This window comes from Aedes aegypti, chromosome 2 (genome assembly GCF_002204515.2).
Source record: "Aedes aegypti strain LVP_AGWG chromosome 2, AaegL5.0 Primary Assembly, whole genome shotgun sequence".
Classification (NCBI taxonomy): Eukaryota; Metazoa; Arthropoda; class Insecta; order Diptera; family Culicidae; genus Aedes; species Aedes aegypti.
The window spans coordinates 45,586,674-45,714,055 of record NC_035108.1 but is presented as its reverse complement, the minus strand read 5'-3'; the positions used below and the strand labels follow the sequence as shown (position 1 = coordinate 45,714,055).

The 127,382-nt window shown below is 39.7% G+C and overlaps 7 protein-coding genes across 9 annotated transcripts; 3 read left to right on the top strand and 4 right to left on the bottom strand.

Moving 5' to 3' along the window:
* Window positions 1–14,603: 14,603 nt before the first annotated feature.
* On the bottom strand, window positions 14,604–27,933 carry LOC5570509 (protein disulfide-isomerase A3). Its single transcript, XM_001659146.2, has 3 exons — window positions 27,574–27,933; window positions 15,767–16,612; window positions 14,604–15,692 (listed from the first exon to the last, which is right to left on the bottom strand). Exons 1-3 carry the CDS (start codon window positions 27,735–27,737, stop codon window positions 15,221–15,223), a joined length of 1,482 nt encoding a protein of 493 aa, XP_001659196.2. The 5' UTR covers window positions 27,738–27,933; the 3' UTR covers window positions 14,604–15,220.
* An 8,390-nt stretch (window positions 27,934–36,323) lies between these two features.
* Window positions 36,324–39,808, top strand: LOC5570511 (yrdC domain-containing protein, mitochondrial). Its single transcript, XM_021840733.1, has 3 exons — window positions 36,324–36,433; window positions 36,581–36,675; window positions 38,479–39,808. The coding sequence occupies exon 3, from the start codon at window positions 38,690–38,692 to the stop codon at window positions 39,443–39,445; it is 756 nt and encodes a 251-aa protein (XP_021696425.1). The 5' UTR covers window positions 36,324–36,433; window positions 36,581–36,675; window positions 38,479–38,689; the 3' UTR covers window positions 39,446–39,808.
* On the top strand, window positions 36,440–38,961 carry LOC5570510 (DNA-directed RNA polymerase III subunit RPC10). The gene is made up of 2 exons (XM_001659147.2): window positions 36,440–36,675; window positions 38,479–38,961. Exons 1-2 carry the CDS (start codon window positions 36,535–36,537, stop codon window positions 38,662–38,664), a joined length of 327 nt encoding a protein of 108 aa, XP_001659197.1. The 5' UTR covers window positions 36,440–36,534; the 3' UTR covers window positions 38,665–38,961.
* A 1,920-nt stretch (window positions 39,809–41,728) lies between the features above and the next one.
* Window positions 41,729–42,878, bottom strand: LOC5570512 (mitochondrial inner membrane protease subunit 2). The gene is made up of 2 exons (XM_001659150.2): window positions 42,226–42,878; window positions 41,729–42,163 (listed from the first exon to the last, which is right to left on the bottom strand). The coding sequence occupies exons 1-2, from the start codon at window positions 42,572–42,574 to the stop codon at window positions 41,949–41,951; spliced, it is 564 nt and encodes a 187-aa protein (XP_001659200.1). The 5' UTR covers window positions 42,575–42,878; the 3' UTR covers window positions 41,729–41,948.
* A 7,868-nt stretch (window positions 42,879–50,746) lies between these two features.
* LOC5570514 (poly(A)-specific ribonuclease PARN) lies at window positions 50,747–74,106 on the top strand. Of its 2 annotated transcripts, none has more exons than XM_021840732.1 (6): window positions 50,747–50,898; window positions 50,956–51,877; window positions 72,745–73,029; window positions 73,087–73,142; window positions 73,467–73,692; window positions 73,767–74,106. In XM_021840732.1, exons 1-6 carry the CDS (start codon window positions 50,880–50,882, stop codon window positions 73,900–73,902), a joined length of 1,644 nt encoding a protein of 547 aa, XP_021696424.1. In that variant the 5' UTR covers window positions 50,747–50,879; the 3' UTR covers window positions 73,903–74,106. The 2 variants fall into 2 exon arrangements, with proteins under 2 accessions (XP_021696424.1, XP_001659202.1); XM_001659152.2 differs by having other exon boundaries at window positions 50,748–50,898; window positions 73,467–73,696.
* A 10,667-nt stretch (window positions 74,107–84,773) lies between these two features.
* On the bottom strand, window positions 84,774–112,781 carry LOC5570515 (venom acid phosphatase Acph-1). 2 transcript variants are annotated; one of them, XM_001659153.2, is made up of 5 exons: window positions 112,377–112,781; window positions 96,473–96,932; window positions 85,965–86,063; window positions 85,660–85,902; window positions 84,774–85,595 (listed from the first exon to the last, which is right to left on the bottom strand). In XM_001659153.2, exons 2-5 carry the CDS (start codon window positions 96,680–96,682, stop codon window positions 84,888–84,890), a joined length of 1,260 nt encoding a protein of 419 aa, XP_001659203.1. In that variant the 5' UTR covers window positions 96,683–96,932; window positions 112,377–112,781; the 3' UTR covers window positions 84,774–84,887. The 2 variants fall into 2 exon arrangements, with proteins under 2 accessions (XP_001659203.1, XP_021696423.1); XM_021840731.1 differs by lacking the exon at window positions 112,377–112,781 and adding an exon at window positions 111,868–112,348.
* A 10,628-nt stretch (window positions 112,782–123,409) lies between these two features.
* LOC5570516 (E3 SUMO-protein ligase NSE2) lies at window positions 123,410–124,416 on the bottom strand. Its single transcript, XM_001659154.2, has 3 exons — window positions 124,159–124,416; window positions 123,951–124,078; window positions 123,410–123,892 (listed from the first exon to the last, which is right to left on the bottom strand). The coding sequence occupies exons 1-3, from the start codon at window positions 124,244–124,246 to the stop codon at window positions 123,500–123,502; spliced, it is 609 nt and encodes a 202-aa protein (XP_001659204.1). The 5' UTR covers window positions 124,247–124,416; the 3' UTR covers window positions 123,410–123,499.
* Between the last annotated feature and the right edge of the window lie 2,966 nt (window positions 124,417–127,382).

The window sequence follows — 127,382 nt, the reverse complement described above, 5'->3', positions numbered from 1 at the left end:
AAAGTCCATGACACTGGATGTATAATATGCTTGCCCATAGTCTAATCAATCGAAAACCGAAGAAATTCTACGCTTTTTGTCTAGAAATTTGAAAAAAGTTTTTGTTTACATTTGAACAATTTCTGACGGCTCCAATTTCTGTGTGTAACGTGTTGTAACGGTTGCATGGATGCACCGATTAAATTTAATTAATTTCAGATAAAATAAACACATTTTCTTTATACAAGCGGTTGATGCAAGTGCGGAATAGTCCTATCTTTCCAAATGGCATGCAAATTGAGTTGGCCTTTCGATTTAAACTGGGAAATTTGCAGGAAAATGGCCAAGGGGGTCCAAAATATATAGGGGTCCAAAATATTTTGGTTACCCTACACGTATGAATGATGCAAGGTCAAAAGAACATGGAATCAGTCATACATATAGCAGTAGTGAAGTGTTTTGCCTAAGGATTTGGAAAAGCAGGGATTATGTGTGGTGTTTTGTAAATAGCTCTGTGGAACAAATGTGTTATTAGTTAAATAATTAGTTAATCTGATTTACCTTTCAATTCATAATAAGAAGGATTATAGAAACGTTATAGGGTAACCAATATATTTTGGACCCCTATATATTTTGGACCCCCTTGGCCATTTTCCTGCAAATTTCCTAGTTTAACCCTCTAATACCCAACCCCGCCTTTAGACGGGGTACACTTTGGAATTTTGTGTATTTTTTGGTAGCTCGGAAATCAAAATTATTTTATTTTTGGCTTAAACTTTGACTCATAACACGCATGTAAGAAAAGTTTTTTATGACTTTTGAAACTTTTTTGGATTTTTGAAAATTGTTTGAAAAATTGTATTCTTATATAACCTATAAGTTCCCGGGGTTAATTTTACGTGTAATATAAAAAATCATACCTTTTATATTTTTCTACGATCGACCTATCACAAAAGAAGAGCCTGGTGGTATCAAAATAATTTCAAACCTGTTTTTCCGTTAGTTACACGGAAAAAAAAATACGCTCCGAAAAAAAAATTTAATATTTTTGAAAGCACCGCAAAAATTTAAATTTTTATTATTGCCAAAAATCAACTACCAGAAAAGGCTTCAAGAAAAAATGAAAAAAGTTAGGGATGTTCAAAAATAAAAATTATAAAAATCAAAAACCAAAATTCAAAAATTCACGAATAAAAAAAAATAATTGCCCAGAACGTGTTTAGAACGATTTTAGATAACGAAAAATAATGTTTAAATCGAAAATAAAAATTTGGGTATTAGAGGGTTAAATCGAAAGGCCAACTCAATTTGCAAGCCATTTGGAAAGATAGGACTATTCCGCACTTGCATCAACCGTTTGTATAAAGAAAATGTGTTTATTTTATCTGAAATTAATTTAATTTAATCGGTGCATCTATGCAACCATTACAACACGTTACACACAGAAATTGGAGCCGTCATAAATTGTTCATATGTAAACAAAAACTTTTTTCAAATTTCTGGGCAAAAAGCGTAGAATTTCTTCGGTTTTCGATTGTCGATCGATTGATTAGACTATGGGCAAGCATATTATACATCCAGTGTCATGGACTTTGTCGCCAAACGATAAAAAAATGCCGGGGTCCAAAATATATACTTTGAGGGTCCAAAATGTATTGGTGTATCCAAAAATAATGAAAAACAGTGCTTCACAGTTCAATTATTTCGACGTTTTTTGGATCCTACATGACCGTTTGGGCATTTTTATCTCGTAGAAAAAGTTTTTCTCTACATTTTGACATGTTCTTTGACATTGTTACGCTGTGCAATTAATTAATTAGGACACAAAACTAAAATCACTTCCTTAGGGGGTCCAAAATACGACTGTTACCCTACTCATCGTTTTTTCGGCTATTACGCTGCCATGAAAACGATCTATCTATGTAGCTAAACGAGCAGTAAAGCAAGTAATCTGTTATTTCGTAACTATTCATCTGAACTGCGTGTATTAAAGTTTTGTTCAACGTCGTGGCTGTACCAAGATTTTGTTTTGTCTGTCAGATTAAATCTTCATTCTGATTTGTCGTTTCAGTAATTAGAATCCACCTTGTTATCTAAATTTCTACAAACAAAGTCAAGTAAACTACCTGTGTAACTAATTATTTAATCTGAAATGATTTGTTTTACGCTCGAAGTTTTTTTTACTCTACCCTTGCTTTTTTGAAAAGGAAACATTGTGAAAATAAACCATCCCGAATTTGAAAAAGTTGTGTCATTATTGTATTATTACTGTCTAGTCGACATAATTTAAAACAATTTGTCATTTAAGTGTACTTTTTAGTCATGCTACTGTGACTACCCTTGTCTTTTATGTGAGATTATGGTCTTAAATGTCAATGTTTAATTGTTATTTAAGTCTGAACCAAATTATACTGTTATATCGATACTTATCCTATTTAACTGGAAGTTGCTGCAATCCTTCGTTGATCCGTTGGTTTCGACGGTCGCTCCCATATCCGCGTTTCCTCGGCCCTTACGCCGCTAAGATAAGGGATGTTTTTCCTCTCCGATGAATTTTGCTCGTGGTAGTGGCGGATTGAGTATGAAAACAAGGATAGAGAGAGAAGAAATGATAGTGATTGTAACATGCTTTATGGCAGTATTGGCCTACACTGAAGTCATACAAAATTAGCTCTTTGGATTCCCACTATAACAATCCCTGAAACTGATTATGAATCACATAAAATTTATCCGAAAGAGCAAAAATCTCAATGTTTCAATGTAGAACAATCCAGCTTTATTGCATGTGAGAAGTTCTTGGTGATATTCTCACAACGGCCATTCAGAATGGTTCGACAGATGTAGATAAAAGATCATTATGATAAAAATAACGCGACGGCATGTTAGTGAGCTAAGAACGACTATTGTATTTGCAACTGTTAGGTAGTTAAGCTCAGGCTCGATTATTGTTTTGCATTTTCTACAGAAGTAAAAGTAAAGCGTGAACGTGAAGTAATGACCTTCCATCCCATCTTCAAGTGCTCACTACAAGCACAACACTTCTGCCTCGACCGAGTTGGCAGAACGCGCCCATACCCCTTTCTGAACCGAAGGACAGGGTATTTAGTGTTGTATAATGTTATTTTATCTAAAGGTTATATTTTCTGTGATTGATTAGCGTATTTCGTCCTCCCGTATTTAATTTCATACACGACATGAAAAAATAAGCTGTCATTCAGCTACCAAAGTTACCCGGACAATATATTAATATCTCCCTCGTAGTGATATGAGCCTTTGCAAAGATATGCTCTGCTACCTTAGTCGTTAGTCATCCCCTATTTTGTACAACACTGTAAGATACTCTTTGTATTTTGAACAACACTGTCAAAAAAAACTTCGCCAATCTTACACAGCTTCAGCTTGGTGGCTCTGGCGGTAAAAAATCACGCGACGCCTGGAAGTTTAAATCCAATACCACTCTGAGCAACGTAGACCTTTCTGCAGTGAAAAAAAAAAAACAGATTTACTGATCCCGCCTTATTCAGTGTGATAACCCGATCGTTTTTAGTAGATTACACAGCGTAACAAAAGGGACATTTTTGCATGTCTCATAGATCAAATTTGTCTCTAGTAGATTTTGGGTCACTGAATCTGATGCCGTTCTTAGAATTGTTCCAGCACGTCACAATTTTTAGCTACATGTCGCCGACGTTGTAGAAAACATGGTGTCATTGATGTTTATATGATATTTAAAGTATGACTTCTTCTTCTTCTTGGCATTAACGTCCTCACTGGGACAGAGCCTGCTTCTCAGCGTACTGTTCTTATGAGCTCTTCCACAGTTATTAACTGAGAGCTTTCTTTGCCAAAGTTGTCATTTTCGCATTCGTATATCGTGTGGCAGGTACGATTATACTCTATGCCCAGGGAAGTCAAGAAAATTTTCATTACGAAAAGATCTTGGATCGACCGGGAATCGAACCGAGAAACCTTCAGCATGGCTTTGCTTTGTAGCCGCGGACTCTAACCACTCGGCTAAGGAAGGCCCCTTAAAGTATGACTTATCAAACATTTTTGTGATCTAATGCACCAAGCATCCAACGTGCTTTCAGCCTCCATACAAAATGCTTCGTATCTCTTATATGGCAAAATAAAATACTTTCCAGAATCACAAAAAAATAACTTTTTACCATCTAAAGTATTACGAACTTTTTTGATAAATATTGTGTTACAAATAAAGTTTGAATTAAACAAATCAATTGCCATACAACCTGACAAACTTGCATGCAAGTTGGCTGAAATAGTCAAATTTTGTATTTTCGAAAGTCAATATCTCAAAAACTAAACGTGCTTTGACGATTTTGAAAACGGTAATGTATTCAGCAATTCTTAATTGGGTAAATAATGATATTTTGGTGCTTGAGACAAAAACGTGTTCCGCAGAGTTATCGCTGCTGAGAATATCAAACTATTCCATAATTCCATAGCATTGGAATTGGATGTAGCTGTTTAGTAAAGTATTTGTCGTAAAGGACGGAGACTCTATTCATATGTTTGACGATAGGTTTCAGCGTCGGTGGGCGCAGCAGGGATGAATGTCCAGGGGCTTGACGAACCCCTCAAAACCTGTGTGAGCTGGGGAGTTGCTCAAGATGTGGTGAGGATCGCGAAATCCCATAAAAATAATACAAATCGAAATTAAACACAGAAAGTGCTTGACGATGAGGTTGAAGTGAGATCTCTGACTGCAGAATCAATTCTCCAGTGTAAAAATCTGGAGCCCCAATGCAGCGAAAGTCTAGGCTGCCTTCAAAGAGCAGTGTGACATCTACACTCCGTACACCTTAGAAATAGCTAGCAGGGACTGCGAAGAACTTTGGAATTCTCAAGGTAGGCTGGTCGGAATGCCTACTGAGTATCCAATAACCTGCTAAAGATTGTTACAAGTGATTCGGGAAGAGTAATAAGTCGTGGAAATACAATGGTTTCGACAGAACACCATACATCTCACCCTAGTGGTCTGTGGCGAATCGATAGAGGAAGTAGAATTAACAGCAGCGCACTCTATCTCCATAGTTGAGGAATGGCTGATGTCTAGGAAACTAGGACTGGCCTATCTCACGACTGAGGTGGTAGTGATCAACAACCGCAAGTCCGAGCAAAGGTAGGTGATTGCACCATAGGGCCCAAGCGATCCCATAGCCACCATAGGGTTTTTTTTTTGTTTTTTACAAGGGAGAAATCTGCAAACAGATCCCCTGAGAAGGTAACTCAGGGAATGCGGGGATGACGCACCAACGACGACCCGCTAAAACCAGCCTATGCACTGTGCTTGAGCAATTCATTTAGAAAAAAAATTGTATGGCGCGTAAGAAATTCCAAACCTTTCTCCCCCCATATACTCTTACGTAATTAATGGATTATTATGTATTTAAATTAATTTCCAGACCATATTAACTGATTGTGATAACTAACGGATTGTATAATGAATGGTCGAGGACTGCAACTACATGTACCAATAGGTCATAAATACAATGCATTACCAGGGTACGTAGCTATTTACGACAGAGAAATATTGAATCTTTAGCACTAGGGTAACAGTCGTATTTTGGACCCCCTAAGGAAGTGATTTTAGTTTTGTGTCCTAATTAATTGATTGCACAGCGTAACAATGTCAAAGAACATGTCAAAATGTAGAGAAAAATTTCCTCTACGAGATAAAAATGCTCAAACGGTCATGTAGGATCCAAAAAACGTCGAAAATAATTGAACTGTGAAGCACTGTTTTTCATTATTTTGGACACACCAATACATTTTGGACCCTCAAAGTATATATTTTGGACCCCCGGCATTTTTTTATCGTTTGGCGACAAAGTCCATGACACTGGATGTATAATATGCTTGCCCATAGTCTAATCAATAGATCGACAATCGAAAACCGAAGAAATTCTACGCTTTTTGTCCAGAAATTTGAAAAAGTTTTTGTTTACATTTGAACAATTTCTGACGGCTCCAATTTCTGTGTGTAACGTGTTGTAACGGTTGCATGGATGCACCGATTAAATTAAATTTCCGTGTTCAGGACAGATCGCAGCGCTCTAAACAGCAATAAATCGAGAGGTGGCGGAGTCTTGATAGCTGTTTCTTCGCAATTCAATTGCTGTTCGGACCCTACACCTGTCAATGACCAGCTTGAACAACTTTGGGTTAGGATCCTGTTGCCTGACAGAAATGTGAGCATTGGGGTATTTTACCTACCACCTGACATGAAGAACGATGCGGATGTTATTCGTTGTCATATTGAGTCAATCGCAGCCGTTCACAACAACCTCTCAGAAAACGACTTAATTCTTCAGTTTGGTGATTATAATCAGTCAGACATCTACTGGGCTGCTGAAGCGGACAATCGTCTCTCTATCGATCTAGATCGCTTTCGTATGTGCCCAGCGAGTTCTGCACTTTTGGATGGGTTTTGCTTCCATGGACTCTCTCAGGTCAACACATTGACGAACACGACAAACCGTACCCTCGATCTCGTCCTCGTCTGTGATACTATGTTGCCTAATTTCACACTTCTTGCAGCGGCCGAAGCACTCACGACACTTGATGACCATCATCCTGCAATTGAGCTGATAGTCATGTGCCCGTTGCCAGTTACATACGAGATGTCACACGACTACACTGGATTTAACTTCCAAAAAGCTAATTTTGAGTCATTAAATGTCGCATTAATGTCTGTTGACTGGAACCATCTGGATTCGATCCCTGATATTAATGAAGCTGTCGATTTCTTCACGAATTCTGTGCTCCAAGCAGTCACGAATAATGTTCCACCGCGTCGCCCGCCCAGCAAGCCGCCTTGGTCTAACGGTCAATTACGTCTGCTTAGGCGCCGACGTTCTGCTGCCCTTCGGTGCTATTGCAATAATCGATCGCAACAGACAAAATTGGCATTCAATGAAGCAAGTCGTGATTACAGGAATTATAATGCTTTACTGTATGCTCGCTATAAACGAAGAACGGAACAGAACCTTCGTACGAACCCAAAACAATTTTGGTCGTTCATAAATTCGAAAAGGAAAGAAAACGGCCTACCGACATCGATGTACCTAGACGAGCAGTCAGCTGACTGCGCCAGCGACAAATGCGAACTCTTCGCGGCACAGTTCCAACGTGCTTTCAACAATTTCGTTGCTGCGCCATCGCAAGTTCATGTTGCATTGGATGATACTACTCGTGATGTCTTCAGCTATGAAATGTTTGAAATCTCTGAACGAGAAGTAGCAAGTGCGATAACCAAGCTGAAGCCCTCCTACACTCCTGGACCAGACGGGATTCCGCCAGCGCTACTAAAAAGATGCTCAGCGTTGCTTATACCTTTGGTGAAGCTGTTCAATCGTTCACTTGGATGCCGAGTATTCCCACGAAGTTGGAAAATGTCGTTCCTATTTCCAATTCATAAAAAAGGTGACAAACGTAGCGTGAGTAATTACCGTGGTATTACTTCACTATGTGTCTGCTCAAAGGTATTTGAAATTATCATCAACGACTCCTTATTCAATAGCTGCAAACAGTACATCTCCAGTGATCAGCATGGTTTCTTCCCGAAAAGGTCGGTCACTACTAACCTCGTTGAGTTTTCAACGCAATGCATACGAGCGATCGATGCTGGTAAACAGGTGGACGCAGTGTATCTGGACTTGAAAGCGGCGTTTGATCGTGTTGACCACGGAATCCTTCTACAAAAACTTCGCAAATGTGGCGTGTCCGATAGCTTCATCGATTGGTTTGAATCATATCTCACCAACCGATCGTTATGCGTAAAAATAGGCTCTAATGAATCGAGCTCATTCACGAATTTATCCGGAGTGCCACAAGGCAGCAATCTTGGGCCTTTGTTGTTCTCACTATTCATCAACGACGCATCTCTAGTCTTACCGCCCGGGACCAGGCTGTTCTACGCCGATGATACAAAAGTCTATATGATCGTCGACTCCTTGGATGACTGTCATCACCTTCAGAGATTGTTGAATGATTTCGAAGCGTGGTGCTCACGAAACTGCATGACGTTGAGCATTGAAAAATGCCAAGTTATATCGTTTAACCGAAAGCGGAACCCTATTCATTTCCAATACACGCTATCTGGTACAGCGATTGAACGAGTACAACGTGTCCGTGATTTGGGCGTTTGGTTGGACGAAGAATTCACGTTCAACTATCACTTTAATGACATCGTTTCGAGGGCAAACAAACAGCTTGGTTTTGTTCTGAAGGTAACAGAAGGTTTCAGCGACCCGCTGTGTCTGAGATCCCTTTACTGCGCTCTAGTTCGTTCTATTCTGGAATTTGCTGCGATAGTGTGGTGTCCGTTCCACGCCAGTTGGATTACCCGAATTGAATCTGTTCAGAGAAAATTCCTGCGCCACGCCCTTAGAAATCTTCCTTGGCGTGATCCCAGTAACCTGCCTCCTTACGAAGACCGCTGTCGTTTATTGGGGATTGATACTTTGGAGAACAGGCGTTGTGTATCGCAAGCCTCTTTTGTAGCCAAGTTACTTCAAGGGGACATCGATTCGCCATCCCTTCTGGCTGATGTTAGCATCTACGCTCCGGAGCGGAATCTGCGTAGACGGAATTTTGTCAGTCTCGGCAGTCGGAACACTCTATACGGACAGCATGACCCAACTAGATATATGGCAACGAAATTCAACGAAATTTATCATCTTTTCGATTTTAACATCACTATGACGACGCTTCGTAATCGATTTGCTGAATACTTTAGACATAGTTAAGTGTGCATTTCATGTAATGTTGATGTTTGTTGCTCGTTTTGTTTTTTAGTTTTACTTATATTCATTAAGACAAATTTTATGTCAGATGGATCAAATACAAATAAATAAATAAATAAATAAATAAATTAATTTCAGATAAAATAAACACATTTTCTTTATACAAACGGTTGATGCAAGTGCGGAATAGTCCTATCTTTCCAAATGGCATGCAAATTAAGTTGGCCTTTAGATTAAAACTGGGAAATTTGCAGGAAAATGGCCAAGGGGGTCCAAAATATATAGGGGTCCAAAATATATTGGTTACCCTATTTCCCTTTTTTGTATGCACATGGTACTAGTATTGGTTTGATGCGACGTTCTTATAACAAACCATCCCGTGGAAAACTGGACAAGTGCTGTGATTCTCATTATTCTACTTGTTGGAAGGAGATTCTCTTTTTCCCGCAGGTTTCGCGTAAGTGTCTCTGCCTACGGGTCCGCCACACCCCCTTTTGTCCCTTCATACAATGGTATAATGATTTCAAATTAATTATGAAAATTAATCTTGGTATCCAGTGGAACCGCATCCTTAAATAATATCCAGCAACATCCAGTGACCGAAAAATCGCCCATATTGTGCAAATGGATGTAACATGTGAAACCAAAAATAAAATAAACAAAACCGGGCTGTCAAAAGAGAGTTCGCACTTAACTAAATTTTATAGTTCGATTGCACATCATAATTATATGTGAGAATGACAGTTATTGGCTAAGTTGCTTATTATAACCATTAATTCATAAATTGATTACAGATTTTCTGCTCCAAATCATATGATCGTCGAAAAGGACGTGCAAACGATATTTTTAATTAATGCATTTTTTAGGATATATCAGCAATGTATAATTACAGGAATCCGTCGTAAACATTTAGTATAAACATTGTCATTGTATTTTTATTTTCAGGCTTGTTGGAATAATCTGTTTTTATGTAAGGTACCGTGGGGCAAGTGAGTAATGGAATTCGCATAGTTGAGATTCTTCAAATTCTAGAGACTTTAAATTGGAACAAATGAGGTCGTGTATATTTTTTAGCTTGACTCCCACCAAATATAAGCAGTATGCTAAAATTGATTATCATGAAAAATTGAAGAAAAAAATACAGAAAAAGTTTTTGAAAAATGCCTACTTACTTTTCACTTGCCCCAAAAGTGGGGCAAGTGAAAAGTCAATCGTTTTGGACAATAAATTTAAAAACAAACAGTTATATTCACGATTTATATTAGCTTTAACATTTGTTAAGGTGTCCCAATGAACAATAATATAAGTAACAGGTAAACAAAGAAAATTTTATTATTTTCACCTGATTTTTCTTCTGTTGAGTTATATTTGTCGAAATTATTTGACAACATTATAACTGCAACATTTACAATGTTAGTTCTTACATTAGGACAGCAATTAGGACAGCAGTAGAATTTCAACTGCTCGTTATTTGTTTTTAAGAAAGTCGGATATGACGTCGGATAACTCTTCGGGAGAAATCAAACGGAATCCTTCAATAACGTAATTAAAATCTTTTTTATGTGGATAGACCTATACCCACTTTTTATGTTTTGAACTAGCTTTACATAGACATTCCATGAGATTTCCGTGCGTTCTCTAATATTGCAACTTTTCAGTTAACGTCTTCCTTTCAATGGACTGCCTGAAGTAGACATATTAATATTGTAATGTTTGGCCACCTCTTTTAGAGGAAGTTCCATGATTTCTAATAGCTTTTAACGCTTTGAGTATAGTGTTTCTTGAATTATTAGCACATTATGTTTTTCTATGATAATTGCGAACCATGTTTACTTCTAGCTACTTAAAGAGAAAACACAAATTCAATCTCTACTGATAAACTTTTCACTTGCCCCACCAGATAAGAAAATTGACGGTGTTTCAATTTAGTTATATTTAGGTCTACGTTGAATTAATTCTAAAACTTTTTTTTATTGCAGTTTGAAACTGTCAGAGGGGACAACTAAGAAGTGGAACTTGCCCCGCGGTACCTTATTTAATATTAATCATCTTTCATTCAACGATTTAAGGTCAAATCATCGAGTTATTGCATGAGTTCTTATATATTTTTATATTTTTAATTCTTGTATTCAATTTTATTACATAATAATTATTTAATTGAATCATATAACATGGATGATATTGGGAGGGGCATCAGGGCATCATTGAAGTTACAGCTGGACAAGGGTTGAAGTAACCGTAACATCCTTGTAGATGGGTTCTTCTATCCCAACAGTTGTAATGGATTTAACGCGCCCTTCTTATAACAAACCATTCCGTGGATAACTTGACAGGTATTGCAAATTTCATTATACTTTCCGTTGGATCATATTATTGGAAGGAGATTTTCTATTTCCCGCGGGTTTCGCGTAAGGCGGCATCCATTTATTACGTAACGCTAAAATTGGAAATTTTCGACCACTTCCCCCCCCCCCCCCCGGAACGCTTTTTGTATGGAAATTTTTAAAATTTTGTATGAGTCGTAACGCTCGAGCTTACCCCCTCCTCCCCTTCGAGCGTTACGTAATTTGTGGATGCCGCCTAAGTGTCTCTGCTTTCGGATCCGCCACACCCCATGTTCAGACTCACATCGGCGTCATCGAAGCAGACAGCGCGCGCAGTTGACCATTCAACAAAGCCAGCCACGCTTCCCATTGTGAACGTTTCCCGCTCGACGATCGCATCACCACAACAGCCTACTGTGACGATGGAAGCGCGCCAAAGCGCAATGCTTTCAAATACCATTAATCTCCGTACTGCTTGCGCCTATAAAAAGCGATCTGCATCGCATGTATTTTTAGTGTATATTTCGTATCCCTCACCGAGCAGGAGCACTGCCTCTCGGTGGGGAGCAATAAATTAGTTAACAGTCGACCAGTTGTTCGTTTCCTTCTTGTCACCCTGATTCCCGTCGGTTTAAATATAAAAGTCACAACGTAGGGCCGTCGCATCCTGGCCAAAACATTGGTGCCGTGACCAGGATGGCACTTGGTGAGGACTTCAGGACGTCTTTTGGAGGAAAGCGCTGGTCAAATCGTCGTTGCCAGTACACCGGCAGCCAAGTTAGCACACCAGAATTGGATTGCCAACCGTCCCAGTCGAACCTGCGCTTCCCAGTCAGATCATCGAGCATCTCAGTCGGACAGCCTGCCGTTCCCATTGGATATTGCAATCATTTCGCCATTGCAAGCCACAGCGCTAATGATGGAGCTAAGCATCAACGTCGGACCCCTGCGTCCATCTGTTCGGATAGTAGCATCCATCCTGGACCATAGCGTCAAACCCACCGGGCCGTAGCGCCATTAATTTTGGACCGCCAGCGTCAAACCACCAGGCCGTAGCGTCATCATTTGGACCCATGCGTCATAGCTCAGCAACCGTCGGCATTGAGGAATTCTGACCAGCCACTCTGCGCAGTCAGGTCAAGCTACCACACAGCAAGAATCTCCCGTCAAACAGCCACGTTTCGTAAGTGCCTGCTAGTACCCCGGATTTCTGATCCAGCACTGGGCGTAGTCGGATCAAGTTGGACCACAACAAGAAACTCCTCGAGGCGTCACTAGAGCACACGAAAGAAGCCACATCGCAATTGAAAATTCATCATTCCATCGAACTGTAGCATCAAACCAACCATTCGCATTTGCATCGCATCGTTATCGCTCCCCCAGTATTGTACCAGCCTACCTACACTGAGCCGAACAGCAGCGCACCACAGCAGTCGGCAACACAGTAAAACAGAATTGAAAACTCGCGGAACATTACTAAAGGACCTATGTACAAATGAGAGATTCTCTCCTCTCTCGTTCTCTTTCGATTATAACAGTGGAATACTAAAGATTTTGGGAACTTTTTCACTATAGATCGAAAGTCAATTTCCTTGACTAGCGTTTCATACAAAAAACGCAACAGAAGAGGTTAATATGACTCAGTTATTAATGAAAGAGAAAGTAAACAAAGAGAGCCTCTCAATGTTAGATAGGTCCTTTAGTAATGTTCCGCGAGAAAACGTTCCGTTTTCGGGCGGGAGTATAAGCCATTTTACGAGACAGTTGGTTGACGTTTTCTGGCGGGCCGCTCATTATTATTGTTTTAAAAACTAGCATGATATGTGAATGGCGCTGGTAACGTTTCTGTTGGTGATGACATTTTCATCTCTTTCTGGCTGTTTTTCTACGCGGTTACATGTCTGATGTTACCAGTAAATAAAATAAATTCTTCCCTGCCAGCTGATTTTAATTTTACTGGGGAAGATTGAAAAGCTCGTTTCACGCCATTATTGAATGAGCTCCTTCCAAATGTGGCGCTAGAAGAAACGTAAATAAAAGGGCCCGCCAGTAAGTTTCAAAGCTGATAAACAAACAAAAAACATATGATTTGAAACGTCTCATAAAATGGCTTATGTTCAGACTCACATCGGCGTCATCGAAGCAGACAGCGCGCGCAGTTGACCATTCAACAAAGCCAGCCACGCTTCCCATTGTGAACGTTTCCCGCTCGACGATCGCATCACCACAACAGCCTACTGTGACGATGGAAGCGCGCCAAAGCGCAATGCTTTCAAATACCATTAATCTCCGTACTGCTTGCGCCTATAAAAAGCGATCTGCATCGCATGTATTTTTAGTGTATATTTCGTATCCCTCACCGAGCAGGAGCACTGCCTCTCGGTGGGGAGCAATAAATTAGTTAACAGTCGACCAGTTGTTCGTTTCCTTCTTGTCGCCCTGATTCCCGTCGGTTTAAATATAAAAGTCACAACGTAGGGCCGTCGCATCCTGGCCAAAACACCCCATTTTGGCCCTTCATACAATGGTATGTTGAATTCAGATTGATAATGAAATTTGACTGTACTGTTAGGTGGAACCGCATGCAGAGCAAGACCCAAGCTAGGATGGTGGCTACCTACATACAGTATTGGACAAAACATTTGCAACTTTTTCGATTTTCCATACAAAATGACCAACTTTGGTAAGCTATAGCTCAGTTATTTATGGACCGATTCGAATGAAATTTTGACTGAACTTCAGATATAACTTGAATTTTATCATATATTTTTGAATAATTTGTCCAATCACGAGTTTATGAGTAATAACGGTTTAACTAAAGTGTAATTTTTGACGAAAAATTCAAAACGATTTATCTCAATATCTGATAGCCTTACACAAAAACTGTCTTCAGCAAACTTGTTCATCTCGTTGAAATCTATAACTTTGCTGAAGATACCATGAAGCTATTCCTTCAATATGTTTAGTTATGTCATTTATAAAAAAATCGTCAAAAAATTCACTTTAGTTAAACCGTTACTGCTTTTAAACTTGTGATTGGAAAAATCATTCAAAAATATATGTTAAAATTCAAGTTATGTCTGATGTTTTGCCAAAATTTCATTCAAATCGGTCCATAAATAACTGAGATATAGCTTACCGAAGTTGGTCATTTTGTATGGAAAATCGAAAAAGTTGCAAATGTTTTGTCCAATACTGTACATACATGAGAAGGCGGACTCGCAAAGGATAGACGAATTTCACACGATGATTTTTTTCATTTAGTACGGCAAAGTTCTCTTCACGGATGGCAAAGCGATTGGCTAAATGGCCAACTGGGACGGTGGTTACATTCCATAATTCCTAGAGTTTCCTTGCGAGGAAAATATGTTGAACGATACAACAGCGGCAGCCGGTGGAAATAACACCTCTAACATTTGTTGAAAGGTGAAAGTTGGGAAACTGTAAGGCTCAACCCTCGTTGATCACACTTAGTAGCCAGGATATGTTATGGATTTTCTTTCATTTATTCCAATCTCAAAAGACCAATAAGTACGTTTGATTAATCTAAAAAAAAACTTAGAATCTTTATTCATCCTTTCATAAGATCTCGAAAAAAATTAATCCACATAAAGAATTAATCCCCACTTTTCTACTAACCTCAAACGCGCATACACAATCAGAAGGAAACATTGCGGGGTTGATTCGAAAAGCATTGCAACACTCTTCAATTCTTTTTTCGAACAATGTTTTGCTGACTCCATCTATTCCAAACTTCCGGAGCAGCTCGACTTTTTTATTCTCTCTAGTGTATAAACTTAAATGCACAATGAATGTTTGTTTGCTGACACGACGAATGTTCGTCATTGATGTCTGTTTGTTTCAGTTACCTATACAGGTTGTTGCCATAACACAGACGGTAGACCTTCTTCTTAAACCTAACGGGAGTTTTTTTGTTTCATAAATGGAAGTCGTGAACAGTATAGATCATTAAATTCGGGAGTGGGAAAACAATGCAACGTTTGTAACATAACAGCAAAATAATAGATGAGATGTTGACACGACAGGAATGGAAGTGTATACTTTTGCAGAAATAATTTCTTGTAGAATTTTATACACTTCTTCTAGAAAAGTAGTAGCTCCTGCAGCCCTCGATTAGCAGTCGTGAGATTACAGTTCGGTTTTCTTGGCTTTACCCTTGCGATCCCAGCCCTTCAACTCGCTGGTGGCATGCTTGGCGATGTACTGCAGGAAGTCGTCGGCTTCACGGCCACCTTCGTACCGCTGTGGGCTGGATTTGTCGTTCTTGGGCAGCCAGAACAGCGTTGGGAAACCGCGCACATCGAACGTCGGTGGGACGTCGTTGGCGGTGGCGTCCATCTTTACGATGGCAACCTCCTCATCCTTCAGTTTGGTGGCCAGCTCATCGTAGGCCGGAGCCAGCTTCTTGCAGTGGCCGCACCACGGAGCGTAGAACTCAATCAGCGTATCGACGCCATTGTCCATGACAACTTCTTGGAAGTTCTTGCCAACGGCAACCTTGACGGGGGCATCGTTGCTTTCGGGAATCGGTTCCGACTTGACGTAGGGCTCCAGGGATCCCTCTTCCAGATCAGTGGCGAAGGCCTGTAGGTTCTCAACGCTGTATGAAGTACAATAAAATATTCGATTAGTAATGCTTTTTTGCAGTTCCGGGGAAAATACAGCAATACTTACGAGAATTCTTCTTTCATGATGAACTTCTGGTTTTTGGCATCGCGGGCCAGGACAAGGGGTTTGTCACCGACGTAGTCATAGCCGTACTCGTTGAGTTCGTGCTGGAAGTCATCCTTGGCACTGATGGCAAAGTTGACACGTCCGACGAATTCCTTGGCAACCTTGAGGACACGATTGCGCCAGTAGTTGGTTCCCTTCGGGTTCTTGACGTAGTCGACGGCGTAGTAAACCACGACCAGCGGGTTCTTGAAATCGTTGATGCTATCGCGAGTGCGCACACCGGCCAGTCCATGGAAGTTCTCTTTGACGAAGGTGCTCAGTTCATCCTTGGTCTTGCCTTCGAACTTAACAAAGTCCGGTTCAAACTTGTTCGACAGTTGCTTGGCACGGAACAGATAAATGGCATCGGTTTCACCCTGCTTGTCCAGAACTTCCTGGGCGCTGCTGTGTCCGAAACGCAGACGTTCACGCTGGCTGCCGGCATACTTCAGGAAGACACCCTTCAGGTCCGATTCCTTCTGGAAGAAACCAACCACGCTGGTCTCCTGAACCTTCAGGAAAGCTTCGAAAGCCTCCAGTGTCAGCAGATCCTTGGAAGCCGGCCCAACGATGGACTTCATGTACTTGGCAATACCGCTAGCCTCCCGTGGTCCATTATATTCCTGAGAAACTTCTCCGTTCTTGAAGATCTTCAGTGTGGGGTAACCGGACACGGAGAACTTGCCGCAAGTATCCTTGCCACCTTCGGTACAATCGACCTTGGCGAGTGCGATTGGCGGATCTTCGCCACGCAACAGTTCGGCAGCCTTGGCGTATTCAGGCTTCAGCTTCTTGCAGTGGCCGCACCTGCGATAAAAAAAAGGAATCAACATAAAAAATGAGTCATCTTTTCCAACGGTTATCATTGATTATCAGTAAAATTATTTTACTAATTAATTATGCGAAGCTTGCAATGACTGGACTGTCTTGGAAATATGAGCTTAAGAGCCCTCTGACCTGAACAGAGAGAATAAACAGAAACCAAGAAAGTAAAAAGAAACCTATAGATAAAAGTTTGATTTCTCATAGAATATAGCCCGACATTTCTATAATATTTTATTTTTATTGATGATTCGTGAAATTACAAGCATTACTTCACAAAAAAATATAAAAAATTAGCAAATTGCCAAGAGTTCTCAAAATTTTCAAGTCGTAAGTCCTCTAGGAATCTATCCATTGATTCTACCATCGATTTCCCTAGAACTTCTTCCAATATTCCTGTTGAGAATAGCTTTAAGAATGCAACCAGTTATTTTTCCAGAGAGTTCCCGTAGAATTATCGTTCAGATTTCATCCAGGAATTACTTTTACAGGGTGTCTACTCATTTACAGAAATGAAATTCCCTGAGATTTCCAGGTTTTCCAGGTCAAAAAAATCATTTTTCATTTTAATAAACAAAATTTTTATTTTCGGTTTGTTCTAAACGTGTAAACAGCATCAGAAAAACAAAATTAAAATTCGGTGATATTTTTTTTTATTTCCACAAAAAACAATTATTTTTATCAAATGATCTAAAAATACCTTTTTGTAATTCCGTTGCAAATCAGCTTACTTTTTATCAAGAGAATGGACAACATAATGGCCTACTTTTCCTACCGAAAGAAACAGTGCTGAAAAGTGCTACTTTTCAGCACTAATATCAGTATCGAAAAGTAACACTTTTCAGTATTGTTTTGGGAGTTATTAAAATGATGTCTAATTACATCCATATGTGATTTATTCAATTGTTCTGAATTTCTCAATAACTTAGTCAACTAGGGTCTGATTTTACATCTGTATGATGAACCAAATTGAGTGGGGTTGGAATTGTAGGTTCGAATTCAGAATCAAAAGCTAGTTGACTGTGAGGGTTTCTGAGTTGAAATAGGATAAAATAGGAGGCAGTAGAACATGTAAGTTCGCTACAAAAAAGACGGGAGCTTCATCGGGCGATCCAGTTAACGTAGGGGCAGTAGTTGAATTGACCCCAAAATAATCGGGGCCTCATGTTTCTCGGTTAGTGTGTGAAATACTTAAGTGTGCAACACAGAACAATATTTCATGCGTCGTCTTACCTTGTCCGTTCACGAATTTATAAGTACCGTTTTGTCTCAAATTCCGAACAGACTCATATTCCGAACACTCGGTTTTGTATGGCGATTTTATTGAAATGTTTCGCTGAAATATGTCACCAAATAACAAGGAAATGGTAGTCAATTACAATTTAATTTAAACATCTCCGATATAATTTATCCCGCGGGAGTAGTGATGATTCTCTAGTTTGAGACCAGTAGAACAAGCTCAGATAAATTTATTTACGAAATTATTCATTTGAATACGAATTATTCGTGCTGTTCGGAATTTGAATCAAGGTGTTCGGAATATGAGACAGAATAAGCACAGTGTTCGGCATTTGAATCAAAATGTTGTTCCATACTTTTACGTAAAAATAATACTAAAACTAATTAAATCAACATTATTACCGGTACACCCAACAGCTAACAGTTAGACTTTGCGGAGAAATTAAAATTTACACAAATATCAGTCAATTTATGTCAATCAGATGCATTTGAAGTCACTGTTGGCCTTAAGTGTTCGGAATATGAGTCAACACGGTAGATCCGTTTGGTTTCGGGGATGCGTGAAAATTTATGACTGTCATGACTATGGTCAAACTACTGCATCACAGCCTACCTGATTGAAAAATATAGAGTCGCATGGATGCCATGTGGATACTTTTGAAATATGATTGTGTTCCTAAAAATGATGTAACTCAAACGGCATTTTCGTAATTGCAAAAAATGTTGTATGCAACGCGTTGCAAAACTCGATTTTTTTAGCACTCGTCGTATTTATCCAACTCGGCAAGCCTCGTCGGATAAATGTACGACTCGTGCTGAAAAAATCATCATTTTGCAACTTGTTGCATAAATAACTATTAATGATCAAAATCAGACTTGAAGAAAATAGTCTATCTGAACTTAAGGGAAAAACCTTTTCCTTGAAATGGGATTTTGAATTATGGACATCAGCGATACACCCACAAAATTTCTCTAGAGTGCGTTTTGTTTTTTTTTTAAGATTAGGTCTTGAACAATGCAGAACCGACATGAACTAAAAAGAATACAAAACAGACATGAATCATGAATATGAAAAGAAACCCAACATGAAACTACGTCATGAGATTTTGGTTCCTCATTTGAACGGACAGTCCTTTAAGAATGATTTTAGGACTTTTTGGAGTCCCTTGAGGTTACGACAAGTCATCCTGCTTGGTTTACTGTGGTTCACGATTTTTTTTTTGTGGTTCTTCAAGAATTTTCTAAGAAACTCTTCAAGAACTCAATCTGCAGCTTTTCCGGGGATAACCATAGAAACTACTTCGGAGATTCCATCAGGAATCCCTACAAAAACCGAGGAGAAATTTTCAAAGGAAGTCTCAGGTTCTCAAGAAGTATATCCATTGATTTCCCTAGAACTTTCTTTAACATTCCCGTTTAGAGCATCTTCAAAATTCCATACAAAATACAAAACAGACATGAATCATGAATATTTTCATTTTCATTTTCATTTTCATTTTGCAGCGTTTGGTGGGGCAATGAGAGCGCAAGTCAGTCCAAAGCCGGGGGAAGGGATAGGTAATGGCCGTAATAGTCTATGCGGACCACTTGAACACCATCGGAAAGGATAAGAAGGGTTGGGGTAGGGTATAGGGAATGGAGAAGACTTGACACAGTAATGCGATTAATGCTGCAAAATGTAAATGTGCTGAAAGCAATTAGATTTGAGTTTTGAAGTTAGATTTGACTTATTAAAATTCCAAATAGATCGGCCATTGTACAAGTAAGAAAGAATATGCTGATCGCTTTCTAGAAATTTTATAAACAAAAAAATAATAACAATATGAGGGCTGCTAATGGCACGATGCGACGCTTTAGGAGATTTTGATACTGATTGAACATTACTATACAGAGCGCAATTCAATCGATGGTGATAACTTTACAAACTTTATCTGTTTTTGCACTGATTGACGATGCTGATTCAAATAAAAATATTTTAAAAATATTTGATATTATTAGTTCATTTGTTTGTGTGATCTAAGTGTTAATAATGGAAAAATTTTACATACCCTTAATAATAATACTTCCCTGATCAGAAATATTATATTTTGAGCGCCCTTTTCGAAGCTATTCTATCCAGGTATCCATGTACTGCTTTCAATCCTGAAATTATTCTTATTGTGCATGCTCATGCGTTATATTAGTGATGCTCATAATCATGCAACAGATAAGAAGGAGAGAAAAAGAGAATATAGAAACAGTGATTAGTAATGAGTTAATTATGTAGTTTTGTTAGAGTTATAAACAATTAAACAGTAGTTATGAATAGCTTTTAAAATGACTTTGCAGCATAGCTGAGCCTTTCGGATCGTAAGACCGATGTATAAAAATAATTTGTTTCGAAATTGTCCGCGTGGTCTTCTAGTGCCCCTATTAGATAAGAATCAATCATAGACGTACATACCGAATGCTCGCCATGACCCTATGACCAACATTTGTATATGTATAGCCTTAGCTGATGTGGCTTTTCTAATAGGTAGTTCTTTCACTCATTGATTGTCTTCAAAACCTTGTCAAGTATAGAAAATTGATTTTATTTCATTTATTACTATATTGAAGCTACATTGTACTTATCAAGTATTAGGTATTATTTTATGTTTTTATCACTATTGTTATTATCAAGGCCAAAATTCCCAGTGAGTGAAGAATTTTATAGTACTAGAACACCATAGAAGATCGTTAAACATTACCTAATCATCGAACGGCTTTTTGTTCTATTATTTTAGGTAGATGCTATTGATCTCCCTTTGCTCCTATCCGCAACCCGGTGCACGCGCCCTGTTGGTTTTCGAAAACCTCGTAGAAGATTACAAACCGTCAATGGCATTCCCTATTACTACCCCACATTGCACATTCAAGGGTCTAATTGTGCTCCTAACCCACCCTCAGTTCGTAATCTTCTCGCCAGTTTGAAATTATATTTTCCCGAAGTGAAAGTAATTTTGATGAGTGATAGCCTAGTGCAGCCCAACTGCATAGTACAGTAGTTTAACCAGAATTTTTAGGTCAGAAGATAAAATCTAAATTTTGTAATAAAAAGGTTGCCATTGCTTTGAAATTCACCCAACATCTAATCAAAACTACTAACAACAGCGATCAATTATCAAAATTCATCGCTCCCTGGAAAATATAATCCCAAGCCCAGGGAAACAGACATGAATCATGAATATGAAAAGAAACCCAACATGAAACTACGTCATGAGATTTTGGTTCCTCATTTGAACGGACGTCCTTTAAGAATGATTTTAGGACTTTTTGGAGTCCCTTGAGGTTACGACAAGTCATCCTGCTTGGTTTACTGTGGATTTCTTTCACATCTCACTCCAACAATCTCACGATTTTTTTTTTTGTGGTTCTTCAAGAATTTTCTAAGAAACTCTCCAAGAACTCAATCTGCAGCTTTTCCGGGGATAACCATAGAAACTACTTCGGAGATTCCATCAGGAATCCCTACAAAAACCGAGGAGAAATTTTCAAAGGAAGTCTCAGGTTCTCAAGAAGTATATCCATTGATTTCCCTAGAACTTTCTTTAACATTCCCGTTTAGAGCATCTTCAAAATTCCATACAAAATACAAAACAGACATGAATCATGAATATGAAAAGAAACCCAACATGAAACTACGTCATGAGATTTTGGTTCCTCATTTGAACGGACAGTCCTTTAAGAATGATTTTAGGACTTTTTGGAGTCCCTTGAGGTTACGACAAGTCATCCTGCTTGGTTTACTGTGGATTTCTTTCACATCTCACTCCAACAATCTCACGATTTTTTTTTTTGTGGTTCTTCAAGAATTTTCTAAGATACTCTTCAAGAACTCAATCTGCAGCTTTTCCGGGGATAACCATAGAAACTACTTCGGAGATTCCATCAGGAATCCCTACAAAAACCGAGGAGAAATTTTCAAAGGAAGTCTCAGGTTCTCAAGAAATATATCCATTGATTTCCCTAGAACTTTCTTTAACATTCCCGTTTAGAGCATCTTCAAAATTCATTCAGTAATTCCTGTTATTTTTTTATTTCCCAAAGAAAAAAAATCTAGTCTGTCTTGCAGAAATTTCACTAGGGAAATGTCAAGGGTTTGATTCAGATTTGTTTGGCAGAAATTTTGAGCAAAACTCGCGTGGAATTTCTAAAGAAATTTTTTGTTTGTGTTCTAAGTATGCCTTGACGAATTCATACGAGGATCTCTGAAAATACTACTGTATTCTTAATAAAATTATTCTTAGGATTTTTTGATGCGAAACCTTGAATGAAGTTTTGAACAATCCGTGGAGATTAGAAATATTATTTGAAAAATTATTAGACAAATGTTTGAACCACAGCAATAATAGTTTGTTGAAATGCTGAGAGAAAGTTCTGGAGGAACTTAATGAGGAATTCCAGGTCAAATTTTTCAAGGGATTCTTGGAAAAATTCATAAAATATTTCATCGAATAATGTCTGAAAAAAGCAATTCTGTGCAATTTCTGAAAGTAATCGTGGCTGAATGTTTTATAGAATACATATGAAAAATGAAAAAATCGGCATTATCGAAACTATGGAAAAAACCTTTGTGGAAGAACTTCATTAGGATATGTGATAAATTTCATAGAAGTAACAACTGAAAAAACATTTAGAAGAAATCCTGGGATAATCACTGTAATTTGTTTTCAGAGTGATCTATGTGAAAATTACTGGAGGTAATAATGTTGCAAAGCTCTACGATTTTCTTGACAACATTTTTGAAGGAATTTATTTGAGCATCCCTTGAAAAATTGCTGATAGCATCCCTCGAGAAGTTTATAAAGATATTCCAGAAATAATCACTAGAATACCTGAAGCGTTTCTTTTTTTTTCAGAACTTGTGGAATGGCCGAAAAACATTTTTATGAACAAATTTTTGATTGTTTTCAAATAAGTTTCATATGCTCATGAACGACACCCAACTGTAAATGGGAACTGTACTTGCCTTTCCCAACTTTCTAATCTTAAGTTAGGATTAGAGTGAGGTAAGAAGTTAAGATAAGGACACTTAAAAAAAAATTGAGGACTGAACATATCCAGCAGCTTCTTGGCAGCGGCGCAGCCGAAAAATTTTATGATTGAAAAGATTTTCTGTCACAAAAAAGATATATTCTACCTTGTATCACTGATTCAAAAAAATTTCCCTGATTATGGCCGAAATTCCCTGAGAATTCCAGGTTTTTCCAGGTTGAAAAAAAATTCCCTGATAATTCCAGGTTTTCCAGGTTTTTCCAGGTAGTAGACACCCTGTTTTAAGATTCTTTCGACAATTCCTTCAGATTTTTTTTCAAGGCATTCCTCCAGACCATTTTTCAAGGCATTTTTTCTGATGTGTCTTCAGGGAAATGTGAAGATTTTTTTTTTCAAAAAATATTGAATAGATCCGAAAGGTAAGAAGTTGACAAAATTTGTTATTAACCTTCCAGTCGTTACGTGGTTTGCCACCGTCAGATCCACCGCGCTGCTGTTGTGAACGAATTGCGAGGTTTTTTTTAGCAGTGTTGTACAAAATATAACACCGCGACGACTGAAGTGTTAAGACTGGCGTTACGTCCTCACCGGGACAAAACCAGATCGGTGGAATTCGAACCCACGACCCTGAAACTTGTGTAAATTCTAAATTACCACTTGAAATCTCCTATAAAGATTTATGTAAGAACACCCGGACACTTGCGAAACTTGTACGTTCTAAATTGCTAAGCTAATTAAAAAAGTAATCAATCGAATCGCAAGATTCATAGAAGTTTCTGGAATAGTTACTGTAGTATTATTTGTTGTGAAACGTTTTCCAAAATTTTTGGAGAATTTTGGAGATTTTACTTGTGAACCTGGATGGAGTGCTAGAGAAGCTTATAGAAAAAATCTCGGAAGAACTTCAGGCGAAATCCCTGGTGGAATTTATTGCGATATTTTTGGAAAAGTTTCCTAGAATGAAAACTTCTCGATGACTTTTTCAATGAAATTCTTGGTTCGCTTGGTGAGACAAATCGATCAAATTTACTTGTTTTCCAAATTTTCGGAAGATCTCTCAGAACAATAACTGGATGAATCGTTGTAAGATTTTTTTTTAATTATTTGTTTGGTAGGCTCGAGGAACCATAACAGCATTACAGAGCCGAAATGTTAAAACTAAAACTAGTTAAAAATACATTATTTTGAACTTTTTCGAGCGGTCTTTTTTGGTCGTCTTTCAGTAGAGACTGATTTTGCAAACTGCCCCGTCTTTGAATCGCCTGTTCTTTATAAGGGAGCTCGTCAATCATTTGCGATAATTTGTCAACATTTTCCCGAAAGTTCTCCAAGCCAAGTTGCTCTGCTGCTTGATCGATTTGTCTCAAATGCTCCTCATCCACGCTTTCGGAAACTGGCTGAACACGACTCTTCCGTTGCATAAGCTTCCTGTGACGAATCCACTTGATCCACGTCCGAACTTACCAAAATTTCCTCCTCCGGGAAGAAAAAGTTGAAAACTAACTGGAGGAACTACAAAAATCAGAGTTAATCACTGTGGAAACTACTGGAGATAGTTGCGTTGGAGTGTTTAAGGATTTCCTGGAGCAAATTCTGGAGGAATTCCTCAAAGCATCTCTCTGGAACCGCTATAATATTGCACCATTTTGCCCTGCGTGGCTTTAGACGCCATTTTTGATTGAAATAGAGTCAATGGAATCGTCTCTTTATAGAGTCGTGATCACTATTCTAATGCAAGTCACTTTTTACCTCAATCTGCTTGCAATGAATTCTGATGAAAAATTCTATTTCGGGACTATTCCACAAGTAGGGAGCCGAATCCTATTCTTGGTAGTTTTGATTCACCCAAGTAACACACATGTTATATTTGAGTATTTTCGACTGATATATGACCAGATCTGGTCATATATGAGTTGATAATGCTCAATTAAAACATGCGTGTTGCTTGGGCACTTCGGCAGCGGGGTTTTTCGAAAGCTAATGAGCTCAGATTTGGTCATAATATGCGTCGTATTAAAGTGCTTCTTATTAAAAGTTTCAGACGATTCGGCCGAGAAAAAAACCCATGCCAAAGAGAATCATGGATGTGCCCAAGTAGCTCAACACCCTAATTAATGATATTTTTCTCAGATCCCGAGGAATGCTTCACGAGTTCTAGTGATTTCATCAGAGTTTCCTTCTCGAGTACTTTCAGGAACTTCTCTAGGAATGCTACTAGCGATCTATCAAGGGATGCTTAAGAGATTTTTTTCAGAAAATCCTTCCAACGTTACGACCTCCAGTAATTTTGACAGAGATTACTCTGAAAAAAGACCTAGCGATTATCCAAGAATTTCCTCCAGATGTTTTTTCACTGGTTCTTTCGCCAATTTCTCCAGTTGTAACTTCTAGGAGATTTCCCACAGATCCTGCAGGAGTTCTTCTACAATGATTAGTTCCCTTTCAAGTTTTGTAAATAAAAAAAACGGTCCGACGTTGTGTCAAGCAACCCTACAATAATTCTTACGTCAATTTTCTTCTTTTATGCCAGGCATTTTCTTGAGGATTATTTTTAAAATTCATCTACGATTACTCTCAGGAATTGTTCAAAAATCGGCATTTCTCCAGTAATTCAATAAAATATTATTGCTGCAGTTCAAACAGTTAACGCTCCGATCATCCATTATAGATTTCTTCAGAGATTTTGTCAGAATTTCTTCAAGGATTTACTTCAAAGAGTTTTGTAGGACATTTTTTATATATTTGAATGCTTTTTTAAGTCAGGAGTTGTTTAAGAAACACCTAGAAAGAATTTCATCAAGAATCTAGGAGTTCTTCCTGAGATCATCGCAGGATTTCATCAAGGCATACGTCAAAATTTTCTTACCATTTCCCCGGAGACGTTCCTTGATGAAGGACTAGAAAAATATAATTGAAGACTGCCTTGGGAAATTAAAAAAAATGGAGGAATTTCTGATGGATTTTTTAGTTCTTGAAGATAGAAGCTCTAAACCGGAGTGTTGGATAAAGTCCTAGGGGAAAAACGGATATATTCCTGAAGAATTTGAATTTTCTTGAAAAACTAAACGATCTTTGGAGGGATTCCAGATTCTTAGAAAAAAATCCAGATTGAATTCATGAAGGTAGGGTAAATTTACGGCTTCGGCACTGAGATTTCCGAGACTGAAAACACAATTTCGCCAAGATGTCATCAATTCAAATGAATACGCTTTAAAATGCGGCTGACTCGGAACTGCCGAAGAGATTCTACTGCAGTTCTTATGGAAAAGCTGCCGATAATAGTCACAGTGACGAAACCTGCTGGAAGCGTTGTAAAAACCTGGAAGCGTTGTGTTTCCGAAAAAGCTTTTAACAAATCTGTCTGTGTGAATCGATAAAGGATTGAGCAGAGCATAAATCAAGCGTGTGCTAGAATAAGGGCGTAAGTCGCATGATCGATTTCTCTTCATCGATCCTCTCTTCTGTAAATAACGGTGACAAGATGCAAGTTTGTTAGTATTTTTTCACTCGAGACCATTTGGCACAAACTGGTGACCACTGGTGACAAACTTGCATCTTGTCAGCTTTATTCACAGAAGAGAGGATCGATGAAGAGAAATCGATCATGCGACTCACGCCCTTATTCTAGCACACGATTGAAATGTAAACAGACAAACACGTAATTTGTCTGCTGATGTCCGATAAATTTGCAAAAAAGCGCGTCCGAGAATACGTATATTTCCCTATCTGAAAAGAAATTCATGGAAGAATTACTTAGAAAGTTCGTGAAAAATCACAAATCAAACTCCTGAAGAGATATTGGGAATAATATGTAAAAAAAATCTATGAACGGTCGCTTGATAGTCTCTGAGCGTTTAGAATTGTGCATCTGGATTCACTGTGTGTTGAATGAATAATAACTGAAATATAGAGACATTTTGGGTACAATATAGACTTTGGTGACCTTTTATCAAAACTAGACTTGCATAAAAACAGTGCTCCAGTCTTTAGGAGACCTGCTAATAGCTCTGTTCTAGAGTAACAACTAAATTAATTGGCGGAAGGAAAAATGAAAAAAAAAATGGTGAATATACAGGAACTATCCATTAGAAAATGTAGAAATTACTGGATATACTAACGATGAAGTGCTCATGGATCAAATTCTGAAGAAATTTCTCTAAACATCCCGTAAAAAGTGCTGGAGAAACTGAAGGGTTTTATGGAGAAGTCCTTCAAAGTATATTAGTATAAATCACTAGAATTCCTGAAGCTTTCTTTAAAGCATCTAGACTTTTACATTTCTGCAACTTTGACTGTGGAAAAAGCGACTCTAGAGACTATCCATAAAAATGGACTTGCATGGAAATAGTGACCAAGTCACTAAAAAGTGACTCGTTATCAACCTGGCATTTTGACCTGCTCATCAACGCTCAGCATTGATAAACGGTATCGATGATTTCGACCTTCCATTCAGAACGGTAAATTTAGGAAATGCAATCATGACGCAAGATTTAACGGTGAACAATTCCACACCTAATCGGCTAATGACATCCTCTATGCGGTAAACTACAAAGCTAGCAACAGCTACTAACTTTATTCACACGGCTCATCCCGGTATAAATTTGCTGATGTTTGACTAATCGATACCTTTCGTAAGACAAATAATCCGCCAAATGGGAACAGCCCCCCCATAATAAAAACCCGGTACTCACCATGGAGCGTAGAACATGACCAGTGTGGTTTCTGTTTCAGCGACCCGGGTCGAGAAGTCGCTATCGGTCAGATCCAGGACATCGGCTTCGCCGGCAAAGACCGACTGCAGGCCCAAAACGGCCACCAAAGTGACCGTGGTGGCGATCACTTTTGCGGAGAACATTGCTACTCACTTTTTTCCTAACCAAACCCGGCGAAAATGACTCGAGACACGGAGACACACCCGGCTCAACTTCCAGCTAATCCGAAGAAAATGTATTCCCCCCCGAACGATGGACAACTCGAGCAAAGCAGACGTGGCCAACAAGACACGAATGGGGACCGAAATGGTGGACGACGACGACGACAAGCACTTTTTGCCGGTGACAGGGTTGCCAGCCAGGCCAAGAACAGATTCGTTGGCGAACGCCGATTGGTCGGTTGTTCCGAATTATGGCTTGACAAGAAATCGGTGCGGGTAGTTTTCCGTTTGGTCGATCAAGTTTTTGAAACGACCGTTTCGTGCCGATCATGATCGAAATATAATCCGACACTGTTCCTTAATAAATTCATAACCAACATGATCGATTTATCTTCAACGACCATCTCTTTCGTTAAATTAAGAAATTCATACCTATTTTTTTCGTAAAGCAAGTAGTGATTCTTGATCTTATTATAAATTAAATTATGCATACACTCAAGAGGACAGCCTCCCTGGAATACAGGTGCAGTTGCACATACCTGGTTCGATTTAGATATTTCATTATTTCCATTTGTTTCATATAAGCAGTACATATATCATTAGCGAATAAATATCTTACATAGAGGTCCTCTAGCAAACTACCACGAACACCAACGCACAATCAATCTCACACAAGTCGATTTCCTCATAATGAAAACGTATCGATGTTATTGTTTGACGTCATTGAGCTTTCGGTCGGCAGGCCAACAAGGAAGTGGTTGTTTTGCTGCAATTCTGTTTATATTTGGATTCTCACAGCAAACAAAAGCAATGTTGTGACAGTTCTCACAGCAAACAAATAAAATTTTGTCAACATTGCACTACTACGCAGGCAACTGGATTGGTCTATTAAGCCCCAAACACAATGTGAACGGCAGCACGGTACAACGACAAAACGGCAAGCCTGATCTACATCATACTTGTCAAGTCTAGATTGAATCTGATTCAGTTGACATTGATCAAAACATTGACATGTCATTCAAATCGGTGTTGCCGTTTTGCCGTAATGCCATTGCATTGTGTTTGACCCTTTAGTGTGGCTCTTATATATCATTTGAGTCACATTTAACGTATGTGCAAGCTTTATACCACAGACAAACAGACGTAACACTCTAATTAACTCCATTGTACAGCAGAATAGCGCCCAATTCTAATAGTTGGTAGTTGGCCGACAAGCCACTTGTGGCGCTCGCCTCACTTTTGTTCGTGTTTGACGTTTGCTCACTACCGCCATCTAGCTCACGCTGACTATGTTTTGAATTGATAATTGTTCTAGCTGTTACGTCTGTTTGTCTGTGTTTATACCGTTCCAAAGCACATTGTGTAAACAAAAATGGCAGCTGAGGAAAGTTTTTTGCAGTTTAGCTGGAGTTGTGATTATCTGGAGGGTCCTTAGCTGCAATAGGCATTTCACAGCAAAATTATCTCTCTTTCGCTCTTCAACAAAACTTGAAAACAATGGTGCCAGTACCTGTCAACTTTGACAGGTACTGGCACCGTTGTTTTCAGATTTCCCGAAGGAGGGAAAGAGAGCGATTTTCTGATGACGTCACCGTGCAATGGGCAATAGAATGTACATGAGGTAAAAATGCAGAACTTACACTCAAGATAAAGTTCCCATTTGATTCATGTGCCAACCTACATGGATTTTTGCAAAGGGGGTTTGCACATGGAGAGTATGTGCGAAGTCAACAGTAAAAGTCCTGAGAACAAAAGAATTTATGGCACGTACAGACGCAATGTGCTCTAATAGAGGTGAGGAGATGTTTCTATATAATACACAACCGTTTACATGTGTTAGTGTACTGCTTTTTATTTCACACAGCAACCTTTGCAACGCGACTACGCGTGACGTCATACAGTTTGTTATTGCAAGTTTTGAGGTTTTCGTTGCTAGCAACCCTGCCGTTACCACGGTTGTCCTGTGTGCTGTTAGGGCCCATTCACAAATTTCATAACGCTAGAGGGGGTGGGTGGGTGTCTTAACGATGTTACGGTCCATCTTCTTCTCTTCTTTCTGGCGTTACGTCCCAACTGGGACAAAGCCTGCTTCTCAGATTAGTGTTCTTATGAGCACTTCCACAGTTATTAACTGAGAGCTTTCTTTGCCGATTGACCATTTTTGCATGTGTATATCGTGTGGCAGGTACGAAGATACTTTATGCCCTGGGAATCGAGAAAATTTCCTTTACGAAAAGATCCTCGACCAGCGGGATTCGAACCCACGACCCTCATGCTCATGCTGAATAGATGCGCGTTTACCGCTACGGCTTACGGTCCATACAAAAATTGAATAACATCCATACAAAAAGCGTTACAAGGGGGTGGGTGGGTGTCCAAAACGGTCAATTTCAGCGTTATGAAATAAATGAATGAGCCCTTATTCAAACAAAAACATGAAAAAATATGCAGCAGAGAAAGATGGCCTTCACGTCAATCTCTCAACAAATCAATTTCTCAACTTTCCCTTCAGTTTATGAAGTTACCATTAACGGAGGAACACGTGATGGATACTACGAACCGTTACAATAGCATGAATCGTTGTATGTGCTGGAATAACTACCCACATCACGAACATTTTGATTGAATAGTTCAAGATTCACATCACAGTGGTGAAATTAATTAAATTACTCATGATTGAAATAATTGTAAAAGCCTTAGAAGAATTTATGTACATATGAGAAAATGGCTCCGAATTTGTTATACATCTTTCATCACTAGATTGTTGCCGTAGATTTTTCCCGTATTGCTCTTATTTAGTTCTGCAATATGCCCGTAGGAAACATGAACCCGTATGACGTTACCCCATTCATTGCAATGTTTGATTTGATTTTGCACTACACTAACACAATGCGTCTGTTTTGTGCGCTCTGTTTTCAAGTTGCCAGTGAAAGAGAGCGAGACAGCTCCAACACACGGCGCACAGTAAAAGTCAAAAGAACAACGGAATTTATGGCACGTACAGTGCTGTTCTGAATAATAGCAGCGCATGTCGATTTTCATACAAAATGCTCAACTTTGACATGCTGTAGTTTTGTTCCCTTTCAAGCAATCGAGTTGAAATTTTCTCCACAGAACTACAAATATGCCCAATTTTGTAAACACAAAATTTCAAAATTTTCTAAGCCCCTGCCGGAAAGTGAGATACTAGGTGAAATTGTTCGAAAAAATAGCAGTTTAAAAATTTTGAATTTCGGCTTGACATTATAGTTTTAAATTGTATATCACTTACCATTGGAACAATCTCCTCCTACTTATCAAACCTACACCTAAACCGAAAATGTTTAAAATATTTGTAGAAAAAAAAAAATTAAAATGAAAAACTGCTATTTTTTCGAAAAATTTCACCTAGTGTCTCACTTTTCGGCAGGGACTCAGAAAAAACTGAAATTTTGTAGTTACAAAATTGATCATATGTGTAGTTCTGTGGAGAAAATTTCAACTCGATTGCTTGAAAGGGAACAAAACTACAGCATGTCAAAGTTGAGCATTTTGTATGAAAATTGACATGCGCTGCTATTATTCAGAACAGCACTGTACAAAGGCTCATAGTGGTTTCTGCGCTTGTGTACATACACGTTACATGCCACCAACACTACTTAAAGAGTGCTGGTGGAAAATATAAAGAAAGATCAGCTGTTCCCAGCAAAATCAAATGGCAGTATTTTCAACCAGCAAATTTGAGCACGTATTCGTAACACCGCTCGGCGAGAGCTTAATGAGCCTCTGTACGTTCCATAAATTCTTTCGTTCTCATGACTTTTACTGTGCGCCGTGTGTTGGAGCTGTCTTGCTCTCTCTCACGGGCAACTTGAAAACAGAGCGCACAGTAAGGGTTTATTCACAAATTTTATAACGCCAAAAACGACCATTTTAGACACCCACCCACCCCCTCGTAACGCTTTTTATACGAGTGTTTAACAAATTTTGTATGAGCTGTCACAAGTCAAGGACACCCACCCATCCCCTTCAGCGTTATGAAATTTGTGAATGGGCCCTAAAAGTCAAACGTTTTATAGCATGCATAGGCTCATGAACCTCTGTAATTGCCATAAATTATTTTGTTCTCATGCCTTTTACTGTGCGCCGTGTGTTGGTGCTGTCTCGCTCTCTCTCACGGGCAACTTGAAAACAGGGCGCACAGTAAAAGTCAAACGATTTATAGCATGCATAAGCTCATAGGCCTTTTCATGTGACAGGTCCGTCTATGCATTTATTTACATCGGTGGAGTACCGGCAGGTCCGTCCCACTCGGGCTCAGATTGGGTACCACTTCTAGTACTGCATTCGGTCCCTCGGTAAAACAAAAGGTACCCAAGCTTGACAGATCGCAGTACACTTTTCACGGCATTCTAGATTACCTTATGAGCCATAAAATTTTGGGCAACTGCAAGGGACACGGAGGTCTTTAATTTGTCTTTGGTACCGGTGCATACACGAGGCTGTCATTTTCATAGAAGAACTGTCAAAGAGCTTCCCGATCAGCTGTTTTGAAACGTCATGTGAATAGGCCTATGAGCCTCTGTACGTGCCATAAATTCTTTTGTTCTTTTGACTTTTACTGTGCGCCGTGTGTTGGTGTTGTCTCGTTCTCTCTTACGGGCAACCCGGTCAACCAGTCAGTGATTTTCGAAAGCGATCGATATAGATTCGTTTGAACCGTTAGCGATCGCCATCGTTGGTCAAAGATCTATAAAGAATTGGGTTGTTTAGTGATGAAAAATTCGCAGATTTTTGTAGCTTGATCGAAAGAGCACAGTTTTCTCAGTGTAACACGATTTTATTGCGCTTTATTATCTTAATTTTGATATAGTAAAGCTAAGTATGCTGTTCCGCTCAAGAAAAGTAAAAATTTCTGCGGAAGAAATGGTCAAGAAATTTTCTACAGGGAGCCCTATTTGAAATGATATTTCTTTTCAACTGCGTACTGCGATCAAAGAAAAATGCTTTTCTTGACCATTTCTTGCAAGAAATTTTCCACGCATCGAGATAGGCAATTACTTTTATGTTGAGGTGCATACTGTTGAAATAAAACGACTACAAAACACAAGGCTATTCCTCCATACCGCAGGCTACTGACTGATATTGCTACCACGTCAGCACCTCTCTTTTATTTCATGTCTGGGTAAAGATATCTACAATTAATTCACTTAAAGTACTACCTCTACAATAGGGTCCTAAAACCCTGTCCCAATTTTAGTGCCAAACGCTTAAGTTTAGGCTAAAAACACATGTTTACTCAATTTTCTAATGTTTTCCGTTGGTTTAAGCCCAAAAAAATATTTTTTTAGATTTTGCCGCATCCTTTGGCTTAAACTCAAATTTTGGATGTGTTTTGTTGTCCGTGTCCCTTACGAAATGTCAGATAGGAACAACCCCAGTGGTCGAACTAAAACCCCTGTGGTGTTTTTGTCGACTAAGTGAACGTCAAACATGATCAAAAGTGTCAAGGTTCATTTATGGACCAAATATTTAAATTATAGTTTAAACATGATATAGCCATTATTTTAGCGGGAAAAATTGCTAAAGTAGTTATAGTAACATGCTTTTTCGTGTTATAAAATAAAAACAAGATTTCATTAAAAATTTTAGGACCCAATTCTTACCCATCGACATCTCCACTACAGGGTGAGTGATGTACCTGCTCTCCAACACTCCTCCTCATCACACAACCTTCAAACCGCCATCTGCCACTGAGCTCTCTTGTCCACTAAGCTCCTCCTGGCACTGAGCTCCAGCTACCGAACTCCTCCTAGTCGAGCTTCTCCTGGCCAGCTGCACCATAGTCCGCTTGGTCAACTGCGCCATCCTACGAGCTCCTCCTGACTCTCGAGTTCCTCTAACTCTTCCAAGCTCGTCGTCCGATCAGCCAGCATCCGCACCTTCAGCCTCGTTCTCAGCATCTTGGCCTCCAACTCTTGGGCACCTCGTCCAAGCCACCTCCCGTCCAGACTCCACCTTCCGTCCAGGCTCTACCTCCTCACCGAGATTCTGCCTCCTCGTCTAGGCCATGTCTCCTCGTCCAGGTGCTTCCTCGTGGTCCCTCATTGAAGCCGCCTCAGCGTCCTCCAGGCGTTCCTGGGCCCATAACCTGTTGAAATAAAACGACTACAAAACACAAGGCTATTCCTCCATACCGCAGGCTACTGACTGATATTGCTACCACGTCAGCACCTCTCTTTTATTTCATGTCTGGGTAAAGATATCTACAATTAATTCACTTAAAGTACTACCTCTACAATTCTTACCCATCGACATCTCCACTACAGGGTGAGTGATGTACCTGCTCTCCAACATTGTCGGAGTAATAATAGTGTCACACCCCTTACATTGTAGTACACTGAAAAAGTATTGAGGTACCCCTTGAATCAGCTTGTTGGCGCGTTTTGTTTTTGGTTGTCATTGACTACTGTAGTTGGAAAGATCGCAGAATAAAGACGTTTTTTATGTTACACTTATCCGCAATACTAGTGTGTTTGATTGATCTTCTCAATACGCGAAATTCCCAATAGTAACCTGGTCGAGGTTCCAACAGGTTATGTGCCCAGTATAGAGAAGAGATAGTGTTGTTTTCAAATGGATTCAGCTGCATATTGATAGTGAGAACAGAACATTTTGTGCTGTCGAAAATGGCTGAGACAAAGGTAACCATGGAGCGATTGAATGATGTGAATTGGGCGAGTTGGAAATTCCGGATGGAGCTGCTGCTAGTTAAGGAAGGTTTGTGGACGGTAGTGAATGATCCGGAACCGGAAAATGTCACAGCATCTTGGACAACGAAAGATGCCTCTGCTCGTGCTACAATCGGATTAGCTCTGGATGACAGCCAACTATCGCACGTCATGGGTGCTTCATCAGCAAATGATATGTGGATGAAGTTGAAGGGTCATCATGAACGTGGATCTCTGACAAACAAGATCCATGTTTTGAGAAAATTGTGTTCTGTGCGTTTGTCTGAAGGTGGCAATATGTCCAACCATTTGGCGGAGATATCCGGTTTGGTGCATAGGCTTCATGGTATGGGAGAGAAGTTGGCAGAACATTGGATCGTTGCCATTCTGCTCTCGAGTTTGCCGACTTCATATAATCCGTTGATCACGGCTTTGGAAGGTCACCCGGAAGCGGATTTAAAGACGGAGTATGTAAAGGGGAAATTGCTGGATGAATGGCGCCGCAGATGTGAGAATGAAGAGGATAACGAGGAGAGAGCGCTTAAAACGGCTATGCGGCAGACGACGATTAGCAGCAACGATGGAAGGTATGCCAAATTTGAATGTTATTACTGTCACGAGGAAGGACACTTCCGTCGGGATTGTCCGCGATTAATCAAAGTCAGGGAGATCGAGGATGTCAAACGCAGGCAGAATTCCGAACGCTGGAGGGAGGATAACGGATCGTCGAGTGGTGGAAATGTGTGCTTCGTTACCGCTACAAGGAACAAATATGGTTCGGAAGGCTGGTTGATTGATAGCGGATGTACGAAACACATGACGAACGATATCGGAAACTTGAATAATGCAATGCGTCGTAGAGAGGATATCGGTTTGGCTGATGGCCGGAAAATACTCGTGAAAGCGTCGGGTACAGGAGAGCTTATCGGATGTGGAAGGAATGGTGAAAAGATTGGCGTCGAACTGAAAAATGTTTTGTATGTACCGGATTTGAAAGCGAACGTAATCTCTGTAAATCGTATGGTGGAAGAAGGATATAATGTTTGCTTTGGACCTGATGGTTGCCAAATTTCTAAAGATCGAAAGGTAGTACTGATTGGTGAAAAATGTGGTGATCTGTTCTATTTGAGTCAGCCAGGAAAGTGAATACAGAAAGAAGTTAGATGACAGGAGGAGTTTATAAGCGTTTCAATCCAGGAGGAGTGTGGGGGAGTGGTGTAGACACTAAGGAGGAGTGTCGGAGTAATAATAGTGTCACACCCCTTACATTGTAGTACACTGAAAAAGTATTGAGGTACCCCTTGAATCAGCTTGTTGGCGCGTTTTGTTTTTGGTTGTCATTGACTACTGTAGTTGGAAAGATCGCAGAATAAAGACGTTTTTTATGTTACACTTATCCGCAATACTAGTGTGTTTGATTGATCTTCTCAATACGCGAAATTCCCAATAGTAACCTGGTCGAGGTTCTAACACATACTTCGCTTAAATGATTAAAATAGATTTAATTCCGTCGACTCAATGACATTTCCATTTACATAATGACAGCTCGTCCCGGAGTAAAATTTGCCGAGGGGTGATTCAAACACGATTTCCATACGAAATTCAAACGTGTTTTAAAAATAGTTCCAGGGCACGGAAAATTATGAAACCTTGGATTATGGCTCAGTTTTTAACGTAGAATCAGAATATGTAAAAACAGGATACCCCTAAACAAGCCAATTATGAAGACTGGTTGGTCGGGAACTTGAAAACAGAGCGCACAGTAAAAGTCAAACGTTTTATAGCATGAATAGGCTCATTGTGTTTTTATAGTATCATCAGTAGAGCGTTACGTAATAGAAGGTTGCGCCCTTTGTGCTGTCAAACTTTTGCCCGCTACCGCGCGGGATCGACGACGTCGCTCGCAAAATGTGTCAGTGTGTGTAATTCCCACGTGCGTGACAGATCATCGCAAATCGTTCGCCAGAGGTAAATGCATCTTGAGTTTTGATTTCCTTTCTGGTTAAAATGTGCTAAAACAAATTGACTGAATTCACTCATTTCTTTGGTCGGAATCCGATTCTCGCACGATGTTGATGTTCTGCCCGACTTGCGGCAATCTGCTTCTGGTGGAAGAAGGCACCGATTCGCTGCGGTTCTCTTGCAACACCTGCCCGTACATTTGCAAGATAAAGCGCAAGATATCGACCCGAATCTATCCGAAGTTGAAGGTAAGTGCCGGTTTATCGAATTAACCCGTGTAGGTCTGAGTGAAAGCAAAACATAAAAAATAACTCAGCGAATACTTAACGGATTTTAATATTTTTTGTATACTCATACACATAGCTAGGTAGTTTCTAAAACTGGCTAGAAAAACTCGCGAATATTCCGGTGGGCCAGGTCGGGCATTGCTTGGGATACGCCAAGTTATCTATTTATTAGCAAAGAAAATCATTTGAATTTGCTTCAGATTTTAAGGTATTGAACATTATTAAGAAGAGTTTTGAATTATTTACAGGGCTGGTGGCAAGGTTTCTTTTGGAAGACTCTCTGAATGCGTCTCAATTTTTAATGGACGGTCTTCAAAATCACTTATTTTTCTTATTTTGTAAGCAAATCTGACACAAAATGTTACAGGGTTCAGAGAAGCCTTAAGAAACTATATAGCGACTTTCGTTCTTCTTAGAGTCCTGTAGGAAAAGCTTCAAGAGTTATCCTGGTGATTTCTTCAGAGTTTTTATCTAGAATACTTTCGGGGACTCCTATACAGAAATTCTTCTTTAAGATTCCTCTATTAATTATTCCAGAAATTCTTCCTAGATTCTTCAAGAGATACTTAGGGAAATTTTTATTTCCTTCAATTTCTCTAAGATAAAAGGCTTTCTTAACAATGTATTGAGATCAGTATAAAACAAAACTATTATGCAGTATATTTCATTCAACGTATACCTACCTTGTGTTCGCATTGAAATCTTTATTTTTCTTGATAACTCTAACATACTGTATCAACGAAACTACAAAAGATTTTGCTCTGATATTCCAGGAATATCTTAATTGAAGTGTTCACTATGGAATAGTGTACAAGAAAAACCTAAAAACCTATTATTGACGGTAGTGTCCATACAAAAATTAATATTAAAATTTGCATGGACCGTGCTTATTGACCAGAAACCCCCTCTTCCCATATTTGAACACGTAGTTTATGGACGGCCATAGTAATAAATAAGAGAGCCAAAGAACCCGAAAACGGCTATTTGTAGCATTCAATTTATTTGTTTCCAAAAAGTTCATTCATGTTGAAAAAAAAACTGGGTAATTATCCCTGGTGCTAAGCCACCATGCGAACTTTGAGTACCGTAATCCAGGGGCAATTTGATCACTGGGGTGCCAACCAACTTACATTTCCTTCCAAGGATGCTTAATGTGTCGATGACATCACATACATTCAATTTTTTTCAAATTAAAAGGTGTCTAATGATGATTTTGAACTATTTCATTTTTATCAAGGTCAGTTTTGCATATAAATATTCACACTTTTTGAAGGTGTAACCTCGTTTGTGATGAAAATTAAATCACTCGCTAGTGTTAACCAATCGATCAAACTTTCAACGCGAATGGTTGTCCGTCAGGTTCTTTAGATTTGTGCTCTTAAAATTTCGAGGTTTGGCCTCGATGCATCTTTACCATGATTTTTCAAAACAACATCACAAGTAATTGTAAAATACATAGTGTTTAATTTGCTTTCAGATTACGGTACGAGAATTATTATACTGACAAAAAATATTGAAATCCGTTAGGTAGGGTAAAGAACTGGGCTTGATTTTTCCATTATTCACGTTGGCATGGAATTATTTGATATTTTGCAATGAGAAGCATAAGAAGCACAAGGTATCCCTTCAAGGAATCTTGGAGAAGCATTTCAATACGACGTAATACTGATGCCAAATATGAGCTTAATAGCTTTAAAAAACCTGCCGAAATGAATCAAAAGTGCCAACATGAATGTACCTATATCACATTGATCATTGTTACAGGAAGTGGATCATGTTATGGGAGGTGCGGCTGCCTGGGAGAACGTAGATTCAACCGATGCTGATTGCCCTGCCTGTGCCCACAATCGAGCGTATTTTATGCAAATGCAAACTCGATCCGCCGATGAGCCTATGACAACGTTCTACAAGTGCTGCAATCCAACCTGTGGTCATAATTGGAGGGAATAAGACTATCCTCTTTGGCATAAAGATAATGAATTTGGCGCGTAATTTATCAACCGTAAAAAGCTTTGTTAGATTAAGTTCAAAGATTGAGGAGATGTCCCGGGAGATGAATGGGATAATGGCCCCAGACGCTGGTACCGTCATCAAATCCAGTGACAATAAAGCGATTCGCCAGGCTGCTAACCTGCTTGAATCGGGGAAAGTCATTGCGCTTCCGACCGATACCGTGTACGGGCTTGCATGTAGTGCCAACGATCCCAAAGCTATCCAGCGGCTGTACGCCATCAAGGGCCGCGAAGAGAAAAAGCCGGTAGCCATATGCGTGGCGGATTTCAACGACCTGCGCCATTGGGGCCAAGCGAATCACTTGCCGAACGAGCTGCTCGAACAGTTGCTTCCGGGTCCCGTTACAATCGTCGTTCGGAAATCTGTCCATTTGGATAACCCGTTCCTCAATCCGGGAGTGGAAAAGATAGGAATCAGAATTCCGGACTTTGATTTTATCAGGGACGTTTCGAGGGCATTCCGATTTCCGGTGGCGCTGACCAGTGCCAACAGGAGTTCCGAACAGAGCACACTGAATGTAGGGGAATTTGAAAAGCTGTGGCCAGCTTTGGGCGCCGTGTTTGACGGTGGTCAACTGGGGCTTCGAGAAGAGCAACGAGCAGCTTCAACGGTGATTGATCTGTCGCAGGTGGGACAGTATAAAATAATTCGCAAGGGGGTAGCCATTGAGCACACAGTTCACGTGGTTGAGCAGTTTGGCTTCAAGAATGTATTATAAAGTAGAGTTACTATATTGTTAATGGCATAAGTTTTTGAAAAAAATAAATAAAATTGAAATATGCAAAAAATATCATTCAATGGAGTGAGTTTAGGAAAAATCCGAGAAAAACCATTACATATTGTAACTAATAACGGATGCTTTTGAAGGTCTGTGAAATATCTGGTAGGGATTTTGGTAATTTTAGCTTAAAATAATTTATACATCGAAGACAGAAAAGGCATTGGTGGAGCATACACGTACATGGAAGACTTATGCCAGAAAACTTATATTAGAGCAGTGATTCCCATCCTTTTTGTAGTTGCGACCCTTTTTGTCCGAAGTTCTTCAAACATCCTACGGGCTTCTGAGAATCAAAGCTCTTGAAATAAGATAATATGGAAATGAACAATTTGTCAGAACTCAAGTGAATTGGTGAACTCAATACAGCTGACAATAATAATCTGATTGAATTGTATGAAACTACTACATTTTCGTAACCGATATCCTTCGAAGGTCTCTAGAAAAGTTCACAGATGCCTGTGTTGGTAGTAAAGCTCAAAGCTTTGAGCCAACCCTTCTCCAGTAGAGAAGCTAGGTAGAATACAGGACGCTTTGATGCTTACTGACTTCAAAAATGGCTAGCTCAATTTTCGCCACCTAATTAAATTTTAATCTAGTCGCTCTCTTGCGACGCCTATCCATCTATTCATTTCAATCATTTGTAAAAAAATCTTCTATAGACTCCCTTTACCTTTGAGTCGCATGACCGCTACAGCCATAAACAAGAATAGTAATGAAATTAAGACAATTGTATCCAGAATATTTGAAAATTCATCAAGCACAAGCACAAGAGAAAGATTTTGAAATAATTGAAAATTTGAAATGTAGGTGTTCAGATTGGCTTACGCACTCTAGAGTTATAAAAACGGCAAATTGAAAAAATCGCAATAAAAACCTTTTGAAATTAGAAAATAAAAATATGTTTCACATATATAATAATTTAGCCTTTTCATGAAATCAATTACCCTTCTGATAATCAATTACCCATTTATTCTCTTTCCATTAAAATGCTTTTTGTTTTTAGCGAGTAAAGTTTGAGTCTAAGAAAAACTGACATTAGGTAGAAGAATCATTCCTTGACCGTTTCTTGTCCTATCCTTTTGCACAGTACTTATGATCAGCGTACCGGCCATAAACAAAAACTCCGAGATGAGCCAGCCTCGGGCTGCAAATCTCGTTAATAAAGATAATAATAATAATAAACAAATACTTTTTTTCAAATTTCTGGACTAAAACCGTAGAATTTCTTCGCTTTTTCATTGTCAATCGATTGATTAGACTATGGGCAAGCATCTTACACAACCAATGTCATGGACTTTGTCGCCAAACGATGAAAAATGCCGGGGGTCCAAAATATATACTTTGAGGATCCAAAATGTATTGGTGTCCAAAATAATGAAAAACAGTGCTTCACAATTCAATTATTTTCGATGTTTTTGTAGAGGAGTTTTTCCCTACATTTTGACATGTTATTTGATTTGAAAACGTTGTGCAATTAATTAATTGGGACAAAACACTAAAATCACTTCTTTAGGGGGTCCAAAATACGACCGTTACCCTATATTCCGGGAAACAGAAAATCCCGAAATTTCTCAAATCCCGGGATGGACAATCTAACTCTGAAGAGAGAAATTTACTGTAATTCAGGAAGATTCGTTGGCATAAAAAAATGAAATTTCCCGTTGGGAAAATACTTGTTGAATTATTAACAAAATCTAATATTCAAAAATAAACATCCTAGTGAGAATTCATGTAAATGCTTCGTAGCATTATTTGTTTTCGACGAATCCGAAATAAATTGAATATTGGGCCATAGTAATTAGGAAATGCAAACTAGAATTAGTTTAATAATTTTTGTTGAGATCCCATGAAAAGGTAAGTAGAGATATCTTTTGCCTACTCACCGTTGATTACCAGGTCGAAAATAGTTACTAAATCACTAAAAAGTTACTAGCTACCAGCCCTGCTAAAGGCTAGGTGGCTGGCACATCCTAAAAGTTTGGAAATTTATGCTCTAGAGCAGGGCGAATCGTTGTGTCTTAGTTTTGTGTGAAAATTGATCCTTTGTTAGCGTATTTGCATCAAACACTTAATATGGGTTCGCCAAGTTACCCTAAACCAGACCCCAAGGTATTTTGAACTTAAAGACTGATCCATGTATGGGTCCAAAACCTTAAGCTTGAGTTTGACTGAATTTCGCTTCGTGACGACGAACACCTAGTAAATCAATACATTAGTTAATTGAAACAGCTCTCATACATCGCTTCCACTAAAAATATATTCAAAAGAAAGATAATATACGAAAATATTTGAAACAAGTCCTAGTTTAGTAGAGCTAAAACATTTCCGAAATAAAAACGGGATTTGGTTTGACTGGTTTTTAGCTCACTTTCTCTCGCACACACATCCAAAGTTATTTCGAACACTGTTCTTGATACCACAGCCCGAGAGGAATCGATGCCTACGACGCCTTTTCCTGGGCTTGCAAAGTCTGATGATTGGTGCCACCGCCGCCGTTACTGCTGGTCGATTTTCCGAGCGATATGGGATGTCGTGTTTTTGGAACCTGTGAGTGGAGTGTTTGCCAGCGTGACGGTGGCCAAACGATTTGTGTTGCCCTGGCGGTAATCAGCCCCAACGAAACGGGACCAAAAGAGTTGCTGTCTAAGGAATTTCCTGGAAAGTAGAATTCAGGAATTAGTTAAACTCCTACATCAAAATATCCATCCCCCACTAACCTGTGTGGTCTCCCTCGATCCAACAGTGTCCTTCCGGTACCTTCACGTAGGGCACCTTGTATCCGAGTGTGGAAATGACATCACCTTGCAGACCCACCACTCGCTTGATAATCTTCTGGCCGGGGTCTTTGGGTGAAACCAGTGAAATAACGTCACCCCGCTCAACTTCCATATTTCGGACCGCCCAACGGGATAGGAACACATAATCGGTTGCAGGACTGCCGTCTGGATTCAGTGCCGGCTGCATCGAGATGCCTTCCACTCGGGCAACGTAACCGACACAATCGAAGAATGTGACCCCAACAGGAATACTCAGCAGAAGCGATTTGAAGAACAGTGGAACCTTCATGGCCTTGAAGAGTTCTTGTGAGGACGTAATTATAGCTTTAAGGATACACCAGATGATACTCGAGCTGGTTACTGTCGAAATTTAGCAATAAATATTCTCATAGTGAACACGAAATAAATCCTGATCAGTTATTCCGACTAGAATTCCCTACTCGTATCAGTCTAAATATTTCTTATTACTTTTTGAATGTAAATCTCATTTTCAGATGCTGATTCTAGTGAAAATAAACCTACAAATCGCTCGGATGTCCTCTCTGCAAAGTTTGACAAGTTTTTGTTTTGTTGTGTAACATCAGCAGGCCTACTGCAACCTTTATCGAACTTTGAAACAGCCTGGAAGATTATGCCCGCCACGAGTGATGGGCCGATGAAATCGTTATGGTCTTTTCGTTTTTGCCGTCTGTACGATCGCCATAAAATAAAATTTGTATGTTTCACCTCATGCATATTGTAAATTTTACACCTTTTCGAACGCAACGATTTGTAATCGTCGCCAGCCAAGCAACCGCTGTAAATTTTGTCGTTTCACCAATCTTACCATCACAATGGCAAATCACTTCCTTTGATTCATTTTCTGCCGTTTGACGTTTCACCAGTCTAACCAACTGAAAGGCAAATCACCTTCTTTGATTGGTTTGCTGGTGACGATTTTTTCAGTCTGTTTGAAAGTTGGCGGCACGTTTGGTTGTGAATGAAACAATAGACTGATTTGTAGAACTGAAGTATTATTAAACGTGTTCTTAAAAATTCCATTACACGCTGTGAACTAGACTATCGAAATGCATACATTTTGCCTTATGCAAGGTGGAACGGTTATTGCAATACTGAAGAAGTAGGCCTTGCTGAGCAAGCCATGAAATACTGACAAGCGCTAGTGGAGTTCATTACGAATCAAGCCTTCAAACTCTATAGACCATTCTCTTCTAATAAACGTTCTTTAGTTGTTTGAGATTGAGTCTTTCTCTTGGCCCATCCGCCCAGTCCTTAATATTACAATAGGTTATGGGCTCGTCAAAGGAAGGAATCCCGCAGCTGACCGGACCGAATTACGAGAATTGGCGCTTCCGGGTCAAGCTTCACATGGATGCAGTGGAAGTATCGTCCGTGTTGTCGGAACCAGCTCCGGCTGTAGGCGATGCAGGTCGTGCAAAATGGGAGCAAACGGACAGGAAGGCTAAATCGGTGCTGGTGGGATTCGTGGCGGATGAAATTCTTGAAGTTGTCCGGGAAAAGGAAACGGCGTCTGAAATGTGGAAGGCTCTGGAAGAAACCTTTGCGAAGCGGTCAGTTTCAAGCCAAACGTTGCTGAGGAAACAATTGGCCCGTTTACGTAAGAAGGAGGGAACTTCAATGCGAGCTCATTTCAATGTATTCGATGACCTTGTCCGGCAACTCAAGTCCGCAGGAGCCAAACTGGAGGAAGGTGATTTGGTATGTCAATTATTCTTAACCCTGCCCGATAGTTATGACCCCTTGGTGACGGCACTCGAGAATCTGGCGGAGAAGGACCTGAAGCTAGAGACAGTCAAGCAGCGGCTGCTGGCTGAAGAAAGCAAGCGTGAAGACCGTCTGGATGACTCGAGTGAAGACAACGGGGCAGCGTTCATTGGTGGCAAGAAGAAGAACCAGAAGAAGTTTACTGGCAAGTGTCATCGGTGTGGAAAACTTGGTCACATGAAGAAGGACTGTCGGTCAAAGAAGCTGGAAGGTAACGCAAATGCAGCAGTCGGCAGTAAGGCGGTCGCATTCATGGCAAACGGTGACCAGACGAAGTCTGAAGCAGGGAAGATCCACTTTTGCGTAGACTCGGGATGCAGTGATCATCTCGTGAATGATGCAAAACATCTGCGATCCATGCGGAAATTGAAGGATCCCTTCGTAATCGATGTAGCCAAGAATGATGTGACACTCGTCGGGAAGTTCGCAGGAGATATAAAAGGTATGTCCAACAAAGGAATTGAATTTCAGATAAAAAATGTTGTGCTCCTGCCGGATCTCCGAGAAAACCTGCTCAGTCTTGGGAACTGTGACCACAATTCACCACAGTTCATCGATTCTGCCATTCCACCAAAACACAAAGCAGCAGCAGCATCAATACCATCAGGCGTTGCGCTGCCAACGGTTCACACACTGCTTGACTGTTTTTGTCTCTCCACTATGACCATTTTCGGGCAGCCATTCCAAGCTGAATGATTGAAAAAAGTGTTAAATCATTCAATCGCTAATATTTCGCTTGTGTTTTCAACTAATTTAAATCTATTAGCTCTAACAGAAAGACCACAATCATTCCGTTACGATACATATAAACAAGTTCAATTTCATACTGCCTTTATCGAGCAAAAATGCAAAACCCCGAAAACCGCAAAAATCGTGTCACCACTGTGCTCGAGTCATTTCGCATTCGGGGTTGAAAAACGTTAGGAAGAAGAAGATTACATTTTTTGAAGAGCCGTGACATTTTTTGTTTTGAACCGTCATGGTTTGCTTTGGATTTTGATGGTCGTGTAGAAAGATGTAAATGTAGAGGCGGTAAATGTTTGCTCCAGTACTTTTCTCATCCCTGAACCTGCTCTCGGTGAAGAAGCTCTCGCAGGCTGGAATCGATGTTCTATTCACTGGTCGTGGAGGTCAAGATCGTGCGGAGTTCAAGAAAAATGGAGAGCTTATTAGCGTGGCATACCTTCGCGGAAACTTGTACCAACTGGAATTGGATGTCGGATCTGTAGCTAATATCAGCGTGGCTGGGATGAGCAAGTTGTGGCATCGTCGTATGGGACATGCAAGTCAGCAAGCATTGAACACTCTCGTTAAGCATGAAATGGCCACGGGGTTTACGAAGAAGCTTGAAACAATTGGTTTTTGCGATACATGCGTGATGGCCAAGCAGTGCCGGGAATCATTCGATGGAGTTCGAGAACGTGCCACACGTCCACTGGAACGAGTTCATTCAGACGTGTGTGGCCCTATTGATCCACCGGCCTGGGACGGATCGCGATACTTCGTATCGTTCATAGACGACTGGACGCATTTTGCTGTAATCTATCCAATCAAGCGCAAGTCTGAGGTATACCGATGTTTTAAGGAGTATGAAGCGATGGCTACAACTCAATGGCAGACAAGAATATGCAAGTTTACTGTGGACCAAGGCCGGGAATTCTTTTCCAACGAACAAAGAAGCTACTACAAGAAGCGAGGCATTCAGGTACAACCCACAGTAGCTTATTCCCCTCAACAAAATGGAGTAGCTGAACGGTTCAACCGAACTTTGGTGGAGAAGGTAAGATCAATGCTCATTGATTCAAAAGCTCCGAAAAGCCGAAGTGCAAAAAGGCACTGACTGCGACGTACCTCCTGAACCGTTGTCCGACGGTGGCAGTGCCTGAAAACGTTACTCCTGCAGAAAGATGGACGAATGCAAAACCGAACCTTGACAAGATAAGGATTTTCGGATGCAAGGCCATGGCGTGGATCCCGAGCCAACAAAGGAAGAAATTGGACCCCAAAAGCCGTGAGACGGTGATGATTGGATACGCTCCAAACGGATACCGGCTTTGGGACAGAGCATCAAGAAAAATAATAATAGCGAGAGACGTGAAGTTCAACGAAGAATGTTTTCCATACGCAGAGCAAACTGATGAATCAAGTCAAGTTCCGTTGGTAGTCCCCACGCTATACGAGCCAGAGGGGGAGCTGTTGAATAATCCTGGTGAAGAGTGTTTAACATTCACCGTGGAACTCCCAACAACCGGGACTTGCGTAAGAAAAGAAGAACACACTCAAGGTTAACGAAACTAGTAACGACGATTTATTAACTAGAACAAAGTTGAACAACTTAACTTTAACCGCAAAGAATCTCAATCTCGACTATCTCTCACAAGACTACAACAACACTACTACAACTCAATGACGTTTCTGATCTTTAGGGGTCGAACACTTATCGCATACCGATTCATCTTTAGTAAAGGGCGAGACACTACAAATCCTTTAACACTCCTCCATCGTGTCGATGCTATTTACTCCTCCTGAACCAAGTCAAGCTACTTCTGTGGATTTTAATCTTTCCCGTTCAATAATTACTTAGGCCTCTTTAACATAAAACAAGCCGCCACGTCGTTCACCAGACAACAAAACATGTCCATCTTTACAGATTTTGCAACTTCTGGGACTGAAGCTAACTGTATACCCTGCTTCCAACATTCGACTAACAGAAATTACATTTACAGCCAATCCAGGTACATACAAAACGTCTTTTAACTTTACATCAACCCTCTTGCCATTAACATCAAACCCTGAAAATGTACTGGTTCAGACTGCTTTCACTTGTAGCACCTTGCCATCAGCAAGAACAACTTCGTCGCAATGTGGCATCATGTTTTTCAGCTGTGCAGTCGATCCAGTCATATGGTTTGTACTCCCGCTGTCAATCAACCATCCGTTCGAACTCTCTGAAGCTTTGATTTTTGTAGTGAAGCAAACGTTGCGTCTGCTACTTTCACGTCCTGAATTCGACGATTCTCCGCCTTCCATCCTTGGTCTATTATCTGCATCGCCTCTTCTCACTGCATACAACTTCGGGCAATCTCGACGGAAATGCCCCTCCTCGTGACAATAAAAACATTCACGCTTCGTGATTCTGCCAGCAACCCAAACACCATCTTGACGCTGCATTGCCACCCGAAGTGCTTTGTCATTTCGATCCTCGAGTTCCATATTACGCTCACATCTGCGTCGCCATTCGTCCAATAGCTTACCTTTAACGTACTCGAGCTTTAAATCCTCTTCCGAGCGACCCTCCAATGCGGTTATCAGAGGATTGTATGTTTCCGGCAAACTCGAAAGCATTATTGCCACAACCCAGTGATCTGCCAGTCTTTCTCCCATGCCATTCAACTTATGCACAAGCTCTACTGCTTCCTTCAAATGTTCCGACATGTCGCCCCCTTCGTCTAAACGCATAGAACACAGCTTCCTTAACACGTGAATCTTGTTGCATAGGGATCCACGCTCATGATAACTCTTCAGTCTCGACCACATCTCGTTTGCCGTTTCAGCACCAATCACATGCGCCAACTGACTATTGTCGACCGCTAACCCAATAGTTGCTCGAGCGGATGCATCCATCGTGATCCAGGATGCGGCAGCATTTTCCGGCTTAGCTTCACTCACCACTGACCATAAACCTTCTTTCACCAACAACAGTTCCATCCGGAACTTCCAACTGGCCCAATTTGTATTGTTGAGGCGCTCCATAACAATTTTTGTATCACTCATCTTCAGTAGCAAACAATTCGTCAGAGTCAGGTCACAAATCAAACGCACAAAAAAACAACTACTAAACATCGAATATACTTCCGCAACACTTTAGTTCTTCTTCTTCTTTATACTGGGCACAAAACCTGTTGAACATTCACCGTGGAACTCCCAACAACCGGGACTTGCGTAAGAAAAGAAGAACACACTCAAGGTTAACGAAACTAGTAACGACGATTTATTAACTAGAACAAAGTTGAACAACTTAACTTTAACCGCAAAGAATCTCAATCTCGACTATCTCTCACAAGACTACAACAACACTCGTGTAAGCGCGCGAACTCAATGACGTTTCTGATCTTTAGGGGTCGAACACTTATCGCATACCGATTCATCTTTAGTAAAGGGCGAGACACTACAAATCCTTCAACAAAGAGGAACCACATACTGATGTTGTCGATCATGAATCTGATGAAGAAACCATATTTGAAGAAGTTGAAGAGGAAGCAAATCCAGGGGCGCTCCCTTCGCAACATAGAGGTGACGGCTGTTCAGAGTCAAACACCAGGCGCAGCGAACGGGAGCGCAGGCTCCCAGGTAAGTTTTTCGATTTTTTAACTGGATTCAGAGCAATCTCTGCTGCTGACAATTCCGATTCTTCAGATCCGCCGTCCTCCTATGAGGAGATCGATGGACGCAATGATCGAGACTGTTGGTTGGCGGCTGTCCGGGACGAGCTGTGTTCGATGGATACCAACCAGGTGTGGCGACTAGTGAAGCGACCTTCCGGAGTGAAACCATTGCAGCCAAAATGGGTATTCTGCGTTAAAGAAGATGCTGATGGAAATGTCGTTAGGCATAAGGCAAGATTGGTCGTAAAGGGCTTTCTTCAAAAATCTGGCATCGATTATCAAGAAACCTATGCGCCGGTAGCCAAACTGACAACGATTCGAGTGGCATTAGCTGTGGCGCTGCAAAGAGGCATGGTTATACACCAAATGGATGTGCAGACGGCCTTCCTGCATGGTGAGCTGCAAGAGACAATTTATATGGCAATACCCGAAGGTGTCGAAGCGGATGCTGAAACAGTCTGCCTGTTGAAAAAATCGTTATATGGTATGAAACAAGCTCCGAAGTGTTGGAACGAGAAATTGAATCAGGTACTATTGAAGCTTGGGTTCAAGAGATCGAAGCATGACTATTGTGTCTATACCCGCATCGACGAGAGGGGGAACGATGATGTCTACATTGTCATATACGTCGATGATTTGCTAATCATGGGAGTACGCGCCAAAACGGTGGACGATATCAAAAAGAAGTTATCCCAGTTCTTCAAGATGACTGATTGTGGTGAGTTACAACACTTCCTTGGGATGAAGATCGCCTATGACCGAGTATTGGGAACAATGTGCCTTTCGCAAGCAGCTAGTATTGAAAAAGTTTTGAAGAAATTCGGTATGGATGATTGTAATCCAACAAAAACTCCCATGGAGAAGGGGCTACAGCTGACACGAAGCAATACCGGAATGATTGGCGAACCGTATCGTGAACTTCTCGGAAGCTTAATGTATATAATGATGTCAACTCGACCGGATGTTTGTTTCCCAGTAGGATTTCTTGGACGTTTTCAGCAACAACCAGAACAGCAACACTGGACGGCCTTGAAACGAGTAGTACGATACATGAAAGGGACCAAGAACATATGTTTGGAATACTCTCGAAATAAGGAAGCGGAACCTTTGGTCGGATTTGCTGATGCGGACTGGGCAACGGATACAGTGGACAGAAAATCGGTGAGTGGATTCTTGTTCCAGGTTTATGGCAATACGATCTCCTGGTCAAGCAAGAAACAAACGATTGTGGCCACCTCGTCAAGTGAAGCCGAGTATATAGCGTTGAGCGCAGGTGTGGCAGAATCGATTTGGATATCTGGACTCTTAACTGATCTTGGAGTAAAGATGACGAAGCCGGTGACCATCTATGAGGACAACCGTGGTTGCATAGGGATGGCCCAAAACCTGGAGTGCAAACGGGCAAAGCATATTGATATTAAACATCATTTTATTCGCGACCACATTGCAGCCGGACGCATTCGGGTGGAACCGGTTTGCACAGACAGGCAGTTAGCAGATATTTTTACAAAAGCGTTGGACATTGCAAGATTTGAATACCTACGACGAACCATTGGACTCCACAATCGAGAGGGGGTGAAGAAGTAGGCCTTGCTGAGCAAGCCATGAAATACTGACAAGCGCTAGTGGAGTTCATTACGAATCAAGCCTTCAAACTGTATAGACCATTCTCTCCTAATAAACGTTCTTTAGTTGTTTGAGATTGAGTCTTTCTCTTGGCCCATCCGCCCAGTCCTTAATATTACAATAAATACGAACGCTTTATGTATAGTTTTAGCATCAACTCACATCAAGGCGTCGATAGGCGCGTGGTGTATGCAACGCATGGGCCTAACGATCGTAAGGTCCTTGTTTCGATTCCAGGTTGCCGCGAGAACATTTTTTTGTTTTCAAAGTTTAGTTTCATAAGGCAAAGCTATGTACTTCAACCCGATTTATTGCGGCGAATTTTCATAAGTGGTTCCTATGTATTTCGCTAGTCCATTTGCCTAAGTGTAGGAAAATATTGATTTTTTTTTTAATTTGAAGTTTAAATACTCTAAAACATTTTGAATTACACCTAAAATTCTTTAATATTCTTAGAAACTATCGTTAATTCTTAAATGTATAATTTAAAACTATTAAATTTTCATAGAAATCCTTAATTATTCTTAACAGTGATAAAAATATTCTTAATGATTTTTTTTAAATGCTGTCGTGAAAACATTACACTAAAAATATGCGCGGGAAAACGACCAAGACCGATTTTAGAACAAAGGGTGCGTGCAGTGCATCCTGCGCAAGAACGTCTCGAATCCGTCACCGTCGTGGGAGGTGCGGTGAAAGCAAAATTTATAAACAAAAGTGTACTCGAAGGCGCGGATCCTATTTTGGCTTGTGATTATCAATAATCTTTTAGAAAAGTGCAATTGGACAAAATTTTCAATGGAAATTACAACCAAAAGTAAGTTTACAATGAAAAGTCTTACCTGCGTTTTATTCTAAATTATTATTTTTACAGATTTCATTGAGCAGCTGCCGACGATTCGCCAAACCATCAGGGAGGCTAGCTTCTTCGCCATCGATGGGGAATTCACCGGGCTGACCTCGGATCGAAATGTGCTTCCCTTCGATACACCGGAGGAGGTGTACCTGAAGACTATCGATAATTCCGCCGATTTCGTTATCATTCAGCTGGGGCTGTGCGCTTTCCGAGTAGATCCCGAGAGCGGACAGGTCAGTTACAAGTGCTTCAACTTCTACTGCTATCCGAAGGGAAGGATGCACATATTTTCTTGCCAGGGAGAGAGTATGCGCTTCCTGGCGGAAAACGGGTTCGATTTTAACAAACTGTTTAGAGAGGGGTTGTCTTACTGTGGCGAGGCGGACGAGGATCGACTGAGAACAGAACTCAAAGAACGGCAAGATCAACGAGCCGCAGCGCTGGAAGCGAAAGAAGAGGAAAATGGCAATAACGATTCGCTAAACATGGTCCCTGTTCCCCCGGAGGAGGAAAAGCTGATGAAAGAAATCAGTGAGCGAATCGAGGAATTCCTCAAATCGGAAGATAAAGACTACACCATAACCAACTGCAATGGATTCCAACGCAAGCTGGTGTATCAAATGATTGATTCACAGTTCAGGAAGACGGTTTCAACTTCTTCGGTGACCTTGGAGAACAATCATAAAGCTATCCTGGTGGAACGCAAAAGAACGAAGGAACAAGAGTTGAAACTGGAAGAGGAACGGGTGGCTCAAGAAAATGAGGATCTGGAACGCATGGTTGGCCTCTCGCTGGTTCTGCAGGAATTGTCTCGGGCGAGAAAACTTATCATTGGACACAACATGCTGTTGGATCTGCTGTTTATCATACGGCAGTTCTTTCGGCCGCTACCGCACTGCTATCAGGAGTTTAAGAAGATCGTTCGTGAGTTGTTTCCTTTGTAAGTTAATTTATCTATTTTATCATATTATTGACGAGTCTATACTGCCCAACCCTGGGAGGGAGAAACCAATACAAAATTTCTGTACGTCATAGTGAGCCGAGATTCCGCTGTCACGAACTGTCACTGTGAGCCCAGATCTCGAACATTGGACTAACATGGAAAAAGCGCGTAACTGATTAAAACACATTTTCGCATTTCATCAAAAGTTACAAAAATCGAATGATGCACATAATGCAAGTAATGTCACGTGAGCACATTTAAATCTGATTGAATATAAAGCATTGACAAACGCATCGTTTTACTTTTTCCAATGAAAATGAATATTTAGTGCATAGAAAACTGTGGCCCTTTTTCCATGTTTGTCAGGAAATATCGAAAGTACACAACCAAAGAAAACTACACGGAGAAATATTTTTACCTAATTTTTGAGTTTAATTTACCCAAAATTAAGTATATCGATTATAGTTTCAACCCAAAATCTCTCGGTTTTCTCTTTCTCCCACACGAATGTTGTCAAAACTAGAGAGAGCTGCATCTACCCAATGGGGGTACTTTGGTCCAATAAGCCAAATTTGGGTAAATGCAACTTTTCCTATGTTTGGGTCGAAAGAACTCAATTTTGCGTTAAATGAACCCGAAATTGAGTATATTTTTCTAATGGAATTAAAGCCAAACTACCTAGTGGGGACCTTGGAAATTTAGCCAAAATTGAGTTATTGGGCTCAACTACGGAATTGCGTTGGAACTACCCAAAATTGAGTTGAATTCCGTCTCCGTGTAGAGATTTTCCCCAAGCCTGCCTTGATTGTTGTTGGCAAGCTGGAGTTATCTTGCAGTTCAAACAAACGTTGTTGTATATTTCGTATCTGTGCCTCCCTCCCAGGCCCAACTATATTGAAAATACCCGTCCCATTAGTTGATCATGACGAAATTGAAACAAACCCATTTTTCTAATAATTTTTGTAATCTTGCATCGTGGTTATTTATTATTATTATCTTTATTAAAGAGACTTTCAGCTCAGATCGTGGCTGGTTCGTCTCTGGAAGAAAAAGGGAGAGGGCTTCACAATGAGGGGCTCCCCTATCATACAGTTTCATAGTTTAGTTACAATTACAAAGGATATTCTTATAAAATCGATATACAACACATTAACACAAAATCGTAGCTTAGTTGATCCGTATGATGAATGGTGTGGATATTTTATGTTGGTTCTGTGTTTTGGGGCTCAAATGGCCCGGTGTAACCCGCCATCTTTGATGAATGAAATTAGTGCTGTTTCTCTGGCTGGGTCGTTCGCAAGGATGTCTCTTATGTTGTTCGATATATCATAGCGATCTCGTATTCCCTGGTAGAATGGACAGTTGACTAGTAGGTGTTCCACCGTCATGGTTATGTTGCATGTTGAACATATTCTGCGAAAAGGCCCCGTGGATCCCATATTGTGCGAAGCGTGAGTATGTCCAACTCGTAGGCGAGAAAGTATCAGTTGATCGTGGCGATTGGTAGTGTCGGTCCATTGTGTAATTTCTCCCTTAATTTTGCGTATGAAGGGTTGTCTCACATTGGCCCATTCTTGAGCCCATGCTACGCGGATTGTAGACTTTAACCAGTATTTCAGATCCGCACCTGGTGTCAACCTGGTAAACATGCGACCGGTTCGTCCTATGGCAGCGAGGTGATCTGCTTCTACATTGCCTTGGATACCACAGTGGCCGGGTACCCAAAGGAAAACGGTTCTTGCGGGACAGTCCTTCTGAATAGCTTGAATCCATGGGTGCTGGGTTGTTGGAGAGTTGATCGTAGATAGGACGCTTGCTGAATCGGAGATTATGCAAATTGGTTTGGATGCTGGTGTTGTAATGGCCAACAGTATTGCAGCAGCCTCAGCAGAAAACACTGAGCACTGATTGGGGAGCTGGAAAAAGTGGCTGCTGTCCGTATCGGTAACACCAAAACCGGCTCTCCCCCTGGTCTTGGAACCATCAGTGTAGCGGAGTTGGTGAGTATAATATTTTCTAGCTAACAATTCGGTGACATGTGTGCGCATAGCAATGGAGTTATCTCCTGCACGGAAGCGATTCGCGATGGAAAGATCAACATGTAGGTTTGCAGCGTCCCACCTTCTGGCTCCAACCCAGTGGACCTGCTCAACCGGGGGGAGTTCTAAATGGGCCAGATTTGCGAGGGCTCTATTCGCCTCTCTGAGGAGAAAGACCTCGTGGTCTCCCGTGGTTTTTTCGAGGTAGCCGATTGTTCGGCAGCACAAAGTCTCCACCATTTGGTACCGAAAAGGAAGCACACCTAGTTCTACGCAAGCTGCATCTGCTGGTGTGGATGGGAGCAAACTAGAAATAATTCTTATGCTTTGGTTGTACGTAGGGCCAAGTTGAGATAAAATGAGGGAATCTTCTGCTAGGCAGAACAGCTCAATACCGTAAAGTAGTCGACTATTTACGATTGCTTTAGATACTTTAAGGAGGGTTCCTCGATTACTACTACGGTGTGGTTTTGAAAGAGTGCGGAGAACGTTCAGTCTGGTTTGGCAATTCTTTTTGGTGTCGCGCAAGTGGTCCTCAAATCTCAGCTCGCGGTCCAATCGTATTCCAAGTATAACAACAGTTTTCTTCATTGGGATTGGAGACCCGTTTGTCTTCACAGGCGATGATAGCATTCGATGACGATAGCGGCAGATGTGGGATATTAAACTTTTTTCAGCGGACAGCTTAAAACCAGAGTGGAGAGCCCATCTAGCAACTGCAGTGACTGCAGCCTGGAGTTTCCGTCGGATAAACTTAAGAGTACGACCCACAACGAGCAAGACAATATCGTCCGCATATACAAATATGTATATCTCTTTTGGGAGAGAATCAAAAACGCTATTCATCAAAACTAGAAAGATAGTCACTGCAATTACGGATCCTTGTGGGACCCCGGTTTCTTCCTTCCGAGTTGAAGAGGAGTGGTTTCCAATGATCACTTGGAATGTTCTGTCGCTTAAAAAGTTTTTCAGGAAATGGAGAATGTGGCCACTTAAGCCCCATTCGGACAATTGATTGATGGCTTTTGGAGTCCAGGCGCGATTATACGCTTTTGCCAGATCTAAGGAAGCGATATCGACATGAAGCTCTTTGTTCATGGCATCCTGGAGAACATCTCCCAGCCCAGTGCAGTACGTTCCTGTTCCGTGACCTGGTCGAAACGCATGTTGACGATGGTCAAGAAGCTGGTTATCCTCCAAGAATCGACTCAGTCGGCGGTTTACCATTCGCTCAAGAATTTTACTAGCACAGCAGGTGAGTGAGATCGGCCGGAAATCACTTGGTGATTTAGTAACTTTTCCTACCTTGGGGATTGGGACCACCAGGCTATGGGTCCAACTCTTGGGAAGAGTGTTCTCGGCCCACGTTTTGTTTAGAAGCTCAAGAAAAGTAGCTTTTGAGTTAATGGTTAGGTTTTGAAACATCGGGTAACCGAGTTCATCTGGGCCAGCTGACTTGCCCTTACTGCGACGTAGAGCGAAGTTCAGTTCTTCCAGGCGGAATGGGGAGTTAATAGGGAGAGGAACAGCAGTGTCTTCTGGAATAGCTATGTTTTGAATGCTATTAATGGATACGTGATTGCGCCGAATGAAGTTGTTGTCGTATTGACCCAATGAAGAGAGTGATTCGAAGTAATCTGCTAGCTTGTTGGCTATTAAATGCGGATCGCGGGTAAGGCCTCCCGCTACTTCGTTTCGTTTCTTGCGGTAGACTTCATCAGCGTGGTCTTTATTCGGGTGGTCTTTGTGCAATCGTTTAGCTGCACGGAGAGTTTTTCTTCTTTCTTTTATTATTTTTTTTACATCTGGAGACCACCACGGAAGCGATTTTCGGCCACTGTTCCCTTTTGTTCGAGGGATGGTAGATGATGCCGCGTGGTGAACAGCATTCAGAAAATCATCGATGTTGTTCGGATTCATATCTGCTACTGTCGTGTCTAAGGTTTCTTGGAATTGGGACCAATTTGCCTGGTCATACTTCCAGCGGGGGCGGCGTGTAATCGCCACTGGTTGTTCGTCAAAGCGGATTGTAATCGGATAGTGGTCACTACCCAAAGGGTCTTCTCCGGCTGTCCAGGAAAGTCGGTTGATTATATTCACACTAGCTAAGCTGATATCAACAGTAGATTGTATATCCCCTCTAGTAAAGGTTACAGCTCCGTCGTTAAGAACTACCAGATCAAGCGATTCTGCAATTCTCATGATAAGCGAACCACGAGCGTTGGAAGAAGGGCTACCCCATTCTGTGTGATGACCATTAGTGTCCCATAGGATCAGGCTTGGTGTATCCAAGCTTTTTAATATATCCATGAGTTGAGTTTCGAGATTCGGTACGTTTCCATTAGGCAGATATCCCGAGATAACTGTCAGGGGGAAGGGGTAATCAAGTCTCACGCCTACTATTGGTAAATCGGTATACAATGGGATAGAAGAGTGGGGGACAGATGACAGAATACCGATAGCAGCCGAGTGATAGACGTTTTCGTTACATTTAAGGGTCCACTTATATTGCCCCCTCAAAGAGCGGTTTAGTCCATCGGTGCTGATCCTGTGGGGTTCTTGAATGGCAAGGATAATTGGTTGCTGATCACGGATAAGTAATTCGAGGTCCCCGATGTTGTTGTAAAAGCCATTCATGTTCCATTGGATGGCCAGCGGAGCTTTGGTAGTAAGCCTGCTTGAGTTGTCGCGAGATAGTCGAGTAGGAGAATTTGTTGTCAGGATTGATGATTCCGCGATAGATAGGCGAGTACCAGCTTCAGGTAAACGTGAAGTCCTGATGAGTGTTAGATATAAGTAAGCCATGACTTTGGTTTAAATAAATTTTTCACTTTCTGTTCACACGTTAAACGAACAAGTCGTTTTCTTTCTTATCTGAAGATACAATAGGTTATGGGCCTATCGTTTTCAAGCCGAAGCTCTGAAAATTCAAGATGAATTCCGGAAGTCAAGCAGGATCAAGCGGCAGTTCCGTGCAAGGGATTTCAAGTCTGCCAGGAATCGAGCGGTTATCCGGACGAGAGAACTGGGCTACGTGGAAGTTTGCCGTTCAAACGTACCTCGAGCTGGAAGATCTCTGGGAAGCCGTCAAGCCTGCGCTGAGAGAGGACGGAACGTACGAAGCCGTGGAACCTGCGAAGGACCGGAAAGCAAGAGCCAAGGTAATTCTTCTCCTCGAACCGGTGAATTATGTTCACGTAAAGGAGGCGAAAACGGCACAGGAAGTGTGGGGAAACCTGGAGCGGGCGTTCGAAGATTCCGGCCTAACCAGGCGGATCGGTCTCCTTCACAAGCTGGTGAAAACCGATCTGATGAGCTGTTCGTCCATGTCCGAATACGTAAATCGGATAATTTCCACGGCCCATCAACTCAACGGAATCGGATTCAACATTTCGGAGGAGTGGATTGGTGCCCTGCTGCTTTGCGGTCTGCCGGAGGAATACAGGCCAATGATCATGGCCCTGGAAAATTCTGGAATCAGAATCACCGGCGACGCGATAAAGACGAAGCTGCTTCAAGAGGTGCAAATTCCATCGGCTGATGCGGCGTTGTTGTCGAAGGGTAAACGTAACCATGGTAACCCCAGCCACGGCAACGATAGCAACCACAACCGTGGAAATCAATCGAAGCAATCCACATCATCGAAGGGACCGAAATGTAGGAAGTGTCACAACTACGGGCACATTGCGAAGGACTGCAGAAGCACGAAAAAAGGAGACGCTTTCTGCACCGTCCTGTCTACGTTCGAAGCCGCCAGTGATGCTGACTGGTACTTCGATTCTGGAGCCACGACTCACATGACACGAAGCAAGGCTCTGTTGCAGAACGTGAAGCCGTCCAGTGGCACTGTGGTGGCCGCGAACAAGGCCGCTATGAAGATCGAGGGAACAGGAACCGCTGCTCTCAAGCCCGTCTGCAAGGACCAAGGAAGTGAAATATCCGTGAGCGATGTCCACTACATTCCACAGCTGTCCGTGAATCTCCTCTCCGTCAACAAAATCGTAAGTAAAGGTTACTCGATGATGTTCGACAACGCTGGCTGCAAGGTGATGAATTCGACCGGCGACCTAGTGGCTACTGGATGCCACGAAAATGGACTATTCAAGCTGGAACAGCACGAGCGCAGCGGAGCCGGCAAGGCGTTGGCTTGTCCGACGGATGATTCCATGGACGTTTGGCATCGGCGAATGGGCCACCTCAGCGAGGCGAATCTGAAAAAGCTAGCGAGCGGTATGGTGAGTGGCATGAATTTCAATTCAAGTAGCATTAGTGATTGCAGCGTGTGCGCCAAAGGGAAACAGTCCCGATTACCATTTGGCAAAAAGGGTTCCCGAGCAAAGGAATTGTTGGAGGTCGTTCACTCGGATATTTGCGGTCCGATGGAGGTACCGTCGCTAGGGGGTAGCAGATACTACATCCTGTTTGTGGACGACAAATCACGCCGCATGTTCGTATACTTCCTACGAACGAAATGCGAAGGTGAAGTTTTGAGGGTGTTTCAAGCTTTCCACGGCTGAGCGGCAGACCGGTTCGAAAATCAAAACCATCCGAACCGACAACGGGCTGGAGTATACCAACAGGAAATTCCAGAGCTATTTGGAAAAGTTTGGTATCCGGCATCAGCGAACAAATGACTACACCCCGCAGCAGAACGGTATGGCTGAGAGGGCAAACCGGACAATCGTCGAGCGTGCTAGGTGCATGCTATTTGAAGCAAACTTGCAAAAATCGTTTTGGGCAGAAGCGGTTTCGACGGCGGTGTACCTCATCAATCGATCACCGACTCGCGGTCATGGGATGACACCCGAAGAATGCTGGAGCGGAAAGAAGCCGGATTTGTCCAACATTCGGATCTATGGAGCAAAGGTGATGGTTCATGTCCCGAAACCGAAGCGGCGTAAGTGGGATGCGAAGGCCCATGAATGTCGTCTGGTTGGATTCGATGAAGACACGAAAGGCTATCGTGTATACGACCCGGCAACGAAGACTATATCAAGAAGTCGAGATGTAACGTTCATCAATGAGAGCGACGCCGGTACACCGGCGGCAACAATCAAAAGCAGCAAACCACTGATTATCAAGCTAGACGTAGAAGAGGCGGTATCGTTTCCCAACCCAGAAGAAGCTACCAGCGGGCATCCGACTCCCGCGGATGGTGCAACTGGTTCAGTTGAAGTCGATGAAAGCGATTGGGACGAAGAAGAATTCGAAGAAGCAGCAAGCAACATCAGTAGTTCTTCCACAGATACCGTGACTGACATCACCGTGCTCCCCCCACGACAAACTTCAAATCCACCTCCGTCACAGGTGTTGAGGCGCAGTGGTCGGGAGCACAAACTTCCAGGCAAGTATAGAGATTTTGCTATTTCGAGCAAAGGCTTGCCCTGTTCTCGTTTTTCCCAGATTCCTGCAAACGATGACAACAACCCATTGAATTCCGATGTGGCGAGCGGTGAAGCAAGCGGTTCATCCCTGGGTCCTGAGCGCTCGAGCCAATTCACTGGTGTGGCCTCTCAGCAGCAGAGTGACGAACAAGCCACGATTTCTGACGACCCGACCACGCATCAACAAGCAATGAGTCGAGATGATTCGGACAAATGGAAGGTTGCCATGCAGGAGGAGTTTGACGCTCATATGGCGAACGAAACGTGGACCTTGACGGAACTTCCTGAGGATAGGAAGGCGATCCGTTGCAAATGGGTCTACAAAACGAAGCTGGATGCCAATGGAAACCTTGATCGACACAAGGCGCGACTTGTGATCAAAGGGTTTTCGCAACGAAAGGGGGTAGATTATGACGAAACTTACTCCCCGGTAGTCCGTCACAGTTCGCTGCGATATATGTTCGCCATGGCGGCGAAACACAATTTGGAGGTTCAACAGATGGATGCTGTCACCGCTTTTCTCCAAGGTGAACTGACGGAAGAAATCTTCATGGAGCAGCCTCCGCTGTTCGTCGATCGGCGGAATCCATCCCTGGTGTGTCGCCTCAACAAGGCGCTATACGGGCTGAAGCAGTCCAGTCGAGTCTGGAACCAGAAGCTGGACCACATGCTGAAGCAGTTCGGGCTGAATCAAGCGAAGTACGATCCCTGCGTGTACTACCGCATCGAGGGTAGCAGCATGATATTCGTGGCAGTCTACGTGGATGACGTTATGATATTCTCCAATGACAGCGGATGGATTGAGCAAACGAAGGCGTTCCTGAGTGGTCATTTCCGGATGAAGGATCTTGGTGCGGCAAAGAACTGTCTTGGAATCCGAATCACACGGACGGATAGAACCATAGCGCTTGATCAGGAAGCGTACGTAGAAGCGATGCTGGCAAAGTTCAACATGGCGAACTGTAAACCAGCGAAGGTGCCGATGACCGACAAGCTCACGAAGGACATGTCTCCCAAGACGGATCAAGAAGCGAAGCAGATGACCAACATTCCGTACCAGGAAGCAGTTGGAAGCCTGATGTACCTCGCTCAATGTACTCGGCCAGACATTCTGTATGCCGTGAATCAGTTGAGTCGGTACAATTCCAATCCCGGAATGCAGCACTGGGGTGCTGTGAAAACCCTGTTTCGCTACTTGCGCGGAACAGCATCGATGAAGTTGGTGTACCGCAAGGATGGCGACAACAACATCAATGGTTACAGTGATGCAGACTGGGCGGCCGACGTGGACGACAGAAAATCCACCACCGGCTATGTTTTCACGCTGCAAGGGGCAGCTATCTCGTGGTGCTGCAAGCGCCAACCGACGATTGCCTTATCGACCTGCGAAGCAGAGTATATGGCACTGTCTGCTACTGTTCAAGAAGCATCGTGGTGGCAAGGACTCACTGCACAATTCGGAGCGACGGGTCCAATATCCATCAACTGCGACAACCAGAGCACCATTGCGATTGTTAAGAACGGTGGCTACAACCCTCGGACCAAGCACATCGACATCCGTCACCATTACATACGGGATGCGCTGGAACGAAGAATAATAAATATCAAATACATTGAATCGGACAATCAACTCGCCGATGGCCTCACGAAACCATTACCACGCATGAAGCTTGAAAAGAATCGTGAAGCCATAGGAGTCCTAGCTTAAGGAGGAGTGTTAGATATAAGTAAGCCATGACTTTGGTTTAAATAAATTTTTCACTTTCTGTTCACACGTTAAACGAACAAGTCGTTTTCTTTCTTATCTGAAGATACAATAATGAGACTTGGTGCTTCGGACGATTCTTCTTGGTTGACATGTTGTGATTCGTGGAGAGGCGAGCTAGAACGTCCCGCTGTTGGAAAAGGAGTTCTCGTATGCTTGAATTGTATTAAGTCGTATAATGCTGCATTGGTTCTAGCACTTTCAGGCAAGGCTCTTCTTTGTGGATATCGGCCAGATGCCGATGGAGTAGTACTACAGCGTTTCCAGGATTGTTTCTTAACAGGATTGGATGCCGGCTTTTTTGAAGTCTTGAGTCCCGCGTTGTCCTCAGGGGGATAGGAGTTTCCTCCCTTGTCCGTCCCTCTTCCGGCCGCTACGGAGTGTCGGGGGTTGTCCGCCAGTTCCGGTGTGGTCATGACTTCCGCACTGACGGGGCCTCGACTGCTCGGTAGCTCCACCGGGGAAGTTGAAGGGGTGGAAAGTTGACTGTCGTAGAAGGATGCCAGGTTAAAGATGCTGTTGGTGGTTGATGTTGTTGGTGTGTGAGTAGATACTAGACTAGTTTCCAGATGTATACTACGGTTGATGGCTTCAATTCTGCTTCGATGGGGCAACATTGAAGTTTGTCGTTGGTGGTTCTGTTGATCTTATGAAGAATCGAGGGAAAACTAGTCTTACTGCCGAAACATTTACGTGTCGGATATGTAACCGGATGCGTTTAGCATCGGTTCGTCCCCTGAAGAGAAATCCATGTGGACAGTGTGCGAGGGGGACTCCGGAGCTGGATCTGTACGTTCAGGAGTGGCTGATGGCGAAGGGCGATTTTTGGTGCGTTTATTGAGAGATTCAAAACTATCAGTTTTATCCACTTTCTTCTTCATACCTTTGTTAGAGCTTTTGGTGGAATTCGACTCTTGGTTTTTTGTAGTTTGCTTCTTGGTGGAGCGGTCGGTAGAAAGATTATCGGCGGTTCTTTTTGGGATGTATATGTCTCGAATCGTGGCAATTTCCCTGTCTTTTCTGGCAAGAGCAGACTCAAGAGAACGAATCTTGTCGACTAGGTCCTGAATCGTACCATGTTCCTTCACCAGATTTAGTCTGTCTTGCGGTTTGGCCTTAAGCGCTGCTTGGAGTTTTTCAATTTGGGCATCTTTATTTCGGACTTCTGTAATCAGCGCTTCGATTTTGTTATCCTTGGTTTTCATGTCCTTTAGCACGTTGTCCAGTTTAGACGAGAGCTCAGCGTAACGTTGATCGTTGCCAGCGGCTACGACGGAAGCCATTGATTTTGAGCTGTGATTCAAATCGTATTGACGTTTGGCTGCTGGATACGAAACTCCCATATCCACTCGCAAGTGTTGAATCTCCTCTTCTTTCGTATAAGTGGGGCACTTGCGGCTTGAGAGTGGGTGGTCGATAGTGTTGCATCGTTTGCAGAAAGCAGCAGCAGTACACGGATTGTCTTTGTCGATCACATGTTTTTCGGAGCAGAGGCCACAAGTCGGGTTGTTAAGCTGAGTGCAACGAGCGCGGGTGTGCCCAAATTCCCAGCAGCAGTAGCAAAGCATTGGTGAAGGGTAGAATAGGCGAGTTCGACAGCGGATCCAACCGATGTGCACATATTGGGGTACGGTGGTGCCTTGGATGGTCAAAATGATGGTGGGTGTATTGATGCGTGTTTCGCCGTGAGATTTGGTGATCCTGCGTATTTCCTTCACGCCTTGTGGTTGCAGTTCCTCGAGTAGTTCCTTGTCCGAGTAGTTACACGACTCACTGCAGCTAATGACGCACTTGGATACGTTGAGGATTGGGTGCTCCACGATTCTAATCGGGAATCCGTTCGCAAGCTGAGACATTCTTTTCAATTTCTCCACATGAGCAGTATTCCTTAGCTTCAAGACATACGAAGTGCCTCTCGCTTCAGGATAAGCTCCCTCCACCTTCGCTCCCAAGTAGCTTTCTACTGACTTCCTCAGAAGGATAGGTGCTGGGGGAAGAGTACCTTCCACGGCTTCCATCCTTAGCATTACCATTTGACCGAGGTTACCATCCGGATCTCCCCATTCAGGGAGGGTCCTGTGAATTCTCCATTCCGACGATTAGCTGGACCCGTATCCCAGATGGGGAAAGGGTTAGTCCCCGACAGCATGTCGGGAACTGGTAGACCACTTATTGTTCACCAGCTCGAAAGAGAAAACAAGTTTCACAGCACGAGATGCCACTCACTAGGCGGTATTTTTGCTTAGCTGCATACAATGGCAATCAGCTCTATTGTTTGATTTCCACACAGCGCTCTGAAATCAAAAGCTTGATCCGAGGCTACAGCACAATTAATATTTGATATTACGCTCTAAATGCTATCAAAACTACTCAAGCAGACACTATTTAGGACTGGCTCAAAATGGAGCGAAGATAAACCGACGAGAGGTAATTTATTGGCATCGTGGTTTTTATTTCATTAAAAAAGGAATAATACAAACTATACTGATTAAAACCATGTTTATTCACGAGAAATATTTATTCTAGCTTGGCATGAAAGTTTTCTAGAGTGACTTCTGTTGCGATAAGTGGTATAGCCACAACTAAAAGTGTGTGCTTGCGAGGCTAAAACAAAAACAAGCAAAATAGATTCTCTTTGAAACAAGGTTTGGCCAATTGTCAACTTATTTGGATAATTGTCAACGAAATGTCCGGCAAGCTCAACTTTCATCGGTATGAAAGTGTAACAAGTAAAAATGAAGAAATATCAATTTGATTTAAATCGCTATATAACCTGCAAATATCATCCAGCGATCGCAATGATTGATAGATTTATAACCAGTATGTGATTCTACAACAATTTTAGGTTCGTTTAACAAGCGAAAGTACACAAATTTTATCAATAAGCTTAGGGTGTCGGTTTTACCCCGAATCCCCATATATATAATATCTAATGCCGAAAAAAAAAATCCAGGATCCTGAGCTATTCGGCAAACACATAATCTATGCTCACTAGCGCCGCCTGGTGGCCGAATCTCGAATCTCTTGGCTAGAATAATGATAGTCCTTGAGCTACTGAACAGCTTTGCCGAAGTCGCCATCTTTCTAAGTGGCCAGGATCCTGAGCTATCCGCAAAACAAAAATTCTATGCTCACTAGCGCCGCCTGGTGGCAAAATTTCGAATCTCAAAACTTGTATAATGATAGCGCTTGAGCTACTGAACAACTTTGCCGAAGGCGCCATCTTTCTAAGTGGCTAGGATCCTAAGATAACCACAAAACAAAAGTTTCATGCTCACTAGCGCCGCCTGGTGGCAAAATTTTGAATCTCATAGCTTCTATAATGATAGCGCTTGAGCTACTGAACAACTTTGCCGAAGGCACCATCTCTCTAAGTGGCCAGGATCCTGAAATATCCGCAAAACAAAAGTTTCATGCTCACTAGCGCCGCCTGGTGGCAAAATTTTGAATCTCATAGCTTTTATAATGATAGTCCTTGAGCTACTGAACAACTTTGCTGAAGACGCCTTCTCTCTAGGTGGCCAGGATCCTGAGCTATTCTCAAAACACAAATTCTATGCTCACTAGCGCCGCCTGGTGGCAAAATTTCGAATTTCAAAACTTGTATAATGATAGCGCTTGAGCTACTGAACAACTTTGCCGAAGGCGCCATCTTTCTAAGTGGTCAGGATCCTGATATATACGCAAAACAATAGTTGCATGCGCACTTGTACTGCCTAGTGGCGCAATTTCACTTAAGCAGTGTTGCCAGCTACGAAAAAAAAATTTAACCTGTCATGAAAAACTGGATTACAGTTGAAGAGTATTGCTATGTTGCTAAGCATTATATTTTTCTGTTTTGTTTAAGTTTGATGGTTTTGATCTTTACTTTATTCTTCTTAAACAGTGTTGCCAGCCACATGAACATTTGTGATTCGGCCGACTGTATGGCACGCAACATTTCCTTCAACTTTGGTGAATATTCGGTATCGTTATCTTTAATTATTTTTTTTGGTATTTGCATATCACACCCCCATAAAATTGGCTCTTTTGATAACAATCGAGCAGTGTTGCCATCTATTATCAAAATATGAAAACTTGAACGGCCATTTTGGAAAGTTCTCAACTCATGCTTCAAATTTGCCGAATATGTCGAATCAGTATTTTCGCATCTAGACGTTGCATTTTTCAAAAACATTATTATAACCCTGATTTTTTTTCGACCGATTTTTTTTACGACCCCCCGATAACGGTCGTAAAAAGAGGTTGGGGTGTATCGAAGATTTTTTTTCATAAAAATGATATCTATGCATAATCAGCTTTCCAATTTCCGTATTTTTCTCGGTCACCTGAACATTTTAAAGCATTTTAAACCTTTAGCAATACTGACCAACGGGACTGAGGAAAAACTAGATAAACAGTCAACACATAAAGTTTCCGATGTCGTTGACTATAATCAGCGATGTAATCAAATGTAATTCAATGAAAACTCACTAAATCCTGTTTATTCCTAATACTAATAACTTTCTTTTTTTCTTTCTTTTCATGTATAACAACTAACAACAACACCATCACGAGGGAGCAAGTCGTCTGTCGTATGTATCAAACGTCGTGTTAGGAGCCGAAGCACATAGATCAGCACGGACACGGATCGAATTACCATCAAACTGAGGTAAAAACGATCCATATGCGTTGGTGGGTATACTAAGAAAGGGGTAAGTAACATTTTTAGTTCTTAGCGAACACATATTGTATATCATTTCAGCCCCCCTATATATATTCATAATACCGTACCAATAATACCGTACCAATAATACCGTACCAATAACTGTCTATCCAAACTGTAAACTAACTTGAGACATTATTCAATTGAATTCTCATTTGAGAAGACCTCAGAACAATAACAATAAGACGAACATAAAGCACATCGATGACCACACCAAACACATTTACAGTACATTTAGATTTGATACTTCTCCTCATATTAATTATCTACAACTTGGATTCGGCACTACAAGATGGCAACATAGACAGTCATCTCTCCTAGAAAAGTATTGTATTGATTAGCATTCCAGTACGACCTTCGGAAGATAAAGACTATTTAAAACCAAACACTTGATTCATATTTTGAAATTTATTCATATAGTATAACACATCACGTTTCAGACTAGTAGCATAAACGACTAAAATACTAGAGAATACATGACGTACAATGACGAGGCACTTCAGATAGTTCTTGTTCGCGTATAGATGGAAGTACATTTCATGTGTTTCACTTCCATAACCTTCATTCCATTCGGGAAAAAAAGATTTCCCTATCGCTAATTAATGTTCTTACATTCTAGTTCTGCACGCCTACTATTACTGACAACACTCCTCCTCGTGCGGATCTGGATTGACTCCTAATTGCTTTCGCAGATTCTCCAAACGAACACGGTGTAGTGGTTTGGTCAATAAGTCGGCAAGCATCTCCTCAGACGGACAGTACTGCAAATTGATTTGTTGCTGTTGGTGAAGATCCCGGACAAAAAAGAATTTTGTTTCAATGTGCTTCGTCTTGCGTTCCAAGCGGTCACTCTCAACCAACTTTATGCAGCTCTGATTGTCTTCATATACGGTGATGGCTTCAGTAGATTGCTCTCCGATTTCTTCCAATAGTCGCTTCATCCATATGAGTTCCTGGCAACCCTCTGCTAGAGCTACCAGTTCTGCTTCGGTTGAGCTAAGAGCCACACATGACTGTTTCCTGGAACTCCAGTGGATTACGCCTCCTCCGAACAAGATTAAATGTCCGGACTTGGATTTCCGGTCTCGCTGATCACCTGCCCAGTCTGCATCAGCATACATCGCCAGACCGGTGTTCGAGGATCCGAGAGTCAACTTAAAATGGCTGGTTGCTCCCAAATACCTCAGCACTCGCTTCGCTTCATTCCAGTCTTGCTGGTTTGGACAACTGGACTTTTGCGCCAAGATCGTGGTACTTACTGCGATATCCGGACGAGTGTGTAATGCGACATATAGTAAACCTCCAATCAAGCTCAAATATTGGCTATTATTCGGAAGCTGGGCATACTCCTCCTCCTTCAGTTGTAGGTATCCAGGATCAAGCGGAACCTTTGCTGGCTTGGCGTTTTCTAGACTGAACCTCTTGAGCAGCTTTTGGATATACGCCTGCTGGTTGAGCTTGAACCCGTCACGACCACGTTCCACTTGCATTCCTAGGAAATGACTGACGTCGCCAAGGTTTGTCATAGCGCAATGCTTTTCAAGATGGTCCAAAATTGATTGGAACTCCTCCTCAGTTTCGGTAACAACAATCATGTCATCCACGTAGATGAGAATGTACGTGAATGATCCTCCTTCTCTGCGTATGTACAAACAAGGGTCGGATTTCGATTGGACGAATCCCATCGCCTTGAAGACGGAGTCCACCTTTTTGTTCCATACGCGCGCGGATTGTTTGAGGCCATACAGGCTCCTCCTGAGACGACAAACCGTTCGTTCGTTTCCGGAATGGAAGCCCTCTGGTTGACGCATATAGATGACTTCGTCCAACTCTCCGTTGAGGTACGCCGTCTTAACGTCTACATGCTTCACGAACCAATTGTTACGGGCGGTGACGGTCAACAGAGCTCGAAATGTGGCTTGCTTCGCCACCGGTGCGAAAACTTCATCGTAATCCACACCAAACTTTTGCGTAAAGCCCTGTGCTACAATCCTCGCCTTATGCCGTACGATGTTGCCTCTTTCGTCCCGTTTGGTTTTGAACAACCATTTGCATCCTATTGCACGCTCACCGGGTGGCAGGTTGACAAGCTCCCACGTGTTGTTCCTTATTAACGCCTGATATTCGTCCTCCATTGCAGTTTTCCATTGGTTGGCATCTGCGGATTGCAGGGCTTCCGAACAGTTCCGGGGGTCGCCAGATTCCTTACTGACGAGACAGTTGCTTATCGTTGGGGTTTGATGCGTTTGCAGATTTGATGCGGGGGCCGATGTCCCATCTGAAGATGTATCGCCGCGGGAATTGGCGGCTGGTCGAACGCTGTGCTGGCCTGCAAATTTGTAGGACGGTAGACCTTTGCTCGGAAGAGAAAAATCAAGGTACTTGCCTGGTAAAGCGCGCTCCCTGCCGCTGCGCCTCAACACCTGTGACTCGGGTGGATATGAAGATTGTCGCGGAGGGAGCGCAGTGATGGTCACGTCACCGGGCGCTTCTGCTTTGGAATGTGTGCCATGACCCTGGCACCAAACACACGGATGTGCGATAAATCCGGCTTGCGACCGCTCCATGCTTCTTCTGGCGTCCGCTTGTGCCCTTTGGTTGGGGAACGATTCACCAAATATGTTGCTGTTGCCACCGCTTCGGCCCAGAACGCCTTCGGTAGATTCGCTTCAAACAGCAAACATCGAGCCCTCTCGACAATTGTTCGGTTCACGCGCTCCGCCAAACCGTTTTGCTCCGGGGTATATTCCGTTGACGTCTGGTGCCGGATGCCTAGTTCCTTCAGCCGTTTCTGGAAAGACTTATTAACATACTCCTTACCATTGTCTGTTCGCAGAATTTTCAACTTGCATCCGGTTTGCCGCTCAGCCAGACTGTGGAATTTATTGAACGCTCTGAGTACTTCGGCCTCGGACTTCCTCTCCAGAAAATAAACGAATATGCGCCGAGTCTTGTCATCTGTAAACGACACGTACACTCAGGCAAATGGACTATCGATAAACATAGGAACCCCTTATGAAAATTCGCCACAAGAAATCGGATTGAAATTCATAAATTTGCCTTATGAAACCAGAATTTGAAAACAAAAAAACGTTTTCGCGGCAACCTGGAATCAAACCAAGAACCTTGCGATCGATAGGCCCGAGCGTACACCACGCGCCTATCGACGCCTTGGTGTTAAGTGATGCTAAAACGATACATAAAGCGTTCGTATTTCATTAATCGTTCCACTCTTCATAAGGCAAAATGTATGAAATTCGATAGTCCAGTTCGCTGCGTGTAGTACCGACTTCCGCCCAGGGACGTCTCCTCCATGGGGCCACAGATGTCGGAATGTACCATTTCCAGCACCTCGCTGGCTCGATGTCCTTTCTTAGGGAATGGTAGACGGGACTGCTTCCCCATCGCACATATGGTACAATTTCCGGTGGTCGTCTCGCTAAACTGGATACCAGAAGCTAAGTCTTCCTTCAGTTGCTTCAGGCTGCCGATGCTCAGATGTCCCATTCTTCTATGCCACAATTCCATACTGCTCGTCGTGCATGCTAACGATGAAGCTGTTGTCGTTTTCTCCTCGAATCGAAACAGGCCTTTCTCCGTATCATGGCATCCCGTTGCTATGACGGTACCTGACGGATCGATCACCTTCACACCGCCAGCAGAAAATTGCACCACGTGACCACGGCGAACGATTTGGCTTACCGAGAGGAGGTTATTGGACATCGAGGGGATGAGTTTCACGTTGTTCACTTCTATCGGTGGGCACTCGGGACTGCACTTCGCTTTCAGTTTTACCAGACCAGTCGCAACGATGTTCATCGCCACTTTATCTGCTGCCATTACCGTACCGCTTGCTGTCCTCGGGTTCACCAGAAGGTTGCTGTTGTTGGTGAAATGGTCCGATGCTCCTGAATCGAAATACCACGCTTCGGAATCGACACTGTGGTTTGTCGATAAAACGGTATTGAACGCTGATCCTCGGTTTACCTTGCAATCTTTAGCGATGTGGCCAAACTTCCGGCAGCGCTTGCACCGGGGACCTTTTGGTTGCTCAGCTGGCCTGTCGGTTGCGCTTTGCTGCTTTCTCGCCGGTGGGCCCCGTCGTCCAACGAACGCTGTCTTGTCAGTCGTCGTCTGCACTTCCTGGAGTAATTTGGTTTTTATGCTGTCGCCGGTGATCGCGGTTCCGGAGCTCTCAAGTGCCATAATCATGGGCTTATACTCCTCCGGCAGTCCTGCTAACAGCAAAGTTCCTACCCATTCTTCAGAGATTTCGAAACCAACACCTCGCAGCTGATGAGCGGTGGAAACAATCTGGGTTACGTACGTGTCAACGGAATTGCACGAGTCCAACGTCGTTGAAATGAGCTTCCTGAGCAGGCCTACACGCCGGGTTAGACCGGTGTCCTCAAAAGCTGCCTCAAGCTTCGCCCAAGTTTCTCGAGCAGTCTTCGCGTCCTTCACGTGCACGTAATTAACGGGGTCGAGTAACAGGATTATTTTAGCACGAGCCTTCCTGTCCTTTCGTGCGTCCACATCCGGAAATGTTCCGTCAGAATTCGCTATCGGTTTCACGGCTTCCCAAAGATCTTCGAGTTCCAAAAATGTTTCAACTGCGAATTTCCATGTTGCCCAGTTCTCACGGCCGGACAGACGTTCTATGGACGGCAGCGTCGACGAAATTTGAACGGGATTTGGGTTTGCGGCTGGATCTCCGACTCCGCTTCTTCCTGCTTCACTTCTGGACATGGTCAAAGTTTTCTTCACTTCTTCACTGGGCCCATAACCTTTTAGAAAGAGCCGTAGAAAATAACTTCTAGTTTGGTTGACGTTTGAGAGTGGAATGAAAAATTTTTATTTTACATAATTCAATGCATACTATGTTTAATGTTCTTACATTCTAGTTCTGCACGCCTACTATTACTGACAACAATTTTCTGTCTATCATTGTCAAAAGATGCTTGGAGATGACATCTGTGCTACAATTTGTCAACATAGACTACTACAACATAGCTCTGTATGTTATTTCCAAGAAATGCATTAATTAGTAACATATATTTTCATGTCGCTTCTCCATGCGTAAACAAGAATCCGATTGCTCAGAACTAAAGGATGACTATACAAACATGACTACGGGAGGGAAACTGAAGCAAAAACAATTTAATAAAACTACTTCTGCACAATATTCATCCAAAATAGTGTTAAAGCGGACAACATAGCCTATTCCGTCTAAATATTGGCAAAAGTAGAGGTAAAAATTTGCACTACGGGGTCCAGCACAGACAACGAAGCTGTCATACAGCTCCAGCTGAGCACACCATAAAAAAATAAAAATAATAATAATAATAATAGGCAAAACATAAAATTTATTTTAAAATGCATCCGATGAGCGCGTCAATTTTTTCATTCCTTAGCGAATGTGCTAAATATTGTTAATCAATTTTCGTTAAAATATTGTGGTCTTTTACAGCAATGTCATCAACAACAGCCAATAATATTATTTTATTCATGAATTGACGTCGACACTTTGGTGTTGGTTCAATGGTTAGTTTAGTAAAATTTATAGAATAGGGGGTGTCCATGAGATACATGTCACAAAAACATGCCATTTTCTACAACAACGCCGTCGCACATCTTGCAACACCTCCTTCCTCCTAATAACATGACGTACTTAATGGATGACCTCATATAAGGTTCTCGTTCGTTTTAGAGGCCCATATTACCGTTGGTTCTACGCATACTTGTCCCACAGTCCATAAGGTGTGCATAGAACATGGAACATGTAGGCGTAGTTCACATGTTATAAGTAATGAAGATTCTCAAACAAACATTTTTGGAATCGATTGTTTTCGTTCTAGTTTTTGACCAATTTTTCCTTTTTCTGCAACTTCCTTCCCCGTTCCAGCGCAACGTAGTTTTCAAACATTTCCCTTGTTTGATATCACGACAAAAATACATTAATCTAAACAATAATGCTTGACTATGGATTGAACTGAATCGCCGGTTTTATTTTCTACAATTCATCTGAACGCACAGAAAAAGTACTACTGGGTGACGTCATTCAAAACTATTCTTCAAAAGTTCTAACTTTTATGTTCACTCTAAAGCGCTTTTTTCAATTAATTGAACTATTGAATACTAAAACTCTGGTTATTTTAAACTTTAGCAATTATTTTTTAGTGCGTCAAATAAGGAACATAGTGCGTCAAATTAGGCACATTGAAGAATTGATGCGTCAATTAAGGAACTTAATGTGTTCTACAAAAAGTCAATAAAACATGAAGAAAAAAACGTTTAATATATTTTTCCCTTATTCTATAATAGTTGAGCTAGCATTGGTTCAAATTTCAACAAAATCGGACAGAATTTGACGATTTGACAAATGTTTGAATTTAGAATTTTCTTAATCGCGTCAAATATGGTACGTCCACGGTATAGTACTAAATTCGTTTTTTTTTTCATCTACTCAATGCTGACGTTTTCATGTTCTTCAAAATGGAAACGATTCTTTATTTTTTATGAAGCTACAAATTGAAAACTCAAACATGGCGTTTGCCAGAAAACTTCAATTGTGATGAAAATATAGGAAAAACGATTTTAATTAGAATCTTATCAAATTTTACATAATTTAGGTAACAGCAAGTCAGAATTTAACCAAATCTTCCGAAATTTTACCCAACTTTTATTCGTACTTATTTTACCGAGATTTTGGCAATCGAATGTTTTTAAAGAGATCTCGGTAAAAGATTTACTGAGATTCGGCAAATAAATGCCTAGATATCATCAATTGGATTCTCGGTAAATCCGGTTGCCGAGGTCGATTTTCGAATTTAAGCGTGTAGTTTTCAAAGGAATGATACATTCTGGGGATTGGATTTCTAAGGAATAAAATTCTGAGAAATGGTAAATTCTGGGGAATGGTTTTCTGAAGAATGCTAAAGAATCATTGACGGCACGAACCTTCCTTTCAGAATCCTGGACACCAAGTACCTGTGCACCAACGGGGAACTCAAAGTTCACGTCTACTCATCGGTGTTGGGTCACGTGTTCGAAGCCGTCAATAAGGCCCCCTTCAACATTCCAGAGGTGACCTGCGGATTTGAGGAACACAAGTACTCTCCGGATGACATGAAACAGCACGATGCCGGTTACGACGCATACTTAACTGGATTGTGCTTCCTAGGGCTGGCCAGTTTCTTCAAAGTAGACCTGAAGGATCTTACTCGCGATCCAATTCTCAAAGCATATATCAATAGGTAAGCTAGGGCAGTGGTATGAATCATTTGTTATCTTAACGTTGTTGCTCTTTGCAGAATATTTCTGTTACGAGTCTCTGAAATAAACTACATCTACACTCACGGGAAAGAGCGTAAGTTTCAAACATTTCTCGCATTTAGTATCATAAAGGCGTATCTGCAGTGATCAATTTCTCTTCGTCGATTTTCTCTTTGGACTACTACATGAAAGCCAATCGATATTGGTAACATTTTTCGATGTAACATGCCGAAGGACGATGAGTTCTTTCTACTGAATCGAAAAAAGCAGTGATGAACAGTTGACCAGCCGAGTAATTTGGTAAAGAGAAAATCGATGAAGAGAAATCGATCATTGCAGTTACGCCCTTATGATCTTGAACGCGAGATTTGTATAGTTGTTACCGAATTTCCGTTCAATTTCCAATGTAAATTTTCAGCATCCTTCTCGAGAGAGCATGTGTTCTTCGTTTCCTTCCCGGAGACTTGGCGCCAGAGTGACATCGTAAACCGTTTCCGCAACTACGGTCAAGTGTACGTGAATTGGGTCAATAGCAACTCGGCGTTCGTTACCCTGCACAATCGCGACTACGCCAGTCATGTGATCAAAACTATTGATAAAGCCAGCATCACCATCTGTACTTTGACTCAATTCAAAGCCAAGCAGCAAGTATTGTTTTTACAAGGGCGTATCCTCCAGAGCCGCATAATAGCCGAATGTTTCCTTTATCTTTCAACAGTTGGCTGGGGTTAAAAGGCGACACGATAGTGATAGTTCCGATCGAGGACATCAGCATCACCACCACCACCATCATCACCAGCACAGCACCCACCACAAAGGGAAAGCAGAAAAAGAAGAAAAATCGACATCGGTAGTACCACCGCAGGTTTCCGCCGAAGATGTGGCTTCGTTCGGCGCTGCCAGTCAACCTAAAAAGGCCAAAAAGGGACCATTCGCCGAGGATGACAACTGGTAATCAAGCCAAGTATGTAGGACATTTTATACTTTTTATTTTGTCAGAGTATTTTTCGACTGATCAGATTTTTCGATCTTGACTAATGAATTCAGGAAAAAGCTTACAAACGCATTTTCACACTCTAAGGCATACCGAATGCACCCTGTTACAACTGTTTGATGAAAAATTCATAATGGCATCAAATTTAAATAAATTATGAAATATTACAATTGAATTGAAAAGCGTGACTCTCAAAATTAAATAAATTACAACAAAGTTAACGGAAACACGAATAGGAACAAACCAGAGTCTCTACAGAGAGTTGCGCGAAGATACTTCTTTGAATGATTGTTCTTCTTCATCTTCGAAAAAAACTGCCATCTATTTTGCTGGTCTGACGGTTTGACAGTTCGATAGGTAGATTTGGTTTCACTATTTGCGCAACTCATCATTTATGGACTCTGGTATAGACTATATATTCTATACTATAACAACACATTGCATCCCAAATATTTAAGAGCACAAAAATGTCAATCCTGTTTTCAAGGACAAAGAAGTTAGAAAGCTAGTTCTCCGTATGCTGGACAGCATCTCTTTTAGAAACTAAAAGGCTTCTCTTCCAGAAGCTGGAAAGCCTGTGCTACAAAGTTTTTAAATCTTTATCAAATAACGGGAGAGCTTTACCCCGAGAAACATTTATTTCAGAAGCTGAAATACTTCTCTTCCAAAAGCTGAAATCCCATGTAGTTTTAAGCTGAAATATGCTTGAGTTTGTTTTTTTTTCAACTCATATTCGACTAAATTGTTAGTTGGGATGCTTCATCTCCAGAATGTAGAAGGCTTCTTCTTCAGAAATGGGAATGCTTTTTCTCCACCAGCATAAAAGTTGTTTCTTCTGAATCTAAAAACCTCCTGCAAAAGCTGGAAAGCTTATTCTCTAGAGCTGCAGTTCAGAATCTGAAAAGCTTGTTCTACAGAATTTGGAAAGCTTCTCCTAAAAATTCTGGAAAGCTTTTCCTCTGCATCTGAAGCTCAGAAGATTTTCGTACACTCAAAATAATCCGAACGTCATTGTTACGTGAAAACATACGTGATTTTTTTCCATCGCACTTTTCGCGTAGCTCTTACGTGAATCATAGGTAGCCCAGAATGAACGCATGAACTTATGAACTTCGTCCATTCCACCGGCGCTACACGTAAGAGCTACGTGGATTTTCCGGTAGCCTTTACGAAGCGTTTCAATAGGACCTAGATGGTTTTGCATTAAATTTAACTGTAATAAAGACCAATCTTATTTCTAATAGGCTTTGGAAAAAAACTAATTACCAATAGGAAAATGTAAACAAATTTAAAAGATTGTGATATTTTTATTGTCAATCTGAGCATTTTGAATCATGTTTCCCCAATTTTGTGAGTTTGGTCTGTCTTGTTGTAGCCTTCGCGTGCTATAATTGATAGAGGTTATAAATCAGGTATAAAATATGAAGTAATGCAGGGATTCTTCGGTATTCAAAGCATATTTACCTTGAAATCAATCTTACACAGGTTTAAAGCGGCAGCAGCTTCTGAAGTTCTTCTAAAATCAAGCAGGCGCCATCTTAGGATTTGAGCTCAACACCGAATGTACGTACAATATGCAGATGTCAAAATGAACTTAGGCACTTACGTGAATTTCACGTAAGTGCGATACTGCCGTTATACGCATAATTGTCCCATGTTACTTTTAGTGCATTTTGACTTTTTGTCATCGAGCAGTTTATTTTTACGTATAGTTTTAGAAAACACTTCCCAAAAATTTACTTTGTTCGCAAACTCAATAAAAAGCAAGCCAAGTCAATTTGTCCCATTGTTGAATTTCTACGCATAACTGTCCCACTACTGTATTTAAACGCATAACTGTCACACTATACAATTCGTAGCGCTGATCTAGAAAAAAATATTCAGTACGCAGTTTTTAATTAGCTGTGGTTTGGGAAAATCGTTTTGAATATCGTTTTACGTTGGCACTACATCCAATGTGGAACACGACCTGTTTTATGTGTTAGTATTATCGGGATGCATTCATCATTCATGCGAGCCTAACGTCAAATTTGATTGAAATTTTCAATATCTAAATATTATCCCATCCGTTTTTCAATTAATTTTAGTTGAATTTTCAAGAACGATCACAAAATTCTTCTAGTTTTTGGAACCGCGGTCAACGATTAAAATTTACCGTTATTTTGGATTCATCACGGAGACTACTGAGGTAATCCCACTTGATGAATCAGTAACCACTTTAGAGTCCATGGCTTGCGACAAATCAACTTCATGATTTAGCAAATCAAGTCTAAATAAAAATAGTTCAACCGGTTGTTGATGCCTTGGTCACATGCTGGGTTGTTCCGAATACCAGTTCACTGGTGAAAGTGGCCATTATATTGGCGAATCTGAAACCTGGCTTGCGACAAACCAATTTTCATGAATTCAAGTCTTAAGGTGGTTCAAAGGTATTTGAATGACTTGACCACATGTCGGATTGTTCCGAGTTCTCGGTTCCCAGAGGGAAATGATCACTAAATTGTCGGCTCCGAAACCTAGCTGGTAACATCAATCTTCATAAATTCCCAAATCGAAGCTAAAGAAAGGTAATTCAGACGTTTTTGGATGACTTGATAACATGCCAGGTTGTTTTGGATACCTTGTTCCCCAGAGGAAGTGGTCATTATATTGGCGGTTCTGAGATCTATCTTGCGATATATCAAACATTATGAATTTGCACATCAAGTCAAAAGAAGAATAGTTCAAGATATTGTGGATGACCTCGCCACAAACTGGCTTATTCCGGATAACTGGTTCTTCGGTGCAAGTGGCAAATATGATGGTGTTCTAAAACTCAATTTGCGATGAATATCATGATTTTTCAAACCATGACCAAAGAAATGTCAAATCAAATCGTGTGAAGATTTCTCGCATACTCTGAGATAACGCCCTAAAAGCCATTGGTAGCCACGTGTGTAGCTCGTTGTTTCTGAGCAAAAGAAAGAATAAGCATCCAAACCAACATCACGGGCAGCTAGATAATGATCCTTTCTTTCCCATAGCATTGTTAAATAACATGAAAATCAATTCAAATGCTCAGAAGTTATGCGAGATTTGTGTCGTGGATTTTGAATTAAATATTTACTCCGCAGAATAACCTTGAATTCGCAGATGAGTTCCTCTCAAGCCTGCAGCTGGAAGAGTCGATATAGGATATTTTTACTTCTTATAAACTCTCTAACTTACTCATCCAATCTTTCTTTCACTAACTCATACATTTTCTCATTATCACACATACAGAAAACTTTGCGTTCCATCCCAAACTATACAATCGTTTTTTTTTTTTCACTTCCCCACACATGGCTCCGTTTGGCACATGTCACTTGAGCCTTCTATAGGTGCCTTAACATAGTCTTGAGAATATACGTCCTCTACATTCGGTACAATCTATACGTAAGAACGGTCATCTACAGCAGTATACCCAAGGAACAATTGGTAGCTTTTAAGATACTTACGTGTTTAATACAAGCTGCATAGCAGCAACCATTGCTGAACAAATTTTTAGTTGAATCATTAATTCAATAAAATTAATTTCCGCTTATAAAAAAGCTGTTAATCCTCTTGCAGTTTGTGTTTTGAATAAGAGCTGAATAAACCTCCGAAAATGCAAATATAGTAGCTTTTGTTCTACAACACATAAGAAGTTTAACAATTGACTGATTAAAAGCTTCTATAGGTTGTAGCCATCATTTTAGTAGCATATTGAACATTTGATTAACAACAAATCGTACAAAAGTTTCAGTGTCTAATACTTAAAATGTTGACCAGCATGATTAGTAAAACTTATAAACAATGTGAATAACAGTATATGAGTATGCTCTTATTCAAGCAAAACATATTATGTCTTTTTATGTTATTTTCAAATGAATATGAATGGTGACGTAATGGATCAACGAGGGTAAAGTTCGAATCACATTGGATTAAAAATATCAAAATTTAAATTTTCCATATGTAGTGATTATCATCTGCGACGTTATTGATATCGGAAAAAGTTACTAAACATACAATTTTTAATGATAATCGAAGTATAAATAATAATTTAACAATAGTTACATGAAAGTGGTTACCCAACTTACAGTCAAGTGTCACAAATAAACATACATAGTTAATTATTGTTGAATAATGGTGACAGCTGAAAAAATGCCCTACAAAGAGCTGAGAAGATGGTATTTAGATCCAAATTTAAGTCAATGTTCAACATTTTTCATTGGAATGAATAATAGTAGAATCAACACTTATTAAACTTCTCCAAAGAATCTCTGTCGACTTGTCAAAATTGTTTTACTAATAAGTTGAACAAGTCATTTTTCCTTCTATTAAAGAGCCAATATTCCACCAAACAAATATAGTTGTGTAAACAGATGTACAGGAGACGAATTAACGTCTTGGTTGCTTCGCACTTCAGCTGTTTCCATGTTTAACATGAACATGATTAAAAGCTGAATAGGTTTTTTATAAAATCCTAATACAACATAGATATATCATCCGAGCAGGTCATCCAAAGAAGTCCAAAATAACGATTACTAAACACATTGTTCAGCAACAAAGAAGCTTTACAAAAGAGGTCACACCATAGCCAAATTTTTGACAAATGGACAAAATATCTAAAAATTGCGTTGTATTCCTAATGTATTGCAAAGTTCAACTTACTAATATTCTTATTATTTATTTTTATTTGAGTGGCTTTTCGCCCTTGGCGAATTCGCCACTAACTTACTAATATATAAAAACATGTTGGATACAATAATAACTGATGCTTTCTCAATACAATATTCAATTACGTTTAGAAAATATTTTAAATCAGTCTTCTGACATAGGATTATTGATTGAAATGTATTTTATATTTGTATAATGTTTAATAGATGGAAAAAGTACGACACATAATTAAAATATTAACCTAGTAGAAATATTATACATTTAATAAATGAATTTTAGTATAGTTAGATGAACAATTCAATTAAAGTTTTAACAAGTTAAAACTTATTCATTTCAGACTGTTTTTACTTTGTGAATAAACTTTATTTTTGACCGGCATTGAAATAAATTTTCTCACTGTGCGCTATAAATAGCCGACTGAGTTCAGCTCGCATCAGTACTGAACAGCAGCAGAAGTAATGCGCTTATTCAGTTGTTGATCAGCATAGCACGTGTTGATTAGTTATTGTTGAATAGAAGCTCAATCATGATCAATAATCAGCTACAAGAGGTTTATATTGGGCATTGGAAGGCTGATATATGAATTCAAGGATGGCGCAGATGGCAAGGTATACCGCTGACGATGGGAAGGTCTCGAGTTTGAATCCAGTATTCAGGTAACTATTAAAAGTGTGGTTATTAATTCATGGTAAAAGGTATACACTGCATTTGTTGTATACAGTGTTAGCTATTTTTAGTCATTTATTTGTTTTCAATCAATTTTGTGGCAGTTGAATAAAAGCTGAGATGAATGCTTATAAAGCGATTTTGAAGTTGTAGAATAAAGTCAACATACAACGATACGCTTTATAACTTCTCCAAATTTGTGTGAACAACGCCTGAACAAAGGCTTCACTTGGAAATAGTTAAAATGTTGTTAAACATGATGCTGAATTAAACTGCAATAATGTAGTTTGTTAAACTAGCGTTGTTAAATCATCAATCCTTATTAAGCTAAGTGAAACCTGAATAAACATCATTACAATATATGATTACAGTCACTAAATGATAAGAAGCTTAATAATTTCGCCAGATTTGCTTGAACAATGTGTGCGTAGCAGCTGCAAAGTAATATAATAAAGCAACTATTCAGTATGTAGTTGTGAAAAATTGCTTAATAAATGATTATAAAATAGGCAAATGTTTCTTGGGAAGCTTGTAGTTCAGAAGCTGGAAAAATTGTTCTTCAGAAGCTGGCAAGAAGAATTTGGAAAGCTTCTCTTCCAGATACTGAAAAACCTATCGTCCAGGAAAGCTTTTCCTCCAGGAACTAGGAAGTTTTTTCTTTGGGACCTGATCTGACCTCTCTGTCAAAATTTAGAAAACTTCTGCACCTAAAGCTGAAAAATTTTCCTCCATAAGCTGGAAAGCTAATCGTCCAAATGCTGGAAAGCTTTTCTGCAAAAAGCTAAGAAGCTTCACCACCAAAGGCTTTTCTATTCCTAAAGCGATAGAAAAAAATCTTTCAAAAGTTGGGAAGCTTCTCCATGATAAACTTGAAAGCTTCTCCGTCAAAATCTAGAAAGCATGCCTTCTGAAAATTGAAAAATAAAACATTTCATTAGCTTTCCATTAGCTGGTAAGCCTCCCCACCAAAACCTGAAAAATATCTTCGTTAAAAACTGGAAAGTTGATCCGCCAAAAGCCGAAACGCGTTTTTGTAAGAAGCTGGATTACTTTTCCGCCGGAAGCTGGAACGCATCTCCGCGAAAACCTGAAAAATGTATTTGCCAATAGCTGTTAATCTGCTCCCCCAAAAGTAAAAAATCTTCTTCGTTAAAAATTGGACAGCTTCTCCACCGAAAGCTGAAAAACTTCTACGCTAAAAGCTGAAAAACTTCTCCGTTAAAAACTGCTAGATTTTTCGGTCTAAAGTTGGAATACCTTTGGGCCAAAAGCTATATGGCTTCAGGGTCAAAAGTATGAGAGCTTTTTCACCTGAAGCTTGAAAGCTTATCGTTCGAAAGCTGAAAAGCTGCTTCACCAGAAGCTAAAGTTACCAAAGCTAAAAACTTTTTCTCTCGAGAGTAGAAAGCTTCTTCTCCTGAGCTGAAAGCTTTGTTTACTACATCTGCCAGAAGCTAAAACAAGCTTTTCTACTATCAAAAGCTAAAAAGCCTTATCCTACCAGAAGCTGAAAAGCTTTTCTACCAGAAACTGGAAAGCTTCTCCACCAGAAATTGTAAAGTTTCTCTACCAAAAACTATTAACCCACTAATACCCAACCCCGCCTTTAGACGGGGTACACTTTGGAATTTTGTGTATTTTTTCGTAGCTCGGAAATCAAAATAATTTTATTTTTGGTTTAAACCTTGACTCATAACACGCATATAAGAAAAGTTTTTTATGACTTTTGAATCTTTTTTTTGCATTTTTGAAAATTGTTTGAAAAATTGTATTCTTATATAACCTACAAATTCCCAGAGTTCATTTAACGTGTAATAAAAAAAAATCGTATCTTTTATATTTTTCTACGATCAACCTATCACAAAAGAAGAGCTTGGTGGTATTGAAACAATTCCAAACCTGTTTTTCCGTTAATTGCAAGGAAAATAAAAATATTTCCAGAAAAATATTAAAAATTTAATATTTTTAAAAGTATTGTAAAAATTTGAATTTTTATTATTGCCAAAAATCAGTAACTAGAAGAGGCTTCCAGAAAAAACGAAAAAGGGTAAGGATGTTCAAAAATAAAAAAAAAATAAAATCAAAAACCAAAATTCATAGATTTGCGAATAAAAATTAATCATTGCCAAAACGTGTTTAGAACAATTTTAGATAACTAAAAATAATATTTAGATCGAAAATAAAAATTTGGGTATTAGAGGGTTAAGAGCTAGAAGTATAAAAGCTTTTACAAGAAGCTGAAAGTTTTATCTACCACACACTTAAATTATTTCACCGACCTCAGTAAAATTTTTCGCCGAGAACCCAACAGCTAAGTGCTCGGTAAATTTTAAAGCCGAATCTCGGTACTTATTTTACCGAGATTTCGGCAATCCGAATTTTTCGCCGAGATCTCGGCGAACGTTACCGAGATTTGGTAAACGTTTACCGAGATCTCGGTAAAAGTTTTACCGAGAATCGTCAAATTATTACCGAGATATCAGCTGTTGGGTTCTCGGCGAAACCGTTTAAGTGTGCAGAAGTTGTCAAGCTTCTCTACTGAAACTGAAAAACTTTTCTACTACAGTCAACTTTCGTTCGTTGCACTAAACCTATAGCCCACTTAGTGAAAGACTTTCACTAATCGGGCTGAGTTTCGAGCTGTCAAATAACATAGAACAAAAGAAAAACAGAGCTACCAACATTGATAAATTGCGTCTAATGTCAGAAAATGACGTTTGCCTTTGTTTTAGGTGGGCTATAGCCCAACTAACGGGAGCCCATTTAAACGTAGCCCACTTAAAGATAGTGCATCGAACGAAATTCGACTTCTCTCCTAGCAACTTGAAACCATCTCTACTACAAGCTTAAAAGAAGAAGCTGAAAAGCTTCTCCGATAAAAGCCTAAAAGCTTCTCTAAAAGAACCTGGAAAACTTCTCTATCAGAATTTGTAGAGCTCTTGCAGAAACTGAAAAACTTTTCTACTAGAAACTTAAAAGCTCTTCTACTAGAAGCTTAAAAGCTTCTCGGATAGAAGCTTAAGAGTTTCTCGGCTAGAAGCTTTGAAGTTTCTCAACTAGAAGCTTAAAAGCTTCTCAGCTAGAAGCTCAAAAGCTTCTCGGCTAGAAGCTTAAAAGCTTCTCGGCTAGATGCTTAAAAGGTTCTCGGGTAGAAGCTTAAAAGCTTCTCAGCTAGAAGCTAAAAAGCTTCTCGGCTAAAAGTTTAAAAGCTTCTCGGCTAAAAGTTTAAAAGCTTCTCTACAAGAAGCTGAAAATGTTTTCTATAAAGCTGAAAAACTTCTCTATAAGAAGCTAGAAAGCTTTTTCACCAAAAGCTTTCTTCCCGTAATTGAAAGGCTTCTTCACCAAAAGCTGGAGACACAGACAAACAGACCTAACACTTAGAATAAATCGCGATCAAAATCAATTAAAACGTAGCCCACTTAAAGATAGTGCAACGAACGAAATTCGACTGTAGAAGCTTTAAAGCTTCTCTCCTAGCAACTTAAAACCATCTCTACTACAAGCTCAAAAGAAGAACCTGAAAAGCTTCTCCGATAAAAGCCTAAAAATTTCTCTAAAAGAACCTGGAAAGCTTCTCTAAGAGAACCTGGAAAGCTTCTCTATCAGAAGTTGTAGAGCTCTTGCAGAAACTGAAAAACTTTTCTACTTGAAACTTAAAAGCTCTTCTACTAGAAGCCTAAAAGCTTCTCGGCTAGAAGCTTAAGAGTTTCTTGGCTAGAAGCTTTGAAGATTCTAGGCTAGAGGCTTAAAAACTTCTCGGCTAGAAGCTTAAAAGTTTCTCGACTAGAAGCTTAAAAGCTTCTCAGCTAGAAGCTCAAAAGCTTCTCGGCTAGAAGCTTAAAAGCTTCTCGGATAGAAGCTAAAAAGCTTCTCGGCTAAAACTTTAAAAGCTTCTCGGCTAAAAGTTTAAAAGCTTTTCTACAAGAAGCTGAAAATGTTTTCTACCAAAGCTGAAAAACTTCTCTATAAGAAGGTAAAAAGCTTTTTCACCAAAAGCTTTCTTCCCGTAATTGAAAGGCTTCTTCACCAAAAGCTGGAGACACAGACAGACAGACCTAACACTTAGAATAAATCGCGATCAAAATCATAGTCGAGAGAACATGTACGCCCAATGCTTAAATCAGTGTGTTTGTCAAACGTGAACAAAAACTATGCGAACGCTGCGGGTGGTGGATTGACCACCTCCAATATATTCGTATCGACCGCTAAAATGGTTTAAAAGGTCAGAACCTAGAAGTTTCTTCGTAGCACTAGCAACTCCTTCGCCAGAAATTTGAAAGCTTCTCTAAAAGTTGTGAATCTTTTCCTCCTGCTTTTATTTCAGAAGTTGGAAAATATGTTTAGTAGCCGGAAAGTTCTTTCAAACGTTAGAGAGCTTATTCAGACGTTGCAAAAGCTTTCATAAAAGTTGGAAAGAAGTTTCTCATAAGCTAGAAAGTATTTTCTCGTGAAGCTGGAAAGTTTCTTCTTCAGCAGCTGAGAAGTTTATCCACCAAAAACAGGAAATCTTTCCGCCAGATACTAAGCTTCTTCTCCGGAAGCTGGAAATTTACTCTACCAAAATTCGTAAAACTGGATAGCTTATTAATATGTTAGAAAGCTTCTCATCCAGAAATGTTCCAGCTTCTCTTACAAAAGCTGGAAAGTTTTTCTTCTAGTTGGAAATAGGAAAGCTTCTTTTCCAGAATCTTAAATGATTCTCTTCCAGAAGCTAAAAAGCTTTTCTACCAGAAATTGAGAAGCCTCTACGTCACAAATAAAAAGCTTCCTCCGAAAGTTGGGAAACTTCTCGACCTGAAGAGCCTGAGCTTGAGCTTTTTTAACCGCCCGTGGTTGCTACTCCAGATCAGCTGCACTTACACAATAAACCAACCAGATGACTGCTTGGGACTAACAGATACCCTCAGTATAGGTGCTGGTTATCTCATATTTTTAGGCATAAATGGCGCCTGCCACGCCAGAATTCAGACCGATGAGAGGAAGGGACATGAATTGATGTTGCATTTAAAACTGGCCCACAGTAGACCGGATATACCCCTGCATATACGCCATGCATCAGGCGTAAGGAAAGAAGTGCTATAATGATGGAAGAATGGAAACGTAGGGAAACGGTTTCTTGAAGTGGTAGCCAGACCATCAAGCTCGTCGACGGGGAAACATCACGACCCGGGAAAAATTTCCAGAGGCTAGATTGCTTTTTCTTCAGATACCTGAAAGTTCGTACTTCATGAGCTGAAAAGCATCTTATTTTATAATGGATTATGGACTATCAGAAAAAAAGTTAACCGATTTTATACTACTGTCCATATACTCAATCCCGTTTTCCAAAAATGACCCATTCCTTGAAGTCAAACATAATCGATTCAGCCAATAATGAAACACACATTTCATACTCATAACATCTTTTAAATCACAATTTACTTAAAATCACATTTCACACTAGTATCTATATTACCTACCTTAGATTTATAAACGACCCCACCCAAACACAGTGCAGATTCAGGGTCCACTGGGAGGTGGCTCTTCGAAGCCGGCGTCATGCGCTTTACAGAGAACGGCCATATCGGTCGGCACATGGCTATCGAGCAGCGTTTTCAGTTTTTCCACCGGGCAGTACTTGCTGCAACCGGGAATCTTCAAACTAATCGGTGACTCTCCGACGTTCTTCTGGTAAATTCTCACCGAGTACTCGTCCGTCCAGCGGTGTTTGTACAGTTCGAAGAGGGCCATAATGGCGTAGCCCGGAACTTGTTCCTTCCACACGTTGAACGCCGAAAGGATGTTGACCACCGATGAGTCGTGCCCGGCGTATAGGAACATTTTCTTGTTCTTGTCACGGGTTCCTTCCGAAGCTATCACGGCTTCCCATTCTGAAATGGTCTTCTTCAGGAACGGTCCACCTTTCAGCCTTTTTAGCTCGTCGTTGTAGACGTTCAGTGTATAGCCAAATGTGACCAGTGGAAGCATCTTGTCCGGGTAGTATTCTCTGATCCACTCGGGCAGCGCAAGGCCAAAGTCGTCCTCCGCTTTCAAAGTGCTGAATAGCGATTGGACATCGTCCGGCGTTTTGATATCGGATCCGGTTATGGTGGTGAGATTATCCAACAGTTCTTGACTGTCGTTGAGGAATTGTCGCACCTCAGAGCTCTCCATGACTTCCATCAGAGCTTCGTGGTAACGAGGACACGATTTCCGGACCAGCAGTAACTGTAATTGAGACGAAAATTAGATAAAACAGATATTGTCATCGGGTATTACCGCCGTTACGAACCGTGTCCTCATCCAAAGGCTCGCTGAAGAAAGGAATCGGCTGCCAGTTGAGATCCTTGTTCCACTCTTGGGCAGTGTCTGCAGGTGGATAGAGCGAAGCTAGCACCAACTCGATGGACATCTGGGTCCGCGAAACGCCCGTGCTTTGGGCAAATATTTTGTCCGGGTGGTAAAGTTTCCCCAGTAGCTTTCCGTAGCGATTGCGTAGCCACGTGCCTATGTCATAGAGACTTCTTCTGCCGAACTGAAAACACGAGTTTGGTCAGGATTTTCGCGGTCTGTAATGTCGATAGGTTTAGGTCTTACGTTTGTGAGCTGACCCCATCCGTAAGGGGAAAACGTACTGTTCACCAAAGGATCATTGGGATAAGTGTCAACCGGTGTTCGTTCGCCATGGCGGAAAACCTGTTGGAAATTAAGAAAGATCTGGATTAGAAACTCAAGTATAAATTTTAATTTTATCCCTCCAACAAGTTCATAATCTTTCCAAAAAGCCGTAGCGGTAAACGCGCAGTTATTCAGCAAGACCAAGCTAAGAGATTTGGATTGGATTTGGATTGGATTGGATTTGGATTGGATTTGGATTGGATTTGGATTGGATTTGGATTGGATTTGGATTGGATTTGGATTGGATTTGGATTGGATTTGGATTGGATTTGGATTGGATTTGGATTGGATTTGGATTGGATTTGGATTGGATTTGGATTGGATTTGGATTGGATTTGGATTGGATTTGGATTGGATTTGGATTGGATTTGGATTGGATTTGGATTGGATTTGGATTGGATTTGGATTGGATTTGGATTGGATTTGGATTGGATTTGGATTGGATTTGGATTGGATTTGGATTGGATTTGGATTGGATTTGGATTGGATTTGGATTGGATTTGGATTGGATTTGGATTGGATTTGGATTGGATTTGGATTGGATTTGGATTGGATTTGGATTGGATTTGGATTGGATTTGGATTGGATTTGGATTGGATTTGGATTGGATTTGGATTGGATTTGGATTGGATTTGGATTGGATTTGGATTGGATTGGATTGATTTGGATTTGGATTGGATTTGGATTTGGATTGGATTTGGATTGGATTTGGATTGGATTTGGATTGGATTTGGATTGGATTTGGATTGGATTTGGACTTGATTTGGATTGGATTTGGATTGGATTTGGATTGGATTTGGATTGGATTTGGATTTGGATTTGGATTGGATTTGGATTGGATTTGGATTGGATTTGGATTGGATTTGGATTGGATTTGGATTTGGATTTGGATTGGATTTGATTGGATTTGGATTGGATTTGGATTGGATTTGGATTGGATTTGGATTGGATTTGGATTGGATTTGGATTGGATTTGGATTGGATTGGATTGGATTTGATTGGATTTGGATTGGATTTGGATTGGATTTGGATTGGATTGGATTGGATTTGATGGATTTGGATTGGATTTGGATTGGATTTGATTGGATTTGGATTGGATTTGGATTGGATTTGGATTGGATTTGGATTGGATTTGGATTGGATTTGGATTGGATTTGGATTGGATTTGGATTGGATTTGGATTGGATTTGGATTGGATTTTGGATTGGATTTTGACTGGATTTGGACTGGACTTAGATGGATTTTGGATTGGATTGGATTAGATTTGATTTGGATTGGATTTGGATTTTATTTAATTAAGAATAGATTGAATTTCAATTGAATTTAATTAGCTTGTCGATTGGATTTTGGAATGGATTGGATATAGATCCAATTTGGATTGCATGTGGGTTGGATTCATATTGGATTTGATGTGGATTGAATTTGGTTTGGATTTGTAGTTCAAATTGTATTTGCGCCAACCACTACAGCATTAGGGCTAGGCGCTAGAAAATAAGTAGAGTGTGACGTTTGCTTGTGGTATCATCAAATTGAAACATGTTCAACACCACGACAATTTCAAGACCTCCGCGTCACTTGCTTATCAACAGATAAGAAATACAACAATTTATTAATAAAAGCTCTCAGTTAAGGCATCGCCTATTAATGATGTTAATAATAGAATAATTTAATTTAATGAGTCGTAAAATAGCTAAGAAGAATTATGGGGCAATATGTGCATAAGGGATGCAATGAGTCACTTTGAAATTTCAATTCAAAATCAATACTTTAACATGAAACTCATGATTCATGAGTTCATGAATAGGACTATCACATGCCCTAACAAAAAAAAAGTATTATGCAAGACTGATTTAGCTAATTTTGATTTCCTTTTCGATAATATTTGATTTCCTTCTTGATAATATTGTGATATATGATTGGTAAGAAGTTCAAATAGTCGTAGCAGTTACCGCATAGATATTTAATTAGACTATGATGAAGGGCAAGTGTTTGAATTCCGGTCTAGCCGGAGATTTTTTCGGATTGGAAAATTTCTCGGCTTTTCAGTTCATAGAGTATTTTTATGCTTGCCACACGATATATAAGAGCAAAGAGTTTTTATTGTTGTCTTAGCACCAAGCTGAAAATTAAACTTATTACACACTAAGCTCTCACGGTGAATTTCACCGTAATGTCAACAGCTGAACAGTACGGTGAAACAAAACACCGCAACTTCGTCGGAATTTAACGGATTCCGGTGATTTTTTACCGAATACTGTAAAAAATTACCGTACTCCGTTAATTTATTTTACCGAACTGTTCAGCTGTTGAGATTTCACAGGAATCCGTAAAATAATTTAAGTGTGTACATACACGCAAATAGTAATAATTTAACCTGGTCAAAGAAAACACATATAGAATGCTCATATTGCCCCAATCGCCCCTACTGTGATGCTGAGGTCGGCGTTAATAGCGGTAATTCTGTTTATTTTGGAATGATGATAATACTTGTGAACCATAAACGTAACACTTTAAGAGCAATTTACGATCAGAATCATCGTCACGAAAATACTATCGTCATGTCCATTAATGGTCTTATGTAGTCAATCAGTACACGAGGTGGTAGCGTGCGATTATCATCATGGCAATGCAGACGTAAAAGGTTGAACAGACAAAGAATCTCGCTCGTCCAATTTTTTGTGTTACAATTCACAGTTACATCTCCTTCTCTTTCCGTAAAACATATATTCCCATATGGATTTAATCTAAAGGAATCCCTTGTATGAAAAACATGCAGAGAGCTTCAAAGAAATGAAAACTTTGTTAAGGATTATCCGGAGATATTATTGACATAATCACAAAACCTGTAAGATTTCCAAGATTTTTTTTGTTCGTTAAACGTCAGGTCTCAAGAAAATCTAAGCTTTTTTTCGGTGGTTTTAGAAAAAAAGATTTGTTGAGAGAAATCATGAACCTGAAGAAATTCAAATCTCACTAAAAATGACCGGAGTAAAGGCTGTATACAGTATGGCCCATAAAAAAATGCGAAAATTATTTGAACGTAAAAATAGCATCCAAAGGCGTTATTTTCATTGTTTTTGATAGTGAATGTAATTTCTGATTATTGCAGTATATTCTGACACAACTTCGCTATCTAGGGCAATTTTTGTCATATTTTTCTTACTGTCCTAAATAATGCAATAAAGCAAATAAGTTCAAAGGTTTTGTCCGCCCAAATCTAGAAACAGTGTCTGATTGTCGTATACTCTGGTGAAAAACTTTCCACCTTTAAAAATCACACTTTATTGTTGAAAATTTTAGTTTGTTTGGTATCAGAGGATGGAGGAGTTCTTAGAGAACGTGTTTTTCATGATCACAATAAAATATTTTGCCAGGGTCATAGTTTTGAGGGCATTTGCGTCTTATAGGTTTGATATGCCTTTATTTTTTGTTAAAATGGAATAAAACAGCAAATACGGCGGCCTATAACAGATTTTTGAGGATGAAATTTGTTCCTTCGGTTAGAGACAACTTATATCAATACTAGCTTATAGGTTTTGAGCAAAACGGAGCCGCTTATCACACTTATATGACGGTTCAATCAAAGCTCTCCACAATGAGCCGTTTTTTCGAAAATATGTTTAAGTCTCCAATTACCCAGGTATGAACCAATTCTATCATTTGATATGGGCGTATGCTGGAGACAAGGCCTGTGAACAATCTCACGGCATCGTTGATGTTTTAGAAGCTTTCATCACACAGATATTGAACTCGACGTCCGCATGATAAAATTTGAAGGTATGCTTCCAATTCCTCTCTGGTAAGGTGAAAGTAACAGGTAAAATTCATGTCCAAAGCGAAAAACTGAGTCTAAATAGATTAAACAATACAAGTTATGAATAATATTTATGTTTCATTCACATTTTATATGTAAAAGCTATCATAAAACATGATATGACAATTTTCGCATTTTTTATGGGCTATACTGTAAATCCCACGAATAATCTGGTGAGGAGTTTTTGGTTCGATTGAGGATTGTCCGAAATAACGCTGGAAAATTCTTGTTGCGTGTGAATTTCTGGAGAAATCTCCAAAAGACTTTCTCAAAGAACTCATAAAAGAGATTTTGATCAAAATCTTAGTGATAATATTGTAGAAGAAACTTAGGAAACGCTCTAACAGTAATCCTAAGATAGATTCTTCTTTTGAAAATGTTCGAATTCTCTGATCAATTTTCTCGTATTACTAATCTTTTGAGAGATACAATGATTTAAAAATCATTGGTGATTTTCATTGTAGAATTTTTGAAAATGTGATTGAAGAAGTTCCTTTCGAATAAGCCCTTAAAGGAATTTTATGAGATTTTTTTTGAATGTGTATTGTAAGAAAACTGTTACGTGAAAAAATAGTGATATTCTAAAAGAACTACTTGTCCATTTTCCCATGAGAAATTCCGACAGAATTACATAGATAGAATACAAAACAAAAAATCGTGTAAGAACCTTTGCAAAGAGTCTTACTATAAACTCGGGAGGATCATGAAATGTCTGTAGAAATTCCTACGCGTATCCCCCACAGGATCTTCGGGAATTTCTACTTAGAGGAAGGTCTACAGGAGTTGTTTCCTTCAAATACATATTTAGAGACTCACTCACAATTCTCATAGGCACCCTGAAAACAGTTTTTCGAGGTATACTTGAAGGAACTCTTGCGGAACCCTTGATTCCGTTGCATGCTCCTGTGAGGTGAGCGACGGAATCAAGATCAATCTTGAGTAACACTCTTGTTATAATTAAGGCATATCAACTGATATATGACTAAATATAGTCGTATAAGAGTTAATCTGCATCAATTGTAACAGAGGTTCCTTGGCATCAGTTCGCTTTGTGTGAATGTGAAAAGTTCAGTCGAAAATGGAATGCCAACTGGTGAGCTCGTTTCATGCTTATGATAACATATTTTTGTAGTGACAACGTTGCGAAAATAACATACCTATTTCAAACAAACTATGGATGGTTCGTCACTGCAAGTTTGGACGTAAACTCTTATTTTTGTTTTATATAATTTTGTTATACACATACATTTTTTTCGTCATTTTTTTAAATATCTTTTGAATAACGTACTTCCAATATTTTTCCATCACGAGACATATTTGCAAAATTAGTTTAAAGTAAGAATCGTATTTTTCCTCCTTATCCATGGACCGCATCACTGATCAAAGGTGACTCCCAGATTTTGTTCCTCCTTCACTAATCAACACCCTTTCCGTAGTGGCTGTGGAGATGCAGAGGTATTATCGGTCTCTAGAAGCAACAATCATTACAAACTAGCATTCCTTCCCCACCCCAACTGACTGAACAAGTGCTTGCTCGGTGCCGTTATCGATCAATAATATGAGAGCTGCTAAAATGTGCACTTCGAGAGGAAGCGGAAAGTCCCATCCCTTTTCATTTCGATCGAAGTTCAATTCTCACCAGTTCCGTTCAATCACGGAGTAGCAACCATTGACATGTACAGTCTATGCTATACTAAAATCCTATAAGGATTCCTCCAGTCGTTACTATTCCGATTTTGTCAAAAATTCTTCAAACTATAATTTTACAGGGATTCCATCAATAGTTTCATTAACAATTTTCCCGAGAATTTCCTTCACATAATCTATTAGAAACTTTTCCAAGAATATTTTAAGGTGATTATAAAACTAAGCCAAACTTCGAATTTTCAAGTGCACAAGACGAGAGTATCTGACATAAGATCGCGTTGAAAACCAATCAAATTGCTTGCTAGCTGGTGGTGACCAATGGGATAGATTTTCTACGCGGAGCGCTGTTTGGTTATAAAGTCTTGTGCTCTTGAAAATTTGAGGTGTGGCTTTGTTCTATAATCACCTTAAGGATTCCGCCATAAATTCGTTCAATGATTTCTCATGAAGTTCTTCCAGGCATTTTTCCAGAACTTCGTCTATGAATTATTCCTGTAGTCTCTTCCATAGATTTTGAGTAATTTCTCAATAAAATTTCTTTATGGATACTACTTTATTTCAGGTAAAAATATCAATTTGGTGGTTCTCCCTAAATTTTAGTCTCTTCCATAGATTTTGAGTAATTTCTCAATAAAATTTCTTTATGGATACTACTTTATTTCAGGTAAAAATATCAATTTGGTGGTTCTTCCTAAATTTTTGCCCAATAATTTGGAAACTTCTACGGAAAACCAAGTAATCCATTTAAATGGTTTTAGATTTTGCCTATGTGCCTTCGAAGGTTAGTATTGTACTGAAACTATTAAATGAGTTTATTAGCTACAACTCTCTCGAGGACCTTTTCAGAGTCGGAAGACTCAGTTATTTGTGAATGATTTCTATCTGATTTGAAAATCTTTGGCATAATTGAACTGCTCTGCAGGCATCACTGAATACACATATGCAAAGGAACATATTAGCCATGATTTGTGTGTGCTATCTATACTACGTTCAGACTGAAGACAAGGCGTGACAGGTCAAAGTACAAAAACGAAACCAATTGCCTGTCAGAAAAGACCACTTCTCATTGGTCGTTTTGGCAAAGGCCTACTCTCCCATCGTTGAGTAGGATTGCTACAGGGCACTTTGTTGCTAGCCCGGCCGTGTTGCTAGTTCATTAGAGATTTTATCAAAAGTTTCGAAATTTTTCATGAAATCTTTTTGTTTCAAGTCTATTTATATTTGACGTTAAGTTTAAAGAATGTGCTCCTACAATACCAAAATAAGTAAAAAAACTAATTGAGGCCAATATAATGGAAATTGCGTCAATTTTCTCTAAAATATCATCGGTTTTGAATTTTAAACTGATTTATTTTAAATATAGCACCCTCTATTGCAGTACATGAATGACGCGTGCAAGAAACAATCAAATTATGAGCCTTGATATTTGCACACAAGATTTGCTTAAAAAAGATACTGGTAACACTGGCTTCTGTATCGTCAAGGTTATCGGCTGACGTTCGTACTGCAAAGGGACCAAATAGTCGTAGGTTAACGCGCAGCTATTCAGCAAAACCAAGCTGAGAGTCGTGGGTGCGAATCCCACCGGTCGAGGATCTTCTCGGGTTGGAAATTTTTTCGACTTCCCAGGCCATAGTGTATCTACGTACCTGCCACACGATATACGCATGCAAAATGGTCATTGGCACAGTAAGCTCTCAGTTAACCCGTATAGGCCTGAGTGAAAGCAAAAATTCTAAAACCTTCACCGCTCAGCGGATTCTTAATGGATTCAAATGATTTTTTGTCAGTATACTGGCACACATATCTAGTTTCTAGAAGTGGACAGAGGAACGCGGAAATATTCTTGTGGCCGGAGTTATTCCGGTGGATCACTGGGTCAGGTCGGGTGAGAAGGGTACTGTGTGTTTGTGCCCCTCAAGTTAGGGAAATTTCAAGTTACACATAATTTCCGGAATCGGCTATAATGTGGCCACTACATGACGGAATTTTAAGAAAATTGCATCAGTATAAACCTTTTGAGATACGATTGAATTGGATAACTATGAGTTTTGCATTTGATTAATACTACAAATGATCATTTTTGAGCCCCGGGGCGCCTCAAACTTATGATAAAGTGACCAATTTGTACCTGAACATCTGTGCCAAGCTTGTGGGAACGCATTTTAGTGCAAAATTATGTTTTATTTCTACTTTTCGAGAATCGAATCGGTTTAGTATCCAACAAATCTATAGCCGGTTCTTTCGGGCATTACGTCCGAATGGCCACATCCGGTATATTTGAAACGGTGCAAAACACTTCATTTCTGTTGTTGAATATCAGATCTTAATGATTTATGCAAATTAAAATTATTGTCATTGCAAATAAATAAAGGTAACTTGGCATGTCCCAAAAATAGCCCTTTTTTACCCGACTTGACCCAGTAAACCACCGGAATAACTCCGGCTACAGGAATATTTCCGAGTTCCTCTGGCCACTTCTAGAAACTAGATGTATGGGCCAGTGAACTGACAAAAAAACATTTGAATCCGTTAAGAATTCGCTGAGCGGTGAGGGTTTCAGTATTTTGCTTTCACTCAGGCCTATACGGGTTAATAACTGTGGAAGTGCTCATAAGAACACTAAGCTGAGAAGCAGGCTCTGTCCCAATGGGGACGTAACGCTAGCAATAAGAAGATGAGTTCGTACTCCACTAGTAAAAAATTCTCCTGCGTGCTTTGGTAGTCAGCACAGAAGTTTATTTCCTCCACTAGAGCAGCGAGCTCGCTTTAGCGATGTCATTTACCTTCAGGGCCGTTGGGGGACCACTTAGCGTCCATGTACGGACTTCAAATTTTTACCTGACTTATAAAATTTCACATTTTTGAAAAATAAGGGACGGCCTAACATATGTATTAGGTACGTAATATCAGCTTTAGTCTGAACTTAGTATTAGACCAATGTGATGGATTTTACTCCAAAACATTGGTATTAGATGTCAGATGCAGCAATGTTGTGTCTTTTAGAGTATTGATGAACACTGAAGATTTTACTTTGGATGAATATCAATGATCAATTACTGAGACGTCAGATTTGAAAACGGTGTTTTACAAAGTTGCAGCTGATAAGGTTTTTTAGGAGTTTCTGCACAATACTAACCTTCAAAGGTACATGGGCAAAGCTTTGACCAAATGAAAAAAAAAATAAGTAATTAATTATTTTTTGTGGTAATTCACATACAAATATACATAGCTCTTCAACTTGTGCAGTCCCAGTTTTCATATAAATTAGCTCAAATTTTGGGATGGAGTAATTGATCCGTTGAATATGTTGCATGCTCCTTTGTGGGTGAGCGATGGAATCCGGATCAATTGTGTCCGGTTCGCGTTGTTCGGGTGAAAAAAGTGCGTCAGTAGTACCCGGTTCGCTTAGCAACCGCACTATCGGTGTTGCTTATCCGTGTGTATGCTGACGTATTAATTTCAAATTATATCCCTATCGTTTAAAAAAGCGAATCCTTTGCCTTCCCAGTGTTTCTTGCGGAAGTGCAGAGGACTTCTATAAAGCAAGTAACACGTCAACATTTCCCTCCCATTCCCAAATTGACCTGCATTGTTTGTTATAATGATGAGAGCACCAGTATTTACATATTGAGGATGCTACTGATCCTCAGTAGCGTCAGTTGGTTCTCTGTGTAAGTACAGCTGTTCTTGCAATGACAGAATAGCAACTGCAGGCGGTCAATCATGCTCATGCTCAAATTAGCTCAAATTTTGGGATGAAGCTAAGAATCTGACTTGGAGTTGAATGAGTGGTGTGAAGTAAGAATTATTGTTCAACCACCTTAATATACACACTACACGCCATGGAATCGTTTCGCCTAGTATTTCAACACTCATTTCAAATATTGCAAAACCCCCAAAAAAATTGAATCACTACAACAAAAACTTTTGCTTATCGGTGATTCGATTGTTTTTAATTCTTTAATTCTTGCTTTCTATTAATTTCTATTAGTTCTATTAGTTCTGATTAGCTCTAAGTTTTTTTTCCGGTTCCTGTTTGGTCTGATTTTGGTTCCTTCTTCTTTTTTAAAAAAAAAAAAATTTAAAAAAAAAAAAAGACAATTTACACCGTCTTCAGCCATAGGCTGCACAGACTGAACATAACTAACATTAGACAACGGACACACAGAACGACCAGTGGACCAGTGAAGAATTTTTCGTTTGACGAAAAGTTTTCTCCGACTGGGGCGGGAATCGAACCCACACTCCGTAGCACAATACGCCTAAACGACTGACGCCGCTAACCGCACGGCTACGAAGCCCAGTTGTCCTTTTTGTTCCTGTTCGGTCCCTTTTTTTTCAGGCATGAGCTGTCTAACTTGGTCTCTAGTCGCTACTAGTTTTGACTACAGAACAGAGCTTGCTTAACAGCTTGGTGTTCGTCCTTCTAGATCTCCACAATCGTGAACAATTCTGTTATGAAATACACGTTATGATAACACAATAGGCCCAGGAAACTCCAGCCAAAAACAATCCACGACTGTACCGATACTGAAAATCACAGTGGATATTGAGCGTTTGTCCGAAACATTCTCGCGTGGGTTATCTTGACGCTTGTAGATCTTCACAGTTGCTTCAAAACGTTTTGGTGTCTTCTGTCCCTTCATACGTTAATCGTTATTACAGTAATTAAATTATACTTTATATCAGTAAATCGATGGATCTGAATGGTTGAAAATTTGTCAGATTTTCGAAATAAATTTAGGCTTAGATATATAAACCTTGGTTTTACACTGTGAAACACCACTTTACCGTTTTGCATCAATCAGAACTCCAAACTTCTGATTCCGATCAGTGTTGAGCAGTGTAACAGGTCAATTTAAATATGTTATAATACGAAACTGTAGCTATCACGTAGCTGTTTGGATCTGCTCCCTCGCTAAAACTCGGCTTAGGAACTATCTATGTAAAGTAACTCACTCACCACGTGCACCTGTTTCAACTCGTAATCTCGTGCCGCCTTTTCGTAATCTTCACTATCGCTATCACCTGCCAGCTGATGATCGGCCACTTCAATTAACTTTTTGGTCGGCGAGGGTGCACTGTTCACTCCGTAGATGGTTACAACAATCAGCAGCGAGATGACTACGCTTCCTGTCAACATGATGAGCACGCGGCGACTTAAGGAATACATATTTTCGCCACTGCAGCTCCCAGTTTATATAGAAGATCCGCGCCCCTGGGAAATCTGTTTGTTGTTTTTTTTTCTTCGTTTTACGTGTACAACGCAACAACAAAAATCTTGAGAACTCCACGACGGAGCCTGTTCCGGTTTTGATTGGGAGTCCCTTGAAAACTGCCCTACCAAGTGCGTGGGACGAGAATCTCCCCAGGCATCGTACGAGCAGGTTGGCGCTCCAGGAACTCCTCCAACAGGTTGACGTCTTCGACATGGAATAGAACAGCAATAAAAACGCAAATGTAGAAATATTATAATTAAAAATTATAGGCATTCGAAGCGGAGATAACAGAAATTAAGAACGAATTATTATGGATCTGGGGTACATAGGGTTCGGGACCAATTCTCGTTGAGGTAGCAGACCGTTGGAGTAAAAATTTTCGGTAGACTTGTGCCGTGTTGACGATGTGTTCAGAATGAAAGATTCACAATATATATTTATTTAAACAAAGAAATGTTGCAGAATATCTTACATGAGTTAGATGAATTCTGGAGCAAACGTGGGAACGAGGGTTAAGTAAAATGGTCTCTAAGTCACTTTTTTCAATTATTTTCCTATGGAATTGCCTTCTGGTACCGTAATCCGGGGGCAAATTGATCGCTATTTCACAACTTTGTGTCATGATTTCTTTTGGAATTCAAAAATTGTCAATTTGTTTTCGGTAAAATCAGTACTTTATTGCTCTCTATCAGTTTATGTAATCGATTTTTTATGAAATAAAATTTAACATTTCATAAAATTAGTTTTAATATCAAAAATTGAAAATGACTGATTGGGGTGAAATTGATCACTATATAATGAAGCATATTTTAGTATGTAAAACTTCCCTATCTACTAAATTTGGTTCTGCTGAATCTGAAAATGATTACAAAATCCTTTCAACTCGGGTATATCATAATTTTATTGCAAAATCAAACTTTGTAAATCTGCCTAATACGCCTAAATGTATGCAATTTCCCTTGAAACAAGCACGTCATTCAACAATAAAATGTTTTACGAGCAAAATACTACACTGTTCGACAAAAAATTTTTTTGGATGGATCAGGAACGCGTTTATATGGGTCTTGAAGTGCAAGAAAAGTATAGAAAGAGGCCGTTTTCAAATGATTTGCAGCACCCCTGGATTATTTTTTGATAAAGCTTGAAAATTTGGCATTTTTAATCACAAAAAGTGGAATAAGAAAAATATCAATATCTTTTTCAATTCAATTATACAACCATTAAATTTGTCAAATTAATTTTTTTTTTTTTGCACTGGATGACTTCAGGGAAACGTGCACCATTTCAGAAGAATATTGGCATCTATTTTGTATATGAATTTGGAATGTTAACGATCATTAAGCAAGTACGTGAGGATGTGCATCATATAAATACTACTTTTTTTGTATTTCACACATCTTATTCATTATATTATAATTATTATAGGTTCAAGAAGAAACTTGATTAAGATTTTATTCTTTGTTCCATTAGATAAAGCAATGAGCAATGCAATCCAGTAACATTTGATTTCAACAAGGATACGACGACTACGGAAAATTTATGTGTCTGTTATATTTATATGGGCTGGTTGGTCCAATAAACTCTTAGAAGTAATACAAAATTAGGTTAGACACTGACATGTAAGTGGTCTTACATGAGCTAGTCGGTTTATCAGGAACCGATGGCGAAGTCTATGAAAAATGTGACAATATTGTTATTTGCGATTTCCAAAGATTTTGATACGTACTCATTAAAAATAGATTACCTAACTAATGTAAAATAGCAACCAACAATTCAGTAATCAACAATTTCACCTTTGTTGTGACACCACTCGACAGCCACTCATGCAGGCATGAGCTCTTTTTGATTCAGTTCGTGCACAATACTAATCATTTGTGAAAACTGGTTAAGTGGTAACATGCCTGCTTCTTACTTGTAAGATGAAAAAATTACGTCACGCTCTGAGGGGGGGGAGGGGGTCAAGTCAAGTGTGACAAGCCTTACAAAAATTTCGGAGGACTCATACAAAAAATGTGACAAAGGGGGGGGGGGGAGTTGGTCAAAAAAGTTGAAAATTAGCGTGACATAATTTGTGTACCATCCCTAAAGGAATTTATTTCATAATATCTGGTAGCTAATTATCTGAAATAAACCCTGCTATTGTTTTTTAGAAAGTTATCTAGATGTTAATAAAGAAACTGTCCTATTGGAAATTTAGAAGCGATTTCTGCAAAAAAAATGGTGTTAAAAACCCGGTATAAATCCTTAAGGCTCAAGAGATTATCCAGAGATTTCTTTGCGTATCCACCACCGTTCAGGGAGACCCTTATAGACTCCTCGAGGTAGAAGTCTTCCAGTATTCACTGGATTCACAGATTTAAATATTTGTTCACAGAGATCCTTCCAATTTCCAACCGAGGTTTGCTTAAAGAAACTCTTACAGAATACTTCAGTAGTACACTGCTGATACCTAAAAATATTTTCACAAAGATTGTTGACACTGGCAGCACTTATGGTCACATGTCAATGACGACAGGAGTCAACCGTTCATCGGCCTGTCAAACCGATGGCATGACAAAGAGACAATGCAATGATCTGCTATGTCATTCTTATCATTGATAGCTAGTGGGGGACGGGCCTGGTGTAGTGGTTAGATCTCACGCCTCTCACGCCGAGGACCTGGGATCGAATCCCATCCCCGAGATAGTCACTTATGACATAAATGTTATATTGACGACTTCCTTCGGAAGGCAAGTAAAGCCGTTGGTTCCGAGATGAACTATCCCAGGGCTAAAAATCTCGTTAATAAAGATAGAAAAAAAAAAAAATTGATAGCTAGAGACCAAACCAGTAGGCGAATTCCGGCGCGTATTTTCTTCGAAGAAAAGAAAATTTTCTTGCTGGTGGATTATGGAAGAAAATTTCTTCTCTTCGAAGAAAATGTGCGCTGGAATTCACATGCAGATTGCAAGTATTTTGTAAAATGTGATTTCTAAAACTATATTTTGATTACTCTAAACTACAACTAAATTTGAACTTACAGTTATTCTCAAGCTGTTTCTAAACAGTAAATTTGTTCCCTATTATAAAAGTTCATGCACACACAAATTGTAAGTTGTTATATCTAATTTGTTAAAGCTTAACCTAACTTATAGTAAATCTACAGATTACACGTGTGAGAATTCATTAGTACGATTGAATTGTGTCAAAATATCCTCTAATACCGATTCTTGTAAGTACCATACAACAATTGAATTACCTTAAAACTAATGATAAATAAACTTACAGCTAAAGCTACATTTACAACATAAAACACGGTCGTTGTAAATTGCCCAAAGAGATCGAACAGGGGTTCACAATCTACTCCGATAAATAACAACGGGAACAATTTTGATTGTTCTGAGAACTCCTCGGATTTCCATCAGGCACTTGATATTCTCCAGATATTGTCTCAGTTTTTACTCTAAAGGATCTTCCAAAGATTTCCAAACGAATTCTTCTACAAAAAATACAGGGTTCTGAAGAAATTAATTCAAGGACTTTTTCATACAGTTCTACAAAACTTCCTCTATGAGTTCTTGGCCGTCTTTCAACAGTGCTTTCAGTTATTTTCACAAACATTTCTTCATGGATGTCCGGAGACTTCTCATGAAGTCCTCTATTGATTTCTCTAGAGATTTATGTAAAATTTCATAAAGAAATTACTCCTGTAGTTTCTTTCTAAGATTTCTCTCAAGTAATTCTTTGAAATTTTAATAAATATATTGTTATCGAGAAGTATGGCAGAAAATAATTTCGTAATTCCTCTGATAATCCCTACATACATTTTACCAGAAATAACGACCGGAGTTTTTTTTTTTAAGAAATTCATGCATCAGCAATTCGTAGCGATTTTCCGGAAGAATCTCAGGGTAGATTTCTGTAGGAAATCCGTGGAACTCCCAGAAAGAATTACTGAAAAAAAAAATAGAAATTTATCGATATTTTTTGGAATAACTCGTCAGTAATTTCTGAAGATGAAAGTGAGAAGTGTCTGAAAGAATCTCCCAAAAAGCCCCTAAATAAATCTCTGGAATACTTGATTGAGATCTTTGAAAAAAAAAAATAGCTAAATGAACCTCTGACATAATTTATGCAGATATCCTGATAGGAATTACTGACTCAATTCTTGAAGGATCCTAAACAAAAATCGTGTAGGAATTCTTTGAATCAATGGACGAATACCGGAAGAAAACTGTGGGTCAATTGAATTATTTTTTGATGAAGTTGCTGGAGAAAATAATGAAAATATAGGGTAAAAGCACCGGTTTTGGCCAGCCTAAGAGAAAATGTCAATAAAAATTAAATGGGAAGCCGTATTTATACTACAAATATGTCAAATGTAAGCTTCCAATCCATATTATTAGTGTAAAATATCAAATCTGTGCTATAACCATTTTTTCGCTTTGAAAATCCATTTGATCAATAAAGGCCAACGGAACCAGTTTTGGCCAGAGATTTAACTTTAGTTCCTTAATTGACCAATCGCATTGATTTCTCATGAGTATGGCCAAATTAGGAGTGTCGTGGCCAAATTAGGTGTATGGGAGTTAAAATTATAAGGAAAATGAATTGTTTTCCTTATGTTTTGAATGGGTCCAAAAATGTTTGATGAAATCTTGTTTTTATTTAATGACACGAAAGAGCATGTTACTGCGACTATTTTAGCAATTTTTCCCGCTAAAATAACGGCTACATCATATTTAAACTTTAACTTAAAAATTGGGTCCATAAATGAACCTTGATACTTTTGATCATGTTTGACGTTCGCCTAATCGACAAAAACACCACAGGGCTTTTAGTTTTAAAACTGGGGTTGTTCCTATATGACATTTTAGAAGGTACACGGAAAGCAAAATATACCAAAAAATTGAGTTTATACCAAGGAATGTGATAAAATCCATAAAAATGTTTTTTGGACCTAAACAAAAAAAAAACATTAAAAAATTGAGTAAACATGTGTTTTTAGCCTAAACTTAAGCGTTAAAATTGGGACAGGCCTTTAGGACCCTATTTGGACGAGTAAATGAATGTGGTACTACCATGTGAATGTGATCCACTGAACACAAAAGGTTTCATGCTGATTGGCTATATATAACGATGTATAATTCTCTATGGCTACAACTGGCGTATGGCCGAAACCGGTGCTTCTGCCCTACATAAATTAATCAAGTAAATTCTCAGAAATACCCTTAGAGAAACGTCTAGTCAGATTATCTGAGAAATCATTATTAAAATACTTGAAGTGTTTCTTGGGGAACGTCCACAAATTACGCCACACAAATTTTCGCAATTTTCAATCCCCTTTCTGTATTGCTGTATGGAGACAATTATGTAAAACATGACAACATGTTTTCTAAAAATATACGATATAAGTACTTTCTTTATGTTAGAGTGTGTTGATATTTCCAAGTATCCATTGTTGATATAAAAAGTATCCGTATTTCGTTTTCTCAATGGCATTGCATACATCCCTATCAGGACAGATTTTGCTTTCCAGCTCAATGCTCTGAGAGTACTTCCACAAAGTGAGATTTTTTGATCAAATTACATTTTTTGTATTCGAAACGATAATGCTTACTTTATGCTCAGGCAAGTCAAAGAAAAAAAAAATAAACCACGAAAAAACCCTGGAACAATACCGGGAATCGAACCAAGACGCTTGGAGCATGGCTTTTCTGTACAAAAGCGGACGTAATCTAGCTAAGTAATCCAGTAATAAAGCATAGACACAGGTCTAGTCAAAATAATGATCCCTAAACCGAAAACCAGCGCCACACCCTACCCTTATTATACATGTGTATAATTAATCGGCAATGACGTTGCGAACGATCCCATTTGCTAGCTGATACCGTACAATACTGGTTTCAGAATGTCCGGTCTGGAGTGATGCCTCATCGGAAGCTATTTATTCGTCTCAAAATGCCCATTTTTCGCGGCACATAAAGTCTGAAGCTGATAAACGTGTAATCTTTGTTTATGTGTAATTTATTTCAGTGCAACTGGTCAAGACTATTGGCACCACGGTTTGGCTGTATTTATATATGAATTTATATATTAACAATTATGAACAATTAATACAAATTTAAAATTACGATTGGTTTGATTCATTCACCTCTCTTCCAAATTTATTTTTTCTGTTGACTTTTTACAGTTCTACTTATGGATTTATGATGTGTTTGTCGACCGTATCGTTTGAAATTAGAGAGTAAACTGCGCTTATATGCAAATAATAGCAGTAGTGGTTTTTAGTCTTATCATCTTCTTCTCTCTGGCGTTACGTTCCAACCCTTCCTCAGTTATTAACTGAGAGCTTTCTTCGCCAATTGACCATTCTTGCATGTATATATCGTGTGGCAGGTACAAAAATACTCCGTAACCTAAGAAGTCGAGAAAATTTTCTACTCGAAAAGCTCCTTGACCGGCGGCATTCGAACCCACCATCCTCAGCTTAGTTTTGCTGAATAGCTGCGTGTTTACCGCTACGGCTTTCTGTGCCTTATCATAAGGACAGGTTCGATATACTCAGATAAGGGTCGCAAGAATGTTTTCTACGATTCTGAATTGAATTTTATAACTTATTTCTAGTATAGACCACAAAGGTCTCTAAGGACGTTATCATCCATCATATGAATGAATTCAAAAAGATGGCTAGAAAGCAGTAACAGCGGCTCTATCTCTCCTCAAAGGAAACCCGAGAGCAAATGCGCCAATATTTTTCACAGGTTTTTTAACACCTACGATTATCTTTATCGAATCACATCGCAATGTGATAATTCAACTAATTCACCCTAATTGAGCGTTCCATCCAAAATATATTGGCTTCCTTCTATTTTTATAGCCAACTTTCCCTTAGAATGTCAACTTTGGATCATGATAACTATTTTTGGAATCGTAAACGATTCGTGGATGAAACAACCACGTTTTACATACGTTCCGGGCTCTGATAAGTAAAAAATCACGTTATAGACCTAGTTACGTTACATCGAGGTTGATCTGCCCGCCGTTAAAGTATCAATAGGGCAGAAAGTTCAATAATACTGGTTAGGACAAGGTAGCAGGCGGTATAAAGGAAAGAAAAGTTTCCTGTGGAGGTGCTAAACTGATGAGCAATGATGTGAAGAATAATATAATCTTGGAATATTTTTCTCTTTGTTCGATTTGTTGTATTGTCATACCGATTAAGCAACCGTGGACATACGGTATGATATTATATTGAATTAGCTATACTAGATCTAGATCTATCCTTTTTGAATAAGTGCTCTTATGAGCATTTGAAGAGTTACAGAGTTTAGGAGGGTATGAGAATTACACACAAGTCTACTGAAAGAGGAGTGGGTCTGAATGAAAGGTCCACGTTGTTTGTTTGGAAAAGATTTCAGGTTGGGCGACGCACAGTGCTGCGTCCCTTGGACAAAAGTGAAAAAATCAATTATTTGACTGCACCAAATCGAGTATGTTATGTTATGTAATTACTTTGTCTACATATATCTGATATGAGTTAAATGAGTAACAAAATATCGTGAACTCAAATATTTAGAAGGTCAGGCCATAATCCAAGTTGTTGAACAGTTTGATAGAATGACGTGGTGGTTTGATGCCTGATAACTTTCCTATAAACACCATTGAGCTAAAACGCCTATAAAGGAACTTATGATGTTTTCCCAAGGTTCGCAGCACTGTGCGACGGCGCTGTAGAATCGTCATCCGTTCTGTGGCGTAGTTGGTTAACGCGCCGAGTCTAGCGTACTGGGGAGTCGTGGGATCAAAGCCCATTCCATTATTAATGGTTTGAAACACTTTACCGTTATTGTGGCACTCGTGTAGATGTTGTAAATTATAATTAATTGCTTTTCTTATTGATACAAAATTGATTAGATTACCTTTTTAAGAGTATATTTTTCAATGAAATTATAAAGTTATAGAACAATCTACGTTCATGGTTTGATCATCATAACGAAAACAAGTTCCTCTCACTTTCCCAAGAACATTTTGTTGGTAACCAAGAATAAACATATTTCATATCGAAAATTGTAACAAACTTTCTTGATAGTGAAGTTTAAAAAAAAAACACTTATCATCAGTAATCATTGAATAGATTTCTAGTTTACAAAGAATCAATCAGATATGTAGTCTAGACAGGACTACCTGAAAAAAGCTGAAAAGTCAGGGAAGTTCACTTACGGTCAGGGAAAAAATAATCGTTACTCTACCACAAGCCTAATACACACTATAATTATTTATTTATTTATTTATTATTCATATCTTCGACTTGGTCGTACAGATGGTAAAATATAAAATTACGATATCACATTTCTTAAACTATTTTTGAAAACAGCTTTCGACATATCAAAATCAAACAACACACTGACATTATTGAATGCTCTTACGCCAGCGGAAAACGGATTGTTTTGACCATAACTGGTTCTGTGGACAGGATTGGCGAGGAAGGGTGCATTGCGAAGACTTCGTGGTGGAACATAGAAAGGTACCTCAGAAAGAAGCATTGGACAATCCAGGTTTCCGGTAATGATGTCGAAAATGAAAACTTGTTGCGATTTTGCTCTTCTTTTTGAGAGAGTCTCTAAGTTAATTAGCTGGCATCGTTCAGGGTAGCTTGGCAAGTTTTCCGGGTCTCTCCAAAGAAGGCCTCTCAGTGCAAATCGCAGAAAACACTTTTGTACACGCTCCAGTTGTAGAGAGTACGACAAATGATACGGTGTCCAGACCGGAGCTGCATACTCTAAAATACTTCGCACCAGGGCGCAGAACAGCGTCTTCAGAGCGTAGATGTCTGTGAACTCCGATGCATGTCGACGAATGAACCCTAGAACCGACCACGCCTTTGCGGTTATGGTAGAAATGTGCTTGTTGAATCGGAGCTTAGAGTCGATAGTTACTCCAAGATCGCAAATGGATTGGACTCGTTCTAATAGTGTCGCTCCAATGGTGTACTGATGTAACCGAAGTGTACTATTGCGTGTAAATGATATTATTTTACACTTCCCGCTGTTGACTCGCATACCGTTGTCGTCGCACCAAACCAGCAGTGCGTCGATGTCGTTTTGAAGTGCAAGGCAGTCTGCCGCGGTAGAAATGATGCGAAAGATTTTAAGATCATCGGCGAACGACAGTTTGTACGACGAAAGCTTCAAAATTAAATCATTCACGAAAATAATGAAGATTAAAGGTCCGAGTACACTGCCCTGCGGTACCCCTGAAGAGATTTCGAAGAGTTTAGATCGCGCAAAATTGACCTTTACAAAAGCATTTCGATCTGACAGATAGGAAAACAGCCACGATGTAATCCATCTTGGAAATCCAAGATGCTCCATTTTTTCCACGACCACTAGATGTGGGACCGTATCGAACGCTTTGGCGAAATCGATGTAAATTGCGTCCACTTGCTGTTTTGACTCCATTGCTCGGGGTAACATAGCACATCAAGTTGGATGTAGTTGAGCGGTTTCTTACAAATCCATGTTGGTATTCACACATTATCGATGATGCAGCATTATATAGCACTTTATGTAGGAGTTTTTCAAACACCTTGCTGAGGCAGCAATTTCACCGACCTCAGCAAAACGAATCACCGAGAACCCAACAGCTGAGAATTCGGTACTCTTATTTTACCGAAACTTCGGCAATTCAAATTTTGAAGTCGATTTACGAGTTTAGTTGTGTAGCTACGTGTTGTTTCAATATAATTCGGATGAATTTTGTAACAATGTTTGTTTCATTGAACAATTATGCATTTGAAAAAACTCCAAATCAATATTCAGTAATTTAATAGACTATATTCTTTGGCTATTTGGCTTTAGAGTAAAGTGGGGCAAAAGTTCGAGTGGGGTAAGAGTTTCTTTTTAAGATTTCTAGCTCATTTCTAAACAAAACTTATAGATGTCATGATGGTTTGAATTCTATTCAAGTAAGAGACTTTCACTCCAAATATCATAAAAATTGATTGAGATTTAGAAAAATTTTGTCTATTTGTTGTTTTTTGACTTGAATATTGTAGTTTTCGGTCAAACTTTCGTTACATGGAACCAAATAAAGATACAATCTTTTTCAATATTTTATGTATGGGAGTTTCTAGGCCCATCATAAGGATGCGTTGAGGTGTATTAGTTTTTGCATAAATGCTTGGAAACAATTTTTGGCCCATAGTGGGGCAACAGTTCAAATCAGCGGGGCAAAAGTTCGACTCATGTATAAACTCACGGAAAAATTTGCAAATTTCCTAAAATCCACATAATATCTTCAAATTTAGCCAAATTTGCCTGATCGTGCGGAAAATGTCAGCAAAATTTCACATTTACATTTAATTTTGCGAAAACTGCTAGTTTTGAGCATATCAAGAATAATCCTGTTTTCGGAAATCTTTTGATGAAAATTTAGTGTGTATTTTTCGGCAAACTTAAGTTTACAGCTGGTATAAAGTATGCCTGTCATAAAAGTAATGCTATTTTGTGTTTTAGTCAGCTAACTTTTGCCCCACACTGGATTCAAACTCTTATCCCACCGGTGGGGCAAAAGTTCGTTTAAGACAATCAATTTTGAAACTGTTATAACTAAAAATGGGTAAATATTTTGACACATGTTTGTTCAGAGTTAGGAAAGGTTTTTATAGTAATGATGTTTTTACTGGAAGAAGGCAACCTTTCAAATATTATGTATCACAAAAATGTGAATGTTTTCCAGCATCTTCCATGGATTTTTCCAATAGGGGAAGAGCACCAATTTTCGACCCAGCACTAGTTTTCGACCATTTCATACGACTTTGGCCTTTTTTGTATGAAAATCCGAAAATTGGCGCAGAATTCTTGTGGGTCGAAAATTAGTGCTTTCCCCCTAGGCTTATTAGGAACAAACAAAAAAAACCTTCCAACAAATACATCGTTATATATCAGAAGTAATACACCGGATATCTTGTTGAGAATTCGCTAAGGATGCAATAAATTGGATGTTTTGGGTACAGATGTGACATTTAAGGAACTTCAGAAGAAGTATGATAAAACCGATCAAAGATTAACATCAAATAAAGCTTAAACATAAGGCTAAATACGCATTTACAAAAATCCTCCGGCAGAGATTCTTCATGAATCTGGAGTCTGCCAATAACCTCAAAAGAAAAAAATCTCTAAGATCTCCAATATATTCGTCAACGATCTCGCAAGAAGCCCAACAGTGATTTTACAGATTTTGTTCTTTTAAAGCCAGGACAGGATTTAGATTTGAGGGACTTGGGATCTAATAATGTGTAAGGGGTCCCGCAGAATCAATAGCTTGCTATTTCAAAGCCACATACCCGGAGCTCCTCGTTTTTTTCCATGCTGAGATGAAAATTTTTATAGGACAAATCTACCAAGCTATCAAAGTATTTCCCAAAAATCTTATTTTGCTTCAGTAAGCATTTCAGTCAGTTCCCAAAGATCTTGTTAGAAATTTGTCAATAAGAGACTACGATTCTTGCAAAGTTCGCACCAAGAGACTGCCAGGAATTTTATTAAAAATCTATCAAGCATCTCATCAAAAACTTTGCCAGAAATCCGTTGATTTCTCCTACACAGATGTCAGGAATCCTAATTAAATTCTATGAAAATTCCTTTAAAGTACGCTCAGTATTTCACCGAAACAAATCCGCAAAAGATCTTACTCTTTTTACTCAATCATTCATTCCTCAGGCTCGAGTGAGATCTTATTTCTCAATAACGGATTCTTCGTTTTCTTCTGGCTGATGGCAAAACTTATTTGTAAAACCAACAACGGTTCTATCTCGTTAGGCCGAATGTCGTTAGGTCGAAAGGGCCATTAGGCTGAATACCGGTCTACAAACTTCTTGCGGACCACTGCACACTGGGCCAGGAACAGAATTTAGACAGACAAAACCTCTAGCGCTTCAGGGGTGCATTTTATCGGGTTGGTGGTTCCGAAGATTTATCTTGGATTTAATTGTTCTTTAATTTGATTATAAAAGTCACCGTCGTGTGGAGTGACATTGAGCGTAAGTGGTGACTTTGACTGCCTTTTTCGATGCATCTCATGGCTAGTACGCGAGTCTAAAAACTAATCCATGGCTATCCAGTAACTATTTATAATGTTTTCTTGTAGTTTAGCGCATTGTTTTTGTTATTCTAGTTTGAGTTGTGAAAATCTCGACAACTTGTCGTAATTTTACACGTTCTAAAACTTTGCCGAAAACGTGAAAGCTCTTGGAAGCGAAACAAAAAGGTTTACATCGCAGCGCCACCTATGGGGTGACATTCTCAACTATCTTCTATCATCAAAATAAAGAACAAATAAATCCAAAACAAGTCTCCTCAGACACCAACCCGATAAAATGCACTTCTAAAGAGGTTTTGTCTGACTAAACTATGTTCCTGGCCCAGTGTGCACTGATAATAGCTTATCTTGCAGTCGAAGCTTATGAAAACGAAAGTTTTGCCCATAGTGTAACTCAAAATGCTCAAATTGAGAACCAAACTGAATGACTGAAATAGCTATATCTTGCGGGATTTTCGCGAATGATCACATTAAGATGATTATAGAACAAAGCCAAACATTAAATTTTCAAGAGCACAAGACTTGAGAACCATAAAGCGCTGCTCGTTGAAAATTTATCCGCTTAATTACCTCCAGCTAACAAGCAATTTGGTCGATTTTCATTGCGAACGGTTGTCAGATTCTCCAGAAGTTTGGCTTTGCTTTATAATCACCTTAAGCACCAACAATATCAGTTGGAGCAGGATTTACTATACTAGTCTAAAAGTGTCAAAGGTCTCAGAGTGAAGTAATAAATATACTTGACAGACAAACCCAAACATTGCGCCTTAATTCAAGAATTCGGCTATGATCGTGCGGGTAACTTCAGTAGAAAATTAGCCAGGATTCTGAACTGAACAAAATACGAATTAGATACCTGGATCCCATTGTTGCATAAAAAATGCCCAATGTTTAACCACCAAAACGTATTTTACCAATATTGTTGGCTTGTTGAAGATTTCTTCAGGAATCTTCTTAGAAGATTTTCGAAATTATTTGAATATTTCCTCTGATATTTTCCAAGGTTCTCCAATAATCCAAGAAGGCCTTTTCAGGAATTTAAAAAATATTTTAGGTAGCCCCATGAATCAGTTCCGGAAGCTGCTATTCATATTTTATGAAAGAAGCCTATTTTTTATGAACCATCAGCAATTAGAAATTTCACCAGAAACTCTTACAAAACATTGCAATAACTGCAGATATCATTGGAAAATTTAATAAAAAATCCTGCTGATAGATTTAAGAAGATTCCGCCAGTGGTTTGATTGAAGAGGGTGAATAATTTCGGGCCACGAAGTTGGTAAGTGATTTTTGGTCAAATCTTGCAAGAAAAACCAACAAAATATATGCCTCCAGGAATGATCCAAGTTCCATTTTAAAGCTCGCACTTGTATAATATTCAAGCAATGCAGGTAAGAAAATACCTGGCTTGCAATGACAATAAAAGACTTACAAAAACCGGCAATTAGGTAATAATGAACTCTAGTAAAGCAAGTTAAATTAGATGTGAGATCTATTCATCGATCAAAGAACACGACACATATTTACTATGGCTTCGCGGACCCCTGGGGTCCGCAGATCACCGACTGAGAAACCCTGTCTTATGGCATTTCAATGATTTTAATTTTATATGGAATTTTGCTTACGTTACTATTATTTTGAACACATGTTTAGATGTTTATTCATAAAATAAGATTGGGCTTCTTGGCCGTGCGGTTAGTGTTACCAAGCATTTAGCCGTATCGAGTCAAGGAGTGTGGGTTCGATTCCCACTTTTCGTCAAGAACGTATTTCGTCAGTGATTTCTGAACGAGGTAATGATATCTTGGAAGCCAATCGTTTAAAGATAATAGAATAAATCATATTTAATGTTGGCTAGTGTAGGCTACTAGCTAGTAAAGTAGTAAATAGAAATATATATTTTGTTCCCTTTGTACAAACCTAATAAAGTGATCTTTTTTGTCGGGAATTGGAGGGGGAAGTCAGAATTGAGTCGACACCCTGCTAGAAGAGCATTATCTACGTCTTTTAGGGTTGTCCCGTTCCAAGGAATACACAGATGAGCAGGAAGTCAATTCAAAGCCAGTGATAATTCTCGGAACCTGCACCATCAGGCTTCAGAAGGTCAGCTTTGGATACACGTTCCCTGCCAAACTGGGAGATTTGTACCATCGTCATATTTGAGCCTATTCTATCATCTTACCTGAGGAGACCCAGAAGACCGTAGTAGTAAACGCGCAGCTGTTCGGCAAGACTAAGCCGCGGATTTGGTTAACGCCGATTCTTTGGTTGGAATTTTTTGCGATTCTTCATGTTTGCCATAATAATACGAATGCAAAAAAAAAAAACTGGTAATAGTAGTTTACGGAACAAGTTGCAGAATGATGATTTTTACAGCACGAGTCGTAAATTTATCCTACGAGGCTTGCCGAGTAGGATAATTACGATGAGTGCTGTAAAAATCGAGTTCGGCAACGAGTTACGTACAACATTTTTTGCAATTTCGTTGAAGACAACTTGAAGGTATCAGAAATTATATCGGAATGCATTCACCATTATTTTACAGTTTCTGAAAAACTGTTGTGTAATGATTCATTACGCAACTCAAAACAGTTGCGTAATGAGAAAGCGTTGCGTAATGAATCATTACAGTACTGGTTTCAGTTGCGTTATGACAATTCCCGCACTGCATACTTCAGTGCAGGAAAGTAGGCCGTTTCATGACAGATTGGCGTGATGAAAAACAGCCTATTACGATGAGAAATTGCAAAAAAATAGTTCTCAGTTAATAACTGTGGAAATGCTCACACGAAAACTAAGCTGGGACGCAGGCTCTCAATGATTAAATCGACGCATTGGATTTCTTATGAAAACAGCTACGAAGATCTATGTTGAATTCAGTTGTTGAATTTTAGGAACTTCTGTAAACTTTTACCTGTCCTAAACTGTCGCCTTCACTCGTGCAAACCTGATAACGAATTCTCGCGTATAATATCACAAAAATCTTATCTACCTACACCATCGTCCCGACTAGTGCGGGGTTTCACCACGTTGCGATAATTTCTAATAACCAGCCTACCTATGTTCAGCAGTATGCAGCGCGTTATCTCAAATTTTCAATCAGCAGCAATTAATCACCACAAACACGTTTTAGCAATGACCGGCGTTGTCATCACAAATTGAAATAACTGCACATTGACTACTAAATTGTTACCCAGCACGCGCGACGACACCGCAGAAACGTGTGCTTCTTCCAATGGCCAGGATGCTACGAAATTCTAAAAGCATTCATCATTATTCTCGTAGACGAGCAGACACTTCGTGATTTCGCAAAAAAAAAAAATAGTGCAATGCAATCTATTTTAAAGAGATGTCGATGCCGAACCAGACAATGCGTCTCAATTTACGATCCCCACAGTAGAAGACTTCGACGCACCGAGAACTAGAGTCTAGATGCACGAAATCAACAAAAACGTTGGACGCGATCAATGCGAATTCCAAACTAGCTCAGCACGAATAGCTAGACGACAATCAAGATCGACCCTATCCTCGAAAAGGCAAAACTGAGTGAGAAAGTACTCTTCTAACCTTGATGATGGATCACTGCAGCGGTATGTGGACGGCGAAGAACTAGTGATTCCATTTTCTCTCCATTGTGGGTCACTCTAGGAGGTTGTCGTCAATCTTTTTGTTGATGGGCTTATATTGCTAGTGTATCTCTCAAATTGCTATACAATGGGGGTTTACGAACCGACCGCGAATAACAGCACAATTACCGCAGCACTCTCTGGCAGACGTTATGTAGGTGGAAATTTTATCTTTTTGCGCACACACGAACCGCGTCGAACCGTTCCTTCGACCATAAGGTGGTAGATTACGTACAATATCATCAGCTCGCGTTCGGCACTAAACTTGCTCGCGATGGTGCACTGTGCCACACACCACTTCTGGCCTTCCGATGGATTCGGAAACTTTAAGGCAACTGAACCAACAAACGATGCAGCTTTAGCTCCCCTGTACGAGTTTTCGGCGCACAGTGGTGCGCTTTTCTTGAAGAGAAATCTTGTTTTACTTGAAAAACGATTTTGATCGATTGATCAAGATAGCTATGTGTAGTATCGAGAGCATGAAGGATTTTAAGTTCTGTTTCTCTATTATTGTTATAATAACTGTGGAATTGCAGAGGTTCAATTCGGCCACTTTACATCCATATTTCCAAATCCTAGACATTATCATCTTCATTTTAGTCCACAGTGAAGCGAACGAGCCTCACGTGGATTCACTATACACCTATGCGCTGCGTCAAAGTTTGCTTGTATACATTTGCCCGATCATATCTGAAAGTTTCGCGAACATTAGAAACGAACGAACCGAAAGCTGCTCGTACAACAAATTCGCTCCGTACACGTGCTAGCTCGTGGGAGTTGGTTTGCGTACCTATTTGTATTCAATAGGCTCATTTCGATGGAGAGAAGGCTGTTTTGATGATTCGTGAATTTGGATGATTATTCTTTTTATTGTGGCTTTGGCTTGTGTTTCTCTCTACCCTAATTAGGTATGCGACGCATCTAACTGGAGCGCACAAAAATATGTAAATTTCATATTTGTGCAAGGTCAGTTAAAGTTATGTTGTTCTGCGTTCAATGTTGCTTTAGTATCGAATAGCTCTTGTTCTTAGCTCAAGCACTGCCAATTTTTTTTTAGTATCATTCCAAATATAACGTTAGTTTCTTATATCTAGGTGTTCTTCGTAAGAAAATACTATCATTCTAATTTGATAAAACTAAATTAAGCATTTATTAACATTTTGTTAACAACATATTACATTTGTTTGCCGTATCAGTTCAACGATTTTTGTCTAAAATCTATACAAAAATGGAAAATGGAGTGGTGTTCGTATGTCAAAATAGCATGCGAACGGGCTGCCAGATTTTGAAAATGGTTCAAATGAAGTGTTTCTGAAGTGTGCCGACGTATTTGTGAGTATAAAAAGTTTGAAATATTCACTTGGAAAGTTGAAAAAACGAGAGTGAACGAAACTATTAAGGTAAAAAGGTGTAATACGCCCCCTTAAGGAAAAACTTCTCTATCGCAGAAGCAAATGCATCAATTTTTAAGTTTTTTATGTCAATGTGTTGCTTACTTAGTTAGCCATGTTCTGCACGCAACTTTCTCTTTCCAGGTTGCTTCAAAAAAGTGTAGGGTAGAAGCACCGGTTTTGGCCATACACCAGTTGTAGCCATAGGGGATTATATCCCGTTTTAGATAGCAAATCAGCATGGAACCTTTTCCCAGACAACCAATATGTACGTATAACGAAATGACCTGGAGGCTTTGTATGTGCAAAATTTCACTTATAAGATGTCGCGAAAAGGCCTTCTACATACAAATGTGGAGGCGATATGCGTGCATATATTATGTGATGAATAATAACATACAATGCGAGTGTATAAATATTTTATCGAAATAACCTATGATCTTATGCGACTTAACTTATGATAACAAATGTTGATTTGACAGCTGCTACGGATTGATTCGACTTACTTTGTACGAGTGTACGAGACGAAGCAAAATTTACAAATGAACTCAGAAAAAAAGTGTTTTATGCGAGGAAACTCATCAGTCTGGCGATTTTATCCACGGTGTTTTGCGGGTTTGATGTAATTAGTATGAATAAACGAGTTATAACGTGAACTTTCATGCGATTTCTGGTTGTCTGGGTTGTGTTCAATAGATCACATTCACGTGATAGAGCTACATTTATTTACTCGTCCAAATTGATTCAAAACATAAGAAAAAGAATTCGATTTTCTTATAATTTTAACTCCCATGCACCTAATTTGGCCAGGGCACTCCTAATTTGGCCACTCTCGTGAGAAATCAATGCGATTGGCCAATTTAGGAACCGAAGATAAATCTCTGGCCGAAACTGGTTCTGTTGGCCTATATTGATAAACTGGATTTTCAAAGCGAAAAAATGGTTATAGCTCAGTTTTGATATTTTACACATATAATATAGATTGAAAGCTTGCATTTGACATATTTGTAGTATAAAAACAGCTTCCCATTTAATTTTTATTGACATTTTCTCTTAGGCTGGCGAAAACCGGTGCTTTTACCCTACACGATGTTTTTTGTGAACGGTCCCAATATTTACGTTTCAAAACAACCCGGGCAATATGCCCATCCCATAGAAAAAAGGTCCACAGCGTTGTAGAAATATTTCTAAGGAGAATCCACTACCTGCTAATCTTAAAAGGGTCCATTAGCAGTCGTCTTCCGGTAAAAGTTTTTGTATTAAGTACAATAGTAAAGAATGGGCTTCATCCCCCATGAGGCTTGCATATCAAAAGCAAAAATTTAAACCAAAAACCTGATTTTCGATATTTTTTAGAATTTCTATTGATTGTTTATACTTTTCAAAGAACATAATTGCGCAACATATTTTTTTCGCGAATATTTAAGATATGTAATCATAACTACGTGTGAAAGAACCCTCAATCCCGTGAAAATGAAGTGGAGCGTATTGTCCCGTTGGGGCGTATTACACCGAGTTACCCTGCTTTGTATGGGACGTTGCGTGACATTTTTCAACAGCCTACTTGATGACAAGACGAATTTATTAATAATTTTATTCGACACTTGTTTCAATATTTCAACATTGGATATTCTATGTAATTCATAAGTACTATACTGCCGTGAATCGCAAGTCAGTCCCATCTGCATTTTCGTCAAAATTGAGTTGAGTTAAGTTTTCATCATCTTTTCCAATGCTCTTTCAGCTGCACTAATAAAATAATATGATTTGTTCGGGAAATAAGGAAAAAACAGCAAGTCAAATTGTCCCATAATGAAAGTAATCGCATATCAGTTCCATTACAGACTTTCGCACCGTGGAACACAAAAATGTAACTTGTTTTGATCATCTTTATATTTTTCTCGGAAAGATATCGTAGTGAAAAGAAAATTGTAAAAGTTTCATTAAGATTGGAACATGTTCCAATCCTCTGGAATCTTTTGAATATTCATATGTAAAACGAGTTAACGAGACCAGGGAGGGAGCTTCAGAATCAGTTTTTTTTTAAATTTTATGTTAGATTCTCTGCAGAGCTTTCTTCCTAGTAGGGAGCCGGATCCTATTCTTGGCACTTTTGATTCACTTGGGCATTGGGGTTTTTTGAAAGCTACCGAGCTCAATATGCGTCGTACTGATGGGCTTCTTATTGCAAAGTTTCAGACAATTCAGTCGAGAAAAACCCCCCGTGCCAAAGTGAATTATGGAAGTGCCCAAGTGGCTCCGCACCCTATTACAAGCTAGTTCATATTGTTACAACATACAACATGGATGGCCTGAAAATTTGTTTAAAGATCAGAAACTTGTTCTTAGAACAAAATTTCGATTTTCTGTTTATAAGTGGATAAAGACATTTTATATATTTGTTGGTTTATGGACAAAAGGTCGAAAGACAAAAGGTCGAAAGACAAAAGGTCGAAAGGACAAAAGGTCGAAAGACACTTTTGCATGGTGGGAAATTTTTCCTTCTTTGAAAAAATATTTTCGACCTTTTGTCCCTTCTTTTTTGTTCTTCGACCTTTTGTCCGTTCGACCTTTTGTCTTTCGACCTTTTGTCATAGATTCATATTTGTTATATTTGGCTTTAATGCCCTCAATGTGATTTTTTTAAACGTTTGCTTCAACAACGGAATTCATTAAAGTTTCGAGAGCAATATCGAGAGTCAACATCAAGTTTGCAAATAAATCTAACATCAAGATTACTATCGATGTATGTTTCATATTTATATCAGCCAGCTCGTAAATAATTGAAAGTGGAGCTAATAGGATTGAGAATCGCTTCATGGGATATTTAAAATGTAACAGGGACATGATCAGAATCAAAATCAGCATGAATAACTAGTTGGCTACAAAGGTGGCTAGAGTCGATTAAGAGCAAATCAATCGTAGAGGGTTTAGTTAATGTGGCTTGTTGTACTTATGTTGTGTGCACTAGATCGGCAACGTGCTCGATTTCGCGCACGTGGGTCGCCTATACCTGATACCTCTAAAATCGTAACGTAGGAACCTCAAGTTTTTGCTCGATTTTTTTCTCACTAGAACTTCACGCATAACATTTTGCATTGTCGAAAAATAATAGACTGCCTATCCACCAGTGTAATGTATATTGTATTCATATTTAAGTAATTACACATAAACGTGTATTCAGCTAAATCGTTCAGCGCAAATGCGCAACACTGTTATCAAAAGCGAATACGAAAATAAAGAGAACCAAGAGGTTCTTTCTGATCGTACACCCAAAAAGAACACAAGTAATTTAGCTTGCTCCACAAAACCCCTAGTAATTACTGAGCGATTAATTAGTTATTATCTATTAATAAACAGTTATTATTCAATACGTCGTTTAAGTTAGTTTCAACGGATTTAATACAGTCTTTATCTTTAATCTTTTAACTTTAAAACCAGATCACCAATGACATATATCGACATAGATTCTGAAACTAGAAGAGTTTTTTGAGAATTTGGTGCAAAAATATCGAGAAACAAAAAAGTTTTCGAGGTTGTAATATTTTTATTGCGGTATAATATGAAGCAGGCGATCTATCCAACAAAAATAGCGCATGTCGTATTCATCGAAAAATGTAGGGGAATTCGGGGCATAATAAACACATCAAGCAAATGCTTTTTTTAAGACCATTCAATGACATTTTTTTTAAATTTCTCCCGGGTAGTTCTCAAGTTTGATATTAGTACGACGTGTTACATTCATTCATGGTAACAAAAATTATATCATATGTCAGAAAAGTGAGATAGAAAATTAGGTCCAAAACAAGGCTGGTAAAAAGGTATCGGGGCAAAATGAACACTTGCATGAAATTTAATGATTCCAAAATATTTAATGTCTGTCAGTCGTTCCGATGTGTAAAAGGGCTCTCCCTCTACCATAAGAGCTAAAATGAACCTTTCTGGGTTCGTTATTTTGCTCAAAAATCAAATTCTCCCACCGCCTTGCTTATATGCCAATTTGAAGCAGAGAAAAACTTAAAGTCAAATGTCAAAGGACAATTGAAGCAAAACATAAACTTTTTTTTCCGTCAAACATTTCAAATGTAATACAGATTTCATGCAGTGTATGAACTTTTGATGAAGTATACATATTCTCAGAGATAGAAGGGGTGTCCATTTCGCCCAGGTGTTCATTATGCCCCTAATCCCCCTGCGTTTTATTCCATAGTCCAATCTACTGGTACATTACAAACATTGGTACCGGTACCCTAAAGCCCCAAGCACAATGTGAGCGGCAGCGCGGTACAACGGCATAACGGCAAGCTCATCTTGAGCTACACTCTACTTGTCAATCCCATGTTGACTAAATTCTTTTCAACATTGACTTGACAAGTAGAGTGTAGCTCAAGATGGGCTTTCCGTTATGCCGTTGTACCGCGCTGCCGCTCACATTGTGCGTGGGGCTTAATGCTTGCATGGTCAAACTGGGTGCATATCTCAAAGATAAACAAATTATCAAGATCCTTCGACATCAGTATCGTAAATTTTTCATATTTTTCATATTGTTTATCTGTGGCATTACGATAGATTGAAAACTAAGTTTTGCAGGGTCCGAACATTGAAGACAACAAATGAACAAATATTAAAATATGCGTTCAGTCAGAGTGGATCAAGTGAAAAATCGACCAAAATATACAGTTCCAATAATCGGGTTCTAGGACATTCCATACATACACCATAGAACTACCATGCACTTCTATCGGACTCTGAAATCAACTCAAAAAATGCAATAATCAATCAGTTTATTGCTTTCCAGCACTTGGTCCGCTCTGTCTGCACATAAATTGCTGCAATTTCTGACCATCTATCCAAATATGGTAATTGGTCAAACATCAAATTAAGTAATATTTATGAATTTCCCATACAAAGGTATCGACCGTGATAATCATATTATTGAAATTGTTTATCGGCATATCGGTCTATTTGCTCGAAATAAGAGGGAGCATGGAGAAGAAAGCAATGAATACTAGATGGATAGGTACCGTAAGGGAACGGCGAGAGAAATTGGATTAGATGTTGAAGAGGGCATACCATATATTACTTGAGACGTTCTTCCTTGTGGCTAACGTCCCCTATGGGAACGGCTTGGTGTGTTTTTCGAATGACACTACCAAGACAGCCAGGAGGTCTCAAGCGCTCTAATACTGTTTGGCGATCAAGCAGGTTCTATTGATCGGTGGCTTATATTTTTGGGGAATCATTACACAGTAGAGTGGTTCAAAAAATCGTTTTTGCTCCACACCACTCATTCGATTCGAGATCAAATTCTGAGTGTCCTCCCAAAATTTGAGCTCATTCGGATGAAAACTGAGACTGCACAAGCAATTTAAAGTTTATATGGAAATTACTATGGGAAAAGCAAGCAATTCATTCAATCGGTCATGGTGTTTACCCATGTGCTCTTGGGGATTTGAGCTACATTGATATAGTGAGATACATTCATTAGCTACAACTTTGCTGAAGACCGTTTTCAAATCGGACGCCTCAGTAATTAGTTATTGATTTATATCCAGTCACAAATTCTCCAGCAGTGCTCATTTAACTTCTGAACAGGCAACATTGCTGCATCTGGCGCAAAAGATAGCACTCACAAATCATGGCTACTATAGTTTATGTTTTACTGCATGTATCCAGTGATGCCTGCAGAACAGTCCAATAATTATAGCCAAAGTTTAGAAACTCATGCAAAAATCAGTAACTAATTACTGGGGCGTCCAATTTAAAAACGGTCTTCGGCAAAGTTGTAGCTGATGAATGTATCTCATAGTATCAACGTAGTTTTAATCCCCAAGAGCACATGGACAAACACTACGAACGATTGAATGAATTGCTTGCTTTTCCCATAGTAATTTCCATATAAACTTTAAATGGCTTGTGCAGTCTCAGTTTTCATCCGAATGAGTTCAAATTTTGGGAGGACACTCAGAATTTGATCTCGAATCGAATGAGCGGTGTGGAGCAGAAACGATTTTTTGAACCACTCTATTACACAGTCATGGATTGTTTGTCCATATCATGCGCATATCTCCCCGATAAGATCATAAGAATGATCATGTGTGTGGCACCTCATTTAGGTTCCACCGTCAGACAGGAACCTTTATTTTGCGAGGTACTGCAGATAAAAAATGTTTCTACACGCAAAAAAATTGTGCGGTAAAAACTACCATTTTAGGGGGTTAACTTAAGCGCTGGAATCAGATTGTTGTAAATTATTTCTGTCAAATGTACCCGTAATGCGGTGGGGTGTACCGTAAACATAGTAAATTGGTCTGGATTTCCATGGTAGTTTTAGGAATGGGCGTAGTCAGCTAAAATAGTTATTTTTACCACAGATTTTTTTCCCGCGTTACATGCCTGATAGGCCTTAATGAGCTGATAAGAATCTTGAGATACATAAGATTGAAGACAAATTGTTACTAGCATCATCGGTTTGACCAAGTGGAGCAGGATCTTAGAAGTGTGGGGCGATCGAGAAATTGGAGGTTAGCAGCCATGGACCGAGTTAGTTGGCGTAACATTGGGGCACAGCCGTGTCTTGAAGGACGTAGAGCCAGCAAAAATAAGTAAGTCACTGGGTCTGGTCGGGTGAAAAGATTTCTGTGCTTTTATGCCCCTGGCGGTAGGCAAATTTCAATTCGCAGATAGTTTCCGGAATCGGTTATGTGGCCACTATATCAAAGAATTTTAAGAGAAACGCATCAGTGTGAACCTTGTGAGAAACTATTGAATTGAATAACCTGCATTTGGTTGATCCTACAAATGACCATTTCCGGTTTGCTGGGAAGCCTTAAACTTACTATAAGGTTATCAATTTGGATCTAAACATCTGTGTCAAGCTTATGGAAACGCATTATTGTGAACTATATTAAGTTTGATCTTTACTTTTTGAGAATTCAAACGGTTTAGTATCCAACAAATCTATAGCTAGGTCTTCCACGCATTAAGACCGAATAGCCACATCCGGTTCATTCTTAACGGTCAAAAACTTTTCATTTATAATGTTCAATATCAGATCTTAACGATTTATACAAATTGAAATGATTGTCATTGCAAATAAATAAAGATAACTTTGCATGTCCCGGAAAATAGTTCTTTTTACCCGACTTGACTCAGTGACCCACCGGAATAACTCCGGCCACAGGAATTTTCCCGAGTTCACTTTTAGAAACAAGATATGTGTGCGAGTATACTGACGAAAATTATTTGAATTCATTAAGTATTTAGCTAGGTATACGCTGAGCGGTGAGGGTTTTTATATTTTTGCTTTCACTCAGACCTATAATACGGGTTAATCTGTTGAAACGGCTTGACCAATATTGGTCATCCTCCAAGCTGATATGGATCTTAAGATACAGAATATTGAAGATTTCTTTTTACTAGCGCCACCTAGATGATGAATTTTCAATCAGACTCTTCACCGCCAGAAAACTGAATATCTTTGCCGAAGACTGATTAGGATCTTGTGCAACAATACTGTTGCATATTGTTGCTGATTTGCTACGGTCATGTGTCCAATCAGGTTTTGAGCTACCATTTCAAAATTTGTCAGCGTTTTTAGGTATAGGTACAACACACCCAACAGATCAATGGAGAGTGCTACGATAGACGACAAGCTTCTTCTGAATGGAAAGGGAAGGATGGTTTACTGTGTTACACTTACAATGCGTGTAAATTACTGCCGCCGTTAGCGCACGGTTATGAGTCCCACAATAGAACCCATTTTCCTATGGGAAGCGTGCGGGTGGTCATCGGTTTTTCAGTTCTGAAGCCTAAACGGTAAAATATACCACTTTGGCGTCTATGGACGAAATTTAGAGTATGGATTGATGAAACAAAACATATTTTTTTGAAAATTTTTCATCATACAGACGATAGTTTTTCCGCTATTTTTTCGACAATTTCTCCATGGTGAAAAATTTTCCGTTTTGTTTTTATTTTTATATTTTTAATGGATTGCTGAGGAAATTTCCTTTCGTTTTCACTAAAAGACTTTTTTGACTTATTTTTTGAAGTTTGAGGTATATATGGAAATCGTGAAAATTCATCTAGAGTTTACAAAAATGCTCAAAATTGTCTTACGTAATTAATGGACCGCCCCATAAAGTTGTTACCATCGATTGAATTGGAATATTTGTAGAAATGTTAAATAAATATTAAAAGCTCCTAGAGCATGACATTTACATTCACAGCAGCCCTTATCTTATAATTATTTTGTCAGTTCATTTCATTAGGTCATTCTTCATTACTTGTACAATTGCCAGTCTTTTTGAAACGTAAAAAATCCAAATCAAAATTTAAAACTCAAATTAAGTTTACATCTTGCAGCATTAACCGCATGACAGTGTCAAGTCTTCTCCAACTAGGGGAACACGGGGCAGTATGGACACCCTAAGGAATTTTCCTATTTTGACTGTAAAGACACGAATAGTATACAGTTTTTCATGTGCAGTATGCTTTTAAGAGTTCTCAAGCATTTGTTAAACATTGTTGCAAAATTTTGAAAAAAATATTTTGTTTGCAAAAATGGGTTAAAAAAAGTTTATTTGGTAGTCACCATCAAGCTAGCGGGGTAAAGTGGACACCCCCATGGGGCAGTATGAACACCTTAAAGTTTATAGGAAAATTGTCCCACGATCATTCCCAAACCTCGAAAAATGAAGGACACATTCAGAAAACCATAGTGATAGATCACTGTGCCACTGAAAACATGATTAAAGCCAATTTACGACATTTTTCGTAGTGATGCTTTCAATATTGCTTCCAGATTAATTTTAATACAGAACTGACGATTTTCAACCGATTTGTGGTTCCGAATCATAATCATTGCATTGCACGCTAAATATTTGTGGATACTTTTGTGTATGAAGTTACATTTCTTTTTCTTTAAAGTGTCAGCTCTACTTTGTCAATCGGTGTCCATATTGCCCCAACAGTATAGGAAATTTTCATATAAGTTTTTCAGTGTCTCAAAGTAGCAGAAAAAAAAATCTACTATATTTTTGAATTTAGCATAAATAAGTGAAGATTCAGTCAAGAGCTACATTTTCGGTCAGCTTGCAGTCATTTGCCTCTGAAACCTTATTTGGTGAGGTGTGAATGTTGCGGTTATAATTTTAAAACCCAATAAAATCATGCTCCATTTTTTGGTTTAAAATCAATGTTTAAAACAATTTTTCTGAAATTTTAGTGGACAACTTACTCTTTTGACAGGCAACTGAAGTATTGTTTGCATCTAAAGTATAAAATTATTCGCATATGCAGATACAGGGGGTGTCCATTCTGCCCCGGGTGTCCATACTGCCCCCGGTACCCCTATACCTATGAATACTAATTCTATAAGGGCTCATTCACAAATTTCATAACGCTGAAGGGGGTGGGTGGGTGTCCTTCAAATGTTACAGCTCATACAAAATGGGTAAAATATTCATACGAAAAGCGTTACAAGGGGGTGGGTGGGTATAAAAAATGATACTTTTTGGCGTTATGAAATTTGTGAATAAACCCTAAGGGGATGTGATTGCTAAAAATATCAACACATTAGTTGCAATTATTTTAACGTTTGTCGATTTCAAAAGATTATGTAAGGTGGGAACAAGAATGTAACCTTATTTAAATACACCTCGTACAATTCTTACAAATACTCCCGTTGTCGTTGTAGCATCAGCGCCTGCCGGAGCTTTTCATCCTCTTGGAGATCCGCCAGGGTCACGTACTGCATCGCCGCACACCCCATCACAGGGCAACGCGTTCGCGGATTTGTCCTTATGAGCTGCTCAATGGAGCTCTTCTCGTAGACGTGTTTGCACAGTTTGTTACGCACCGGAACCTCCAACGGTCGCTTCGTGATCGGATCCATGTCCTGGATCGCTTCCTCCATTTGCATTTCCTCGTCCTCCGAGTGGACACTTGGACCACCCGGAAGGCCATCGACGTCCAGAATCGAAGCGGTATGGGCGATGAATTCTTTGTAGCGTTTCAGTTGCTTCACGTTGCTCTTGCCGGCCGGCAGGCTAGATTGATAGCGCTAGAAGAGTTTGATAGGTATGGGTATTGTTAGGAACGTGTAACAATCTGTTGCATACCCGGTCAAATTCTTCCAGTGAAACTTCGTTCGACGCCGCCTGCAGGGCTTTGTTGTGGCCATTGAACTTTTGCTCGATAGCCACTAATTTTTCGGCAAGTGCACTGTAAGTCTTAATATTCTTGTGTTCTGTAAGTTGAATTAAAACACATCAGTTTGTTAAATAATTGGTATTATTGTAAGAAAATTGATAATCGCTGATACATTACCCGCAGTGCCATACTCTTTGGCAAGTTTGACTGTGTTGCTGATGCTTTCGAAAATTTTGTCCAAATTGTTACTGAACATATCCGCCATTATTCAGTTTCATCAAAATTTAGAAGAACAGCAGCAATGGAAACTTAATCGCACTAAAAATAACTAAATCACAGCACAAAATGACCAAAATGAACAACCGGTGTTGCGAAAAAAGATAAACCGCCGAAAAGTGAAGTTCAGTTTTGTTTACCAACAACAGTCAGTCAGTGCGTCTCTCGTGTTGCTGGCGTTTGGTTCGGGTCGGCTTCGTGCTTTGTCGATTAGCGAGTCCAGCGCGTTTCTGTACGTTGCACGCTAAAAATATCACACATCGTTTGGTTTAGGGGTAAGTGATTCAACATTCAGCTTAAACTCTCGTGCACCAATTTAAAAAATATCAATACTCGCATTCGCATAACTCTCGCATACTCTCAGATAACGCCCTAAAAGCCATTGGTAACCACGCGCGTTGATCGTTGTTTCTGAGCAAATGAAGGAATAAGCATAAAAAAAACATCACAGGCAGGTAGATATTGATCCTTTCTCCCCCATAGCGTTATTAAATAACATGAAAATCCATTCAGATGCTCAGTAAAAATGAGCTACACACATGGTTACCAATGGCTTTTAGGGCGAGATCAGAAGTTATGCGAGAACTTCTGATCTCGCCCTAAAACCCATTGGTAACCATATGTGTAGCTCGTTGTTTCTATGAATTTGAATGGAGTTACAACGCAATGGTGAAGGAAGGATCATTTTCTATCTGTCAGTGATGTTGGTTTGGATGTTTGTTCATTTATTTTCTCAGAAACAACGAGCTACACACGTGATTACCTGGGAGGGAGGCACCGATACTACACACGAAATATAGAACAATGTTTGTTTGAACTGCAAGATAAGTCCAGCTTGCCAACAACAATCAAGGCAGGCTTGGGGAAAATCGCTAGTTTTCTTTTGTTGTGTACTTTCGATTTTTCCTGACAAACATGGAAAAAGGGCCACAGTTTTCTATGCACTAAATATTCATTTTGTATTGGAAAAAGTAAAACGATGCGTTTTTCAATGCTTTATATTCAATCCGATTGAAAGGTGCTCACGTGACATTACTTGCATTGTGTGCATGAATTGATTTTCATTCGATTTTTGTCACTTTTGATGAAATGCGAAAATGTGTTTTAATTAGTTGCGCGCTTTTTCCATGTTAGTCCAATGTTTGAGATCTGGGCTCACAGTGACAGTTCGTGACAGCGGAATCCCGGCTCACTATGACGTACAGAAATTTTGTATTGGTTTCTCTCTCCCAGGTGGTTACCAATGGCTTTTAGGGAGTTGTCCCAGATTATGCGAGAAAAGTCAATATTAAATTTACAATATTTCGAGATTGATTTTTCATATTTTTCATCGTCGCTCTCTTCGTTAAATTACAGAAAACCGATTCACTTTTTTTTATTATACAATAAAAGATAGCCGAATCTTGCATTGTGAGCTAGAAACATTGCTGAATTATTTGTGTTGACCAAATTATTGTGCATCCAGTTGAAAGATGGACTTTTGATTTTTTTTACCGACCGTTTCAAACACTCTCATAACGAGTGAATATTCAAATTTCAAATAGTTCAAATCCATTTGTCGAATCAACCCTTTCCTGTCATTTGTTATAAAAAATGTTTGCAAATAATCACTCGCATTCCCTGTCGTCTATGATTGTGCATTTTTGTCGAAAAGTAAATACAAAATTTCAACAAGGTAAGGGCTTATTCACGAATTCCATAACGCAAAAAATTACTATTTTTGACACCCACCCACCCCATCGTAACACATTTTGTAAGACTATTTTTCGAATTTTGTATGAACTGTAACATTTCAAGGCAGGGTTGGGAAAAATCTTGAAATTCACTCTACAGTAGCCAAGCAAAGCCAATCACAGTCAGCGAAACCAGTGAAACTCACGCCCATTGCTGCTGTAGGCAAAAAGCCTTGAAAATAGCAAAACACCCGTTGCTAAGGGCAACCCAGAATAGGATCCTAAAATGTTTAATTAAATCTTGTTTTCATTTAATATTACGAAAGAGCATATTAGGGATCGTTCAAATATTACGTAACGCAACAGGGGGAGGGAGGGGTTCTAACATAGTGTTACGGTCTTTACAAAAAATTAAAACGTTCCATACAAAAACTGTTACGTGGGGGAGGGAGGGGGTCAAAAATTGGCAAATTTCGCGTTACGTAATATGTGAATGAACCCTTACTGCAATGGATCATTGAATGTAGTTTTTGCAAGTGTTCACCGCATCAAAACAAAGGCGCTACTGTATATGGGATTTAACATTGTGACAGCATTGCTGTTCTGTCAAATACACAAGGCTACGGTGGCGCTATCTTTGCTTTCCATAGCGGCCGTTTTGGTTATTTTAATGATCCATTACTTTAGCATTTTTTCCCGCTCAAATATCGGATAAATCATATTAAAACTTTAATTTAAAAATTTGATCCATAAATGAACCTTGACACTTGAGATCATGTTTGACGTTCGCTTAGTCGACAAAAATACCACAGGGGTTCAACTTTTTAACACCGGGGTTGTTCTTTTCTGACATTTCGGAAGGGACACGGAAAACAAAATACACCCAAAATTTGAGTTTAAACCAAGGGGTGTGACAAAATTGAAAAAAAACTGAAAAAATTTTTTTTGGGCTTAAACCATCGGAAAACATTAGAAAATTGAGTAAACATATGTTTTTGACCTAAACTTATGCGTTTGGCACTAAAATTGGGACAGGGCTTTAGGACCCTATTACCGTAGAAAAATGTTCTATTTCCCGCTGCATTTCCCGCATTGCGAGCCTTCAATGACACTCATGATTTAGAAAATTCGTGCACCCAACATAGGCTACTTGATGAGATTCACGTTTTTGAACTACTGTACTGGGAGAGCCACCACTTGATTTTCGCGAAAATTCAAGCCTACTACTATTACCATTCCCAGCACTGTTTCAAGGACACCCTCCCACCCCCTTGAGCGTTATGGAATTTGGGAACGAGCCCTAAAATAAACTATGTTTTATAATTAATAAAGTGAATTTTCGATCTTCTCCGCTAATTTGTAACTCATGAGTGTTGTTATTTGATTGCTTCCAGAATGGAAAACGCCGGGGATAGTGCGCTTCGCCTGATGCCGACCGCAGTGCACTGAATA

What these genes read in the sequence shown, in the direction of transcription:
- LOC5570509 (XM_001659146.2), bottom strand. Translation starts at nt 27,737, where the DNA reads ATGTTCTCCGCAAAAGTGATCGCCACCACGGTCACTTTGGTGGCCGTT. An exon ending in GTCATGTTCTACGCTCCATG is followed by an intron (nt 16,613 to 27,573) that starts GTGAGTACCGGG and finishes TTTTTATCGCAG; the next exon opens with GTGCGGCCACTGCAAGAAGC. An exon ending in ATCATGAAAGAAGAATTCTC is followed by an intron (nt 15,693 to 15,766) that starts GTAAGTATTGCT and finishes TACTTCATACAG; the next exon opens with CGTTGAGAACCTACAGGCCT.
- LOC5570510 (XM_001659147.2), top strand. Translation starts at nt 36,535, where the DNA reads ATGTTGATGTTCTGCCCGACTTGCGGCAATCTGCTTCTGGTGGAAGAA. An exon ending in GAATCTATCCGAAGTTGAAG is followed by an intron (nt 36,676 to 38,478) that starts GTAAGTGCCGGT and finishes TCATTGTTACAG; the next exon opens with GAAGTGGATCATGTTATGGG.
- LOC5570511 (XM_021840733.1), top strand. Translation starts at nt 38,690, where the DNA reads ATGAATTTGGCGCGTAATTTATCAACCGTAAAAAGCTTTGTTAGATTA.
- LOC5570512 (XM_001659150.2), bottom strand. Translation starts at nt 42,574, where the DNA reads ATGAAGGTTCCACTGTTCTTCAAATCGCTTCTGCTGAGTATTCCTGTT. An exon ending in GATCGAGGGAGACCACACAG is followed by an intron (nt 42,164 to 42,225) that starts GTTAGTGGGGGA and finishes TCTACTTTCCAG; the next exon opens with GAAATTCCTTAGACAGCAAC.
- LOC5570514 (XM_001659152.2), top strand. An exon ending in GTTCGTGAGTTGTTTCCTTT is followed by an intron (nt 51,878 to 72,744) that starts GTAAGTTAATTT and finishes CCTTCCTTTCAG; the next exon opens with AATCCTGGACACCAAGTACC. An exon ending in CTACACTCACGGGAAAGAGC is followed by an intron (nt 73,143 to 73,466) that starts GTAAGTTTCAAA and finishes GTAAATTTTCAG; the next exon opens with CATCCTTCTCGAGAGAGCAT.
- LOC5570515 (XM_001659153.2), bottom strand. Translation starts at nt 96,682, where the DNA reads ATGTATTCCTTAAGTCGCCGCGTGCTCATCATGTTGACAGGAAGCGTA. An exon ending in GATGGGGTCAGCTCACAAAC is followed by an intron (nt 85,903 to 85,964) that starts GTAAGACCTAAA and finishes TCGTGTTTTCAG; the next exon opens with TTCGGCAGAAGAAGTCTCTA. An exon ending in AGCCTTTGGATGAGGACACG is followed by an intron (nt 85,596 to 85,659) that starts GTTCGTAACGGC and finishes TCTCAATTACAG; the next exon opens with TTACTGCTGGTCCGGAAATC.
- LOC5570516 (XM_001659154.2), bottom strand. Translation starts at nt 124,246, where the DNA reads ATGGCGGATATGTTCAGTAACAATTTGGACAAAATTTTCGAAAGCATC. An exon ending in CAAAGAGTATGGCACTGCGG is followed by an intron (nt 124,079 to 124,158) that starts GTAATGTATCAG and finishes TTCAACTTACAG; the next exon opens with AACACAAGAATATTAAGACT. An exon ending in CACTGGAAGAATTTGACCGG is followed by an intron (nt 123,893 to 123,950) that starts GTATGCAACAGA and finishes AAACTCTTCTAG; the next exon opens with CGCTATCAATCTAGCCTGCC.